Raw genomic sequence first — 144,179 nt, 5'->3', positions numbered from 1 at the left:
GCGTTATTTGTTGACACAATGACAGCTTGGAGTGTGCTGGTTGTATATCGAGGTTCTCTTTTTGCATAGCTTTGCGGGTAGACATAGAGTGCGCTGAAGCTTAAAGAAGTAGGTGTTGGAAATAGTATGCTGCGTCCGTCTTTGGTGTTTCCTGAGGTTCTCAATTATGAGTGAAAGGTCTTTATTCGTTTCCAGTACTTGTTGGAATTTCTTGTTAAAGGAGGTTGTGTTAGCCTTCTTGCTGCATTTACTATGGAAGCATGGTAATTTATACTTAATATAACCTATTTTAGAGACGGTAGATTTATAATATATGAAGATATTTCTACAGACAGATTTTCTGTAGAATTTTGTAAGCAGTGACGTGCAGAGAACTTTTCCTTATATAAAATAAAACGGCAAAAATATAGTAATGAACACTGTCTCGGTGGCGTACAGGCCTACAGGACATTCCTCTGAAAAGGGCAGTTCTAAAACAGGAGTAAAAGAGTGCAGGTGCTTGGGCACTTTTAGCAGCCCATCTTCACATCTCTGTAAGTATGTTTTATTCTTTGGAAAATTTGAGGTTGTAACCCAGAAATGCGGGGGATTCAAAATTGTCGGGGAGTTCAATTGTGAATTCTATGCGCGGGGCAGTGTTGTTGGCTGAAATACAGACTGTGTCGGCCATCTCCGGTAATAGAATGCGAATAGCGTCTATGAATCGTGTGAAGAAAATGGAGAGAGAGAGAGAGAGAGAGCACGCAAAATTCAAAGCTGGCGTAACTAAAACAAAACATAATTGCAACTACTCTTCTGATTTTTCGGATTTTGTTTTATTTTCTTTTAAAGTGGATAAGTTCCTATTCTCCCGATGAGTAAGGGCAAAATAACTTTAAAAATTGGCATGATAATTATATGAATGATTCTGCGCTACGAAACAGGTGCTGTTAAGAGTTTAACATTTTAACATGCTGAAAGAAATGAAAGAAATAAACAGTAAGATGGACATCTTGAAATTTGGAATATAGTCTTTTTGTTATTTATATATGTGCATGCGTTTGTATATATATATATATATATATATATATATGTATATACATATATATATGCATATACATGTATATATATACATGTATATATATACATGTATATATATGCATATATGCATGCATATATATGTCTATGCAGGTATATATATATTATATATATGCATATATATGTATGTATATATATGCATGCAGGTATATGTATATGCATGTGTATATATATGTATGCATATATATATATATATGTATGCATATATACATGTATATATGCATACATATATATACATATGCGTATATATATGCATACATATATACACATGTATATACATATATCTGCATACATATATATGCATATATATACATATATATATGCATACATATATATGCATATATATACATATATATATGTGCATACATATATATGCATATATATACATGTGTATAATATATATACATGCATAGACATATATGCATGCATATATACATATATATATTGTCATATATATATATACATATATATGTTGTCATAATTGAAGCGAACTGAATCTGTTGCTTTTCAATAAAGCCATTTTCATACTTAGTTATGATATTACGAGATGTTTTAATAGTTCAGTTTTTACCGTTCAAAAATAACGTCTGAAATCCACTGAATTCACCATAATTCATAATTACTTCCTCAAACAACCGTTTTCTTTTCCTAGCCCCCTTCCCCTATCGCTCTCTCTCTCTCTCTCTCTCTCTCTCTCTCTCTCTCTCTCTCTCTCTCTCTCTCTCTCTCTCTCAGTAAGCCTAGTGTGCTGATTTGATTGTGAATTATATTTTCTACAAACCGCCAATACGAGAGAGAGAGAGAGAGAGAGAGAGAGAGAGAGAGAGCTATAAAAAAGAAAAACAACATTCTTTGGACGATGATAATATGATAACAGTGCAGGCTTAATGTTGCAAAATGAATGCGTTGCATTGTGGTTATCATTTTTTTAATCAAACCGATTTTTATATTGGATTTCTGTAATGAGCTTTTCCTGAGTTATTTTGTTTTATTTTTCAAAACAAAATTTTTGTGCTGATTTGTTTTAAAGAAATACTTAAGAGGATTATTTTACCATGAGGGATTTTTTTTTTCGAAAGAAAACTACGTTTCATTTTTGACAAACTTTTTTCTAAAGGGAAGGTCAATCCGGACGCGAATTAGAAAATATAAATACTCCATCTGTTTCTGAATTTTTGAGATGACGATTAATAATTGCTGTGGATTTGATTATTCAGACTACTGTTCTCTTCTTGAGTGTCATTATTCACGCAATATTTTGTAAGATGTTTTCTGACTGTAAAAGATTGATATTTCATATCTTTTACACACACAAGCGAGGCTCGCTGTTTGTTTGTTTGTAACAATGGTTTTATTGATCAAATGTAAAATGCCTCTCAATTTTTTAAAAATATAAATTTCTGAATTAAATGTTTGGAATGTAGCTTTTTTTTCCATAACATAAAGTGGGAGGAGTTTAAAAATTCTATGGAGGCTAGGCGTGAACGCAGACCCCACAATTTTATTATCCATCCTTATTTAAGTTAAAACATACTTATCAAAGTATTATTATGTGTATATATATCAAAAACACTTGTAAACGTTTTTTTTTTTTTTAATTTTAAAATTTTTTATTTCCGTACTTTGTGGACCAGGCGCGTACGCAGACCCCACAATTTTAATGAATTATCATTATGCTAGATCAAACATACCCATTCCTGTGTCTCAATACATCTTCTATGTGTGATCAGTTTTCTATAATAGTCAACCATATAGGAGCCTATTCGTGACCAGACACACACACAGACGTTCAGCCTTATATATATATACTAGCAGGGAGACCCGACATTGCCCGGGATTGAATGATTATCAACAAATATTTCACACTCCTATATTTTTATTTTCATCAAAATCCGTGAAAGCGCCCAGGAGGAAGCTTCACATGCCTCCATGCAGTGACTTAGTCCAAAATATGTTATTCTACATTGCACTCTAGAGAATCTACTCTTCCTTCCAGTTAACGAAAAACAAAACATTAAGAAATTTACATGCGGAGTTTGAACCTACAAACCAAGTCATGCAAAAAGAACACATAAATTTTCAAGTCTTATAAAAAAATTTTGTACTTAATGAAAAAAAATTAAGAAATTTACATGCCGAGTTTGAACCTACAAACCACGTCATGCAAAAAAAAACAAAAAAAAACACATACACACACACACTATCAACTTACCAACAGTAGAATTTTAACGGCCCGTTGCCCTATCATTGTTGCTAAGCAACGCCATGGAAAAATGGCTTTACCGATGATAGATGAGTTAAAATAACGGTTTCGATTATCGATTATTATTGGGGATATTCTGAGAGAAAATTTAACTCTTTCAAACTGCTTGGCCTAACGTTCACAGGAAACATTAGCTGGAACAATTATATTGAAAACATTGCCAGGGCCGCTGCAAAAAAGGTAGGCTCTCTCTACCGTGCTAGAAAACTACTGACACCTGAAAGTATCCTGTATCTCTATAAGGCCACCATTCGCCCATGTATGGAGTATTGTTGTCACATCTGGGCTGGTGCGTCTACTACTAGTCTCTCGCTCCTAGACAAGGTTAAAAAAAGAGTCGCCAATCCGATAGGCCCTGAACTGGCATCTAAGCTTCAGCCTCTGTCCCATCGACGAAACGTTGCATCCCTCTGCTTGTTCTACAAGTATTTTAATGGTGAGTGCTCTGACGAACTGCAGACACTTGTGCCCCCACGTCGCAGACACCCTCGACAAACCCGACAGGCAGCTAAATCCCACCCCCACACAGTAGAGATCCCTAGATGCAAAAGATCCTTCTACTCCAGTAGTTTCTTCCCCAGAACCGCTAGACTCTGGAATTCCATTCCAGGATCATGCTTCCCTAACTGTACTGACATGCAGAAGTTCAAGTGCAACGTAAACCGACATCTCGCTGCCCAAATCCCTACATAGTGCCCCCGTAGTTGCTGACCCTGATAGTAGCCCCCTACACCTGAGTGGCAATGTGCCTTGTTTGGGGTGAAAATGTAATTAAAAAAAAATTTTTTTAAAAGACCTATACACTAAAGTTCTGTAAATTTTAAAGAAAATCTGTTCAGCCGTTTTGGAGGCTATAAGGAACGAACTCACACACACATAAAGTTGCATTTAAATAATTATAGAGATATGTATTTATGTGTGTGTGTGTGTGTGTGTGTGTGTGTGTGTGTGTGTGTGTGTGTGTGTGCACATATATATATTTATGTAAGTATATCAGTATCGGTGTGCACACAAATGTATGTGTAGATTTACTATGAGACTGTGATTAAAATACTTATCAATATTATTATTAATAGTAATATTGTTATTATTATTATTATTATTATCATTAATAATAGTAATAATTTTATTAGCAATACTATTATTACTTTACTATATTTACTATTATTTTTGTTTCAACTATTATTAATATTATTATGATAACTATAAAATATAATATCAATTTTCACATTTTTTTTCAGTTTCTAAACATTTGTTTAAATCAACTGCGTCTTGTCTTTTTCGAGTTGAAATGAACGGTAATGCGTTGCAAATTCTTCTACTACAAACGGTAAAAATAATTCACGTGAACTCATTCAAACATTGTTGCAAGCAATGAACGCAACCCAAAATACAAATTTCCGGGGGTTTTTTGGGGGGGTGTCAATATCTTTCATTTTTATTTCGCTGCTTTTTTGTGACTGCTTGAAATCTAAAAAATAAAATATTAAATATAAAAACAACATCGTTTTAAAACCCTATATTGAAATATATATATATATATATATATATATATATATATATATATATATATATAATAATTATTAATTATTATTATTATTATTATTATTATTATTAGAATTTTCAGGATGTGATAGATTATATAATTATTTCCACAGTCAAATAATGTCGCAGCTCACACAAGCCAAAAAACGGAAGCCAAAAAACCGAAAGTCCAAAATATGTGTGTGTGAAAGGGAGGTGATATATACAGTTATTTTAACAATCAAACAATGTCGTAGCTAAAACAAACCCTGAGACCAACAAACCAAAGTCCTAAACTCCAGTTTAGCCCTCCATTGGGATTATCAGTAGAACATATCTGAACTCAGGACTGAAAATCTGAATCACTTGCCAGCGAGGCGAACCATTATGCCATATGCAAGAAAGTCTATTGACTAACAGTGATCAAGCAAACCGCAACGAAGTTCAACTGTTGAATATATCTACTTCTTCTGTTGAGCACTTGCATAGATCCTCTGGAATAAATAAATAAAAAAAATACGCTACCAAATAATGTCAAATAAACTTTTGTTTAATTCCATTAAAAAAAATACTTTTTAGTGTGCGCTAAGATGGCAGCCTGTATGAAAGAAGGAAGCGAGGAAGAAGGTGAAGACCTGAGAGCGTGAGAGAAAAAGTACGACTATGTGTTGTGACGAAGTGAGAGAAAGAGAGAGACAAGCAATATTTTTTGACGTGCAAGAAAAGCTGTCATTCCAGCTACTGAATTTCACTCGGCGAGCGTTGCTGTTGGCGTCGGTTATCCCTTTCTCTCTCAAGAGAAGTTCTCCGTGCCTTTTATATTTCTTTAGTGGTTCCCAGAGGCTTATAAAAATAAGTTTTTTTAAATCGAGCCCTGATTGGTCAAAAATTCATATTTTTGACCAAAAAAAAAGTGCTTTCAGCTACGTCGGCTATTTTCAAGCATCCTGCTTTTTGGCCCAAGAGGTTTGGTGTGGGTGAATGCTGTAATTCCAGTGCAAATGAATTTAGAAATTTTAATAAATAAAATAAGAAACAGCACACTTCTCAACAAGTGATGTAGTCTAACAACTACTAAGAACCCAGGTTGTAATAGGATTTTATGCTTGCTAGACTGATGTCACGTAACTAGCTAACTCAGCAAACAAATTGATATTTGATTTTTGAATATTAAATTATATACAATGGTCAGGAAAGCTCTTAAAAGGTCAATGCAATCAAAAATCAAAAGTTTACAATTTTATTATCGTTAACAAAATGAAATATATTCTTTGGGAATTCCTTTCATCAAAGATTCGTTTTAATTGTATCGTAATAGTTTTCATTTAAAAGAAAAATATACTTTATCAAATTAATAAATGAAAAAAATTAAAGATTAATTGAAAACGGTTGTGCTCTAGCTGAGAACAAACATCATTTAAGAATATGTAGTTTTATGAGATATAGAAGAAGTTGAGCCGGGGGATTTTTATCCTCGGTCCCAAAATCAACAGAGATTTGACTATTCCTGTAAAGACCTGGTCTCTGGTGATTGCGGTGTAATGATGTTTCTGTGCAGTTCTAGGTGATTCACCTTCCCAGGCTTTGCATTCTCTTTTTGAGATGGGATCAATTTCTTACTAATCGGCTGAGGCGCCTCTATCGGGGAATGCCGACGGCAAGCACGAGCATTTTTTTACAGGGTCAAAATGTTCCTTCTCTGGAGCACTGATTTTTGAATCCCACTTTCCGACCCTAATGTCACATTTCTCACGGTGGGAGAGAAATAAATACAAGAAGTAACGTAGCTTTCGATCCTGATTTTTAACAAAGAAAATAATATTATGCAAAAATTTAAAAAAAAACGTTCCCTCGAGTCTCCCTATGCAATCTTACCCAGTGTTGCCCGGTATTAAATGTAATGTTAAATTCCTTGATAAAAATGTAGGAAAAAGAACGAAAAGAAACTGCATTATCTTATGTTTTTCTAAACAGCTTGAAAGTAAAAAAGAAAAAGAAAAAATACTCAAGCTGAGATCAAAAAAAAAACCTAAGTATGATAACCATTAGGCCAGTTTCACACGATCTTTAAAAAGTGTTTTAAACCTTCTTATTCTTAACATAATATGAACGATTCACACATGCACAGTCGTGAAACAGTTGACAAACAGATCAAAATCTGATGACCTCCAAGTACCAATTTTTCAATTGCAGCTTCGCAGCCCATTTTTGGCAGATAAAATCCGATTAAAAAGTTTTCCATATGTCTGAATACTCTATATACCAAATTTCAAGTCTGTAGATAAAAAATTCGTTGAGTATATAGGTTGAGAAATGTCCTAACACACACAAGCATATTTTCACTTTTATAGATAAATAGATAGATAGATAGATAGATAGATAGATAGATAGATAGATAGGATATTGGCAGGTGTGAGAAGTGTTCTAGTCCGGTAGAGAAAGTCATTCTAGGTTGTGCATCCAGTGAGGAGCTGTATATGAGTTGGTGTCCCCTGCATAAGCATGGCACACACGGTCCTGGGTTCTACAGAATCCAAACCTCAAATTTAACCGATTCTTGGATAATATGAGTCTTGATCCTATTTTATTCTTTAGTATTAGAGATCCTCAAAACATGTCAACTCCCCACATTTATTCAGCTGCCCAATCACTCATAAACTGTTGTATTATATCTTGTAGGACACCATCCATTCCCATATTCCACCCTTATCTGTTTTATTTTTGACATATCATTTAGCCTTTACTCCCATGTAGAGACCCATCTGCTTGTTTTCGAAGTACCCGGAAAATAATAACTGGACTAACATTTAGCAGAGGTTTAGGAGGGCCCTACTAACCTACATTTTGTTTTACTAACTGTAAATGCTGTCCAACTATTCACAATTAATGTTTTTATAAATAAGGTCCTTTTAAAACAAATTAGGATCATATAAGTTTGATCAAACCATAGCGTGTATGTGGTATTTTGGTGAGAGTGTCTAGCATAAGATGAGTAAGACCAAAAGTTTTGGACAAAATTGGATGACCATCGACCCTCTCTCAAATCGATTTGGGCTTCATAACTTGGGCAAAGGATGAATTTTTGATTATTGTTTCTTTTTTTGTTTTGTAACTTGTGAAGATTTATTTTTGCTTGAATAAAAAAAAAATCAATCCATATATTATTCTGCTTGTTCTTCCTTAGTTCGCTTTGAAAAAGAGCCAAATAAAATTCTTGAAGACTAAACAGCTTCAACAAGAGACAAATTCGCAAAAAAGTGTTAAAAAAAGATAATCTGGCAACTCTGAACAAGAATGTGAAAGTGCTCTCTTTATGATGCAGCCTCATTTTCGAATATCATTATAATAATTTACTAGGTATGATCATTGTTATAATAGTGTGTGAAAAGAACTCAGTAATTTTGACATGTAGTAGTTCTTCAGCAAAGAAATGTTACAAAAAAGGGGAACATTCGAAAGAAATAGGGAAAATAAAAGAATATTGTCTGTCAACAGGTGCTGGACTGAAGGAGTAAATTAAAGATTGTATCTTATAATGTGCTTTTATTTGTATTGAACTATGTAGCACAATATTGCTTTCTGAGTATTTACTAGTACTTACTGATTTATCTCATTTGGGTCAGGGTTAGGATAGGGTTAGAATAGAATGGACACTATTTTCATAGAAATGTTAAAAAGTCATATTTACTCTATATTAGTTTTTCTCTTCAAAAACTAATTTTTTGCACTATCTAGAAATAACCAACTTTATCAAGACATATTTGTTGATTAAACATATTTCTCATTCCATGAGACTTTCACCTGTCATTCTACTCTGTATTACAATACGCTAAGCGAATTTGATGTTGGTACTTATGATATCAATCTCTACTCCTCTTGCAAAAGATGGGATTGCATGATTGCCAACGGTGGAATACAACAAAAGTAATTTTGCTCAATGTAAATTCAAACTAAAACAAAATGTCTTACGTATCAGGCTAAGATCACAAAGTGTCATAGCATTGATGGTGGTGTGGATGTTGCACCTGAGAGTGGACCAAGGGATTCATCACGTTCTTCAAGCACCAGCTGAAGGTTAAGATCATATGTGATAGGAAAAGATTACATTCCTTGGAGTTCGAAAAATGGTGGATAAGAGTGTCAAGCTAGTATGTGAGAAGAGGAGTCAAGTACGTGTTCCCTGCCTAAGCATGGCACACCTTTGGGTAAGTTTTTAAGTTTCTAGCCTCTTCGCTAGTCGAGTGAATAAGTTTTCCGCTCCTTGGCAATAGAAAACCTAAGATGTCAACTCCTCATTTTTATTTCTTTTCGCCACTGGTCTTTCTTCACCATTTGCACTCATCTTGAACAGATTGCACAACTCTTCCCTTCTTTTTTCTCCCACACTTACATCCCACTCCCATTGACATGCTTGTTTTCTATAAACTAGAAAAAGTGGCCGATCTATTATTTAGAAAAGCTTGGGAGGGCCTTACTAACCATTTTTGTTTTTAAATAATTTAACCATTGAAATGAAATCTGTATATATATACTTATAATTCAATAACACTATTTCAAATTTGGATTTAACATAAGTAGGACAACCCCTGGAGTGAATGTGGTATTGTGGTGAGTGAGATAGTACTAATTAAGTGTAGAATAGACAATTTTAAGTATTTGTAATCAAGGATGACCAACAACACCCGTCATCCTCACACTTTTAATTGACATTGTGTCTAATTTGTTCATCTCTATATATAATAAACTGGCTGCAGATATTCCTCTCTGGACCAAAGTATCGTAGGTTTGCAACAATAGATGCAACATACAAATTCAATACATTTAGGCTAATAGCCACTATCTTATGTAGCTTTCAAACACTATTTTAGACATTCAGTCGTGATAATAAAATGCCACATTGCATCCTAGGAGCAACACCATCACAATATCTTTAGAGGAAGGAGTCCCTACTTTACTCTCTAAATATTTAGTCCTACCACTGCTACCAGTAGTCACCAGGACGTATTCTACATGTTCTACAGATTCTGTGATTACACCGAATATAACTGGCAGAGACATACATAGACCTAATATAATCTTTCCAATTTCCGATTCATAAATGATAAAGGCTCCCTCACCAAAGACCATCCATTCTGATTGGCTGATCTCTGAAAATGCTCATATTCTGGAATTCAGTTCTTTGCTTTATAAACGAATGCTTATGCTTACTAACATTAAAATATGGTGTCACTAAGAAATATTATTTTGCCCGATGTCAAGTTCATTTAATGATTAGGTCATTTGTCATGTAAAAATCAAAAAATAAAAGAGAGAAAATCATGTGAAATAACCCATTTACTTGCTTTCTTTTACAAAGTTTAAAACACGCTATCCAATATAAGAATCTCCTTCCTCGTCAGAACAACAAAAAATTACACAGCCCTTGCGAAAGAGTTCTTTTAACCATCAAACACACTATGTGTAGATAAGTGATATTTCAACCCCATACATTTCTTATATATTTATATATTGAAGAGTTTAGCTTCCAAATTTTTTAATAAGATTTCTCCTTAAAAAAAAAATTTTTTTTTAATATGCAAGTTTATTATTTTATCTTTTCCATGCGATTTGACAACATTTATAGGTTTTCCAGTATTATGATAATGAATATCGCATGTAAAATCGTCACCAACAAATAGTTTTATGTAATAATATTATGCTTTCCGACAGCCAGAATAAAATATGGAAGTTTATTGAACAAAATAAAACTTCTTTTTTGTTAACGTTATTTCTGCAACATATTTCTTTTAATAAAATTCTGTAATGTTTTTTTCAAAACAAACTGTAATAACAGAGGCGATTACTTGGAAGCTAAACTTTTCAATATATAAATATATGAAATGTGTCAGTTTAAAACAGGACCAATCTACACAAACACACAAAAAATTACAACAATGACGTGTGTAATACATGAATGTTTATATAATTATGCACACACTGTTTTTTTCAATTTGGCTTTTTGTTTGCTGTAGTTATCAATTTGGCCTTTTTTTACCTTTTTTTCTGAGACATTTGGCTTCAAATATATAGTGATGTCTAGCAACCCAAGTAGGGTCAGCTATTCGACATGTTTTCCGTTTTTGGAAGCTTTAAAACATACATAACTTTCAAATTGCAAAATAAAAAAATTAAAAAATTGGTGGACTTGAACAATGCTATCCTTATCATTTACTTCTTTTTTTTTTTTTCACTTATTCATAAAATTCATAAAATTCATAAACAAGCTATTATCAGGGCTTACATGCTTAAATTTGAAATTATAAACTTCTACTACAGTGGACACCCACTTTTTGGCCACTCCCGTTGGTAATGCTATCACTAGCATTTAGATTTTTACTTTTCAATTTTTTACAAATTTCTATGGCGCTTATAGATTACATGCTTAGCTTTCACATTACCCAAATACCCTGGAAAAAATTGCATACACTTTACTAACAGGAAAAGGGAAACATCTAAAAGCTAGGGGTGGCATTAACAACTGACGTGGTAAAACAAGTGTGTGTTCCATTTGTTAGAACCTTATCATTACAAATTGATCCCCGACTATTTACAGCCATTAAAAATACTGCCTTAAATTTCTTTTTTAATCTGAAAACTAAGCCTGTATTCGATGATAATCACTGAAAAAAATTATAACAAAGTTAAAAAGAAAAATTTAAAGGCTACGGAAATCATTGTTCAGGTCTGCAACAGTGGTTTTTGGTTGTTACTTTTCCTCGTGACACAATGTTCCAGAATAAATGCATTGGGTTATAATCAATTTTTAGTTCATTCTTTTATATTTATTGTACATTACGGGTGGACGGTAACAAGTGTTATCTAATAGGCCACACTACCCTACTGTTATTTGGCACGTTAAGTGAATGCACAGAATATTCACAGCACATAATCAAATCCATATGTTAAGAATGGGTTTATAGATACGTTGTTACTTCAGCATAGTACATTCATTTTGGCCACGGACACTATTACTCCCCCAAAAAAACGTAGTTTGTTTGTTTTTCTTTACAGGTGGGGTAGAGGGCATACTTCCACCGGGCAACGTTGGTATATGGGTTCTGCTAGTTATGTAATATTTTTATATTTTGTGCAAATAAATATTTCAAAGTGTAGTATCTGTTCTATCAAAAGATGTTATGATAATATTGTGGGGTTGGCGTTTATACCAAACGTCCACAAAATAGAAATATGTCAGATTCTTATAAAGGTTTTGAAGATAAATCTCCATAACCAAACATATTTTGAAACTGCAGTAACCAGAGTAAACTAATCATAGCCAAAAGTAGTTTAATTTTATCATTTTCTTATCTCCATATTGGGTTAGTTCAAATGATAGAGAATGCAGCTGGAGCATTAAATGAAGGCTCATGGCTAGAGAGCTAATTGTTTATGTTTCAATTCTAGCTGATGGCACCAAAGTTTTTTTTCTTGTTTTTTTTCTTTTACTTTTGAAATCAGTACTATGGATTAGGTAGTATATAATATTTAATAGAGAATTGGCTCTGTAATAACAAATATGAAAATTGCATGAATTTAAATAGATTAAGCATATTTTATAACTGACAATGTCGGCCACCCTCCCTGCTAATAATAAACAAAAAAAATTGACGCCAATTTAATTTCTAACGTTACATTCAAAGGAAAAACGTTAAAATTAAGAATATCCAGAGTGAACAACTCAAACAATCTCCTGAATCGAGAAATTTCAGTTATGGAAAATATGACCATAAACTCTTTCTGTCAAAATATTAAAACATTAAATGCCGAAGCAGAGAATAAAGAAAGAATTAAAACCAAATATTAAAACAGTTTTTAAAAAGAAAAAAGATGGTCTATTTGTGTCAAGGAATTGAATACACTAAAACAAATGTGAGTTTTAACGAAAGTAAGGTACAGCAAGTAAAGAGATCTGTATTTGTGCAGATTTCTCCACATGATTGAACCATACACTGAAAGATTATCACTGCTTTCTGCTTTGTCAAGAAACAAATCTTTGTTAAACTCAATGGATTTAAAACATTTAAAATCTACAAATACTTTTGGAGAATGACAACTATTTTGTTATAAATATCACTAAGAGTTTGTTACCATTTGGGTTTAAGGTTGCACCAGACAGTCTTCAATAAGTAATAGTCAACAGGTTACTTAGTGGACTGGAATTTGCGGCAGTTTACCTAAATGTAATTCGTGTAATCAGTAAAAGCAGTGAGCAACACACATCACATGTTCGTGGAGGATTTGAGAGATTACAGAATTATAGATTTTAAATGAAGGAGTGAAAATACGTTTTTTTAATAGAAAACAAAAATCAAATATCTTAGTTAAATTATAGACAAAGTCATTAAAACGTGCACCTGAAAATCTAAGTAAAGTTAAATAAATTCAAATGTGTTTCCGTTAGCATCTCGTGGTGGCACAATGGTTAACGTCGCACTCTTTTTTTTTTCACACTTTAGTTTCCAACTTTGCCTCAAAGGTTCGGGTTCAATCCTCATACTTACCTACCAAAACATTTTTTTTATTTTACCCCACACCTCCAAACACCCGGTACTCCTCGCTAGTCTATTATATAAAAGCGATACTGTGTGTGTGTGTTTGTGTGTGAGCAATTTTTTTGTATGTCCGGTAAAGGCTTTTTTGGGGGGAAGGAGGGCGGGGGGGCCACATCTTACAACTTTTTATATACTCCTTAGATTATAATATCTCCGATTTACAAAAGGAAGTCGTCTATCTTTTATTTGAGCAACTTTTATACGCTATTTTCACGCCATTTCTTACTCTCGTCTGTTTGTTTGGCTTTTCCATATAAAAGCAAAAGTAAAAATCGAAAGTGAAGCATGTTCTCAGCACACTCATAAGCAATGAGCCTTGGTCAATGCGGGAAAATCCCGTCATATCAGACAATTGCTATTCATTTGGACACACCCATTTTGTGGGAGCTGGTTTTCCCAAACATGGTGGAGAAACAAACAAATACAGAGAAAGTGTAAAGTGTAACTGGCTCTGCATGATTTCATTTCTCTATGGCGTGATATTTGACCTAGAAAACCAGACGTTCGTTGTTAAGTGTTTTATTTCAACCATTCTCAATTCTCTGCCTTCTTAGCGTCAGGCTTTCTTTTCCACCTTTGCCTCAAGGCTTTGGGCTCGAGCCTACCTGCCTACCAAAACTTTTTTTTCTTATACACCTCCAAACACCCAGGCAACTCCGGGCACCCCCGTTAGTATAAATCGCAAATGTGTGTGTTTATATGTCTGCTAAAAACTTTGGACAGACGCGTCGAAACGTGACAAAATTGGCATCATTTTAAACCTCAAACTTTCGGACGACAAATATCGAAAAATTGTCCAAAAAATATTAATTCCTTCACCCGCATTTGGGCAGTTTTCTACAAGGAGCAGTCACTTTTTTCGCAGATATTTTCGCAAGTCATCCACTCTTATCGATTAACTAGCCTTAATTTTGACATTACCATTTCCGGTTTTGTGATGGACACAATGGCAAAGACGTCACATTTTTTTTCATGTTCCTTTCCTCCTTCATGGTCTGCGTTCAAGCCTCCCTGCCTACTTATTTTTTTTTTAGGGGGGGGGGGGGCTCAACACACATCTCCAAACACTCTAGGATCCTCATAGATTTTGCTAGTCCACTGTAGAGTTTCTCAAAAATAGCCGGAAATATTAAAATGTAAGAAATCAAACACAAAACCAATTATTACTTTTTTGAATTGATCTTTTGGTTTTTGGGTCTTTGGCTTTATTCTTCAGACAATAAAGCACAATCCATGTGAATTTAAACTATTCTGTCAAACTTTTGTAGTGGAGTATATCACCATTGCACCATACCATGCAAGAATCAATGGATAGGCAGAATGTTTTGTTGACACATTCAAAACAGTGCTTAAAAAAGTGAAGAGTACACCCACTGAAAAGGCCATGTTCGCAGGTATATAGGATGACCCAAATAATGTTCCATCTTCCATGACGCTAACAGAAACAATGTTTCTAAGGAAGATTACAACAGTTTTTGATAGATTATTACCAATCCATACAAAACCGTGACATGAAAAATGTCACAAAAAGATTTGAAGAGTTTTCTTTCTGATGTTCAAAAAACAATAAATTCTACTGAGAAACAGGGGCATGCATAAACAGATTGCAAACATGATTTACATTGTAAAGGGGTCCACGTTTATCCACAGAAGACACTTGAATAAGATGAGGAAACGATATTCTGATGCTGTCAAGAATAATACTCCAGAGGATTAATGAAGGGATTCCATCTACTTTTATATAAAATTAAATTAAATATACCCTACATTACGTCTAACAGCTGTGGTCCAAAATTCATGAGCATTGGTTAAGTATTTTGGGAGTGAATCTTGTGCATAGAAATATATAAACATAAAGACGGAATGAATTAACATCCACACATAATTAATGACATATGGCATAATCACGTTGATACACCAGGTTCCCATCAGATCACCAGTTAAGCAACGCTGAGCCTGATCAGTACTCAAATGGGTGATAAATTTGGGAATTCCAGGAGCTGTATGTAGGACATCGACACCTTCCTGCAAGAGTTGCAAAAACCTAACGTCGTCATCTCCCCTAACAAGGATATACATGTGACTGGACCGCTTGTGCATTTCATACTCCCATGAAGCTTCCTCCTTTGGAGGAAGCCAATTAAACGCAAATAGGGTTAGTGCTGACACACGCATAATGAATGACTTGAAAACAAAAGGAAGGAAACATTGTATTGTAATAAAGAATCTGTTCTGGTTTTGTGTCATACTTCCACAGGCAACGCTGGTATACAAGTCCTGCTAGTTCAGAATAAATTAATGTCGACACATGATTTGCTTAAAAACAAAAGAAACTTTGTTGTGCAATAATAATGACAAAAGTAACCATGAAGTAATTTAACACCGTTTTTTTTTTCTATCAGTTTGCGATAATGACAGCTGTAATGAAAGCTTACTTGACTTTGATTTGAAGACAAACCTACAATTGTTGAAATTAAATTCAAGTCTAGAAAGAACAATCTAAACATACTTAAAAAAAAGTAAATAATAAAGATAAAAGAAAATTAGAATCAAATAAATATGTGTTAATTCGGGATAATGCTTCAAGAAAAGGCGGGAGAAGCTTGACAAGTTTTATATTCAATTAACCGGGGAAAAAAAAGATAAAAAGTTTTTTTTATGTTGATAGATACAATTTTTTTGGACAATGAAATTAGCAACAAAGCTGACGACTGAAACCTTACTGATTCAGAAATTTAACTCAATGAATCATTAAACAAAGCGAAATTATTTAAAACTATAATTGCACCCGATAGAGTGTATACCTGCAACAAAATCACTTCAAATTCATTAAACCCTACTCAAAGTTATGGATTATTCAAACTATTGATAACATTTTAAGTGTTATTTTCACAAACGTTTTGGCCAATTTAATCTCCGATCTTTTCAAGTGTATCTTGTGAACTTGGAAATCTTTCTGTCAAACTTGGGCTTGCGGTGCAACAAGAAAGTATTCGGTAAATGAAGTTGTAATTTACACTCTTCTGGAGGTTGAAGGTTCAAGTCTCAGGGTGGGCGACACTCAAAATACAATTGTGAATTACTTAGGACTTGGATGTAACCTCCAACCTTTTTCAGGTGTATCGTGTCGAATTCTGGCATGTTTTTGTCGAACGCTGGAATTTGGACCAAATTTCGAATGGAATCCTTAGGACTTCTACCCACTAAAAATTCTGATGGAACAAGAGAATGCTACCTATGTGGATTAAATAAAGGACTTCGCCTGAAATTCCATGCAGATTTCTGAGTAATAAGACTCAGCTGAAGAAGTGTTACAGAGGGGGGTGAAGTTGCAGGTGGACAGTCAGCTGTCCTGGCTGACGAAAATGAGTCAATGGAAAGTCGGTCAGATCCTAGCTCAAGGCAGCGATCCTGGATCAAGGTACCTTGAGAATGACGTCAAAAAAAATTCAAAATGAGGAGATGTAAAATCTGAGAATATGTTAGTGAGATTGACCGACACATTAGACAATGCATGGTGGAATGTTCTGACATCATCCGTGCCAATAAAATAGAGGCAGCAAACAACAGTGAGAGAGGAGATGCAGCGACCACAAGGAAAAAAATTGGACACATCTGTTATTCTGCACACACACCTCACCCCTCCATGCTGTCAGCATTGTCACTAGAAAATAAATTTTTTCAAATCATTCATTCCTGTTACATATTATTTTTAAAGTGCAAAGTGACCTTGCTTTGTGTTTACATCTACTTTAGAGGTACGCCTAACTTGTACAGATTTTAAACAAACCAGATTAGTGATCCAGCTAGTTTTTTCAATAACACAACATTAGGTTACATCAGTTATATATCGATACTCTATGGCTGACTGGGATAGCTTCTGTACATTCATATCTGATCTACCTCTGCATTTCATATTTAAAAAAAGTATGTGTCCTCTATAGTATCAGACATGGCTGAACGGTTAATTGTAGGCATAGACCGAATCATACCATTCAAAAAATTTCAACAAAAACCTAACAGCTAGTCATGGTTCTCCCCAGAATGTGCTGCTGCTATCGCGCACAGATATTACTTTTTCCATTGCTATCAACGTAATAGATGTACTGAGACTAAAGCTGCTTTCAGGACTGCCAGCAACCACTATAAAAGAGTAATAAAAAATGCAAGAGAGCTATATGCTCAGTCAGTTAAATCCAAAGTAGCTGAGCAACAGCTTGGTTCCCACAAGTTTTGGCAAATTGCAAACAGGATCCTGAACAGAAGCGTGTGTTCTATCCCAACCATTATCAATGGACCTGAGGTCATCTCCTCAGTATCAGACAAGGCCAAACAATTTGCCAAGAACTTTGCAGCTTATTCTACCCTATGCGATGAAGGTCATATACTCCCCGTATTTCCTCCTATAACAGACAACACACTATGCAACATACAAATATCTGTGCATGAGGTCGCCAAGCTAATCAAGAACCTTGATTTCAGTAAAGCAACTGGCCTTGACGGCAATCCAATTATAGTGTTGAAAAAGCTTCAACCAGAACTTGCCCCCATACTTACAAAACTGTTTAAGCATTGCCTTAAGGAGAAGTGCTTTCCAACACGCTGGAAAATCTCATCAGTATGCCCTGTATTTAAGAATTCAGATGATAAGTAATCTCCCTCTCAGTACAGAACAATAAGTCTCCTGTGTGTCATGAGTAAGCTGCTGGAATCCATATTAAATATAGAAGTAGTCAACCACCTCAACAAAAATAACCTTCTTAGTGACATGCAATATGGTTTCCATTCTGCTAGATCTACAACAGATGTGCTAACGGTTATATCTCATAGTATTAGTGAATCTCTTGACAAAGGCTTCTTTTCTAGGGCAATTGCTCTTGACATATCAAAGGCCTTCAATAAGGTATGGCATAAAGGCCTACTTCACAAGATTTCCAGCTACGGTATAGCTAGAAATGTTTTCTCAATTATTAAATCATTTCTCTTTGATAGGCTCATAAGAGTAGTGGTTGATGGGGAGAAATCAGAAGCCCACAGTATAAATGCTGGAGTCCCTTGGGGGTCTATCCTGGGCCTAACTGTCTTCCTGATGTACATCAATGATCTCCCAAACTTAAATCATTTGTTGACATCTATGCTGATGACATGACCATCTATGGCAACACATCAAAGGCCGTAAATGACAAAGTTCTCTCTGATTCTCTCCTCTGATCTTGAGCGCATGGTACAGTGGGGGAAGAGGTGGCTAGTAACTTTTAATGCATCTAAAACTAAGCTCCTACCTTTACATCATCAACGCTCTGATCCTCATCTGGCATCAATTGAAATGGATGGTTCTCGTCTTGGGGAGGTTCCATGTTTTGACAAGCTTCTGGGTTTGTCCTTTACTTCTGATCTGAAATAGAACACGTACACCAAGTCTATTGTCAAGGACGCTGGGAAAATGGTGGGATCTTTCTAACGCTCCAGAAGATATCTCATTATTGATGCAATTCTCTATCTGTATAAAAGCCAAGTACATCCAAGGATGGAGTACTGCTGCCACATCTTGGCAGGAGCTGCTAAAAACAGCTTATCCTACCTTGAGAGAGTACAAAATAGACTTCGTGGCTTAGTGGGGGATACCCTTTTCTCTTCCCTGCAACCTCTCTCCCACAGAGACGCTGTAAGCCTGTCTTTGTTTTATTGTTATTTCCATGGCAAGTGCTTATCCGAGCTCCAATCTTTGGTCCCCCCCCCTCGCCAATCTTTCACGAAAAACACCTGTCTAGCTGAAACCACTGTAATTAATTTTCCCCACTCTTTATCTGTGCCTAAATCAAAATGTAGATCCCAGGAACAAAGCTTCTTTCTTAGAAGTGCACGCCTGTGGAAATCTCTGCTGTTTGCCTGTTTCCCACCTGACTACAACTTGGATGTCTTCAAGTCCAACATAAACAAATTCCTAATGAATTGCCCCCTTAAGTAAAACATTTTATCAAATCTCCAATACTAACGATTACTCCGATAGTATCCCATTGATTACTGTACACGCAATAATCCTTATCCCGAGTGGCTTCCGGGCCTTCCTTGGTAAGTGGTGACCTCCATGTAAAAAAAAAAAAAAAAAAAAAAAAAATATCAGTTGAAACATGAAAACAACAGCCAAGATGAGAACAGTAGTCTGAAGGATCCAAATAATACAAATTTTCAATCCTCATCTGAAAAATTCAGAAACATATTACAATGAATTGTCAAATATACTTAGTTATGGATGACATAATATTTTAGCTTACGAAATTGGTACTGAATTAATCCTTACAAATTTAGAAAATAAAATCAAAGATACTTAATGGCACTCGGTAGAGTGCACACCTCTACGAAAGTCAATCAGTTCAACATTAGCTAACCAAAACATACCCAAGATGAACTATGATTCATGGTTGGTTCCAAATGAGAGTACATTCTAGAATCCTCATAGCTCTCTATGTAATCAGTTAAAATATTTTACTAGAAATAGCATCCAAATATACTTAAGAATATAAATAATTGAATTAGCAGTGTGTGGGTAGAGAAATTAAATGAATTCTCTAACCATTTTAAGCACAGCTAAGAATTCTGTACATTATTTAGAAAGTAACGCACGTAATAAAAGATGATAAAATATAACATTTATTAATAGTTTGTCTACACAAATTATAAAACCCGTAAAGTGGGCACATTATCTGTCATTCTGCATACTTTGTGGCCAGAAGTGTTTGAAACAACATTTTTGCTCACTTTCAGCCTCATCTTGCATGCATTTTGATGGCTCACCTATCATTTGCACAGTCACTATTTAATGTAACTCACATAAATTCAGTTTTATAAATTAACTCAAAATGAATTTATTTTCATAATATTCCTCTTTTTAGGTGAGTTAGAAGTTTTTGTAATCTACAAAAACTTGTTAATTGTGGTTAAAAAACATTTTGACAGCCAGTGAAAAAAGTAAAATTATGAAATTACTCGCATTAAAAGAACTCTACATGAGAAATTGCAAAAAAAAATCTGAAGCAGGACAATCAAACTGAACAGTTTTGTCGATGAAGGCAAAGAAAGAAGAAAAAAAAAAAAAAGCAGCAGACTAAGGGTCATCACGAAAATTAACCCATTAACGCCCAATTTGTTTTAGTCAATTTGTTTGGTAATTATGTTTATTTTTGCTTCAAAATATTAGATGAAATTGTTATGAAATGAATTCTACCAATATTTAATATACACGTAGATGTTAATTAAAAATATTTCTGAAAAAAAAAAAAAAAAAACTAACTGTTCAGTAAATATTAAATATTTTATGTGTAGTCCTTAAAAAAAAAATTTAAAAAAAAAAGACCATGTGCGTTAATGGGTTAAGAAAAATCACAAAAAGTTTGTCTGGAAACCCACGCAGAAAAGCAAAGCTATTTTTAATCATGCAGGAGTTACGAAAATTTTGAAAAGGACCTGAAATCGAATTTTGAAACAAATGATAGACACAAGAACAATTACCATTTATCTCCCTTTCAGTGATATAAACTGGCAGAAGCAATTAGTATCGGCCGCTAAATATCTGAAAACATATTTCTATAATAAAATATGCATCAAGTGCGTTTGGAAGCCAAATCACAATGCAATATAAGGAAAATTTGTTTATTTTCCTTATATTACGTGATTTGGCTTCCAAGCGCACTTGATGCATATTTTATTCAAATTAAAACAACGTTTCTATATGAACTCTCATTCTTAACGTTATTCTCGCGTTGCCTATGCACAGTTCAAAATACAACGCACAGCTCTTTACAGACTTCTTTCTCCAACTTTACTACATAGCAAGGAAGAAGAAAAGGAAAAAAAAGAAACAAAAAACACTGATGGAGTATACCTCTGAAATATATTTGTGATAAATTTCAAACAAATAAAATATTTGTTTATTTTCCTTATATTACGTTGTGATTTGGCTTTCAAGCGCACTTGATGCATATGTTATTTTATTCAAATTAAAACAAAGTTTCTATATGAACTCTCATTCTTGATGTGATTTCCATAATGTTCTATGGATTGACGAAACTCTAATGACATTGGACAATCTTGACAATGATGGTTTCTAAAAGGCAAGAGTGCTTGTCTACAGTATAAACATTAACAGGGAGGTGGAGGAGTAATTACTTGGGCCAGAATCTTTGACACTGAAATTGTTGGATCATTTCTGATGTTAAAATGAATTCAGTGAACTATTGCTTTTGGAAAAGAATCTGTTGCCTTGGTTAGGTTGGTTGTTTTACGGCATATCAACTCTTTTCAGGTTATTTAATGCTGAATCCAAAGATTTTGAAGAAAAATTTTAACAGAATATATTTGTTGTTTTCACGTCAGTTTCTATTTAACCCATAGTTGGGACCCTAACAGGTAACCACTCCGGGTCAGAGTGGACCTGGGAGCAATGGTAATTAAAGGGTGGCTCCACACTTCCCAAAGCCCACAAGCTGGGGCCTCACCACTGGATATAGGGTATGGTCATATCCAGGACCCCCATTGAGGGACTTTTACCCTCTGCAGGGGGGCAGTCAGCATATTCTAATGCCCCACCGACAAGGTCGGCCTTGGTTAGGTTCAAAGAATGATGATATCAAATACAATCTCATTGTCAATGAAGATAACATGCCAAACCACGCTTCTCGGTCCAAAAAGGCTTGGTTTTCAGATCAAGCAATGTTTGGTGAAAGTTTAAATAGAAAACCTCTGGTCAATTATTAAGATGAAAGCATACGAGAATGGACACTAATTCAGTAGTAAGAAAGATCTCTGGGAGAGGATAAAAAAGGTATCTTCTCAAATGTCACCTGATGAATTGCAAAATCTAACATCCTCTGTTGATAAACTTGATAAAAATAAAGGATAGCTGATTACTAAAAACCAGGTTTTTTTTGTTGTTGTTTTTTTGGGGGGGGCAAAACTGGGTTTTGGATCAAATCTAATAACATTTTTTTTTATTATCTTTTTTAGAATTTAATGAAATATGGCATAATTACCATAATAGCAGAATGTGTAAACCTTAATGTAATTACATTTAATTTTCTCATTAATAAACAGGTTTTGCAACCTCTCTTGGTCCACTTCATTTTTCATAAGTATTACAAAAACTTGTATTCTCTCAAAAAATTTGAATTGATATCTTGATTTAGTATTTGCTAAGTAAATTTTTATGCAGATCAATAAGTAATGAAATTTTATTTTTGGAAACAATAATTGCAATGATTTATTACAATTATAATTTTGCAAACACTTTTGGCCCACACAGTGCACATTTAATTAAACACGTCAATCTCTTACAATAAAAATGCACGTCAATCTCTTACAATAAAAATGCACGTCAATCTCTTACAATAAAAATGCACGTCAATCTCTTACAATAAAAATGCACGTCAATCTCTTACAATAAAAATGCACGTCAATCTCTTACAATAAAAATGCACGTCAATCTCTTACAAGATGACCTCCCACAATACTAAAGCCAGGCTGATCGCTGCCATCTGCCAAGTATTCGCCGAGTTCTTGCCAGCACTTGTGGAAAAGGCATACTCCCAGTTCCAGACCCATATTGAAGTGATGATTGAGGCTAAAGACTGCTACATTGAATAGATGCTAGCTCTACTACATAATCAAGTTACCTGAATTGATTTTTTCAATAAAAGTTCTTAAAATAATGTTTTCTTTAAGTCAACACTTTTATCATCTCACCGTATAGCAATCTACTTTAGGAATATAAATAATTCTCCTACCTACGGAATTATATTCGACAACTTCATTCCAAACCACACAAAACTAATAAAATTCTATGGTTTCGGGATCATCTTTTTCCAGCTTGGGTATGGATATTAACAAAATGTATGTAGGAAGATGTTAACCTGCATCCCACTTGGCCTTTAGCTATCTTGAACGCCCTGCCGCTGGATCAGGCTGGTTGAGATGAGAGAGCAAGGCTTGCTCTTCACAAACCAGCTTTATTTTAAACAAACTACCAGCAGGAATCATACATTATCCTCAGGATGATCAAAGGGTCTTTGTCATTCCAGTAAAACTGTTACTTTTTGACATTGGTAACCTCCTTGCCTCCCCACACCGCCTTCTAATATCTATTTAGGAGAGAGAGGGGGAGAATAATGAGAAATAATGGTTTGATTTTTTGAAGAATCAAACCATTATTTCTCATTATTCTCTTATTATAGAACAAGCATAACAAGCCGCGCATGCATGGTCCCTCTGGTTCTGCATGCAAAATGACACGGCAAAAAATAGTAAAGAAGTCATGAATGTGAGAAGTGTGAAAGGCCAACGTTGCCTTCACATTTTCACCAAGTTTCAGAAAAATATAATGGATGGGGCAAAAGTTATGGGGTGAAAAGTGCCATTTTTTGCAATTTGGGGGCATTTGTGATCCCTTTTGAGCTCCTGCAAGACTGAATCCCAGTGAAAATGGACAAACGGTGCAGTTTCATGCCTTGACACGTATATTTTAATTAAGCACCATGGGAAACCACTATATATCAAGTTTTTGAGCAATATGAAAAAAGAGCTCCAAAAAGGTATGTTTTTTTAGCCCTAAAAGTCTGAGGGATGCGAACCAGAATTTTGCCAGGGTCACCCATACTGAATTTATATTAAGAACAATGGCCTCCACATTTTGGCCAGGTTTCATGAAAATCTAATGGATGGATCAAATGCTATGGGTTCAAAGTGTCGTTTTTTGGCCATTTTTGGGCATTTTTACCTCTTTGAGCCCCTGGGACGCAACGGGAAATTTCGCAAAAAAGTTTTTATTTACTGTGCACATCTATTTAATGAAATACAATTTGTGGCAAAATTTCAGGAAAAACTAGTGGATGCTTATCTGGCAATCGTCCAGACTACGGATGCACGAACGGATGCCACTGAAAACATAGGTCAATCTCTGATAAATCAAGGGACTAATGATATGGTTGGCGATGAACTTATATACTAAGGCATGATGTGAGCAGATGAATGTGTTCAGGAAAGTAGTATGAAGAAAAACAGTGTCGACAAACAGATTCCTGAACATATTTATCTCTCTCCCATTGCAAGAATATTAGACAAGGGTCAGGAAAGTGAGATTAAAAAGCCAGCACCCCCCAGGAGAAGCACTTTTACCTGCAAAAAATACCTGGGCAGTCCTTGTGTTTCTTTCCTTGTCTTCAAAAATAGATTACCTCCTGTATTAATAAGTATCCTTCTTTGTCTTTTAAAATAGCTCATTTGATTGGCTAAGATAATTCTCTTTGTCCTATCGCAAGGCATTTGGTAGTGATGAAGACAAAAAGTTCTTTCTGGCCTTCCTTTGTGAAAAGTTTCTGTACGAATACGAAGCTGTCGTATACAGACGTGAAAGGAACCCATATAAGTATTAAATAAGTTGATCTTTTAATTAAGCCAAAACACATATTTAGTTTGAAATAGATTTGTATTATAACTTCAATACATACATCATTCAACAATGTCTTGCAAAAGTTTCAATTCCAGCTTGTTTTCAATATTCTTCAAATAAGACTGAGCAAATCACTTCATTTTGCAATTAAATCACTCCAATGGCTTCAAGTTCCTCTTGATAAATAAATATAAAAACAAAGATGTCTAGTGCATTTTAGAAAAGAAAGGTGCTTGTGCATTATAATTAGATACCTAAAAAAAAAATAATAATAATAATATAAAAATGCATTTTAAGTAAAATAAAAAAAAAATTTTTTTAAATATGGTACTCCTACACCATTGGAACAAAATTTCGAAAATCGTAAAACTGAATTTCACATAAAAACAATGGTATCTACATATTGCTCATATTTTTAAGATGATTATATCCAAATATTATGAAAGTCGATAAGGTAGAAAATTATATTTTAAAGAAAATGAAAAATAGAACTTGATGAAAATGATCAAAAAAAAAAAAAAAAAAAAAAAACAGGAGAATTCAAAAGGGAGGTAATTTTCCGTTTTGGTTTAAAACAAGATGCCAGAAAATTTTCACCTGTTAACACGGTTAAAGTTGTTTTGTTTAATAATTCAGTAATATTTGGGTAATGCTGACTGCATAATTTGGAAGCTACCATTGTAACTTATTAGAGTTGACAAAAAAATCAGTTGAAACCATTGTTTTTTATCTGAAAACCTCATTTATTAGCTACAAAATCCTGTCCCAATTCTGTAGAAGCACAAAAAAAAAACATTAAGTGTCGTGTCAAAATTAGTAAAAATTCCAAAAACTACAAAAAAAAAAAATTAAGTAGATCTGCTAGAAAACATAGTTATTACTGATCTGCCATTTTCGAATATGAAATACTGAAAGTTATATAAAAACAAGGGAGCTAAGTCTGTTTGTCATATGGAATTCACCATAGTAGATTAAACCGACAAAACTTATTCAATCAATTTTATTTTTTATTTATTTATTTTTCTACTCAATCATTCTTTGGAATTTTTACTAATTTCAACACATGTAATTGTGTTTTTACTCAAAATTCATTTTTTTTTTGGTATGCAATTAGAATACACAAGCTCGAAAAGAAATCACAGATTCATTATTATCTACAGAGAGTTAATACTATAAGAACAATAGATAATGTTTCAGCTGAGCTGGAATTGGAAGAGAAGCAACTCTCTTTTGCAAGTAACTCCCTTGCATACTATTTCGAATGACTGTCCGACAGTAGCACTGTAAAGAACGAGGCGTTCTCAGCCATCGCACAATGTAGTCCATCTGAGAAACAATATCAGTCACATTTCCTTTGGATTTCTCGGAAGCTGGTTTGGAAGAGGGAAACATTTCCAGATGTTTATAAAGGTAATCCTCATTCTTGAGGTCGTAGCCGCTCTCCAACAAGAGGTGACAGTTTACATAGTCTTTATTGTGCATGAGATTCGCCATAGGTGTGCCCTGTCCAAATATAACTCTGTTGCTAGGGATGCACCCAACTTCTATTAACCTAGACACAACTGCTGAATAACTGTGGAATGTGGCATAATGAAGAGCTGACGACCGGAGCCGATCCACCATGTGTGGATTGGCACCGTTCTCAATCAATCTAGTCACAATCTCGTCACAGCCTCCCATTGCAGCAAAGATTATTGGAGTCACATTGTCACGGTCCACACAATTAACATTTGCTCCCTTTTCAATGAGATAGACTGCTATCTCTGTTTTCCGACCCATACATGCCCAATGAAGAGGGGTGCGCCCAAAGCAAGGATCCTTGTGGTTAATAAGAGCTCCAGCCTTCACGAGGTACTTGACAATGTCCAAGCTGCCCGCATAAGCTGCCTCGGCTAGGATGGTGGTGCTGTCTCTACGATCAGGGTTGTGAAGGACCGAGTTCACACTAATACCACTGCTGATCAGGCGACGAACTGTACAGAGGTTATTGCTGGAAATAGCCTGAAGTATTTGGCCATCACGATCAAAGTTCACGATACGTGCCATCAAGCCAACAGAAATCCTGCAAAAACAAAATAAAATTTTAATGAAATTTTCAGTTGGCATTTATTTTCCTCAATGTATTAAATTTTAATATTCTATAAAAACACAAAGCATATATAAGCACACTTGATACATAAAGATGAACATATCTATAGAAAAAAAATTACTGGACATATTTTTATAAAATTTAGAATAATAAAAAAAAAATTTCCATCCTTCTCTTTAATCAGGGTTCATATCTTTTTTTTTTTTTTTACTACTGATCTTATCTTGAATGTTATTTTAACATTCCGGCTAATTTAACCTCCGATCTTCTTCAGATGTACCTTGTCAAACTCTGTAATCTTTCTGTTGAATTCAGGTTTCTGTTGGTTGGTTGTTTTTGTTTTACGGCATATCAACCCTTTTTTGGTTATTTAATGCCGAATCCAAAGATTTTGAAGAAAAATTTTTTAATAGAATATATTTGTTGTTTTCACATCGGTTGCAATAACCCTTATCCCTGAGTGGTTTCCGGGCCTTGATAAGTGGTGACCACTGTGTAAAAAAAAAAAAAAAATTAAAAAAATAAACCCCATAGTTGGGACCCTAACAGGTACTACCACTTCGGGTCAGAGTGGACCGAGGAGCAATGGTAATTAAAGGGTGGCTCCACACTCCCCAAAGCCACAAGCTGGGGCCTCACCACTGGATATAGTTTAAGGTCATATCCAGGACCCCCATCGAGGGACTTTTACCCTCTGCAGGCGTATTCTAATGCCCCACCAACAGGGCCTCAGGTTTCTGTATTTCAAATTTTGAATGGAACTTTTTATTTAATCTAATGAGGTTGGCATGTTCTTGTTCTGTCAGTCATGAGCAGATAAAAGTCCTAAGTCATTTACAATTGCATTCTGAGTATCATCCACACTGAGGATTCAACCTTCAACTTCCAGAAGAGAGTTAATTACAATTGTATTTAACCAAGTACTTTATTCATTATACCACAGGTTCTTGCAGGTGAAATTCCATTCAGATTCCCAAGTTTGGCAGAAAAATTCCAGAGCTTGGCAGAAGAATTCCAGAATTTGACAAGATACACTTGAAGATCAGCAGTTCCATAGCTGAAACATTGTGAAAATAACACCAGATGAGAACAGTAGTCTGAATAAGTCGAATAATATGAATAATCAATCTTTATCTCAAAAATTCAGAAACATAATCAAATGTTTTTCTTTTGTATGATTCCTGGAGGAGGAACTTTCTGGTTTCTTTCCAATTTGTTTTATCCCTAGTTAAGTGTGACCAAAATAGGACCTAGTTGGGTATTGAGATCGTCTATACATCGGATTTTTTACCTTCATTTATATATTTTCTATTGCCTCAGAGATCATTCTATCACTCTATATGTCCACCTGTTACCCCTATATCTGATCTGCCCATCAGTATACTGGTTATTTCATTTACTCCAGTTTGCTTCTGATCCAGGGGTTTCTTTTTCTATCATGTAAACCAGGACTGCACACACTTTTTCAGCATGAGAGTTACTTATGACATGACTACGTCTAAAAATGATTTAAAAATGCAAAACACATTTATACCGCTCCAGAAGATATCTCACTACTGATGCAATTCTCTATCTATATAAAAGCCAAGTACGTCCAAGGATGGAATACTGTTGCCATATCTGGCCAGGAGCTGCTAAAAACAGCCTATCCTGCCTTGACAGAGTACAAAATAGACTTCGTGGCTTAGTGGGGGATGCCCTTTTCTCTACCCTGCAACCTCTCTCCCACAGAAGAGACGTTGCGAGCCTATCCTTGTTTTATCGTTATTTCCATGGCAGGTGCTAGTCTGAACTCCAGTCTCTGGTCCCCCCCCCCCTCGCCAGTCTTTCACGAAAGGCACCCGTCTAGCTGAATCCACTGTGAAAAATTTCCCCCACTCTATATATGTGCCTAAATCAAAACGCGGATTCCATGAACAAAGCTTCTTTCTTAGAACTGCACGCCTGTGGAACTCTCTTCCGTCTGCCTGCTTCCTGCCGGACTACAACTTGGATGTCTTCAAGTCCAATGTTAACAAATTCCTAATGAACCGCCCCCTTAAGTAAACACTTCATCAAATCTCCACACTAACGTAATGTACTTGCAATAACCCTTATCCCTGAGTGGCTTCCGGGCCTTGATAAGTGGTGATCACTGTGTAAAAAAAAAAAAAAAAATATTTAAAAAAATTTTTTTATATGTACAGTATATACAGGTGAACATTGCATTACTGCATCAACCCATATTGCAGAATGCAGCTCTTTACATTTTTTGTCATTACCTTACTCTGATTACTTGCATTCGACGGAATCAGTCAGGGATCTATAGTCCCAACAGTAGCTGCTAATAGCCAGCCCCAAGCAAACTTACAGATGCTCATCAGTCATGGTGGAGTGTTATTTATTCTTAATGATCTTCATGTGGGAAAAGGCTGACTCACATAAACAAGTACACCCAAATAATGCAGTCAAGAAGGTAGCACATTTACTGATGTTGGGGTTCTCCGTGAGCAAATTCCATAATTGTCCATGAGCTCTGTATCAGCCGAATGTTGGCTTATAGTGTTAGAACCTCGTCCCTCACTCCAGAAAAGTTTAGGTTGCAATTTTCAATGCGAGTGAAGCAAAGTCTTTAAAGCATTTGTCAAACTCTGACGGACAATTTCCAATTTGTTTTATCTAGCGTGCACTTTCAAGCTGCGCGCATGACTGCTCTACTGTCTCCAGCTCTGCCGCAAGGTTCTGAAAGTTTGCCAGCCCTAACATTTTTTTTTTTTTAATACCATGCAATCTACCCACGAAGTCTCTGCGGTTGATGTGATGGGTACCCCTAAACAGATACCAAGCATAATGTGTTCCATTTTTGCACTGTGCAAAGCTTAAGCTTTTTACCACAACATTATTAAGAGCCCATGTTTTGCATTTATCACAGTGATGTAATATTTCATTGCTGTAAACTTTAACGATCACATCTAAATACTTGCAGCAACTACAAAACAGTTTTAAATAATTTGCATTAAACATTTTATATAGAGGACTAGTTATGGGAAATGATTTTCAAAACGGTTTAATAATTTCTTACCCAGTTAAGTTTTCAGCATCAGCTTTTTTCTTTTTAGATGGTAGTCACGACTTATCAAGGCCCGGAAGCCATTCGGGGATAAGGGTTATTGCGTGTACAATAATCAATGGGATAATATCGTAGTAATCGTTAGTAATGGAGATTTGATAAAGTACCTTAAGGAGGCCAGTTTATCAGGAATTTGTTTATGTTGGACTTGAAGACATCCAAGTTGTAGTCAGGTGGGAAACAGGCAAACGGAACAGAGTTCCACAGGCGTGCACTTCTAAGAAAGATGCTTTCTTCATGGAATCTACGTTTTGATTTAGGCACAGATAAAGAATGGGGAAAATTTTTGACAGTGGTTTCAGCTAGATGGGTGTTTTTCGTGAAAGATTGGCGGGGGGGGGGCAGAGATTGGAGCTCAGGCGAGCAGTTGCCATGGAAATAACGAGAAAACAAAGACAGGCTCGCAATGTCTCTTCTGTGGGAGAGAGGTTGCAGGGAAGGGAAAAGGGTATCCCCCACTAAGCCACAAAGTCTATTTTGTACTCTGTCAAGGCGGGATAGGCTGTTTTTAGCAGCTCCTGCCCAGATGTGGCAGCAGTACACCATCCTTGGACGTACTTGGCTTTTATGTAGATAGAGAATTGCATCAGTAGTAAGATATCTTCTGGAGCGATAGAAGGATCCTACCATTTTTCCAGTGACCTTGGCAACAGACCTGTATGTACGTGCTCCATTTCAGGTCATGACTAAAGGTCAATCCCAGAAGCTTATCAAAACATGGAGCCTCCCCTAGATGAGAGCCATCCATTTCAATTGATGCCAGATGGGGATCAGAGCGTTGATGATGTATATTAGTGATGAACCAAACGATATTTCTCTTTCTATTTTTGGTATCTTGTTTCTTATATTACACTTCAACTAGCATGAGCTGTGGAAATTCCACAGCAAACTCTTTCCTATGAAATATATTGATGTTGGCATTCTGTGGATGTTCAGTGTAAATGGAAATGCCCTTATATTATTGTAGCTCTTTTGTTAAAACTGCAAAAGTGTTCATCAAAGCCAGTAGGGATGCTCAGCGTAGCCCAGTCATAAAACATGCTTAAATATGATATTTTAATTTATGCAGATTTCGTATATATTATATTCAATTTTTTATCGATTCTTATATATTATAAAATTGTGATTTCAAAAATAAAAAAAAACTATAGCCATATGATTTGGGTGCATCAGCTTAAATCAAAACCAAAATTTATAAATAATATATATATATATATATATTACTTGAGTTCCTTCAGCTATAATCGAAAATAAAACCAAAACTTATGAAGAATTTTTGGTATACTTATTTATTACAAATGGAAGGTCATGACAATTAAAGAAGGAAAAAGATGTAAGCGTGTCACACAAAATAACACACACACTATCATATTAATTTAACATCAATATCAGTAAATCCACACTTTTTTCTTTAGAACTGTTATAACTCTTCTAATGAAAATCTATTTAAAAATTTCAGTAATGTCTATAAAACAATGCATAAGTTGAGCATTGTTTTTTTTATATCATTTTAGCATAATGCAAAGCTTTTTTTAAATAAACACTGTCATGTAGTGATCAATGTCTATCATAGACATTATTACTAACGCTGCATGTCCTGTGCCTAATGATTAGAGTCACTGTCAACTAGATGATTATATGTTCAATCCCTGACTTGGGATAGATGCTGGTTTAGCCACACTGAAGAGCTGTGATATAGCAAAACAGTTGTGCACCACACACACATGCTTGTATGCGTGTGTGCACTAGAAAAAGTGACCACTTGTTTGAATATGAAAAAAGCCAGTTAAATATTTGCAAAATTTAAATATCCCAGACTAGCCACTCTCACTCTCTCTCTCTCTCTCTCTCTCTCTCTCTCTCTCTCTCTCTCTCTCTCTCGACTATCGGTTAAATATTAATATTACTTGTTGGGTTATTCCATTTTGTATACAATGGACTGTTCCCATCTTGTATTGTTTCCTTTCTTATATTTCACTGTTAATGAACAGAGTGTGTAACAGACACACAAGTAATAGAAACGATATAAAATAAGAGAGGAAAGTGTCACACGACATTAAGTGATAGAGGAGGAAGGTGATCAACAGAAACTTAGAGGTAGGTCACTTCGAAAGTTAATTGTAAATTAAGGCTTATTCAAGCAATTAAAATGGATTTTTTTCAAACAAAACTCAATCCCAAAACTAAAGAATATTTTAGCATAATATTTTTTAAATGATTCGATGCCTCCATTCAGTCTTGAAAGACAAAGGATACCCCCTGTAGGGACAGCTGCACATGTAATTGTGTGGCAAGGGTTGTGCAATCTCCAACAACACCTCTCCTGAATCGGCACTGTCTGAGTCCAGTCGCAAAAAAAAAAGACCAGGACGACTGGAAACAATGCCGAGAAAAGCAGAGAGTACATACAGCACCTGGAAATCTTTGTCACCCATCTAGTACTGGTCAGGCTCATCATTGCTTAACTTTGGTGATCTGATGGGAACCGGCGTGTCAAACGTGATTATTCTGATCAAATGATTAAAATATATGAAAAAGAAAACCCTTAGGGATGATCAAGTTTGTTTAATATAATAAGCATTATGTTGATAATCAATATGTTTACAATAAACTACAGACAAAATATCGATTTTTCCTTCAAGCTTGTTGGTAGGGGTTTTCTTTTTTTGTGGTATATTTGGTTTTTGTTCATTTTTTGTCCCATTTTATTTTCCCTAATATTGCATGACAAAGGCTTTCATTATTTAGTAGAGAAAATTATTTCATGCATTCATATAAAATGCATAAATTTTCAGTGTTCTTTACTTCAGTGCTCAATACATGGGTAGAGCTAGATAAGTTATGAAGATATGTGGCAATTAAGCTACACAGAATCTTTCACATTTCATCCCCTTAGTGAATCATCGGGCTGAAATGCATTATAGCTCAATTACCATATATTTTCATAGCATGTATATGAGGTACCTTCAATAAGTTTCCAGACTTTTTTGTACAAACTAATTAAAATTGTCATAGACTATTGAAAGTTCAGTGTGTTATTGCTATACATTTTATGAGATGACTGACAAATTTTTATGATTTCAGGTTCGAATGAACAGCTACAGCAGGAATTGGAATACACCCTACTAAAGCCTGATTGTCACAGCTTGTGAATTTCAAAATGCAATCTGGATGTTAGGACACTTTAAAAGAATAATATGCAATAAAATTCTGTTTGAAACTTGAAAAAATGCCACAGAAACGTATGGAATGCTTCAGACTGGTTTTGGAGCATCAGATTTTGAGTGGCATAAGAGATTCAAGGAAGGTAAGGAGTCTGTGAGGGATGATAAAAGATCTGAGAGCAGTAAGAAGTCAGAACATCAGAGCTGATTGGCCAAATAAAGAATTTCATGGATAAGGCCCATCGTATGTCTATAGAGACAATAAGTGCACAGTTTGATGTCAGTGTGGGAACTGTACACACAATTATTTATAAGGAACTAAAGATGTGGAAGATTTGCGTGAATGCATCAGTTCACAACTCCAACCTTGTCACAGACTACTTGACCAAGACGGGCATCAAGACAGTTCCTCACTCTCCCTATAGTCCAGACCTTGCTCCCTGTGACTTTTGGTTATTCCCTAAACTCAAGGAAACCCCTAGAGGCCGTCGTTATGAGATAATCGAGAAGATGAAAGAGGCTATGACAAAGGACTTCCACGGGGCCTTTCAGAAATTGTTGGAACGATACAGCAAGGAAGTGGGGGGAGATAGAAAGAGAAAGAGGAAATGGGAAGAAGGAAAAAAAGAGAAAAGGAGGATTGTTTTGTTTTTGGTTTTGCAAAAGGAAGTAGAAAAACAAAAAGCACCAATGTGAGGCGATTTCGTCTCAGGAAGCCAATATCTTCACACAACCTGATCAGGTAGCACCAGTTTTTTTTTTTTTTTTTTTTTCTTGAAAGTTTTCATTGTCATTAGCATTTCCATGGACACAGCTTCTCTGAGCTTTCCATCTGTGAAACACATTCACGGATCACAACACACTTTTCTTCAAGTACTTGTCATGAACTATCCACATAAGTACTTTACTTGACATAACAATATTTCAGATTGCTTCACCACATGCTTGAAAACAAAATTCCACCACCTAATACAGTCCTGTGCTAGTTTTCTAGCTGTCAGATGCACTATACTAGTCTCAACCTTTACCAGCGCAGTCTATTTTTTTTTTTATCATACTCTTGATCTTTCTTGAAATAAACCTTGATATGATCTTCTTTGCATAGCTAGAGACGAGTAATACTCCCATAATATACTTCTTCTTTTAACTGACAATCATGCTATCTCATAAACCCTAGAACTCGAGTGTTTTTGAGGTTTGAGTGGTAACCTATGTTAAAAAAAAAAAATAATAATAATAATACATCACAACAAAAAAATTAAAGGAAGAAAAACAAATTACATCATCACTATGGAAGCAAGAGTTGCCAGAAAATCTTATGAAAAAAAAAAATGTTGCTGTGAGAAAAGCAGACAATCTATTAAATTTTAAACAAATTACTGTTATTTACATTTTTATGGAATCGACCAAAAGTAAAAAAAAAAAAAAATAATAATAAATAAACTAAATAAAAAAACTATGATTGGTTTGATAAAAATCATGGTAACTTGCCAGTACATTTCCGCAATCAAACTATCGATTTTTCTTTCAATACATAAAGATGGAACAAAATTTAGGAAATTGAATTTAAAAAAAAAAAAAACACACAATATCGGAAAATACTTTCAAATAACAGACATTCAGTTATGAAAATCAAACCTTTTTCCCGTTTCTACACTTCTCTAGCTCTCCTGAACACTGGCTTAATCTATATATTAATATGATAGCGTGTGTTATTTTCTGTGTCATGTTTACATCCGAGTCATTTAATTGTTATGTACTTCCAGTTCTTGTAATAAATAATTTTACCAAGGATTCTTCATAAGTTTTGGTTTCAGTTTCGATTATAGCTGAAGGAACTAAAGTTTATATATATATATATATATATATATATATATATATATTATATATATATATATATATATATATATTATATATATATATATATATATATATATATTCAAAATGGTGTAATGGAAACATATAAGGTATTTACAGCTTCTCTTTCAATTTTCGGATTTTAATTATGTCAAATCGCACTTTATTTCCTTTTGATGGATTGATTGTTGCTATTTTTTTCCGATGAGTTAAAGGCATAATAGATTCACTGATTGATATAATAATTAAGTGATTGATTCTGTGCTATGAAACAGATACTGTCAAGAATTGTAAATTTCAACTGAATTAAAGGAATAAATTATAAGATGGTCAACATCATGAATTTTGGAATATAGTCTTCTTTCATTTATTCACTATATATATGTCTGGAATTCGGTTTTGATTCAAGCTGATGAACCCAAATCATATAGATATATTTTTTTTATTTTTTAAATCACAACTTTATAATATATAAAAATCGATAGAACATTAACTCTATAATAATAAATACAAAATCTTCAAGAATTAAAATATCATATTTAAACATATTTTACGGCATCCCTGCTAGCTTGAATACTTTTGCAGTTTTAACAAAATAGCTACAATATCAGAACGTCTTCATTTACGCTAAATATCTACAAAATGCCAACATCAATATATTACATGTTAATCAGTCCCCTGTGGAATTTCCACAGGTTCTGCTAGTTCAATATTAAATCAGCAGCAATAAATGCAGCAAAATTGAGCACAAGTAGATCAAATAAAAATAAAATGTCTCCTTAAAAATTATTAAGAAATTAAGTTAATGTGTCAAGGAAAAAACATGAAGAATATAGTAGATAGTAGTTAGAGACGACCTCTTAGAGTTTAAAGAAGTGAAGGGAGCAGATGTTTTGGCGTTCTTCCTTCTCAGCTGACTGAGTGTAGCAGATAATATAAAAATATGTATACCATAAAAAAAACTAGAAAAGAGATTCTGAGAGTCCAGAAAAATAAAATGTCCTATTTTTTTCCTTACTGCAACTACTTCTATAAAGATAAAAGCATATAAATCTACATACACAACTATTATAATGAAGAGAAAGACTGGCATAGTATGTAGTTTGTTGCTCCACCTATGCTTCTACTAAAGAGAGAAACAGACAGATAACTCTACAGTCACTACCACAGATTACTTGTTATGATTCAAAAACCTGACCACTCATTTAAACTTGATCATTTTCAGTTTTTCTCTTGATGTTTATTGGCTTCTTCTCCGTGCTTAAATACGTTGGTATTTTGAAAGTCCAACACACACTCGACAGAACTCGCATGTCAAAACACAATCCCGAGCAACACCATCGAATTGATACAATGCGATCTCAAGCATGAACGCAGCAACGAACGTAGCAACACGCGACCAAAACAATCCTCCTCAACTGATACTGAATGACCTACTGGCTTGTTTTCTATAGGCATCAAGCAAAACCCAACCGTTGCTGTAAGCAAGATGGATCTAGTCCATTGGCAGACTCCTGATCTGCAACCGAAAAATCTCAGGTTCACTCCTTGCCACTGGTTTGTATTATTATTTTTTTAATTACGTCTTAGACTACACGCCCCCATGATCATTAAAAAAATCACTTCACATTACATACTCCCATACTCAGATAGACACATTGCATTCTCTCTGTGGTCTTTGCATCGGCATCGGTTCACCTACTCTCTGACTCAGCAACAATATCATCATCTACATGGACCAAGTGGCTTAAGTCTAAAATATGGTGTGGTATTCCATCGACACTAAAGTTGTTAGGAGATTGCACTCCCCCATAAACACCCCAATTCCCCAGTGCATCAGGTTTCACCCAAACCTCTTCTATTTGAATTCTGATTGGTCCTTGCTCATCAATTTCTGGGGACATATGTCTTGGGTGCCTCTATTCATAATTAAAAATTTATCTGACACTGTGTCCTCTTTCTGTCCGACCTTAGGGGCCATGTTGTACCAGAATGTGGCTTCTTCAGATGATATCCTTCCTCTCTCGGCTATTGCTTTCACTGTCTGATGATGCCACTATTATTCCATTACCTCCAGGTCTATAGACTGCCTTGTAATAACTTATCTTTCATTGTTTTTAGCATAGTCTGGAAGATTTCTAAGCAAAAAGCAGTGCCATTATTCATTATCTCCTTTACTGGACCGCATTAAAGCATCACCTTTTCTAATTCGGCTGCAATTATGCAGACACAGATTCCGCATGTAATTCACTCCATATCATCAGTCTACTTGGTCCACATTCAATCACTGACAAGTACGCTCCTCCACGATAGTGTGTTATGTCAATAGCTAATCTTGTCCAATTCTTCAAAACTCCAATTTTCCTAGGATTATGTATATTTGGGGTGGGATCGATCGATTGATACCGAACACAGTTCTTAACTACATTCTAAATTTCTTCCCGTTTTATATGGGGATCAACTTTCTGCACCAAATATGTTCTTTCCAACCCCATGTGGTGCATGCAACTCTTCCAGTTCACCAATTCCTAGACAGCATATTGGGTGCCTCTTCTTTCTCAACTAACTACTGTTTTTTTTCATCTGTGTTAGCAAATCTGCCTTGTTTCTCTCTGAAGGCTCAAACACTTCTTTTATTGACAGTTCAAATTCAGATTAACTCTCGAAGCATTCCTAATCACTACTTTACAATCATTTCTCCAGCACCTTTTGATCGTATTCTTCCACTTTCCTCCACTGTAGAGTTCATCCAACTGAGAACAATCACTGAATCGGTTCTTATTTTGATATCTCTCAGTCCCCATTTTATAGCTAAATTGATGCCCTTTAGAACAGCATATAATTCAGCCATGTTAATATGATTATAATCATTATTTTTCCTCAATCATGTTGCATCTTCTGCCACCATACAGTCAATCTCCACAACCACACCTGTTGCAATAGTGCTTGCATCGCACCACACCACTCCTATGCACATTTCAGGTATGTGCCAAGCTCCAATAACAGGGTCCTCTTTTTTTTTTTTACCTCAGCTAGAATTTCCTGCATCACTGACGGTTTTGCAATCACCCTTGCCCTCCCAGTCTACTCCACTTGTTCTTCTTTTCACATAACTGCATGCCAATCGCAGCCATCCAGCAATTGGATAGTGCCCCAACAATATCCCACAGATAGAAAATAACTCCTGCCTATTAATTTCTCCTCCCATCTTTGGGATCCCATTGCCTCTGCTGAATATCAGCGCTCCCATCCTATTTTTTATAAGCTTAAGGTCCAATGCCACCCCTCCATCCATGGATTCTGGCGATTTAGCTGCTATCCCAAATCCTTTCAAATGTTGCACTTCTTTTGTCGATACTCTGTTACATTCACCATTATATCATTGATGTATAAATCGGTGGCCTCTTTCATTTTACTTCCTTTCTTTAATACCGTATTTAAAATGGCTGCCATAATCTTCAGTGCAACATTAAGTTTGAATCCTAACCATGTTAGGCAATATGTTTTTCCTTTATAACAGACCAGTTAGTACTGCCATACTTCCTTCGCCACATGTAGCTGCAGGTAAGCAGACTTAAGGTCCACAATGGCGGTTCCTCACACCAACCGTCTCCATTTTCTCATCACACACATCTATTATGTCGCTATGACACACTACAAAATGGTTCAACTTAGGAAAGTCTAAAACTGGTCTAACTTTCCCTTTTGTAGCCTGAAACACTGCCATCAATGGTAACACACCTTTTCTTTCTTCTTTCCATGATAAAAGAATACCGTCCGATATCCATCTTATCACCTCTTTCTCAAATTCTAAATTTTTCTCACTTTCCAGGAAATTCTTATAATACTGCACTATAACACTGAGGCTTTCCCTTCCATCTTCCTGTCCATTTCTTTTCATCAAAATTTGCTTCAAAGTCTTTATTCTCAATTTTGCAAACATTCAGCTGATGAGCAGCTGCGGCACATTTTGTACATTTCCAAACTTTACCTCAGCTTTCTTTATAGTCACATTTCCCATCTCATTGATTACGTCCATTGCAATTATGATTTCAATCCTGTCAATGATGTGATTCATCAAGATCACCGCCACTTTTTCTCGTACCCCACATACTTTTATCTCCACTTGCCTTGTCCTTTACATTCTATGTCCCTTCCATCAACTGCTTCACTGTGCCACTCCTACCATATCCACTCATGAGTTTTGAGTTAATTAAAGGTGGTGGTGCACCCAGTATTGACAAGTGTGGTCATTACAGAATCATCCACCACCACTTCTCTTATAGGAAGAGGCCCGTATTGTGCCCTCATTCTGTTATCGGAGTAGCTTGTGGTGCAGAAGCTCCCTCTTGCCCGTTTTCCATGAATCTGAGGACAATACCTAGCAATATGGCCAAACTTTTCACAATTGTAGCACGTTACTCTAGCTCTAGGTGTTTCTGTGCAATCTTTTTTCAGGTTTGGTCCTTGACATCTAAAGCACTGAGGCTTGATTCTTTTTTTAGCCTTATTCCTTAGCGTATTACTTTGTGCACTCGCTGACAATATCCCAGTCTCTCAAACTCTTTTGCTGACTAAAAGCTTTGCAGATGGTATCAGTTTGCCGACGTCCATTCTCTCTACGTCAGCAAACTGATACCAACTGCAAAGCTTTTAGTCAGGTAGTTAGTAAGGTAGCTTTTGTACTGTAATAGATACATCGTCTGGGAACGCCGTTATAAAAGCAAGTTTGACTGTATGATCCAATCCTCTCCCTAGGTATCCAGCTAGTCCATCCAATCTTTTGATTGTATTGTCATAAACATCAACTGATTCACATGTCCACTTGAATACTTATAGCTTTTTTGTCGGCTTCAAAAAGGCCCTTCAGTGAATGCAGTCACTAATCTGATTTCTATCTGTTCTGCATTTTCTTGTTCTCCATCACTCATTTCAAGATAGAGGGCGAGTGCATCTCCATGTAGAAGAAGCGGAATAAAACTGGCAAGGTTTGGCACATGTAGCTTAGCTACCAATTTTACCTTTTTCAAACAAATGTACAAGGAATCATACACCTTCTCTAAGTGGTGATACTTCATGTAACAGCATTTAACTGGATACTCCACCAGACCAAAAGAATTTTCGTACTTGAATAGAGCATAAACAATAAAAGAACATAAGAAAAACAGACTATTATATCGTTAAATGGTTCATGGGAGGAAAAAAAAAATTAAATTATTGTTCTTCACGGATTTACTTACTGAAGATTTGAAAAGTAACGAGAGACTTTAAACACTTGGATGTGTCTGTATCTTGTAAAAAAAAAAAAAAAAAGAAAAAAAAAAGAAAAAAAAAAGAAAAAAAAAAAATCAAGTATTAACCACAGGAAGTGATCACTTGATCTTGGTGGACTAACTGAAATAATCTTAAAATTTTTTTTTTTTTTTTTTATTACCGTGTACAGCAGTAAAGATAATTCAACTGTGTCATATGTCTAGATAGAACTGGTGTCTGTTAGAAAACAAAAAATATGAAAAGCAATTGAGAGAGCTTTGGCAATCATGTTTCCTGACAACAGAGAATATCCTCTACAAGGCCACCATTCGCGCACGAAGTATTGATGCCACACCTAGGCTGGTGCATCTACCACAAGTCTCTTCCTCTTGGATAGGGTCCAAAAAAAGAATCTTCAATCTAATAGGTCCCACTTTGTCAACTAGGCTTCAACCTCTGTCCCATCGCCGTAATGTTGCATCCCTGCGGCTATTTAATAATTATTTTAATGGAATGTGCTCTGATGAACTTGTTACACTTGTGCCCCTTGACATACATATCCCCTATAAACCTGCTTAGTAAGTAACTCACACCCCTTCACTGTTGAGGTCTCCAAATGCCACAAAGCTTTCTACTCAAGTTTCTTCCCTCAAACAGCTAGACTTTGGAATTCTCTTCCTGTTACCTGCTTCCCTGACTGTATTGATATGCAAAAGTTTAAATGTAATGTAAATCAATATCTTGTTAAGATTTCCTAGGCATGGTCTCCAATAGTAGCCACTTATGTCGAAGTGGCGATATGCCTTGTTAGGGGTGAACATGAGTAAAAAAAAAAAAAAAAAAAAAAAAAAAAGAAAGAAAGAAAGAAAAAGAAAAAAAAAGAAAAAAAAAAAAGAAAAAGAAAAAAAAAGAAAAAAAAGAAAAAGAAAAAAAGAAAAAGAAAAAAGAAAAAGAAAAAAAAGAAAAAAGAAAAAAAAAGAAAAAAAAAAGAAAGAAAAAAAAGAAAAAAAAAGAAAGAAAAGAAAGAAAAAAAAGAAAAAAAAAGAAAGAAAAAAAAGAAAAAGAAAAAAAAGAAAAAAGAAAAAAAAGAAAAAAGAAAAAGAAAAAAAGAAAAAAAGAAAAAAAGAAAAAAAAGAAAAAAAGAAAAAAAAGAAAAAAAAAAGGTACTGTGTTACTAAATTTTGAATGCACTGCTTCACAATAAGCAGCCTGAATGTGATTTGCAGGCATTTATTACTGAAAACCGAACATCCAGAGGGTTAAAATAATTATGTGTTTAGGAATTACAAAGAAACTGAGCTCCTCATCTATATATTAATAGGATAGCAAGTGTGTTATTTTGTTTGTCATGCTTACATCTGAGTGACCGTCGTTTAATTGTTATGGGCTTCCATTTCTTGTAATAAATAATTTTACCACAAATTCTTCATAAGTTTTGGTTTCGATTATAGCTAATAGCACTCCAGTAATCTATTTTTTTATAAATAATTTTATCAAGAATTCTTCATAAGTTTTGGTTTCGGTTATAAATAAAATATATATACATTTTCTTTTTTCATAAGTTTTGATCTCGGTTTCGATTCAAGCTGATGCACCCAAATCATATGGATATATTTTTTTTATTTTTGAAATCACAACTTTATAATATATAAAAAAATCGATAGAACATTAACTCTGTAATAATACAGGATGACCCAAAAAAAACAGAGGACATTCAATTGTTTTTCTGAGCATTTTACAGTCAACGGAGAAAAAAAAATCAAAGACCCTAGTGTTTTGATGTGATGCTTTGAATATAATAAACTAGTTATGACCAAAGTTTCATTTCATTCGGACAAAACACTAAAAATAACGATAGAGCAGAGACAGGCTTGCAAGATCCCTTCTGTGACAAAGAGGTTGCAGCAAAGAGAAAAGTAGGTTTCTGTAGCTGGTTTTGAGCTCTGTCAAAAAAGGTAGGGTGTTCCGAGCAGTTCCTACCCAAATGTGGCAACAGTACTCTGTCTTAGAATGTACTTGTCTTTTACACAAGTAAAGGATTGCATCGGTAGTGAGGCATCTACTGGTCATTTGTTTCCCCTGGTACCTTTATATTTAGAATTCTTTCTAGAAAGACATTGGGTATTTACAGGAGGGGCCATGTGTAGATTGCCAACATCATTAAGTGGAAGTTTTTCTGTGGAACAGACTGGATTCGAACTTGGCACACCCAGGTTGCCAATCTGTGTTCTTAACCACTATCACGTCTCTCTCACTGCTGATTTAGCATTATTAGACTGAGTAAATATTCAGGAGAGATGGAGAAAAAAGAATAGTTTATTTCAGTTATTTGTAATTCTAAATGTCATCAAGAAATTATGGGAGAAGTATGTTTGCCTCAAAGCATTGCAATTTCTCATCGCATTCTTGCTAGGCATCAAAGTCCAGATACGTTACAGGAAGATCTAAAATGTATAAACCAAAAGCAAAATATGCCTTCAATTAATGACTACACAACTCATTGCACATCTCTCTCTTAATCTCCACGACGTAATGTGTCCAAAGCAATAAAAAGAAACAATACGAAAATAACAAAAGTAGAGAGCATTACAATCACAACCAAGCATTCAATTTAAAATAATGACTATCACATGGTTACTTGCCCCTTGTGTTTTCTGAAATGCACTTGTCAAAATCAGTGTTCCTTTCGTTTTCAGTTTAACTTAATGTCGAAGAGACTTAGCCGAAATAAGATTATAGCCGAAGCATGTATGCACATATGTAGCCAAAAATATTTGTATAAATAAAAATGTTTATCAATACATAAATATTATTACTGAGCAGTATTTTATAAACAATAAGGAATCCAAGGATTTCTCACCTAACTTCTATGAACAAAAAACAAAAAAAAACTACACTGGAAATATATATCTAAATATAAAGTAAGGTATGTGTATATGTTTTTATATCTGTCTGTACAGGATTCAGTCTTAAACTAATTAATTGATCATTATTAATTTTAAAATACGGCTGCTAGATGTAAGGGGCTATATTTAGTTCAATACAAAGAGAGTGGAAGCCTTTTGTAAAAATTCAGATACCTTCAATCTTATGAAGGTGTAAACAATACGTGTAAAAGATCAATTACTAAATATTCAAAACTTATTTCCTTTCGAATACTTTAAATGATTTTTAGGAATATATGTAATATGGGTACATGCGTCCATGTGAAAAATTCAAATATTTCAGATCTGCATTGAATTTGATCGATAATCATTAGACACTAATTAAACAAGATTTCAAAATTCCAATTTCTTCATAAAACCACAATAAGCTTAAGTCTTAAATTTTTGACATTTTTGAAAATCAAAATCGTTTAATAAATTTTGATCAAAATTGAAATAAGGATGATAGTCATAAAGTTTAGTATCAATATATTTTCATTTTAATCCTTGTAAGATGTCATGTGATACAAAACTGTTTTGTTTTGAGACAAGTATGTATATATATATATATATATACATACTAGATTACCCGTGACCCGTTGGGTCAGTATAAATTATGGCTAGCTATGGAATAGTGAGTATATTAATTATGGCAAAAATATGCGCACTTGCACGAACAACAATAGCCATCACTTTTAACACAGAGAATTACATTGCTTAATATCTGGAAAACTACTTATTTGCGGAAAACTTAAATGCGATATTCGTTTTCACCATACCCGAAAACCTATTTAGTCGTCATTTTAAAAGGAAAATGTTTAGGTGGAAACCAAGTAATAATTTACCAAAACTTCTATTTTTACATTTGCTTAAAATTAATTACATTGGTCATCCGAACCTTAAAATTTATTTGACGTCACTTCTGCCGAATGGCTTTGTAAACAAAAAAGTGCAACTCTTAATGCAAACACTTATCACAAGTCAATGGCGATAACTTTTGCCGGTGCTGTTAGATATGTCGTCACTGATCTGAGGGAGATAATTGTTTTACTAAGACATTATCTTATAGTGAGCACCCACTTTAACTCTCTATTTTATATGTTTGTTTTTTTTTGTTTTGTTTTTTTTATTAGTTCCTGTGGAAAAACATTTTAATTCTTATTTAAAAGAAAAAAAAACAAAAGCTGATATTTGGGCTTGGGCTTGACAATAAATTCTCTGGAAAAGTATGCGACATAAATTGCAGAGTGAAATGTAATATTCATTAAACAAGTTCGAAAGTTTTTAGTAGGATTCTTTAATAAAAAAAACAACTTTTACTTATCTTTTTCCATTTAATTTAGTTTTTCTTTCATTTTCATTTTTTTAGAAGAGTTTAAATCTTTTTTCATTCAGTTATTTTTAAAAATCATTCTAATTTTTTATTTAAAACAAACAAACAAAAAAAAGCTGATATTTGAACGATTTTCCATGCAAACACTTTAAATTATCTGTTTTTATTTTCACTTTATTTTAAATTATTTAAATTTTAGATTATGTAGGCATATATTTTAGTTTAAAACATTTTTAATTCATTTTTGCATATGCGAATTTGGGACGCTAAAACCAACGCAAAACATTTAATATTACAAAAACATTTATTAAACAAGTTCGACAACTTTTTAATGAAACAAAGTTTATCATATTAGGTAAAAGTGGAAAACCTGTAAAAATGAACTTTTAAAAGGCAAATCTTTAGTTGGTCGACTAGAGTACTTTTAATAGATACTAACAGTTCAGCCTGCCTTTGCTGAGGCTCTATGTACTGTTCATAACTTTATGTGCATATGCATATATATATATATATATATATATTAAAAAGTTTGACTCATATCCAGGTAACCTACACTTAAAATTTCAAGTGTTTAGACCCAAAATTAGCAGTGGAGTTTGGTAGAGTCTGCAAAGGTCAACTCTTTCAACTTTGACCTCTTGGCAGAGAAATTTTCGCCCAACACTGATTAAAATGCTTGTTGCATGCCTGAATATCCTTTACGTAAAATTTCAGATGTTCAGACCCAGAATTGGCTGAATAGTTTGTTAGGCCGCAAAGGTCAAATCTTTTGATCCCCTGACAACCAAATTTTCGGCCAAAATCCAATTAAAAAGCTTACCCTATGCTTGAATACACTTTACGTACAATTTCAAATGTTTAGACCAAAAATTGCCCGAGTAATTTGGTAGAGACTGTCAAGGTCAATTGTTTTTTTTTTTAACTTTGACCCCTTAACATTTGTTTTGGGCTCAAATCAAATTAAAAAACAAGTAACCTACATCTAAAATTTCAAGTGTTTAGACCCAAAATTGGCTCAATAGTTTAGTAGATTTTTCAAAGGTCAAATTGTTGATCTTTGACAGCCAAATTTTTGGCCGAAAACTGATTAAAAAGATTTTCCCAAATCTCAATACCCCTTATGTCAAATTTCGAGTCTGTAAACCGAAAATTGGCAGAGCAATTTGGTAGGGAAATGTACACACACACACACACACACACACAGACAATTTCACTTTTATAGATATAACTTTTCCATCTGTCACTTGATTTGAGCCTCATATCCTAGTAAGCATAGATTTTAAAAATCTAAACAGTCCAATCGATGCGGCCATCATGACAGCCATATTAAATCAGAGTAATAAATTGTATATATCATTTAGAATAGCAAGTTTCTGAAGAGTATCCTATTTCTAGGGAGATAATTTTGTATTGTAGTTTAGATAAGAACTTTTTCATATTTCCCTACAGAGTTCTCAGCCCTGAAAGGAGCTTCATGTACATACATACAAAGATAGACAGAAACAAAAATAAAAGTCTACATAAACCTATAAGTAAAGTGTTCTTATGTAATTTTCATAAAAAGTTCACTATGGGCAAATGATGCTAAATTATACAGATTCCTAAAATAAATTCAGAAAACGCACAGGTGGTCTAGAGGAACTAGGCTTTATAAAAAAGACAAAAACAAATTATTTAGCTAGCCTGTTTCACAAGCATCAACCTATCTTGGAGGAAATTCAATGCCAAAAACTTATTTAAAAAACGATTAAGATGAATTGCTTTTTAAAAGGATTCGTTTTTATGTTTTTGACAAGAAATATATACTTACTCGTCTCTTTACCCGTTAATTGAAACAAAGAACCCCCCCCCCCCCCAAAAAAAAACAGACATCAACCTGTCAGAGCTGAGGTACAACTACTCTTTTAGTCTGAAAACGAATTAGCAAACTGTCTCGAATGAAAGCATGGCATTCATGGCTGCCGGAATCTTAATATTCAAAATCTAATAAAAACTTTTGTACATAAATCAAATACAAAACTATGAAATCTCTAAAATCACCTTAAACAATAACTGACAGAAAAAATATTATTTACCAGCAGGGTGACCCAATGTTGCCCGAGATTGAATGATGAGCAACGAATATTTCACACTCCCATATTTTTATTATCATTGAAATCAATCAAATGGCAGTGCACCAGGAGGAAGCTCGTCTGCCTCTCGCAATGACTTAATCCACAATACATTGTAGTCTACATTGCACTGGAGAGAATCTGTTTTTATAAAATTTTTTATATATACATAATGCCTCCAATCAAAGTTTAAAATAAGAAAGTTAAGTATCTTGTTAAAATTGTACTTTAAACAGAAGCATTTTGAATGTGCTCCTGTCATATCAAAGAACCTACTGTTGATTTTGTATGTAGGACCTTTTTACTTGTGTGGTAATAAAACTTCTTGAATGTACTTGTGGTATTAGGCTGTATAAAATGTCAACTTTGGTCAAAATCGCCTGTTCCTGCTTTCATCAGATTTTGATTATTGATACTTATCGAAAACATTGCAGTACAAAACCTATCTAAGAACACTGGCAGACACATAAAATACCTTTGTGTGAAATTTCATAAAAATCAACCCAGTCGTTTTAGAGTCCCTAGGGAATGAACTTACTTTTATATAATAGTAGAGAAAAGATAACTAGTAACAACAAAAATCTGGCACTGTTAAAAAACTCCAAATTTGAAAATCTGTGGAAATGTGTAACGTATTTGATATTATCATTAGTTTTCTGCCATTATCAAATTATGAGACAACTTCCAATGGAAAATTTGTTATTTCTGTTATTACGAAGACAATTAAAACACAAATAATTATTAGACAATTTTGATGAAATTAAAATATTCAAATTCAAATAAAGATAAATTGGTTCTCATGTACTTGTTGTCTCCCTGTTTCTTCTTTCATTTTTTTTTTCTTTTTGTCACTCACATGCCCCTATTTCAAATTCATAGCAGTGGGTCGATATAAATGGACGTTTTTCTTTTTCACCAAAGACGACTTTATTTAATAAACAAAAATATTGTAAAAATGAATTTAATTTGAAAATACTATGAAAAAATAGCACAGTAACATAGCAATGGTTCTATTTTGCTTGTTTTGAATTTCCAGACTTTTTTTTTTTTGTACAAACATTTAAAATTGTCGTAGACTCTTAAAATTTCAGTATCTTATTGTTATACATCTTATGAGATGACTGACCAATTTTTATGATTTCAGATTCAAATGAACAGCTATAGCAAGAATTGGAATACACCCTACTAAAGCCTGATTGTCATAGCTTGTGAATTTCAAAAATGCAATCTGAACATGAGGACACTTTATAAGAACAATATGCAATAAAATTCAAACTTAGAAAAAAAATGCCACAGAAACGTATGGAATGCTTCAAACTGCTTTTGGACCATTTTGTATGAATTGAGCATCAGATTTTGAGTGGCATAAGAAATTCAAGGAAGGCAGGGAGTCTGTGAGAGATGAGGTGTGGGAGGAGTAAGGAAGTCAGAACACCAGATTTGATTGGCCAAATAAAGAATTTCATGGATAAGGACCATTGTGTGTCTATAGAGACAATATGTACACTTTCATGTCAGTGTGGGAACTGTACATACAAGTATTCACAACGGACTGAAGATGTGGAAGATTTGCACAAAGTTTGCCCCAAGGGTACTTAGAGAAGATCAGAAAAAAGATATTGCCATGACAGCAGGGATGTGGTCGAGCTGATCAATTCAAATCTCACTGTTCGTGTTCCTGAAATGAAAGCTGGATATACTGCTGAGACCAAGAGACAGAGTTCCTAATGAATGCATGCTGGCTCTCCCAAACCCAAGAAGACCAGACAGAGCAAATCAATTCGGAAACTTACCATGATCCCTTTTTTTTGACAGCACGGGCATGATCTACATAGACAGGGTTCCCACTGAACAGACAGTCAACAAAGAATACTATGTTGAGGTTTCAAAGAAGTTCAGGAAGAGATTCCATTGGAAGAAGTCAGCATTCTTCAAATTGGATCACTGACCTTTCCACCAGGACAATGCCATCCTATTTATAACTCTATCCTTGTCACAGACTATTTGACCAAATGGGCATCAAGACAGTTCCTCCCTATTGTCCAGACCTTGCTCTGTGACTTTTTCTTATTCCCTAAACTCAAGGAAAATCTTAGAGGCTGTTGTTATGAGAAAACTGAGGAGATGAAAGAGGCTGTGATGAGGGTCGTTGACACGCTCACACAAGAGGATTTCCATGGGACCTTCCAGAAGTTGTTGGAATGGGACACGTGCATTGCAACTGGAGGCGATTACTTCAAATCGGGTTAGAGTTTCATGTGTTTACTATCAAAGTGCCCATACAAGTTTGAAAACTTATTGAAGGCACTTCGTGTATGTGTGTATATATATATATATATATATATATATATACTAGCAAAAGTACCCGTCGTTGACTGGGTTCAAAAACAGCCTACAGAAAATGGACTCTGATTTATGAAAGTAAGATAGGTTATGAAAAGGAAGGTTTGTAAAGAGACAGCTTCGAATTTGGGGGTATCAAAACCAAAGTAAAATATGATGAAAGTAAAAATAAAATAGATAAACCCCATAATTTATTATACCATACCTGTTCACACTGAAACACTTATCACAGTATTCTGTGGATCTATATTAAAAAACTTTGTTAAACTTTGTGAGATATTTACATTCTATGGAGGTCAGGCGCGAACGAACACCTCATAATTTTATTATACCATATTTCTTCAAACTGAAACATAATTATCAAAGTATACTTACGCAGATAGATATGAAAAGTCTTTATTAAAGTTTGTGCCTATTTTCATTCTATGGAGGCCAGGTGTGAACGCAGACCCCACAATTTTATTATACCATCCCTATTTAAGTTAAAACATACTTATCAAAGTATTACTATGTACATCTATATCAAAAACACTTGCAAACGTTTTTTTTTTTTTTAATTTTTACATTTTTTATTTCCATACTTTGTGGACCAGGCGCGTACGCAGACAGCACAATTTTAATGAATCATCATTATGCCAGATCAAACACTCATTCCTGTGTTTCGATACATCTTCTATCATTATGTGATCAGTTTTCTATAATAGTCAACCATATAAGAGCCTATTAGTGACCAGACACACACACAGACGTTCATCTTTATATTATATATATATATATATATATATATATATATATATATATATATATATATATACACACACAGAGCATAATCATGTTGATACACTGGTTCCTGTCAGATTACTGAAGTTAAGCAACGTTGAGCCTGGTTAGTACTAAAATGAGTGACCATTTGGGACTTCCAGGTATTGTATGTGCTTATCTTTGAATTGTTTCCGATTAGTCTTGGGCCTCTCTTTGCCACTGGACCCAAGCAGTGCCAATTCAGGAGAGGTGTAGTTGGAGATTGTACAATCTTTGACTCACAATTACACGTGCAGCTACTTTTACAGAGGTGTCCATTTTCTCTTGAGACTGAACATAGGCATTGAATATATACGTATGAGAGAGAGAGAGATTATTGTAATTTGGAGTGAGCTATACAGCAAAACCACTTGATAATTATTGGCCGTTAAATTTATGGAGATAAAAACCCATTGACCAGAGTGTCTTATCTAGAGTGAACATTAATTCAGTAGAATTTCAAGTTGTCTGTTTTCTCAGCCTGAACCTAGTTTGTCAAGAAGCCACTATTATTTTTCAAAGAGGTTAGTAAATTTTTTGGTGGTTGTAGTTAAATAATAAATTCTCAACTATTCTGTACTTTCATCTAATATTTTTTTAGGATAAAGTCGTCACACTGGTATCCAAACTCGCATTTCCAAATTCACTTAGACTCTGAAAAACAGGATTTTTTATTTAAGCTGGCAGCATCTAATTTGCATATGAGATAACGAAAAATCTTGTTAGTTTCACCAATTTCATAGTGAAACTAACATTTCTTAACATAACATTAATAAGATACATTTCATATATAATTAGACACCACAACCATTTTCATTTTTTTTTTTTTTTGCCCATAACCCGATCCGACAAGCTGCACAAAATCAGAGATTTGCACCAATTTTTAACTGATATTATTTGCTCATGAGCAGCGGCAAGACATTTTAACCCAGTCATTTTTTCTTTTTACTAAACATTTCCCCATTGCAGGTCTTCTGCATGCAGCATGCATCTATGCACCCTGTTAAACATGCAGCAGTGTGCATGTTTACATTTGGACAAAATAAGATGACTGAAAAAAAAAAAAAAAAAAAAACAATTGGTATGAAATGACACATTTTCAAATATCTAAAAGAACAGATTTTTTTCCTTAAAAGTTAACAAAGTGTTATTAATTACTAGCAGTTCAACCCAGTTTTGCTCAGGCTCTATGTACTGTTCATAACTTTATGTGCATATGTATATATATATATATATATTAAAACGTTTGACTCGTGTCCGGGTAACCTACACTTAAAATTTCAAGTGTTTAGACCCAAACTTGTTGGAGGAGTTTGGTAGAGTCTGCAAAGGTCAACTCTTTCAACTTTGACCTCTTGACAGACAAATTTTCGCCCAAAAAACTGATTAAAAAGGTTGCTGCATGTCTGAATACTATTTACGTAAAATTTCAAATGTTTAGACCCAAAATTGGCTCAATAGTTTGCTAGAGACCGCAAAGGTCAAATCTTTTGAACTTTGACCCTTTGGCAGCCAAATTTTCGGCCAAAACCCGATTAAAAAGCTTTCTCTATGTCTGAATACACTTTATGTAAAATTTCAAATGTTTAGACCAAAAATTGCCTGAGTAATTTGGTAGAGACTGTAGAGGTCAAATTTTTTTTTGGGCTCAAATCAAATTAAAAAGTTTGATCCATGTCCACGTAACCTACATCTAAAATTTCAAGTTTTTAGACCCAAAATTGGCGGAGGAGTTTGGTAAAGTTTTCCAAGGTAAAATCGTTGAACTTTAACCTCTTGACAGTCAAATTTCTGGCCGAAAACTGATTAAAAAGATTTTCCCAAATCTCAATACCCCTTATGTCAAATCTCGAGTCTGTAAACTGAAAATTGACAGAGTAATTTGGTACACACAGACACACAAAATTTCACTTTTATAGATATATAGATTGTTTACATGATTGATATATTCATCACAGAACAATGTCTTTCCTTCAACCCACTTTAGATAAATTTTTAATTATATGAATTTCAGTAAACCTTTTACCCATTTTTATGGGCAAAAAGTTATAGCCCGTTGACTTATGAGTGCTTTATGCCAAATTGATGATTGAATATGGTTAAATTTATGCTCAATTTTGCATTAAATATTAATCCTTAATTGTGTATCAAATGGAAACCATAATATTTAATTCACTGCCCCAAAGGTTCATCACAAAATTTAATTTCGGCCGGATTTACACAGTAGTTTCCAACAACACTTTTTAAATGTGGTAATGTAGTGACTAACCCCTATTAATATCTAACTGTGCATCGAACGCATACCATAATACTTAGTTCACTGCACCTTATAACAAAGGTCCATACAAAATTGTAGCCAGATCGCCCCAGTAATTTCTGAGAAAAAGTGGAGCAGACAGAAAGACAGACAAAGAGGAATGCAGACTGAAGTAATACAGATTACTTTAGTCAAAAAAATCTACAAAAGTTTATTATCAGTGATTGTTTATCCTTATTTATTTTTAAGCCGAATGAAAACATGGCTAAGTTCTTATTGGTCTAGAAAACTCGCTCGAACCGACATAAATTGCAAACTTTTACAGCTAAATATAATATACATGAATTAGTTCATCTTCGTTTACGTTATTAAGCATTAGTGACTACAAGGAGAGATAACTCATGTTTTACTTGTTTTCTTCTCTAATCAAACTTTCGACTCTAAAAGTTTTCTTAGTCATTCAATATATAATTGTATCGAGAGTGATACCTCATTCGCAGAGCTCTCCACTAAAGCATATATAATGGTCGTGGGCTTTTGAAGTGGAGTCAAAATTTTTGAATTATTAAGTTGTTTTATTTTTGTAAAACGTTTTATTATATTCTTTTTAAACAAATAAGGAAAAACTGAGCACCAAATAGTTCATATGGGAGAAAAATAATATAATAGCTATATTTTGTATATCAGATTTATTTAAGCAATCTGTAGTGTCCAAAAAAAAAAAAAAAAAAAAAGAAATATATATATATATATATATTTCTTTTTTTTTTTTTTTTTACAATAAAGCTAAAAATGAAAAATTACACCAATGAAAACAAATAGGTTTCCAAACAAGATATATCTGTTTTGAAACTTAGATTTATGCAAGATTGAGGATGAGAGGAAGCAATAGCGGAGACGGATGGGGGGTGAAGGCCAGCGATTTAAAGAATATGAAGGAGAAGATGCAAAGAATGAGAGAACACAAAAACAAAGAAAAACAAAAGAGTAAATAAAAAAAAGCATAATGGCGTTTTTCTTTTTAAATCTCACCTTAAAAAAAGAAATCTGAAAAAAAAAAAAAAAATAATAATAGTATTAAAAGATATATGTATATATCAAAACAAAAATAAAATAAAAAAAACATATTTAAACTACATTATTTTTTTCCAAGAGAGATGAAAGAAATCTTGGCACCATAATCCAAGAGACTGATTTTTCACATAGATTTCCAAAGGAAAATCAGCACCTTCACCATTCTTATAGCAAACTGGCATTCTTAAATGAAAAAAAAAAGTAAATAAATAAACTACATGATATCTAGCGCCAAAAGAAGTTACATATGCACGCACACACACACCAAAGGAATCGAGTGGGAATCAGATGAATGGGAAGAAAGATGAAACTGAATAGATGCTGGTATCTACGATTCCTATTTACAGAAGGTGAAATATCCGAATTGATGAAAGGAAACAAATCAATCTACAGAGTAGATAATTCAATATCTACAATGGATTTTTTTTTTCTTCTTCTTACAAAGGAGTCACCACTTATCAAGGTGGAACATTTCTTTACAAAAGACCCAGTTTCGTTCTCGCAAAGAAAATTAAATTAATACACGGAAAATATAAGGAGATTTAATGGGAACAATTATTCTAAAAAAATTAGAAAGCTTTTCTGAGAAACCTAGTACGCGCTTGGTCATTAAGCTCATTTATTACATAGTGAAAAGAGTAAAAAGTATAACAAACAATATAGGGCGATTCAAAAAATGAAAACGCCACCCATGGATCTGTTAATAAAATCCACAATCCTTTTATTTATTTTCAGCTTGCTTATTTTTGATTTAGGTGAGAATAGCACATCCTACCGGATGCCAGATATTTACCCACTATTTCAGAGAGATCTCTAAGATTCTAACAGTCTTTCACAAGTGTTTGCATCTCTCTTGCACTCTGTTCACCGTATTATATTCACAAGTGCATTTAAGAAGGTTCATTACCACACAAGCCGAAAGGCTCAGCATAAAATCAACAGTAGGTTGCTCAATATGACAAGGGCACATTTGAAATGAATGTTTCTGTTTAAAGCACAACTGAACCACAATGTTTGACTTTTGCATTTTAAACTTTAAGTCAAGCCATTATATAAAAACAACTTTATAAAATCAACAGTAAATTCTCTACAGTGCAATGCAAACTACAATGGTTTGTGGACTAAGTCACTGCGGGGAAGCAAGTAAAACTTCCATTTGGTGCACTGCAGTGGATCCCCAACTAGAGCCAGCCATTAATCGATTTCATTGAAAAATGGGTGATTTCACTAGTTTAGATGACAATAAAATATGGGAGTGGAACATTTGTTGATCCTTATTCAATCCTGGGCAATTGCCTAAATCCAAGCGTAGATTCCATGAGCAGAGCTTCTTTCTTAGAAGTGCACAACTGTGCAACTCTCTTCTGTTTGCCTGTTTCCCCACCTGACTACAACTTAGATGTCTTCAAGTCCAACATAAACAAATTCATGATGAACCGCCCCCTTAAGTAAGACACTTTATCAAATCTCCAATACTAACGATTACTATGATACTATCCCATTGATTACTGTACACGCAATAACCCTTATCCCGAGTGGCTTCCAGACCTTGATAAGACCTTGCTTTGGTGGTTCAAGAGTCCGGTTTAGGATCTCCGGTTTTGCACAAATACTTGATACATACAGATAATATCGGCGAGATTTATTAATTAACAACAAATAACGATAAGACAACTGTTTAAAAGAAATAAATTAAAAAACATAATTTACGTGATTTTAAAATAAAATATTTTCTTTGCCCAATATATATTTGTGCATGATTAAAACATTTCTTCCAATTTATTGAAAGTCGTCTGCATACATTTTCATTGACGATTTTTACTGCTAGCACTACTACCGCTACCAACTCCACCACTGCCACCATCAAAGAGACAGTATTCCGTTTGCCAGAGATCAGTTTCCTATACAACTAGCATTTCTCAAGGAGAGACTTCATAGAAAATTTTAGTTTATCTAGATAAACCTGTCTTTCAACATGGACAAGTACATTTTGCACTTAGTAGAATTAAACGAAAGGATAACATAGAAGTGTTTTTAAATCACTCAAATTGTACAGTTGGTTGGTTGTTTTTGTTTTACGGCATATCAAGCCTTTTCAGGTTATTTAATGCCGAATCCGGTGATTTTGAAGAAAGAATTTTTAATAGAATATATTTCTTTTTTGCAAGTCAATTTCTATTTAACCCATAGTTGGGACCCTAACAGGTACTACCACTCCAGGTCAGAGTGGACCTGGGAGCAATGGCAATTAGAGGGTGGCTCCACACTCCCCAGAGCCCGCAAACTGGGGCCTCACCATCGGATATAGTTTAAGGTCATATCCAGGACCTCAAATTGTACAGAAAATGTAAATAGAAGAGTAGTGTCCTAAGTTTTATTGACCCTATTATTAAGATATACATTAAATATTTATTTGGACCCAATGGGCCATGGGCGTTCTTTTTATTTTTAATAATATAAATGGAAGTTTTTATAATTTATACAGTTTCACAATTAAATATTAATTATTTCCCAATATTTTTAAGACTTAATATACACACAAAAAAAAAAAAAAAAAAATTGAGTGAACTGTACAATACACTCTCTCTCCTTGTATTTTTTTTTTTTGTTCAATTTTTTTCAAGAGATTACACCCCTCTTATATAAAGGATTTTTCATTTAATCTAAGGGCAATGATGTTAAGACTTTTATTATCCAATGTATTCCGTATTGTTTTCACTGGTTGACATGTTTGTTTTCATGCGCGGATGCATTCGATTTTTTGCGCGCATGCAAAATTACATATTGTTTTCACTGGTCACCACGCTTGTTTTCATGCGTACATGCATTCAATTTTTGTGCTTTATACATTAATTCTGTATACTCATTATTCCATAGCTAGCTATAACATATACTGGCCCAACAGATCACGGGTAGTCTAGTATATCTCTCTCATAATCTCCTTCACTCTCTGTTGTTTTTGTCATGGGGGAGAAGATTTTAGTGGTTAGAATCTCGACTTTGCTCGAATCAATCATACAGACGAGTCCAGCCAACTGGCAGGTTTTATATGTTTCTCTGAAATGTAAAAACAAATTATATATTTGGTTTTTTATAATAGGCCTGTTCGCTCCTCATTACAAACATTTAATTTCAGCTGATGGTCCAAGCCCAGATAATTAATTCTCTCCAGAAAATTAATTATACCGCCTGCCAAGCCTATACATGGGATAAATTCTTAATTTAAGGAGATGTGCCTATCGTTTACATCTGAGGAATTGATCATGCTGTGACAGCATGTAACAGCTTTTCCAGAAACGTCCTGGTGTGAATAAACCAAGTTATATTCCATGGCCATGGTTGTCTAGCGGTTGACTTATTTCGGTCGTGAATTTCTAGCCGTCTTTGTTTTATCACATTCAATAAGTGGGAACACTTGTGATATTGTGTAGGATGTGTGATCTTCAATGTATTTAATACCTACCGGACATTAACTGCCCAGGTTTTTATTTCTGAGCTTATCTTAATGACAATGTCTATCAAAACCCGAGACTCTTCCTCAACTGAAGATGGTCATCATGGCCCAAATCAGTTGTGTGCGTGTAACAAAGATATGTCAATAAAAAAATAAAAAAAAGCTGTTAAATGTTCATGACTGACAATCTTTTCTGCAACTTGTATGCAAAGTTTCTGTTATTAATCATTCCACAAGCGGGACCTGTGGAAATTCCATGGTGGACTCTTTCATATGTAATATATTGATGTTGGCATTCTGTGGATGTTCATCGTAAATGGAGATGCCTTGATATTATTGTGTTTCCTCTCCAGGGCAATTGCTCTTGACATAATAAAGGCCTTTGATAAGGTATGGCACAAAGGTTTACTTCACAAGATCTTCAGCTATAGTATAGCTGGAAATGTCTTCTCCATTATTAAATCATTTCTCTGATAGGTTCATAAGAGTAGTTGAAGGGCAAAAATCAGAAGCTCACCGTATTAATGTTGGCGTCCCTCAGGGGTCCATCCTGGGCCCAACTCTCTTCCTGATCTACATCAACGATCTTCCAAATCACATCCTCACATCTTTCGTAGACATTTATGCTGACGACATCACTATCTATGGTAGCACATCAAAGACCATAAACAACCAAGTTCTCTCTGATTCTCTCTCCTCTGATCTTGAGCCAGTGGTACAATGGGGAAAGAGATGGTTTGTTACTTTTAACGCATCTAAAACCAAGCTTCTATCCTTACATCATCAACGCTCTGATGCCCATCTGGCATCAATTGAAATGAATGGCTCTTGTCTTGGGGAGGCTGCATGTTTTGATAAGCTTTTGGGCTTGACTGCTACTCACGATCTGAAATGGAATACGCATATAAAATCCGTTGCCAAGGTCGCTGGGAAAATGGTAGGAACCTTCTACCACTCCAGTAGATATTTCACTCCTGATGCAATTCTCTACCTATATAAAAGCCAGGTACGGCTAATGATGAAGTACTGTTGCCACATCTGGGATGGAGCTGCTAGAAGCAGCTTATCCTGCCTTGACAGAGTTCAAAATAGACTTCGTAGCTTAGTGGGGGATGCCCTTTTCTCTTCCCTGCAACCTCTTTCCCACAGAAGAGACATTGCGAGCCTGTTTCTACTTTATCATTATTTTCATGGCAGGTGCTCGTCTGAGCTTCAATCTATGGTCCCTCCTCACCAAACTTTCACAAAAAACACTCACCTAGCCAGAACCACTACCAATAGTTTCCCACACTCTTTATCTGTGCCTAAATCTAAATGTAGATTCCATGAGCAGAGTTTCTTTCTTAGAACTGCACAGCTATGGAACTCTCTTCCGTTGGCCTGCTTTCCAGCTGACAACAATCTGGTTGTTTTCAAGTCCAATGTAAATGTTAAAAACGCTATAGTCACATTGACTAATGTATACCAATTAATCCTTATCTTAGAGTGGTCTCCGGGCCTTGATAGGTGGTGATTCCTGCGTACAAAAAAGCTCTTTTGTTAAAACTGCAAAAGTGTTAATCTAAGCTAGCAAGGACGCCTTCAGCTATAATAAAACCCGAAACCAAAACTTATGAAGAATTCTTGACAAAATTATTTATTACAAGAAGTGGAAGGTCATAACAATTAAACGACAGTCACTCAGAAGAAAAAAAGATAGAAGCATGACACAAAATAACACACACGCTATTGTATTAATATATAGATGTGTGATGGGCATTTTTGGGGTGTCATTCTGTAATTAAAACACCTTATATTTCACCATTCAATGGTTAAATACTAACAAATATACTAATCCAATTGATGCAAATTATTAATTAAATTCTCCATAAATGAAGAAAATTCATGTCATTACAAATTCAATATGACATACAAATAAATTTTATAACAGTGTGATGGTTTGACTTATTTTTTTTTTTTAATGTCATATCAACCATTTATGGTTTTAAATAATGCCAAATAAAGTTGCCAAATGTAATTCTTTCGGTAGAATACTTGTGTTATATCCCTAAAATGCACTGACCTCAGAAAACACTATTCTTAGAAGAAAATCTCACTTCCTACACAGTCCACTGCTTATATGATTCGCGATTTCATAGGAAGGGAGGATCTCCTTGTAGGAAACATAATTAATATCACATATTGCATTTGGCTTTTTGGTTAGGAGCAGAGTTATAATATCTGTTCAGATACATTTTGTTCTCTTTTTTGACGGAAAAATTCTTCTAAACTAAAGTCATTTTTATTTTTGTTCACGATCCACAGTGCTTCTTTAGGGGAGACCGGATATTCCTTATATTTAAAACCAACCTTGTGTTTAATTCTGTCCTTGTGGGGGAGGTAAGTAAATCAGCACTCCACACAAACATACGATTTAGAAAAAATAAAATAAAAAATAAAAAAAATAATAGAAAATAATTACAAACAACTGTAAAATACAGAAAAATCTTTCATTTATTTTCTTTGCCTTTCCACATGGGTACAGTAAGATGACAAAAAGCCGTGGTGAATATCCAGTTTGTCAAAAAGAGGCACTTTGTGTGGGACAAAATTAATGATTACCCTAGCCAAGAAAGATTTCTTTTCCTCTGACCGAGCTTCTACTACACTTTGATCCTAGCCTGAAGTTCCACCATTACTGATTGTTAGTGCTGACTCATTGGCCACCTGACATTCAACACTTCTCCTCGAGTATCCTTTGGGCCTTGATAAGCAGTAACACTCCTAGTAAAAAAAAATAAATAATTTTCTTTTAAATATAAAAAGGTTAAGGATGATACTAGGGCTAACTAAAAAAAAGAGGTTAAGGATGATACTAGGGCTAACTAAAAAAAAGAGGTTAAGGATGATACTAGGGCTAACTTAAAAAAAAAAAAAAAAAAAAAAAAAACGAAACTAGTCACCATTAGATCTGTTGCAATATTTTTGATTCATAATGAGGTATGATCCCACACAGTCGGGAGATTTTATTTATAAACGATGCTGCTAGGAACTGACGCAGCAAATTAATTCACGTTCTGCTACCAACCAATCAGAAACCAGAATTGCTCCATAAATATTAAACCTTTTCTGGAGCAATTTCACATGTTTTTTCCGTCTCGACACGGTAAGAATCTTTTGCTCTGTGGAACTGTCTACTGCAAACCAGTCACCACTCAGGACTTGTGTGGAACAATGCACCATCGGAAACTGTTCTGAAACTAAATATGGCTTACACTTCTAGAGGTTATGCGCCCAGCATGCGTCTTTATTTCGATGGATCCAAATCAAAATTCGAATGATGGCAAGTTAAATTTCTAGGATATCTACGAATCCAAAAGCTACACAAAGTACTTCAAACACAACCTGAAAACAGAAAGGACCCCAACTTCATTGAAAAGAACGCAACTGTCTTTGCAGAATTAATACAATGTTTAGATGACCGAAGTCTATCATTAGTAATGAGGGAAGCCCTGGACGATGGCTGCAAAGCATTAAACATATTGAGAGAGCATTATTTATCGAAAGGAAAACCCAAAATTATTTCTTTATATACTGAACTGGCCTCTCTAAAACGAATGGAAGCCGAAACTATTACTGATTATATTATGAGAGCCGAAACGACTGCAAATTCTTTAAAAATGTCTGGTGAAGTTATAAGTGACAGTCTGTTAATTTCCATGGTCCTTAAGGGATTACCGAGTGATTTCAAGCCATTTACCACGGTGATAACTCAGAAAGAAAAACACATGACTTTTAGCCAATTCAAGGTAGCACTTAGAAGTTACGAGGAAACTGAAAAAAATGATCACAGAAAAAAAATACCAGGAAATTTAAAAAAACACACATAAAAACACCAAAATTAAATTATACCCATACCAGGAATAAAAACCGCAAATTTGCCAAAAACAATTTTTCTCCTACGAAAAGTACAAAAATTATTTGCTATAATTGTGGACGACCTAATCACAAGAGTTTCCAATGTAGATACAGGACTCAAAATGGCGACTCCATTAAAAATGTAGAGAGCTCTGTTAGTGAACATACATTTTTATTTCCGTGTACGTTTAATGCTTCAACAAACAATAATAATTTTCTTGTCGATTGTGGGGCCACGGCACATGTGATTACAAAGGAATCTGATTTTATCAATTTTGATCCCAACTTAAAGCCACAAATTATTTTGTAAAACTAGCTGACGGGAGTCGAGTAAATGATATCGTTTTGAAAAGAGGCGATGCTAAAATCTCGCTAAGGAACAATAAAGGTGAACTACTATGTTTCTGTATTATAGAAAACGCTCTTCTAATCCCAAAATTCAAACAAAATATATTTTCTGTACAAGCTGCCACTAAATAAGGTGCAAATATAAACTTTAGCCCCAATAAATCACAACTGATGTACCCAAATAGAACTGTATCCGACATTAAAGAAAATAGAAGACTATATTATTTAAATAGCATAGTCCCATTGAAAACCGCCTGCCATGATCTACAGATACGGTATAAAATTCTTGGACATTGCAATATTCCTGATATCAAAAAGTTGCCGACTGTAGTTGATGGAATGAAAATACAAACATAAAAAAACTTCAACTGCGACGTCTGTACGCAAGGGAAAATGACAAACTATCAAAGCAAAGTACCAGACAAGAAGGCCAAAAAAATCCTATCAATGGTGCATTGTGACTTGAACGGTCCCATGGAACCGATGGCCAGAGAACATTATAGATATGTGTTGAATTTCGTAGATGACCATTCAGGTTTAATAATGGTTTACTTTTTAAAGAACAAATCCGATACCCTGCTAACAACTAAAAAATATTTAGCCGACATGGCTCCCTACGGTGAAGTAAAGTGTATTCGCTCTGACAACGGTACGAAATTCACCAATAAAGATTTTGAACTTTTACTAATTAACCATCATATCAAGCATGAAAAATCAGCTCCTAGATTGCCACACCAAAACAGGACTGCTGAAAGAGCGTGGCAGACACTTTTTGAAATGGCAAGATGCCTACTCATTGAATCAAAACTCCACAAAAACCTCTGGACATACGCACTTATGGCGGCAGCCTATATACGCAACAGGTGTTTTAATAAAACACTATCTAAAACTCCATATGAATCTTTCTGTGGTAAAAAAACAAATTTAAGCAGAATGCATATATTTGATTCAACTTGCTTCGCATATATACACAAAAAGAGTAAATTAAATATTAAAGCCGACAGAGGTATATTTCTTGAATACGATAAAAACAGTCCAGCCAATTTAGTATTTTTTCCCAGAGCAAAATAAAATAAAAATCCAATGTGTAAAATTCACAGACACATTTAATTTTAAAGACGAAAACCCGTCATGAAGAGGATGAAATTATATTTCCTCAAATTATTAAAACAAACAAAGACAATAAAAATGACGGAGACAAGAGTATCCATGATGATGATGATGATGATGATAAAGGCGAAAGATATCCCAAAAGAAATAGAAGGCGACCAGATTTTTTTGTGGTCGACAATATAAAAGATTATCAAATCGACTATTGCTATTCAATGGAAAATGCGCCAAAAAGCTTTAACGAATTAATTTAAAACATTGTGATGAATGGAAAATTGCCGTGAAAAAAGAAATAGATGCTTTAACCAAAAATGATACCTATACGGTAGTGCTTCTCCCAAAAGATAAACATGTTATTTCTACAAGATGGGTCTTTACAAAAAAAGACTACAGCATCAGGCGTAGAACAGTACAAAGCTAGATTTGTTGCTAAAGGGTACTCTCAGATTTACGGTATAGAATATTTTTCTACCTTTTCCCAAACCACAAACCTAACGACAATCAGAATTTTAGTGCAAATCGCATCGCAATATGACCTAAACATCCATCAAATGGACGTAAAAAAATGCTTATTTGAATGCCCCAATAGATTGTGAAATTTATATTACCCCTCCAGAGGAATTTATAACGAAAAATAAAAATAACGTGTGGCGACTTAACAAGTCATTATATGGTCTAAAGCGGAGTGCTCAGTGTTGGAATACAGTATTTCATGATTATATTATTAAACAATTTAGACAATGCGCTGTAGACCCCTGTTTATATACCCAACACAAAGACGATAAACTACTGATTTTGGTTTTGTGGGTCGATGATATTTTAATCGCATCAAATTGTGACATAATGCTGACCGATGTTAAGAACAAATTAAGTAAAAGATTCAAAATGACTGATCTTGGCAAAATATCCTGGTTTCTGGGGATAGAATTTACTCAAAGCAAAGGACTTGTTACGATGAATCAATCGAGATACATCAACAAAATACTATTAAAATTTGGAATGGGAGAGTGCAAGAAATGCTCTACACCGGTCGAAAATGATATTAATAAATATACACACAGAATCTGAAATAATGATAAATTATAGGTAGTCTTGTATATTTAATGACTGCGACTAGACCCAACATATGCTATACAGTAACAAAACTGTCACAAAAATTATCACAACCGACAATGAAGGATTTAAACAGAGCTAAACAAGTCCTTCGTTATTTAAAAGGAACTAAAGAAGAGAAGTTAGTATTTAGAAAATCAAAAAAATCCCCTAAAATTAGAAGGATTTTCGGATTCAGATTGGGGAAACGATAGAGATTGAAAAAGTATATCTGGACATTGTTTCATACTCTCAGAAAATGGGCCTATTATTTTATGGAAATCTAAAAAGCAACAGATTGTATCTCTCCATGTCTGAAGCAGAATTTATCGCGATCACACACACAACCCAGGAAGCACTTTACCTTAAAAACATCCTAAAGACTATTTTAGAGCAAGAATTAACTAAAAGTCCCATAGTAATTAATTGTGATAATCAAGCCAGTATAGTCTTAGCACAGAACACGATAATCAACCAAAGATCTAAGCATATAGATATAAAATACCATTTCATAAAAAAACGAGGTGAAAAAGGAATCCATTATTTTAAATTACATATCAGAACAAAATGTCGCTGATGTATTCACGAAACCCGCAACGAGAATAAAGTTAAAGCGTTTCTCTTCAAAACTTGGGGGATTCGACTGAATAATTTTTTCACGGACCTGTATGTATGCATGTAAATTTCTATATATCAAAATAAATAAATAAAAAATAGTCCTGGACAAGACATTAAACTGTATCCATTTTGTTTGTATTAACACTTTAACCTATTAATGCATAACTAATACTTTTGCTGAAATAAAAAAAAATAAAAAATGTCACTTTTTTAAAACCTTTTCTTTGTAAATTTCCTTTTGAAAAATAGTTTTTTGCATCTTTTGTTTTTTTTTGCAAACATTTTCTGTGCGATTTTTCTTTTCGACAAATATTTTTTGAATGCTCTATTTTAAGGCATGCATAAATTACAATTGACTTTTTTTCTTTTTTTTTTGCACATTAGTTTTGTTTCTTATTTTTCAAAAAATGTCCTATTTTTGCATTGTTTTAATTAACAAAATAAAAAAAAAAAACTCTCATTAAACGGATACATATTGCATGTATGTTTATTTTTATGTATATTTATTTATATGTATGCGTTTTTGAACAAAACTGCATAATCAAATTTAAAAATGTTTTCTTTTTCACATACCCACCCCATTTTAAGGTAAAAATATGTTCCATTTCTTTTATTTCTCTCCTCTGTACACACATGTTTGACATTTAAACAATTAAAAATGACGTCTTTTTACATGCTAAAATTTTAAGAGCCAAATACTTTCTCATTTTTGTTATGTATAATTGAATATAAAAACATATTTATTTTTAAGCAGAATGAACATAAAGGACTTCCCCATTATAAAAAAAAAAAAATAAAATAGGGGGAATGTTGCAATATTTTTGATTCATAATGGGGTATGATCCCACACAGTCGGGTGATTCTATTTACAAACGATGCTGCTAGGAACTGACGAAGCAAATTAATTTACGTTCTGCTACCAACCAATCAGAAACCAGAATTGCTCCATAAATATTAAACCTTTTCTGTAGCAATTTTGCATATTTTTTTCCGTCTCGACACAGTAAGAATCTTTTTCTCTGTGGAACTGTCTACTGCAAACCAGTCATCACTCAGGACCTGTGTAGAACAACGAACCATCGGAAACTGTTCTGAAACTAAACATGGCTTACACTTCTAGAAAATCTGACAACGGGTTTTTGACCAAGTGATGGAAATGGCTAAGATGCACTATCAAACAGAATTCTTCATAAGTCTTTGCCAATTTATCTAAAGTTTTTCAATGGTCGCCATTATGGAGGATCAAATTCTACAGCAAATTTGGGCCAATTGTGAAAGAACAGAATCAATTGATGCTAATTTCATTCTTTTCAGACAATTCTGTTCAAGAAAGATGATTTGAATACCTATTTGACACCAGATACTCGGCTGGACATATCTATACGATGCTAAGCTCTTTCACTGTTGACAGATCAAATCAATAAATCTTTACCTTGAACAATGCTAAAAGAAATCTAATATGAATTATTTACATATGCAAATCTAAATGAATAAATGCAAAAGTTGAACTAATTTCTAATACTAATGGTGATTCCAAAGCACCTTCTTTCAAATTTACACAATAGAAGCATTTTATCTGTTTATATATACTGCTTATGTATATGTGATCTTGATAGTACAGGGTGGAACAATTAAATTGTCGCCTTAGAAAAGATTACATGATTCCATTTCAGTTAGATGAAAACCGGTTGTAGACAATCAACTAGTTGGCAAGTTGTGTACAAATCCCAAAAGCGATAGGAGCCTTCTATCATGTCTGAAAGTGACACAATGTTCAACAAGCGAGATTGGAAATGCACCGCTGTACAACCCATGCTCTCTACAGATCCAAGTTATGACAACAGGACCATTGCCAACACCCTCAAAATGCAAATCCAAATAGTTTAACGCTTGAGGGCACAGCTCAACAAAGTTTTTGGCTACGTTATGATTATGGTCTTTGGTGTAGATTAAAGTGAGGGCCACGTCATGCCACCTCACATCTTCAAAGTCAGCTTGAAAATTAAAGTGCATCTGGATGTGCTGGAGAGTGTACTTTTTTCTTTTTTTTTACATAGGCATCACCGCTTACCAAGGCCAAGAGGCCACTCGAGGATAAGGGTTAAAGAGTGTACAGTAGAAATTGAACAATATAGTAATCGTTATTAATGGAAATTCGGTAAATTTGTTAACTTATATGGAACGGATCATCAAAAACTTGTTTACGTTAGACTTGAAGACAACCATAAATGTTTGAATGATGTAAGGATGTAACATGGAAGATCATTAATGTAGATCAGGAAGAGAGTTGGGCCCAGGATGGACCCTTGAGGGACTCCAGCATTAATACTTTGAGCTTCTGATTTCTGCCCATCAACCACTACTCTTATGAACCTATCAGAGAAATGATTTAATAATTGAGAAGACATTTCCAGCTATACCATAGCTGGATATCTTGTGAAGTAAACCTTTATGCCATACTCTATCAAAGGCCTTTGATATGTCAAGAGGAATTGCCCTAGAAAGGTAGCCTCCATTGAGAGATTCGCTAATCCTATGAGATATAACTGTAAGCACATCTGCTGTAGATCTAGCAGAACAGAAACCATATCGCGTGTCCCTAAGACGGTAATTTTTACTGAGATGGTTGATTACTTCTCTATTTAACACAGATCCCAACAACTTACTCATGACACACAGAAGATTTATTGGCCTGTACTGAGAGGGAGATGACTTATCATCTGAATTCTTAAATACAGGGCATACTGATGAGATTTTCCAGGGTGACGGGAAGCAATTCTCCTCAAGACAACGTTTAAACAGTTTTGTAAGGATGGTCGCTAGTTCTAGTTGAAGTCTTTTAAGTACTATAATTGGAATACCATCAGGGTCGGTTGCTTTACTTGAATCAATGTTTTTGATTAGCTTGGCAACATCATGTACAGATATTTGTATATCACAGCATGTTTTTTGATACAGGAGGAAATATTGGAGGTTGGCGGCCTTGGTCGCAAAGTATAGAATTAGCTGCAAAGTTCTTGGCAAAGAGTCTGGCTTTGTCTGATGCTGACGAGATTACCTCAGGTCCATTTATAATAGTTGGGATAGAACACACACTTCTGTTTGCTATTTGCCAAAACTGATGGGAACCAAGCCGCTGCTCAACTACTTTGGACTTGACGGACTGAGCATACAACTCTTTTGCGTTCTTTATTACTTTATTACAATGGTTGCTGGCAGTCCTGAAAGTGGCTTTAGTCTCAGTACATCTATTACTTTAGAAGCAATGGAAAAAGTGATTTCTGTGCACAATGGCAGCAGCACATTCTGGAGAAAACCATGGCTGGCTGTTAGGTTTTTGCTGGAATTTTTTCGAGGGTATGAAACGGTCTATACCTACAATTAACCATTCCGTCAGGTCTGATACTATAGAGGACACATCCTTTTTAAACATGGAACACAAAGGTAAATCTGATATAAATGTACGGAAGCTATCCCAGTCAGCCATAGTGTATCGATATACAGTACGATGAAGAGGTACGTCTGAGGACTTATTAAATTTCATTTTTATCTTAATTGATACAACAGAGTGGTTGGAAGATCCAAGTGGAGACAGAACGGAAGCTGAACACAGTTCAGGGTAAGTTGTGAGAAAAAGGTCTAGGAGATTTGCATACTGGCCGTCAGTATCGGGCACACGGGTGGGTTCGTGAACGATCTGAGTGAGGCCATAAGCAATGGAGAAATCATGACAGAACCTCCCCTCCTCATAGGTCTTGTTTGAGTTAGTAAACCATTCCACATTGTGAACATTGAAGTCTCCACAGACATGAATATTTGCTGAAGGATAAGCAGATAAGACGTGGTCAATTTTCTCAGATATGCTTTTAAAGATAGTAACTCCACTGTTGTGGGGGTGATAGAGAGCAAATATAAATGCAGTAGTTTGAGCTAGTGCAACCCGGAAGCACATATAGGGTTAGTTAGGATCTTCTCTGGAGATGTCCCTACCACATGGAAAGCCATCTTTTATATAGGCACATATTCCATGCCCATGGCGATCTTGGGGGTCAGATTTGGAAGTTAAATTAGAGTATCCTTTAATTACGAACTCATCTAGGGAAATGGCCTGTCCAATGCCAGTTTCACTTAGAAATAATATGTCTGGTTTAGTCTCCTGTAATTGGGTTCAACCTCTGGAAGGTTAGAACGTAGACCCCTGATTTTGGAGGAGACATGGTAGTGGGGGTCTACGTTAGAAGTTGGAGATCCGGGTTTAATCAGGTATTTTTTATTGAAACTTTTCATGGTGGAGTTTTGGGATTTGTGGACTAGGTCGACAGACTTGCTTGAAGCAGGGCAGAGAGGGAAAGTAAGAGAGAAATAGAAATGAAGAAATATTTTTTTTTGTAGCACATGAAAAGGTAATGCCATAACAATTACCCACTAATATGGCATCGAGAGGCCCCACTAGAAGCTACTGCATGGTCCAGAATCCATTCACCAAATGGCAATACAGCAGCCCCAATGTAGTGATTCCCTGGTGCAATCAGGTAGCCACTGGCAAACCCTGGGTGTGGCAGCAAGACTCGGCGTCATCCCACAATTCCAAAGAGACCCAGGTTGGCTTCTGAATGAGTGTTATAACTTTGTACCCTTCTCTCACTGGCCCGTCTCCTCCCCTGACCTGAATACGCTGGAGTATTTCGTTTGGTCACCAACATGACCTCCTACAATACTAAAAACAGCCTGATCACTGCTATCCACCAAGTATTCGCTGAGCTCCTGCCGGCGCTTGTCAAAAAGGTATGCTCCCAGTTCCGGACCCATATCGAGGCAGTGATTGAGGCTGAAGGCGACTAGATTAAATAGATTTCAGCTCTACAACATAATCAAGATCAAGTTACCTGAACTGATTTTTTTCAATAAAAGATTTAAAATAAAGCTGTAATGTTTTCTTTGGGGCGACAAATTTATGGTTCTACCCTGTATTAAGTATATTGATTTAGCATGTTTTTTTAACGACTGTTTTGATTTTAATACAAGGAATATTGTTTTATTTCATAGACAAACGTTTAGCAAGTCAATAGAATTCAGTTGCAAAATATGACGGAAAACAAGCCTGTAGTTTTTTTAGTTTATTTAAGCCGAACAAACCAGACATTTCATTTATATATATATATATATATATATATATATATATATATATATATATTGTCCTGGCGGGCCAGCTTCAGTTTTACTGCTTTGGAATGAATTTTACATAGGGTTTGTTTTTGCTTGGTAGTCTCCCCTGTGGCCTTGCCAGGTCACTAATATGTGTGTATGCGTGTGTGTACTACTAGGTTGCCTGGCATTGCTTTGTTGTAAAATACACTAAAATATATCTTAATTCATGCAGATTTCATATTTATTATTATAGTGCCAATACTCAATTGATTATTATATTGTACTAAATATATAATAGTGATTTAAAAAGTTAAAGATAACTTGTGTGCCATCAAATCGAAACAAAAACCTATCTCTCCAGCCTTATTCATTATCGTAGGATTTAAATCCATAGATATTAAAAACACACACACACACACACAAAGTAGTAATGTTGTTTAAGCTATAATTTTAATTAGCACATGCAAAGAAAAAAAAACTGGTATAGTTGACTTACGCCAAGCTAAAGTCAATGTTTTTTTTGTTTTTCAATTTTGACCCCTCAGTAGCTATTTTAGCAAATAAAAAAGGTGCTAAAGATCCAAATACCATATTTATATATCAAATTTCAACTTTATAGACCAAATATTCAGAGAAGAGTTTGATAGAGACTTTTCACACACACACGAGGTTACTTTATATATATGAGATAGATAGGAAAATATTTCTATGTGCTAGAACGTTTTCATCTTAATTTCTACGGAATTATTCACAATGTTAAAACTATACTATATGGCTGAGCAGCAGCTTGGTTCCCACCAGTTTTGGCAAGTAGCAAACAGGATCCTGAACAGAAGCGTGTGCTCTATCCCAAATATCATCAATGGGTCTGAGATAATCTCATTAGCATCACACAAAGCAAAACGCTTTGCCAAGAACTTTGCAGCTAATTCTACTCTATACAACCAAGGCTACCAACCCTCCGTATTTCCTCCTGTATCAGAAAACACACTATGCAACATACAAGTATCTGTGCATGATGTTGCCAAGCTAATCAAAAACCTTGATTCCAGTAAAGCAAATGGCTCCAACGGCATTGCTATTATAGTGCTCAAAAAGCTTCAACCAGAACTGGCTTTCATACTTACAAAGCTGTTTAAGCGTTGTCTTAAGGGAAATTGCTTTCCAACACCCTGGGAAATCTCATCGGTGTGCCCTGTATTTAAGAATTCAGGTGATTGGTCATTTCCCTCTCAGTACAGACTTATAAGTCTCCTTTGTGACATGAGTAAGTTACTTGAATCCGTGTTAAATAGAGAAGTAGTCAACCATCTTAGCAAAAATAACCTTCTTAGTAACATGCAATATGGTTTCCGTTCTGCTAGATCTACAGCGGATCTGCTTATGGTTATTTCTAACAGGATTAGAAAAACTCTTGACAGAGGCTTCCTTTCTACGGCAATTGCTCTTGACATATCAAAGGCCTTTGATAGTGTATGGCATAAAAGTCTACTTCACAAGATCTCTAGCTATGGTATAGCTGGAAATGTCTTTTCAATTATTAAATCATTTCTCTCTGATAAGCTCATAAGAGTAGTGGTTGATGGGCAAAAATCAGAAGGTCATAGTATTAATGCTGGGATCCATCGTGGGTTCAACTCTCTTCCTGATCTATATTAATGATCTTCCAAATCACATCCTTAGATCATTCGTAGACATTTTTGCTTGTGTTATCCTGCAACCTGGGCAATACAGGGAATCTCTGCAAGTAGATATTTAATTGCTGCCCACCTCAGCGAAATACGACACAAAGTAAGAAAGAGGGAATGTCCAGCCAACGTTCCTAAAGGAGAGGCACTCTGGCCTAGCAAAAATTGCCTGGGTATCTCCATCGGCATTTTCCAGTAGGGTCACCGCAGGCAACAAGTGATAAAATTGCCCTACCAGAAAGCTGGGTAAAAAAAAAAACCTAGGAGAGTGGACCTGCTAGGTAATACCTAGGCAGCATACCTCAGTCTGACAGATACTAGGCCAGTTCCTGGTCCTGCATTTGTTGGGCTGAAGTGAAAAACGGATTCTTGAGTGGTACTTTCTACCCAAGTCTCCAAGCAGTCGAAACAGCAAGGAAACTCATCCTCTAACATGAAAAATAATGTGAGGGCATAAAATCTCTGCTAGTATATAAATAACAAAAATACTTTCTACTTTCTGACAATAATCTCAACATTATATCGGCTTTTTATTACCCAACTGTAGTAGACAATTACATGGAATGTGGAGCTCTTCTATCTGCTTCATACATGAAATGACAGTAAAGAAAAAAAAATATACATCCATTAATAATACTTTCAACCGTTTCTTCTTTTTTTATTCTTTATCAATTCTGTTGACTGTTGCTATTAGAAGAGAAACAGTCAGAAGGGCCGATTGATTTTCATTGTAGACGTGTACATTAACACAGTGTTTGTAGCATTAACAGCTGCGGGACATGTCAAGTCGTATATTTGTGTTATGGCCTCTCAGAAAACCATCCAGTTTATTGCTCTCCTTCTCTCTTCTCCTTCACCGATTCTAACATCTTGCCAGTGGCCTTCTCTCGCTCTCCGATGAGCATCAAATGTGTCGAGTTGCATCCGAGTCTAGTATGTATATCATCATGTCACTTCTTCTTGACTACTTTTAAGTATGTTTTCATTCCTCATTCATGTTCTACAGATTTCGTGACTGTCTGCTTATGAGCCTGGCTCATTATATATATATATATCTATATATCTATAAAAGTGAACGTGTCTGTCTGTGTGTCTGTGTGTCTGTCTGTCTGTGTACATTTCCCTATGCAATAACTCTGTCAATTTTTAGTCTATAGACTCGAAATTTGAAATACCGGGTACTGAGATTTGGGAAAATCGATGTGACGGGTGTCAGCCAGAAATTTGGCTGTTAAGGGGTCAAATTTCAACGATTTGACCTTTAAGAACTCTACCAAACTCCGACAATTTTGGGTCTAGACACTTGAAATTTTAGATTTAGGTTCCTTGAACCTGGATCTAACTTAATAAAGTGATTTGAGCCCGAAACAATAAATTTTAAGGGGTCATAATAGGGGTCAAAGTTTTAAAAAATTAACCATTTTTTTTGTTTTTTTTGCTTTTTTTGCACAGCATACACCTCCAAACATCCGAGCAATGCCGGGCACCCCTGCTAGTATATATATATATATATATATATATATATATATATATATACATACACACACACACACACACACACACACACACACACACACAGGGTGACCAAAAGAAAGCTAAATAAAGGCCATCTAGAACATATGCTGTAGAACGGAGAAAAAAGGCGAAAGATCCTAGTGTTTTAATGTGATGTGTGAATATAATAAAGTAGTTATTTTTTTATTTTATTTTTTTTTTTAATTACATTTTCACCCCAAACAAGGCACATTGCCACTTTGGTGTAGGGGGCTACTATCAGGGGCAGCAACTGCTGGGGCACTATGTTGGGATTTGGGCAGCAAGATGTCAATTCACGTTACACTTGAACTTCTGCATGTCAGTACAGTTAGGGAAGCAGGGACCTGGAATGGAATTCCAGAGTCTAGCGGTTCTGTGGAAGAAACTACTGGAGTAGAAAGATCTTTTACATCTAGGGATCTCTGTGTGGGGGTGGGATTTAGCTGCCTGTCGGGTTTGTCGAGGGTGTCTATGTGGTGGGGGCACAAGTGTCTGCAGTTCGTCAGAGCATTCCCCATTAAAATACTTGTAGAACAGGCAGAGGGATGCAACGTTTCATCAATGGGACAGAGGCTGAAGCTTAGATGACAGTTCAGAGCCTATCAGACTGGCGACTCTCTTTTGAACCTTGTCTAGGAGCAAGAAACTATGAGCTTCTGATTTCTGCCCATTAACCACTACCCTTATGAGCCTATCAGAGAGAAATGATTTAATAATTAAGAAAACATTTCCAGTTATACCATAACTGGAAATCTTGTGAAATAGGCCTTTATGCCAAGAGCAATTGCCCTAGAAACGAAGCCTTTGTCGAGAGATTCTCTAATCCTATGAGATATAACCGTTAGCACATCTGCTATAGATCTAGCAGAACGGAAACCATATTGCATGTCACTTCTTTATTTAATATAGATTCCAGCAACTTACGCATGACGCAAAGGAGACTTATTGGTCCGTACTGAGAGGTAGATGACCTATCACCTGAATTCTTAAATATAGGGCATACTGATGAGGTTTTCCAGGGTGTTGGGAAGCAATTCTCCTGAAGACAACACTTAAACAGTTTTGTAAGTACGGGGGCAAGTTCCGGTTGAAGATTATTTTAATTATTGATACTTATCAAAGACATTCTGATACAAAACCTATCTAAGAACACTGCCAGGCACATAAAGTACATTGATATGAAATTGAATAAAAAAACGGCCCATCCATTTTCCAGTCCATAGGGAACAAACGCATACATACAAAGTTCTTTTTATATAATGATAGAAAGCTGAACACAGGATTTAATATTCACTAAGGACACGTTAATGTGCGATGTACATATAAAACCATTAAGTCCCCAAAATATCTCAATTCCATTTTGGTCCCCCGATTTATCGGAGAGGGACCTATGTTTTCAATGGCGTCTGTGCGTCCGTCTATGTGTCTGATATTCCGGACAATTGCCAGATAACCATCCATTAGTTTTTCCTGAAATTTTGCCACAAATTGTATTTCATTAAATAGATGTGTACAGCAAAAAAAAAAAAAAATTTTTTAAGAAAACCGAAAAATCTAATAGGGAATTAATTAAAATGAATGTTTAAAAGAATATTTCCCCCACTCTATATCTGTGCCTAAATCAAAACGCGGATTCCATGAACAAAACTTCTTTCTTAGAACTGCACGCCTGTGGAACTGTTCCGTCTGCCTGCTTCCCACCGGACTACAACTTGGATGTCTTCAAGTCCAATGTTAACAAATTCCTAATGAACCGCCCCCTTAAGTAAACACTTCATCAAATCTCCACACTAACGTAATGTACTTGCAATAACCCTTATCCCTGAGTGGCTTCCGGGCCTTGATAAGTGGTGATCACTGTGTAAAAAAAAAAAAATATATATATATATATATGCAAATTAACTAAATCTTTTGCAGATGAATGCAATTCCATGATCCATATATGTAACAAAGTTGTATTTTCTTTTTAAATAAATAGAAAAAAAAGGGTTTTTAATATGAATATCAATACAAAAAAAATTTATAGGAGTATAGACTTCATGGGTGGGTTGAATTTTTTCTTTAAGTTGCCGTGACGAGTATGATTGTTCTTCCATTGGGGAGATAGGGTCTGGTCATTTGTGGGTCCTCAGATGGATGTGGAGGCTGATCCTTGACTTGCAGACTTTATTTCAGTGGGGGCATGTGTGGGTGGTCGACTGGGTAGTGGAAGAGGCGGAAGGAACTGTGTTGTTAATAGAGCTGTCCTTTCTCTGCGGCTCTGTGGAGGTCCTTTTCTGAATGGACCATTCTACTCCACATGTCCCTCTGAAGAGCAGCAGAGGGGCAGCATCACACACACACACACACACACACACACACACAGAGGTATTAACATATACATTTTTGATTGGATCTATTCTTCCAATTAGCAGCCACAGATCCATTTGATCATGGTACGACCAATAAAAATTAGAAATGGGGCATGCAAGACAGAACCCTTTATTTAAGAGGACAATTGTGACATGTAAAACCTTCTTTGCTATCTTTAGTTGATCTTAACTTGATGAAATCTGGTGGCAAACTCAGTAATGATATAAGATGCTGGTGAATAAAATAAGAAATGATTTCTGCTGCTGCTGCTGCTTATGCGATGAGTGAACATCGTCATCATTAATTAAAGAGAACTAAATAATCCGGCTCGAGTGCAGGTTTTTTTTTTAACTCGGAATAATTTACGTGACTGAAACGGGAATTAATTACCTAACTACAGTAATACTTTGAGATAAAAATTTATTTCGTTCTATGCACACCAACTTATCTAAAACAAAAAGAAAAAAAAAAGGAATTTCAAAATAATTATTTCCATTTAAATTAAGAGAAACAAAATTAATCTGTTCCAAAGGCAAGAAATTTATCCAAAGCAATTATGCTTAAATTACACTAAAACAATCACTAAAGAAAGATAATTTTTTTTTTAACTAGGAGTAACCACTTGTCAAGGCCCAGAGGCCACTTGAGGATAAGAGTTAAATAGAGTACAGTAGAATAACAGTAATGTCACAGAAATTGATACATAAATGTTACTAAAAACAATAAGAAAATAGTTATACTCACTACTTAGGTAAATGATAGCGTAGGGGTGCATGTAAAGAAGAGAGAGGGGGAGAAGTAAGGTTACCACGCACACACGATACAGTAACTAAAAAGGGTAAGATTATCCACAATTAATAACGTTGAATGAACTTACTAAATCATTAACATTTAAGTCTTAATGTAACAGAAAAGGTGAATAGAAAAAAACAAAGAATAAAATTGTAATCAACTAGGTGCTTCATCTCATCACACAAATCAGAACGCAACTTTTACATACTAGGAATGCCTTTAAAAGGCTGCGTCCTTTTGTTTGAGAATAGTGAATCTAATAGATGTATTGCAGTTATATTCAGTGACCAAATCACCGATTCTCACACTTCGTTCATGCTTAACTCGTGCTTTATGTGCATTAATATCATTTTCTTGTTTCTTTTCTTATCCTCATGACCCATGGTTTACCAATAAATATTAATAAAATAAAGGTAAACACACAAGAATCATAAACACACAATAAGAACATTTTCTATACAACAACAAAGACATTGGAAGAGAGATGTTTGAGTAATTTTGGGTGCTGAATGAGCATGGGGATCGATTCAAGTAGCTGAACGAACACTCTGCCAGTTATGGATGGAGCGGTGTGATTTTAAAATCGTATCTCAAAAAAATTTTTAATCATAGAGCGTAAATATAGATACAATGTATTATCGTATTTAAAAAAAAAAAATCATATCTCAGTACATTCGTATCTCAAGATATTACTATACATCATTCAGTCGCATAAATTGTAAATATATATTTCAGCATTTTTTTTTTTTTTTTTCTTATTGTGCTTATTGTATTCCAGAACAAAAATTTAGTCAGGTTGAGTATCCAGCTTAGTGCTGTTACTACAGGCAACATCACTTGGAGAAGGAAGGTGCGCCATTCCTTGTATAAGCCACTGTAGGTTTGCCATACCAGAGAGATCTTATTTGGGCAGCAAATACAATGTGATCTTGAATATTTAGTCAGGGTTTACTTCTAGGGAAAAGTATTCTCATGCCATGTTGTCATGACAAACCCCTGTACAGAGAAACCTTAGACACCTGAGGACAGTGTCTAGTAGGTATTCAAGTTCTCTGTAATAGATGATCAACTATGTGTGACCGTCATTTTTTTATGGGTACTATGCTAGGAACACTATCAACTAGTATTGTGTTTTCAAATTGATGTCTAGGTTTTCAATTCCTGTGTGTGTTTGTTTTGTTTTGTTTTCAACATTTTAAAAATGTTGTCACCAGATGTTATTGTTTCACTTTTTCTTTTTTTTTTTTTTTTTTTTTAATTACTTAAATCTATATATATAAAAGCGAAAATGTATGTATGTATGTATGTATGTATGTGTGTGTGTTCGCTTTTTCTGTATGTCAAAAGGCTTTTTTCAGAGAAGCGGTCGGTCGGTTCACAACTTTTTAAAACTTTTCATATCACATAGAAATCGTAATATCTCACAGTTAACAACGAAGCTTGTCTGTCTATTTAATTTGCTCGATTTCGGGAAGATAAATATTCAATATTTGTCGCTCGCCGCATGTGGGTTAGTCCTTTTCCTATAATATCTTGGGGGAGGGGAAAAAAAAGCGTTCAGCAGTAAATGAAATACTATCCCGCAGTCAGACTTGACCTCATTAACTCATTAAAACGGGCACCTGCTAAATCCAAGTAATTAAATAAATTCAAACGTGTTTCCGTTAGCATGTCGCGGTGGGGCAATTGTTAACGTCGCACGTTTTTTTTTTTTTCACACTTTAATTTACAACTTTGCCTCAACGGTTCGGGTTCGATCCTCATACTTACTTTTTTAACCCCCCCCCCACCTCCAAACACCCGGGCAACGCCGGGTACCCCTCGCTAGTCTATGATAAATGTCTCAAACCGGAAATTTGCCAATCAGAAAGAAAACCATTAAGAATCGAAACAATTTTTCTATATTTTCCGGAAAATTAAAAAAAAACAACAATTTTTTCCTTAACTTCCAAGCCAGAAAACTTTGCTAAATTGGTCCAAAAGTTAGAAATAATTTTATTTCAAGAGATATATATTAGAGAAAACTTTTCTTATTAAAGATTTGTTACTTTTCTACCGATATTTGACTGGGGTGTATAAAAATCTATTATTATACTAAAACTCTGAATTTGCTAGTCACAATGTCAGCATCTCAAATTTTAACGTCATGACCTCATTGCTAGCAAACGTTTCAAGTTGAAAGGAAGTCGAAAACTATTTTCTGTGAATTTACTTTTATGTTTTTAACTTTTTTTTTTTTTTTTTTTTACATAGGCATCACCACATTATCAAGGCCAAGAGGCCACTCAAGGATAAGGGTTAAGAAAGGAGGGGGAGACACTTGGTTTAGTAGTACTCTGGAGATCTCCTTAATTATACATAGAGCTTTTAGTAGCGCTCTGCAGGCCTTTTTTTTTTTTTTTTTTTTTTTTTTTGTCACTAATCACTTTAAATAATTTCTTCTCTAAAGGAGAGCGATTAGAAAATTGGTTTTAGTAGTGCTCTGGAAGTTTCCTTACTTACAGAAGTGCTTAATATTCTAGGGAGAGCCATAATCCAAACTGTAGCAGCAAGTCCTGGAAACATGTTTACCAGAAAGAACAGTGGGAATAAGTCATACACCATCCATTATGACTATGCAATTCCCATAGCTACGTACCTAGAAAACGGAGCTATTAAATCTAGCACACTAATATGGGACAAGAAGAAGCAACCATAGTAGAAGTTAGTGTTCCCAATAACAGAGCTGCGAGGGGGAAACCTAACAAAATACTAAGGTCTTATAAGACATGAAAAAAACCTCCATCATTCCAATGATTATAGAAGCAACTGGACTCATGAAAAAGAATTTCAAAAAACTACCTTACAAATATACCCAGTGAACCAAGTGCAAGAGAGATTCAAACAATTGCACTAAAAGGGATAGATAGAATCCTAAAAAGATCTCTTGGTTGGAATGTATAAGATAGTGAGTGAATGTATGACATCAGGTAGGATCCCCATCTCCAGCTTGAACAAAAGAAAATGGAAAAGATAACGAAAGAACTGGCCTTTATATATTAGATTATTTCCACTCGTGGGCCAGACAAAAATATCTGGTATGATAGATTTGGCTCACATGTCATAGTTTGGTGATCTGTTGTCAAGAATCTTGTTTTAACCTTTATCCTCTTGAGATTATTCAGAAGTTTTTTTAATATCATTGGAGCACAAGGAGAAGTTGATGCTAATATGATTGCAAGAATTAGTAGATTAAGTTTAAAGAACTTTTGCCAGTACTAACCAGCAAAAGATTACTACTGTCGTCCAAGAGAAGAATCTATCAAACATCCATATATGTGATGATGTATGAAAATGAAACTTAACCAGCGAGGGTTTAGGATATGCATGGCATGGTGAGAAATCATATGGGAATGATGTGTGAGATGTGTCTTAAAGCCAGGCTTAGATGTGATAACCTCAGAGGAAAAATATATCTGGACAGTGAAAGGAGATATGTGACAGAGCAGGAGTCTTTGAGTATGGCCATGTTCAAAGAATGGATGAGGGTTCTTGGGTTAGTAAATGTAGAACAGTTGAGGTAGCATGGTCAGTTCACAGGAAAATATCAAGGAAAACATGGGTGGTACTGATAAAAATCGATTTGAGAAAAAGAGGGATAAATGAAGACTTGGCCAGAGATAAGTTACTTTGGAAGTTAATTTCTATGAATTAACTATGCGTTTCAGCATGTAGACATTAAAGCAAATATGATAATTTACCTATATAAATAAAACCATGCGAGTAAGTAATTTACATTTTTACTCTTGAAAAAGCCCACACTAAACGGGTGAAACGTTGCCGAGTTTTTAGGTCTTTCCACCTGTTTTATCATATCGTTGGATTTTTTATCATGTTTTTTAATCTATAATATAAATCTCACCTATCTGTTTGAATGTATGTATGTATGTATGTGTCTGCCTAAAATTTCGACAGAGGCGACGGATTTTTACAAGAATGGTATCGTTTTGAAGCTCAACTCTTTGGACGAAAAATTGACTAAAAGCATTAATTCCTTCACTCTCAACTAGGCATTTTCTTTTCACAAGGAGGGGTCACATTTTTCGCCGATATTTCCGAAAATCATCACCTCTTTTCAATTGACTAGCCTTAATTTAAACCTATGTCACTTCCGGTTTGGCGATGGATGCAGTGGCAAAGACGTCACCTTTTTTCACATTCTTTTCCACCTTTGCAGTACGGCTTCGAGCCTGCCTTCCTACTACCACATATTTTTTTCTTTTTTTTTATTATTCAACACACCTCCAAACACCCGGGAAACTTCAGGCATCCACAAATAAAACAGTAGATGCAGGTGTGTGTGAAAATATTTAATCCATAAACTCCTTAACTACTGGTCGCATGACAGTGAAATTAACGGAAAATATTAATCATACACCAAGGATGGTTTAAAACGAGTAAAATCTTTGTTTGGATGGATCAATAAAAAACACAGACATATATCGGCAAGTTGAAATGCAAAATGTTCATTTCAATTTGCCGACATGTTTTTACTTTTTTCTGCGCATGCCTAAATTCAAGTCGTTTAATATCGAATCTTTCTTACCTATCTCTTGATAGCTACATCAGTAGGAGACATGGCTGGAGCGCTTAATGTTTTGGTTTCAATTCTAGCTGATGGAACCCAAGTAATTTTTTAAAATTTGGAAATCACTACTATGTATTGGGTACAATATTCAATAGAGAATTGGCTCTGTAATAATAATACGAAATCTGCACGAATTAAAGTATATTTAAACGTACTTTACAACGCACCCCAGCAAAGCCTGGTGCCCCTTGCTAGCAGTCAATAAAAAACTTATATCTACTGTTTCGTTATTGTCCATTTAACATTTATTTATCTCTCTCACATGATGGGGTGATGTGACACAAAGGTCAAAAAGTGAGACTGAAGAACCAGCACCCTAAAGGAAGAGCACTTTGGCATGCAAGAAATGCCTGGGCAGCCCCATCAGTAGTCCCAGGTGCCTTAAGCAATTAGTTATAAACTAAATCCTGCTCAAACGGGGAGAGGTATGATCCTCTAGAACTGCACATAACCAAAGCCATACCTTGTTCAACAGGGAAAAGGTCATCTTCACAATGGTATAAACTGTTTGCTTTGGTGCTGAGCAACCCTCTTCCCTGGCTATTGTCCAGTCAGCTGTACAGTCTTCATTTATTGATTGCATAAATTGTATCTATGCATAGTAGTTGTTTTTCTTGTGTGATTAAAAAAATATAGTTTCGTTAAATATAGCTCTATGATATCTAATGGCTCTTGTAATATCCCCCCACACTTATTGATTGTATTTTTTTCTTTTTAATTTAAATATTTATTTTTAGTTTTGATGATATAATTGATTTAATTCTACATATACAGGTTGCCATAGTAACTTTCACCGCATCAGTCTGAATTCTATTTGCATATAATCAAGAGGCAATCAAATCTGCACATGGTGAAATCGATTCCTCTAACCAACGTCTCAAAAAAAAAAAAAAAAAAAAAAAAAAAAAACGCCCCCCCCCTCCACGAACGATTATGAATGTATTAGAGTAGCCATCAGTTGGCATTTTAGAAAAAAAACCATGAATTGTTTAATTTTTTTAGTTTTTAACGTTATTGTTATTTTGTTTTTATTAAGTTTTTTTATCAGTTTATTCACGCTGGGGATGGGGTACTCTACCGGATACCAAACATCCACCTATTATCTCGTATATTACAATTGAGAGATCTTTTTAAGATTCTAACCGTCTCTAAGTGCAATTGTTTGAATCTCTCTTGCACTTGGTTCACCAGGTTGAGTAGTTTTGGAAATTTTTTTTCATGAGTTGAGTTGCTATTATAATTACTGATTTAAAGATTCCAGGTCTAATATAACAGCCTGAAATGGCCCAGTTTCTATTGAATCATCAAAAACGTATTTAGCAGTTCAGCGTATCAAATCAAGTAGAGCTACGAAGAAACCGCTTATATGCTAACAGCAGTCTGAATAATCCAAACAATGAAAAAATGTTTAAACTAAAAAATTAGTTCATATCTATATATTTCTTTTAGTCTGTCTGTTTATCTGTCTTTTTCTGAAACTACTGGGCCGATCTGGCAAAAAAAATTTTATGTTACATTTGTGATGATATGGTGCAGCAAACTAAGTATTATATTATCCATTCAATACACAATAAGGAATTGACAGGGATTAGTATTTGACTCAAATATAAGCACAAATTTAACCATATTCAACCATAAACTTGGCATAAAGCACTCATTCTAAAATCAACGGCCTATAACTTTTACCAGTTTTTAATGAGCTAGAATGTCTAGCATATAAATCATGTACGCTCACACACAGTAGTGTCTGAAATGATTGATATCTCTCTAAGATTCCAGTCCATATCAGTTATTATAGGTGCCACAGGGCTCATGATTTGGTTGGTTATTTTTTTTTTTGTTTTACGGCATATCAACCCTTTTCACGTTATTTAACACGGAATCCAGTGATTTTCAAGAAAAATTTTTTTAATACAATTTTTTTTTTTTTGTTCAAGTCAGTTTCTATTTAACCCATAGTTGGGACCCTGACAGGTACTACCACTACATGTTAGAGTGGACTTGGGAGCAATAGCAATTAAGGGGTGGCTCCACACTCCCCAAAGCCTACAAGCTGGGGGCTCACCATCGGATATAGTTTAAGGTCATATCCAGGACCCAGGGCTTATGAAGAAGAACATGAAGTCCTACCTAACTAATATTCCTGGTGAACCAAATGCAAAAGAGATCCAGACAATTGCACTTAAGGGAACAATGAGGATACTAAAAAGAACTCTCGGCTAGTTTCAATACAAAGCAGGGCAATGTTGGCAGCTGGTTTGGCTGCCCCATACCCAGCATTACAATCAGATCTGACCGAATGGTTAATTCTAGGCATAGACCAATTCATACCATCTAAAAAATTCCAACAAAAACCTAACAGCCAGCCATGGTTCTCCCCAGAATGTGCTGCTGCTATCGCGCACAGAAATCACTTTTTCCATAACTACCAACGTAATAGATGCACTGAGACTAAAGCTGCTTTCAGGACTGCCAGCAACCACTGTAAAAGAGTAATAAAAAATGCAAGAGAGCTATATGCCCAGTCTGTTAAATCCAAGGTAGCTGATCAGCGGCTTGGTTCCCACCAGTTTTGGCAAATAACAAATAGGATCTTGAACAGACGTGTGCGTTCTATCCCAACCATTATCAATGGACCAGAGGTTATCTCGTCAGCATCAGACAAGGCCAAACTATTTGCAAAGAACTTTGCAGCTAATTCTACCCTATGCGACGAAGGCCATCAACTCCCCATATTTCCTCCTATAACACAGAACAAGCTAGGTAACATACAAATATCCGTGCATGAGGTCGCCAAGCTAATAAAAAACCTAGATTCCAGTAAAGCAACTGGCCCTGATGGCATCCCAATTATAGTGTTAAAAAAGCTTCAACCAGAACTTGCTCCCATACTTACGAAACTATTTAAGCGCTGCCTTAAGGAGAAGTGCTTTCCGACCCCCTGGAAGACCTCCTCAGTTTGCCCTGTATTTAAGAATTCAGGTGATAAGTCATCTCCCTCTCAATACAGACCAATAAGTCTTCTCTGTGTTATGAGTAAGTTACTTGAATCAATATTAAATAGAGAAATAGTAAACCACCTCAGCAGGAATAACCTTCTTAGTGACACACAATATGGTTTCCGCTCTGCAAGATCTACCGCAGATGTGCTGACAGTTATATCCCACAGGATTAGTGAATCTCTTGACGGAGGCTTCCTTTCTAGGGCAATTGCTCTCGACATATCAAAGGCCTTTGACAAAGTATGGCATAAGGGTCTACTTCACAAGATTTCCAGCTACGGTATAACTGGAAATGTTTTCTCAATCATTAAATCATTTATCTCTGATAGGCTCATAAGAGTAGTGGTAGATGGACAAAAATCGGAGGCCTGCAATATAAATGCTGGAGTCCCTCAGGGGTCAATCCTGGGCCCAACTCTCTTCCTGATCTACATCAATGACCTCCCTAAACACATACTTAAATCATTCGTTGACATCTATGCTGATGACACGACCATCTACGGCAACACATCAAAGGCTGTAAATGACGAAGTTCTCTCGGATTCTCTCTCCTCTGATCTCGAGCGCGTGGTTCAGTGGGGGAAGATGTGGTTAGTTACCTTTAATGCATCCAAAACCAAACTCCTATCCTTACATCATCAACGCTCTGATCCCCAGCTGGCATCAATTGTGATGGATGGCTCTCGTCTGGGTGAGGCCCCGTGTTTTGACAAGCTTCTGGGTTTGACCTTTACTCCTGATCTGAAATGGAACACGTACATCAAGTCTGTGGCCAAGGTCGCAGGAAAGATGGTGGGATCCTTCTACCGCTCCAGAAGATATCTCACTACTGATGCAATTCTCTATCTATATAAAAGCCAAGTACGGCCAAGGATGGAATACTGTTGCCATATCTGGGCAGGAGCTGCAAAAAACAGCCTATCATGCCTTGACAGAGTACAAAATAGACTTCGTGGTTTAGTGGGGGATGCCCTTTTCTCTACCCTGCAACCCCTCTCCCACAGAAGAGACGTTGCGAGCCTATCCTTGATTTATCGTTATTTTCATGGCAGGTGCTCGTCTGAACTCCAATCCCTGGTCCCCCCTCGCCAATCTTTCACGAAAAACACCCGTCTAGCTGAATCCACTGTGAAAAATTTCCCCCACTCTGTATCTGTGCCTAAATCAAAACGCGGATTTCATGAGCAAAGCTTCTTTCTTAGAACTGCACGCCTGTGGAACTCTGTTCCGTCTGCCTGCTTCCCTCCGGACTACAACTTGGATGTCTTCAAGTCTAATGTTAACAAATTCCTAATGAACCGCCCCCCTAATTAAACACTTCATAAAATCTCCTCACTAACGTGATGTACTTACAATAACCCTTATCCCTGAGTGGCTTCCGGGCCTTGATAAGTGGTGATCACTGTGTAAAAAAAAAAAAAAAAAAAAAAAAAAAAAATCATCAAAGAAAAAAAAAAAAAAAAAATCAAAAAGTAGTGTCCGAAATCTTCAAAACAATTTTATGGTTATTTTCAAGTCCAACATAAATAAATTCTGCCCAATCACTACTATCATAACCAATGATCACGGTGTTATTTCACTGTCCACTCAACACTAATTTGAACATTTTCCTTGAGTGGCGTTTGGGTCTTGATAAGTGATGACTCATAAAAAAAATAAATATAATTTTATATTGAAATGCACAATTACTTTTCTTTCTAAATATTTAATATTACTCCAATTTCGCACATCGTTAATACACGTTTAGGACGTGTAGGTAGACAATAGGAGTATTCAAGAAGAGATGACCATGTCATGTGCACACTTGCCAAAACAATTTTTTTTATTAATGAGTCAAGACTTTCTAAGATTTAAAAGCAGTGGAGGAGAAATCCTTCACGACTGAGACAATTTTTATTTTTGTTCCTTTTCTTCACATTAAAAAACGACCCTGGTGTCTAACTCTGTCCTGTGAGGGGGGGGGGCATTGTAAATAGGAACTTTTAGGATAAGATGGATAGATTGGCATTTGAATGTTAATGAATCAAACATTTTTATCAAGAATTCTTCATAAGTTTTGGTTTCGATTATGGCTGAAGGAACTGAAGTTGTATGTATATATATATATATATATTTAAAGTGATGGTTGTGTAGTTCCAACGAGAGAAAAAATGTATATTTAAAAGAGTGTAGCCAACAACAATTGTGGGTTTTTTTTAAAGGTTTTCATCATATTTTTATTTTAAAATATTTTTATAACGCGTTTCGAGCTTAGGGTGTGCTCTCTTCAGATATTTTCGTAAAAAGTTTTTCTTTAAAATGGGAGTTTGTGGATATGCCTCCGCTGATATTAAATATGTTTTTCATAGTGGCGCGATGCGTGTGTTCAGTGTTTAGACGTTCTGTCTCCAAGTGTAAGTGTTTTCACTGTGACCGGTCAAAGTTAGTTTCAAAGAGTGTTTTTTAGTCCATATGGTGAAGGTTTTTATGGCTTCTTTAGGGTTCTTTTTTATTTATTAAAGACTTTCTTTCCCCATGTATAGCATACACTCACACACAATTCCATACACATACATATATATTCATGTACATGTACACATGCACACGCACACAGGCACACACACATACACACACGCACATACATAGAAATATATGTAGGAGCATACATATATACACATATACATAACCACCTACACACCCACACACGTACTCGCATACATCCACCGCTAACAATTATTTTTATTTTTTTATTTTTTATTTTATATATATATATATATATATATATACATACACACACTTTTTTTCTTTTTTTTTTTTTTTTTTTTTTTCCCCACCAAAACACGCATGTATATATGCGCTTAATCATTCAGACATATGTACACGCACCCACACACACACACAAGTAAGATGGAGAATAATAGGTAGAAGATATATATACACACATACACGCACATACACACATATATGTACACACATATATGTATGTGCACATACACTCACAAACATCCACATACTATGTAGGCACATGCACATACACACACACATGCACACACACATGCACACACACAGACATATGCAGGGGCTCACACATACGCGTATATCCATATTCACACGAACACATTTACTCACTCATACATGTGCATACATATGTATATATACATACATACACACATACATACGGATGTGTATATACTCATCCACCCATATATATATATATATATATATATATATATATATATGGGCACATGCACTCACAATCCCACACACACATACATATTCATACATCCCACCTTATGTATATATTGGTTGAAGTTTCCTTCCCAATCCATGCACATATGCATACATGGATTCGGTCACCCAAACATAAGTGCACGTATACATACAAACAAGATGTAGCATAGATAACAGATGATATATAATTATACACACACGCATACACAATCATATGCGTACACCCACGCACATACACATATACATACGCACACATGCGCGCACACACACATACATACGTTTAATTTCTAGTTGTTTGTTTAGTTAAGAGAAATGGTACTGTACTGGGTATGGGCGCGCGCACCCGCGAAAGTGTGCGTGTGCCCTATTGTGCTTTTTTGTTGTTTTGTGTGTGAGGGTTCACACTTACCCAAGCATGCATGCGTGTAAGTGTATTTTGTGTTTTGCCTATTTATGTGTATAATTATGGAGAGACGTTTAAGGCGGGGTTAAACTTTGTTATGAAATTTTTTTCTTGAGTTAGCAAGTAGAAGTAGTTGTCAGTTTGGAAGATGGGCATTATCTCGAATCTGCCTCCACTGCATGTGTGTATATGTTGTGATACATGTAGGTGTCTATTTTCCGCGATTTTGATGTTGGATCGGTGTAGGGCTACTCTATTACTAAGGTTTTTTGTAGCGCCTATGTAGGATTTATCGCATGCTGGACATTTTATTACATAGATTACGTTTTTTGAGGTGCAATCTAGGTTTTTTTTAATTTTGAATGTTTGTATGGGGTTCGCAAATGTGTATGTGTTTCCCTCTAATATTATGTTGCAGACTCCACATCGTTGTTTGTTGCATTTTGTGACTCCTTTTGTTGCGTCTTGATTGAGTTTGGATGAGGTAAGAATGCGTTTTAGGTTTTTGGGTTGGCGTTTGCTTTTTATTATTTTTGTTGTTTTAAGGAAATTGTTTAGTTTGCTGTTTTGGTTAAGTAGGACGAGGTTTTTCGTTATCTCTGTGAAAAGTTCAGGGTTGTTTGTTTGTGTGTGGAGACGTATGTTAGGATTTGTTCTTTGTTTCGTTCTTTAGGGGTTCTCAAATCTTCTACTGGTATATTTGTCGCAAGTTGGATCCCTTTGTCTATAAGTTGTGATGGGTATTTTCTTTTTCTTAAATTTATTCGTAGTTCCTTGAGTCGGATTTTTCGAAGGTTATTGTCCGTGATTATGGTGCAGATTCTACGTGCTAGGGTGTAGGGAATTGATTTTATGCAGCTTTTAGGGTGGTGACTTTTAAAGTGTAGGTATTGTTGGGTGTCTGTAGGTTTGCGGTAAATGTCTGTGATAATGTTATTGTCTTTAATCTTTATCAGTATGTCTAGGAAAGGTAATTCTGTAGAGCTTTGTTCTATGGTGAATTTAATTTTTGGGTGTAGGTTCTGGAGTATGGTGTGTAAGTCTGTGATGTCCCCCCATGTGGGTTTCCATAGGATGAAGCAGTCATCTAAGTACCTTTTCCATGATTCTACAAACAGTATTTTAGTGCTGTGGCCAAATTTTTGTTCTATTTTTTTATATAGGGTTTCTTCTAGGTAGGCTAATGTAAGGGTTGCGTAAGTCGGTGCCATTTTCGTTCCCATTGCTGTACCTAGTGTTTGGATGTAGTTGGTATTGTTGAATTCGAAGGAATTATTATTTAGAATTATGTCTATACTATCGATAATGAATTGCTTTGTGAATCTGGGATGTAGTGTTTGTGCGTGTCTGTTGATCCAAAATAGTATTGCTTCTTTTCCTAATTCATGGGGTATATTACTATATAAACTACTAACGTCAAATGTAACTAAGTGTCCCGTTTTCTACTGTATGTGGTAAGGTAGTGAGAAAATGGATGTCGTCCCTTATGTAGCTCTTAACTTGATCTGTGAAAGGTTGTAATAAGATGTCTATTAAGTTGCTAAGTCTGCTTGTCGGACAGGCTGGTCCTGCTACAATGGGTCTAAATGTAAGGTCGCTAGGGTTTGGAGCGCTAATATATTCTGAGTTTTGTGTATCAATGGCAAGTTTTATTGTGCCAGATTTGTGTATTTTAGGAAGTCCGTAGAAGTTGTTAGTCTTTGTAATGAAATTTGTGAGGAAGTCCTTTTCTTTCTTTTTTAATATTTTGTTGTGTGTTGTACAAAGTTTTGTGATTTTTGAGATGGCGGAGTTTCAAAGAAATACTTTCCTTCTCATCAGAGGGTAGGATTTAGCAAAATGCGGGATCGGATTTTGCTTGCAAAAGTATTTAACGAAACTACAAGTAAGTCATAGATTTTATTTGATAACAAAAAGTGAAGCAGAGGGAATAGGGTGAATAAAAAAAGTGATTTCACGTGAATGGATAGTCTGATGAAGGGTAAAATATCCAATGACGGTAAAATACAAATATATATATATATATATATATATATATATATTTTTAAATCGCAACTTTATAATATAAAAATCAATAGAACATTAACTCTATAATAATATACACGAAATCTGCAAAAATGAAAACATATTTAAGCGTACTTTACAACTGGGCTTTGCCAAGCGTTCGTACTAGCTTAGATAAATACTTTTGCAGTTTTAACAAAAGAGCTACAATAATATCAGAGCGTCTCCATTTACACTGAATATCTACAGAATGCCAACTTCAATATATTACATATGAATGAGTCTCCTGTGGAATTTCCACAGGTCTCGCTAGTATTTTATGATTATCATAAATAATCTCATTGTAACATTGAAAAGGTACCAACAAGTTGTAGCCTCAGTCACAAATGAGACAAAGAATAGAAAAGAACTTCAACTCGCTTTTTCTTTTTAACAACATTTATTTCCTTATTATTACAGCTGTAATGTCTCCTACATAATCGCAAACGTCACCAGCGCCTCTAACCTGATCGCAGACGTCACCAGCGCCTCTACCGTGATCGCAGACGTCACCAGCGCCTCTACCGTGATCGCAGACGTCACCAGCGCCTCTACCGTGATCGCAGACGTCACCAGCGCCTCTACCGTGATCGCAGACGTCACCAGCGCCTCTACCGTGATCGCAGACGTCACCAGCGCCTCTACCGTGATCGCAGACGTCACCAGCGCCTCTACCGTGATCGCAGACGTCACCAGCGCCTCTACCGTGATCGCAGACGTCACCAGCGCCTCTACCGTGATCGCAGACGTCACCAGCGCCTCTACCGTGATCGCAGACGTCACCAGCGCCTCTACCGTGATCGCAGACGTCACCAGCGCCTCTACCGTGATCGCAGACGTCACCAGCGCCTCTACCGTGATCGCAGACGTCACCAGCGCCTCTACCGTGATCGCAGACGTCACCAGCGCCTCTACCGTGATCGCAGACGTCACCAGCGCCTCTACCGTGATCGCAGACGTCACCAGCGCCTCTACCGTGATCGCAGACGTCACCAGCGCCTCTACCGTGATCGCAGACGTCACCAGCGCCTCTACCGTGATCGCAGACGTCACCAGCGCCTCTACCGTGATCGCAGACGTCACCAGCGCCTCTACCGTGATCGCAGACGTCACCAGCGCCTCTACCGTGATCGCAGACGTCACCAGCGCCTCTACCGTGATCGCAGACGTCACCAGCGCCTCTACCGTGATCGCAGACGTCACCAGCGCCTCTACCGTGATCGCAGACGTCACCAGCGCCTCTACCGTGATCGCAGACGTCACCAGCGCCTCTACCGTGATCGCAGACGTCACCAGCGCCTCTACCGTGATCGCAGACGTCACCAGCGCCTCTACCGTGATCGCAGACGTCACCAGCGCCTCTACCGTGATCGCAGACGTCACCAGCGCCTCTACCGTGATCGCAGACGTCACCAGCGCCTCTACCGTGATCGCAGACGTCACCAGCGCCTCTACCGTGATCGCAGACGTCACCAGCGCCTCTACCGTGATCGCAGACGTCACCAGCGCCTCTACCGTGATCGCAGACGTCACCAGCGCCTCTACCGTGATCGCAGACGTCACCAGCGCCTCTACCGTGATCTCCTTTTTAAAGTCTTTATTTTTCCCTACCGGTGTCATCATTTTACCTGCATCTGCATACAGCCGCCCATGCTATGTTAGATCATAACACTAACAACAAAAAAATTTGAGCTAGAAAAGGGCAATTATTTATCCTTTGTCAGAAATATCACTCATGGAATAAAAAAAATGGGAGGGGGGGGAGGAGCCAAGCTACCGAAAGAAAATACAAACTTCACTTTTTTACTGCCAGAATTGGTGAATTTAACGTAAAACACTTATTCTAAGTTAACGGGCTATAACTTTTGCTGTTTTTAACAGGCTAAAAAGTCTAGTTTAGTATAATAGAACTGAGAAGTGTATTGAAAACGTAATTCATAAAATCATATCTTGTCGCATTGCATAGAAAGATGGTGTAGGAAGATGATAATAGGAAGTGATTTTGTCATTTCTAATGTAAAAATAAAAAAATTTAAATAAAAGAAAAGAACAGACACAAATGGACAGCATTCTCTGTTTTCATTTTATGAAAGTTCAAAATCAAAATTTTCAAGAACTCGACAAATAAATCAAGCAAACTTGAAACTTAATTATTTTTTTCTATGGAAACGACAAAGAGTAGGACAGAATCAAATGAAGCTGCAGTTTTGTCGCTGTTTTTTCTTTAGTTTTTGGTGATTTATTTCATTTTTTTTATAAAAATCATTTTTTTATAAATGATCACAACAAAAAGCAACGAAAACAACAAAAAACAATAACAAAAACAATCGAGTTGCCAAGAATCCTGACTAGAATTATCACAGGGGAATTAATGGGGAAAAATAGCATTGCACCTCCATACATAACTTTACCACACCTCACATACACATATTCCTTTTATTGAAAAATTCTTAACTTTTTTTTTTGTTTGCTTACTTAGCAATTTACTATTAATAATCATATATATATATATATATATATATATATATATATATATACACACACACACACACAAATAAATGCATATCTGTTGAACATATAAAAAATGCATGTGTGTACATGAGTGTACATCCATGTCTATAAATGTGGATATAAATGTTTGTAATGTGTGAACATACTGTTTCTCAGTTTTTTAGATAAGGATTCATAATTCACATTATTTAGATTATTCAGATACTACTGCTCTCATCTTACATGCTATTTTAACAACGTTTTAACTCATGTAACCTCTGACCTTCAGTTGTATCTTGTCAAACTCTGGAATCTTTCCATAGAACTTGGTAATCTGCACAGAATTTCTAATGGAACCTTTTATTTAATGCACAGGGTAGCATGCTCTTGTCCCATCAGCCATGACCGGGTAGAAATCATAAGTAATTCACAATCTTATTTGAACTGTCCTATTTAGAGAATTAATTTCAGTTTTTCTTCTAGCAATATTCAACGATCACTTTGGTATAAAGCACTTATTCATAGTGAGCAGTCTATAACTTTTGCCTGTTTTTAACCGGTTAAAATCCCTAGTGATATATATGACTATGATAACAACAAATATTTTAGCTAGCACATGATATGTTTAGTAACCTTCCAAGCTAATGTTAGTTTCGTATCTAGCCATTCAATAATATCTAACAGTTTATAAACATTATTCGTTAATATTTTATAAACATGCCTTTTCAAATTTTATTGGATTTTTGTCCAGTTAACAGTTTAGTATAGATAATTGATGATTTTAGCTTTGTCGGTCAAACCTAGGATGGTGGCTTGAGAACCTTCCAATGTGGTGTCAGATGTTTTAATTAAAGTGAGTTTTAATTTTTTTGATTTGCCATTCTCATTTCTCTTAAGCACCTTTCTACCATTTATTTTGGTTTGGAACATTGTGTTAGCTTTTATTGATAGTCTTTTACAAGCAGCCAAATAAACTGAAGACAATGCTTTTCATTATAGGTTGCGAAACGTGTGTAAGATGGTCAGAAAGAAATACAGATGATTGTGGACTGATTCTTTCCTTTAATCATTGGAATGCAACCACATATATAAATATATATATATTTATATATATATATATATATATATATATATATATATATATATTTACCAGTGGTGAAAAAAACGGACTAGAGTGCTCAATGTGTAGCCAGAGCAGTATATAGGAAATTTATTACTGTGAGTCCAGAATGAGTTTACATATTGTTTCAGCTAGAGGAAGATCCTCAAAGAGAGGAAATATCCAACTAGCATCGTCAGAATTCATAGATGGACTATCTATATCCACATAAAATATTATAAGGAGATATATTTTGTGTAGACTTTCAGTATTTACTTTATTGCTCAATATGTGAACAGAGCTAAGAAGTTATAAAAATAACTGGCAATTAAACTATACAAAATTTTCTGCATTTCATCCTCGTTAAGCTAAAATGCCTTTTAGCCTGAAAAAACATTATGAAGATGAAATACAAAAAAAAAATTCAGTGTAGTTTAATTGCCATATATATTTTCATATCTTGGTATATATATATATATATATATATTTCTATAATTAATAAAACTGTGACGATTTTTCCATATCTAGAAATAACATATAATTATAGTAATACAAATACAGACACCACATAAATTCAAGATGGCCACACTACCTTCCAATATCTGATGCATGTTTTGTGGATAGTTTCAGTTAATTTTATTCAATATAATTTCCTATATTTCCGAGGACAGTTACTTTCCCAAGCAAATCTTTTTTACAGGTGGTAGCAGGAATCATCAGTCATTATTGTATTTATTTGCTCCCCCACCAAAGCAAATTAGACACAAGGTCGTTTTTAATGTGGGGTAAAAACCAGCTCCCCTAAAAGTAGGCAAAAAGGGGGCACTCTGGTTACCAAAAATAATAATTGTCCCAGTATAGAGGGTTTTCCCTCCATTGACTGGTACAAATTATCTTAAGTGCAGCATCTGAAGAACAGATACTACACTTTGATCCCGGCCTGGAGGCACTCTCGGATGAAACCGGGAAATTTGATACATTTGACATTTTTCACAACCACTCCATTCACGTTTAATTTCTTATTCTGTACATTTAACATTTGCTCATATGTCTACTCTACATAAATATGAATCATATGTCTACTCTACACACACACACATATATATATATATATATATATATATATATATATATATATATATATATATACACATATACATACATAAATATGAATCATTTCAGAATCCATTAAGTCCCAGTCAGTTTGAATGGCTGTTCACATACATTTGTTAGATTAAGGGAATTTAAAATGGTTACAAACAACTATTGAGAACTAAAAAAACATGGTGTCATCCAACAAAACAACAAACAATCAGTCGAACGAACACCGAAAATAACATCTAGCTTCGTACACTTACTTTTGCCTCAATGACTGACATTTCCAAAAGAAAAAAAATAATCTTATTTTTCTTCTTGCTGTCATTGCCATCGTTTGTCCAGAATTTTATGCAAACTTCAAAAACATCCTATTTCAGCCACCAAAATTATTTCCTATATGGTACACATCTAGCAATTAATGATATAGATATAAAATTTTCAATTATTTTTTTTTTAAAAGTGCAACAGAATGTACATTACATAAAATAAATCCAAGGTAATTTTTTGATTCAATTTAAATTAAATTTTTATACCGTAAAAATTTATAGAAGTGCACTTTGAAGATAAATAAATTTCAAATTGAATCTTGTACCTTTATTTTTAAAGCCTATAGTAAAAACATTTTGTTTAACAATTTTCACGCCTTGGATGAAATGCTTTTCTAACATCTGGTCCCCTCTCGCGAATCTTTCATGAAAAACACTCGTCTAGCTGAATCCACTGTGAAAAATTTCCACCACTGTTTATCTGTGTCTAGATGAAAACGTGGATTCCATGAACAAAGCTTCTTTCTTAGAACTGCACGCCTGTGGAACTCTGTTCCGTCTACCTGCTTCCCATCTGACTACAACTTGGATGTCTTCAAGTCCAACGTTAACAAATTCCTAATGAACCGCCCCCTTAAGTAAACACTTCATCAAATCTCCACACTAACGTACTGTACTTGCAATAACCCTTATCCCTGAGTGGCTTCCGGGCCTTGATAAGTGGTGACCACCATGTAAAAAAAAAATATATATATATATATATATATATATACATATTCTAGCATGGGTATCCGGCATTGCCCGGGTGTTTGGAGGTGTGTATTGAGCAAAAAGAAAGTGGTAGTAGGAAGGCAGGTTCGAACCCATACCGCCAAGGAGGAAAAGACCATGAAAAAAAAGTGACGTCTTTGCTGTTACGACCACCGCCAAACCGGAAGTGACATAGGTTTAAATTAAGGCTAGACAATCGAAAAGAAGGGATGACTTTCGAAAATAACGGTGAAAAAAGCGATCCCTCCCTGTAGAAAAGGGCCCAATTGAGGGTGAAGAAATTAATGTTTTTAGCCAATTTTTCGGTATTTGTCGTCTGAAGGATCGAGCTTCAAAATGATACTGATCTGAAAATCTGCCGCCCTTATCAAAAGTTTTAGGCAGACATGCAAACATACATACATACAGAATTTATATATTGGTAGCTCAAATTTTCGACCCACACAAATTAAAAACCTTGCCCTATCTTTGAATACCCTTTATGTAAAATTTCAAACGTTTAGACCAGAAATTGTCTGAGCAATTTGGTAGAACCCACAAAGGTCAAATTTTTTAAACTTTGACCCCTATTATGACCCCATAACATTTGTTTTGGGCTCAAATCAAGTTATTCAGTTAGATCCATGTCCAAGGAACCTATATCTAAAATTTCAAGTATTTAGACCGAAAATTGTCGGAGGAGTTTGGTAGAGTTCTCAAAGGTGAAATCGTTGAATGTTGACCCCTTAATCGCCAAATTTCTGGCCGAAAACAGATTACAAAGATTTTCCCAAATCTCAATACCCTGTATATCAAATTTCGAGTCTGTAGACTGAAAATTGACAGAGTTATTGCGTAGGGAAATGTACACACACAGACACTTTCACTTTTATAGATATACTAGCAGTTCTGCCCGGCTTTGCTCAGGCCATATGTACTTTTCATAAGGTTATGTGCATATGTATATATTAAAAAGTGTGAATATGTAAAATAATGCATTTCTGTATAATAATCTTCCTTAACTACCATAGAGAAAAGACAGACATTTTCACTTATATATATACAAGCATGGGTGCCCGGCGTTGCCCAGGTATTTGGAGATGTATGTTGAGCAAAAAAAAAGGTCAATTTTTTTAACTTTAACCCCTATTATGACCCCTTAAAATTTATTGTTTTGGGCTCAAATTAAGTTATTAAGTTAGATCCATGTCCAATGAACCTATATCTAAAATTTCAAGTGTTTAGACCGAAAATTGTCGGAGGAGTTTTGTAGAATTGTCAAAAGGTCAAATCGTTGAACTTTGACCCCTTAATCGCCAAATTTCTGGCCGAAAATCGATCACATCTATTTTCCCTAATCTCAGTACCCTGTGTATCAAATTTCGAGTCTGTAGACTTAAAATTGACAGAGTTATTGCATAGGGAAATGTACACACACAGGCAGACAGACACTTTCACAGATATATAGATACACTAATATATATATATATATATATATATATACACACACACACTAATTATTGAATACCTGCAGACGCTAGTGTTTCATCCTTTCGGGAATCATCAATGCAGGGTGTCACGATTAAGAACGGTCGATAGATTCGAACCAAGCAACACAAGCCATCTCTGGCTTCATTAGCAAGGACTTAATCCATTCGGCCACCGTTAACTGTGAGAAATACTGTTGTAATTTAAGCATTTATTTTTCAATGTTTTTTTAATGTCTGTCAGAGTAATCTAATCATTATATGATGATCTGTGCATAACTAAATTGACCGACTTTTTATTTCAACTGAAAGTACTGAATGATAAGAAACGAGTTTCTTAAAAAGGGGCTGACAAAATATTAAGTATTCTTTCATTATATATATATATATATATATATATATATATATATATATTATAAAAGAATACTTAATATTTTTTTTAGTTAGCATTCTTTTTAAAATTCTCTCGGGTAATGCCGGGAAATGGGTTCCGTTAGTTTATTATAATTCTTTGTTTGAATTTTTGATGGATTAACGAATATCATAATTTATTTAATTTTAGTTTTCATTATTAATTCCCCCCCCCCCACACACACACACAAACACACATATTACAAGTTTGCCCTGTTAAACTTTTGTCTGTTCATTTATTCATTTTACAGAGAAAATAAAAAGGCTGAATGAGCATTTGATGACATTTTGCAATGGTCATTTCTTTTATAGGTTTATGCTATTGATTCACAGACAGAAATGAAGGAGACCAGCAATGAGGCAGGAGGGATTTTCCTTTGGGTATAATTATTAGAGATGTCTTTGAGTCACTGACTAAACAGCATTTGGTCTATGCACATTATCCTACGGAGACCAATTCTCTCCGACAAAGAGAAAGCATTACACAATTAAATATTTAAGATCACAAAATAAAAAAAAAATAAATAAATAAAAAAACATGATCTGTTTATGTAGACAACTTTCTAATTCAATCAGCGGATGCCAAGTTAACAACTAGAAAGATATTTGGTCACCAAGGTTCATTACATATTCATGTGCATATCGATCTTCTCAGGTTGCAAAATTTATTGATTTCACATCTATACTAATAGCAGAGATTCTCATAGCTCTGTTGTAACAGTCAGTAACATTGACATTTGTTTCCTCTGATAGAGAGCAGTCCAAGTGAGGCCGTTTGGTCGCACAATGACCAATCAGCCTACGGGGCATAGTAATTTCAACCAAACCTTTCAAGTACTCCATCCAGGGTAAATTGTATCGCAGCTATGTCAGAAGAATTATGCTATACGACATTGAATACTGGGCCCTCAAGCAAGTCACTCTCATCTGACATCAGTGTAATGACAGAAGCATTAGATAGAAAACAAGCAGGTAGATCTCTACATGGGAGTGGAGTTTTAAGTGGGAAGAGAAGAAAACACAGGTTAGAGTTGAAAAGTGGATGGCTTTCTTTTCAAGATAAAATCAAATGTCAGGAACAAAATAAATTAGCAAAGTGGGCATCTTAGAGAATCTCTAATATGAGAAAAAAATAAAGTTGGGACAAAACTTATTTACTAGCTAAGAGTCTATTTCAAGTGGGGTAAGGTTTTAGCAGTCATAAACCAAACCTTTTAAAGGAACTATCCAGAAATTTTTAGGGTTCACAAAGCAGTCAGGAAAACAGATGTAGACAATCTCCTAAAACCCTTTTGATCATGGCTATCTTTATTTGAAGATCGCCTGCTCCAAGGAGAGAAATTTGGGGAGCCAAGAGTCAATTCACTTTAATTCCTTTCAATTTAAAAAACAAATTCATAACTTCTGAAAATCTACACGCAACTGTGCACGACATAAATAAATTTAAATTGCGTCATATAGAAATGGCCCCCATTTCCCTTTCTTTAGTTTGATTTGATTCTCTTACTACATATCAACACTTTCCGGGTTATTTAATGCCAAATCCAGTCATTAAGGTAAAAGTTTTTATGCTTCACGTTCTTTACATATTTAAATATTTATTTATGGTGTCTGGTTTGTTTGTTCAAGTTTTGGAAAGGGAAAGGACAAGAAAGACAACATCAATGTTTCGTGCATTTTAGGTTAGGAATTAAATAACTTCAAGCGAGACTTATCGGGTGGCACCAATGAGTTACTAACGTTTTATGCTTCAAATATTTATTCATAATGTTTGGTTCCGTTGTTTTATGAAGGAAAATTGTTGCTATGTTTTTCACTTTGCAGAACATAATCACAGGATGGAACAATAAATTTGTTGCCCTAAATAAAACACTACAGCTTTATTTTAAAACTATGATTGAAAAATCAATCCAAATAACTTGATTATGTAGTAGAGCTGACATCTATTCAATGTAGCCACCCTCAGCTGCAATCACTACCTTGATACAGGTCTAGAACTTGAAGCATGCCTTTTCCAGGAGCTCGGCAAATACTCGGCAGGTGGCTGTGATCAGACTGGCTTTGATGTTTTGGGAGATCATGTTGGTGATGTTCTCGACGTATGACCAAACGAAGTAGTCCAGCGACTTCAGGTCGGGGGAGGAGTGGACCAATGACAGAAGAGTATAAAGTCGTAGCACTCCTCTTGAAGCCAACCCTGGGCCTTTTTGGACTTGTGGGCCAGCGCCATATCCTGCTGCCACACCCAGAGTCTGCCAGCAGCCAGCTGATTGCACCAAGGGATCACCACGCACTTCAGCACATCCAAGTGCACTTTGACTTTCAAACTGACTTCGGAGATGTGAGGTTGCATGATGTGGCCCTCACTTGAAACCACATCAAGGACCATAACTTGGCCGGAAATTGTATTTTTATCACCCTGGGTAAAACCCTGTTATTCGAGGCATTTCGAAGGTGCTGGCAATCGTCTTGTTGTCATAACTTGGATCTGTAAAAAGTAGGAATAGTACAATGACACACCTCCAACTTCGCTCGTTGAACATGGTGTCACTTTCAGACATAATAGAACGTTCCTACCGCTCTTGGGATTTGTACACAACTGGCTAACTAATAGATGGTCTACAATCGGTTTTCATCAAACAAAAATGGAATCATGTCTTTTCTAGGACAATATTTTTATCGTTCCACCTTGTAAGTTTTGCAAAAGGAAAGATAAAGAAAAAATAAAAATAAAAAAAAAAAACATCAATGTTTGATGCAGTTTAGGTCAGGAAGCTGGTATCTGCTGACTGTCTAATCTGGTAGCATCAGACCTTTTTTTGGTGATCCTTTTTACAGATTATTAAAAGAGATAGCTTTATAATTTATGCAAAGATAAGCTCAGAGACACATAAATATATCTAAAAGGATGTAGCAACATTTTGTCCATGCATCCTAAGGATGCAAGTCAATTTTTTCATTAAAAAAATAAATTAAATAAATAAAAAAGATACATTCCAATGAACTTAAAAAACATGTCAGGATATCATGAATTCTTTTACTTCACCCCTTTATTACTGTTTTTTCTTTTTTTTCTGTTTTTCTTTTTCAAACTATAAGAACAGTCAACCGACTTTTAAAAAATATTTTTTGCATTTTCACATCAAAGTAGAGTGCCACTTTGATGTAAGGGGTTACTATCTGGAGCATAAATTGCAAGGATATTATGTAGGGAGTTGAGCAGCAACATGTCTGTTTACTTGAACTACTGCATGTCAGTAGTCAGAGAAGCAGAAACCCAGAAGGGAATTCCAAAGTCTAGCAGTTCTGGGGGAAGAAACTATTAGAGTAGAAGGCTTTCTCGCATCTGGAGATCTCTGCTGTGTAGGGGTGGGATTTTGCTGTTTGTCAGGCTTGTCGGGGGTATTTAGGTCGAGGGGGTACTAAGGTTTGTAGTTTGTCTGAGCGTCTAACATTAAAATACTTGTAAAACAGGCAGAGGGATGCAACATTTCGTCGATGTGAAAGAGGCTGAATCCTAGCTAACAGTTCGGGACCTATAAGGTTGGCAACTCTCTTGATAAATATGCAAATGACTGAGCCACTGCATAAAGTGACGTCACAGTGGAGGAAGAGAAGGAAAAGAAAAAGAAAAAATGCATCACGTCGCAAGGAATAGAGAAGAAATTGCATGCCAAGGAAGATGAACATTTGGCCCATGGTAGTGAGAGTGGACCTGGGAGCAATGGCAATTAAGGGGTGGCTCCACACTCCCCAAAGCTCATAAGCTAGGGCCTCACCATCGGATATAGTTTAAGGTCATATCCAGGACTTTAACTACATGGCAGACGATATAAACTAAGACTTTTAAAACAAGAAGCAATGCATTATTTTGGAAGAACCATGAATAAATGAATTTCATTTCAACTGAAAAAGCGTTGTAAAATTTCTTTCCTTTTTGTTTTTCTTTGCGGCTGTTTTAGACACAACGTGCTGGGTCCGAGTGTAAAAATGTAACGACACCGTTAAAGAAGAATAATGACTTTGTTACTCAACCCCATCACCGTAATGCTGCATCACCGTGCTTGTTTGCCGAGTACTTCAATAGAATGTGCTCTGATGAAGTTATTGCACTTAAATTCCCTCAAAATAAATACCTCTGACTGCAACGGTCGACAGACGCCAGAAAACTTTCTACTCTGATAGTTTTTTTTTCTCTCAAATTGTCTTCCTTTGAAATTCCCTCCTTGCTCCCTATTATTTCAACTGCATCAACATGTAGAAATTTAAATGTAATGTGAAAAAACATCTTGCCGCACAATTCCACACATAGGAATTGTAGTCTCTTACATATAAATGGCAATATGCCTTGTTTATAGTGAATAAAATTTAAAATAAAAATTTTATCACACATCACAACTAAATTCTTGTCATAAATACACATTAAAGGATGTGTAAAGATCCTCATACAAACATTTGGTTCATGTCTCCATATTCTCTTTACACAATTTTATATAATCACGTTTTCACACCGTTACTTGTTAGATCACCAAAGTTAAGCAACGTTGAGTCTGGTCAGTACCAGATGGGTGACCATGTTGGAATACCAGGCGCTGTATGTAGGAGGATGTCAATAACACCTTGCAAGAAGCACAAAAACCTAACATTGTAACCTCCCTTAACGAGGATATACATGTGACTGGGGGGATCATTTATGAACTTAATATTCCCATGAAACTTCCTCCTACGGAGGAAGACAGTTCATCCCTCCCAGGGTGAATGCAACTGTCACTTTACAGAATTTCATTTCCTCCTACACAATTCTTCCGGACATTCACGTCCACAATTATTATAATTTCTAGAATAAATTTTCCAAAGAACTTTTTGGATAATTTGAAAACATGTCACAATTTAAAATGTTTTTGTTTTTTTTTTTTAAATAAGATCAGGAACATAAAGCCTGTTCTTTTTAGAGAGAGAACTTCACTGGAGCCTCTTTCTCACAGAACAGACATTGCGATTCACACCAAACAAGGCATTTTACCACTTGAATGGGACCATGTCTATAGGATCACTATGTAGGGAAGTGAGCAGTGAGATATTTGTTCACATAACATTTAAATTGCTGCATGTTAGTACAGTCAGAGAAGCAAGAAGAGAATTCCAAAGCCTGGCAATTCGATGGAAGAAACTATTAAAGTAGGTTTTTTACATGTAGGGAACTCTACAGTGAAAAGGTGAGATTTTGCTGCTTGTTGGGTAAACTTGTAAAAGATGTAACTTTACTTGTTTTTTCTTCATCATTTCACACACACAGGCATATAATATATATATATATATATATATATATATATATATGCCTAAGAAGTGAGGCTACCAACATTTAGTATTTTTTTTTTAATTTGTTTATTATTCAATATTTTAAAATTCTTTTCAAAAGATGAAACTATTCTAGCACACAGATATATAAAAGTAACCTTGTGTGTGTGTGTGTGTGTGTGTGTGTGTGTGTGTGTGTGTGTGTGTGTGTGTGTGTGTGCAAACTCTCTAAATCTTTGGTGTAAAGAGTTGAAATTTGATATATAGGGTATTTGGACCTATAGAACACTTTCAATTTGGTTTATAGCTGGTAAAAATTACTGCTAAGGAGTCAAAACTGAAAACAAAACTGTTGACCTTGGCAGTGCAAGTCAAATAAAATATTTCTGTGCAAAATTAAACATTCATAGTGCAAAGTCACTTAATTTTTCACTTTCCATATCTCTCTGTCAGAACATACAGCATCAATACTGGAGGGAAAAATAATAATCAAAGCTAGAGTGCTAAGCGTTCTGGTTTTAATTCTAGTGGACGGTACATAAGTCAGAGTTTTAATAACTTTTGAAATCATTACTGTATATTGGATTTTGGAAGTCAATACTATATATTATATTAATTAATAGAGAATTGGCTCTCTAATAATAAATCTGCATGAATTAAAATATAATATTTATATTTTATGACCAGACAATGTCGGGCACTTGCTAATATATATATATATTTTATCTTGTCTATAACTTTCTTATATATACGTAAAAAGATAAAATATAGATATATATAAATTTGTCAGTTCAATAAGGAAAACGAAATATCAACTGGAAGAGGGGCTATAAATGGTCTTTATAGCTTTATATGTTGAGCCTCTTATATCTTGATAAATCTCTATAAAAAAATATTCAATATCCTTTAATTGCCTTACAGTAGAACCCCAGGATACGGCATTAAAAATTAGTAAAAAATAAATAAAATAAAATACAGTACAGTATATAATCCACATGTATATAATCAATTAACATGATAAATAATACCGTAAGATGTGGCAAATACCATAACCAGGGGCCCAGAAAAACACGTATCCTAGGGCCACCGTATACTGGAGTCCTACTGTATGTGTGTGTGTGTGTATATATATATATATATATATATATATATTTATTATACATACACATGCATAAATACATAGTTATTGCAGATGACCAATGACAATGTACTGTTTTAATATTTTTCTATTATTTCAGCATTTATGACATCATAAAGAATTTTTTCCCAAATCTTCCAACTATTTTAATGAGTTAAGATTTAATGGTTAGAAAGACAAGACGAATGTGAAATTGTATTCAATATATATTACTATTTATTAAAAACTAGCAAGATCTTTTAACTAGCATTGCCCGGTTGACACAGCCCACACCTCATAAAAAATTATAATACAGTTGTTGTTGGTGCCCATACCCAACCTCCTCATTTTAAGAACGGCTTTCAGAATAGACACCTCCAACCTCCACATGTTTAAAATGGTTTTCAGAATAGATACCCCAACCCCTCCCCATGTTAAGAATGACTTTCGCAATAGACAACCCCGACCATCAAAAATTACTCGTTTCTCCCAAATTTAAACGAGATTTTCGTAATCAACATAATCAAAAACCTATAAAAGTCATGTTAAAGAAAATTGTGAAGGAGGAGGTAATGTAAAAATTTATCTACAAAAAAAAAAACAAAAAAAAAGTTATTGTCTTCTGTATAGAGCGACACTAATTAATTAAGATGTTTAATTTTGTTTGTTTTTTTAGCACAATTTTCTTCTGTATAATTTCTGGAGCATTCATTAATTTTTATTCATTGTAGAAGTAAATTCCAGAATGTGCGAATAGTCAGAGATCAGCCAATCAAAATGGACGGAATTCGAGAAGGGAGAATTTATAATTTTTGGATCTGAAAATGAAAAGATTATGTTCTGTGTATGTAGGTAATAACCAGTTATAATTGCTGACAATTAAGTAACGTAGGAAAATGTAGAATTGGTCCCGGTGTCAACTGATAACAGTGAGAGGACTAAATATTTAGAGAAAAATAGGGACTCCTTCCTCTATAGATGTTTCGATTGTGATGGTGTTGCTCCTAGAATGCAATGTAGCATTTTATTATAACGACTTAATGTATCTAAAATTGTGGTCGAAAATTACACAAGATAGTGGATAATAGGCTGGACCTAATTAATTAGTATGTGGCATCTATTATTGCAAACCTACCATAGTTTGGTCCAGAGGGGAATTTCTGCAGTTAAAATATTATATGGGAGATAAAAATTGAAATTTTTTTTTCAAATTTTCGAATAATAAAATATTCATCTTTAGGAAATTGGACAGTTGATTTTTTTCTTCTTTTTCTTCCTCTTATATGCCATCGTAGTGATAAGTCCTGGGATGATTTGAGGTGCTTGTAGTTAAGTCAAAATGATGTTTATATGACGTTTGTATTTTAATGGTCAACATCTGCTGTAAGGGGCATATACCAAGTGATACGTTTTTTTTCTTTCTCTTCTGCACACCTCAACGTGCCAATGTGTTTCAAAATGTCTGCTGCAAAGCAACACACCGCGAAAACGCAAAACAACGGGTCAAACAAAAATTTATTCCAACTCCTCTTCACAACCTGCTTTATGGAGTCCAGCACACCTCATTTGAATACGTGTATAGCGCGACTTTGCGAGATCGTCTAAGACCGTTCAAGACCGTGTGTGTTAAAACCTCATTGACGCCATCTTGGATCTCTTTTCATCCCAACCCGCAGGAAAAACAGACACAAGGGTGTTTGATAGGTAGACCATTCCTATTTTCCCCACACTACCCCCTGATCTCATGATCATAGAGATGGCAGGGAGGTGGCGATTACCTCTGCTGGATGCTTCTTAGAAGGGGGACGGTGCAAGCGTAATCTTTGCATGCATTCTCATCCACAGTCTGATGACTGAGGAACACCGCATCTTTTGAGAAGATGCTGACATCCGAATCATTACTTGATGGGGCTAGTGCGGACCAGAGCGATGGTTCACTGGCCTCAGATCCAGAGCTGCTCCCGTTGTCCAGTCGCGATTGCAACTGTGTCGCTGGCTGCAGATTTCTAACAGGATGGGGCACACCATCAACCAGGATAGACTGCTGACTCACCATGTCCGTCATTCGGCCCCACTTATGCCTATTGGTGCACCAGCTTCCCAGTGGCTTCACCCAGACAGGATCCCCTTTGGCGTATGACCTCCGCTCTTTCGGGGTCGATTCTCTTTTCCCCAAACCCAGTATTGGTAGATCACGTTTGCAAGCGCTGTTCCTAGAGAGACGCTATTCTTCAGCATGATGTTGTACCAGCACACAGCTTCAGAGATGGTGCACTGCTTCTTGGCTGCAATTCTTTTGAGATTGCGATGGCTTCTCTCAGCAATACCATTGCCAGATGATACATAAGCACATCACAGCTACATCTCTAGAAACTGCTTGGCCTGACAGCTGCAGAAAGCTGGGTCATTGTCCGTCAGCACCTCTTCGGGCATGTCTCTTTCAAAGAACACAGATGACAGCTGGCGAATAATGTAGGAATCTTGGCGTTCGAGTGGTCTCCAGACTGCAAAATGCATAGGTTCACAATGAGGGTGAGGAAATGATTGCCACCGTAATGTGTGATATCCATGCCCACCCTCTGCCACTCCTAGCTGTCCCCTCTTCTACTGTATCAGAGCTGGGTCAATTGATTGGCATGCCTCACAACTTTTCACTGCTCTTCTAACATCTGTTTTTCCTACTTCTGGATCAATCATCTTGGCAAAATATAGGGTTCCTGCACTGCCGATGAATCTCCATGATATGATCTGCATCCACATTACACATGATGGCTGCACACAGTCATTGCAGTCTCAGAACCTCTCTGGGTATCAGTCAGCAGCCACCATTGAGGTACTCGTGTCAGTGCATCTGCTCTGTTGATCACAGACCTGATCATCTGCTCTGTTGATCACAGACCTGATCATCTGCTCTGTTGATCACAGACCTGATCAACGCAACGTCTACAGTCAGGTCGTACTCTTTGAGGGTCTCTACCAGGGTGGCGAGTCGCCTTCATACTAACATCTCACTTGCTGCCCATATGATCAGTCGTGCTCTTCCAGTCAATGCATAGGATATCTACCAATGAGTGAACACAGAGTCCGCAATAATATGTAGTACCTTGGCTTGCCGCTGAAGCACCAAGTTAACTTCTTTCAATGTGGCATCAAGTTTGGCCAGGTTTATGTGACTAGAATCATTCTCTGGCCAAAGCCAATCATTAACGGCAAGGACAACTCCAAGGGCTAGTGAAGTGGTGTCCACCCAGACCATGAACTCATTTCCGTTGATGCACCATTTCCTTCGCACTGGGTCGTCATGAGTAACCCTGGACACAGTCTTCGTCAGCATGCTCTGTAGAGTGACATCATGCACTTCATCATCCCATCCAGACAATACGGATGTCGCACGTCGTTTTATGGCCGCCACTGCCACCCTGAGCCAACCACACACAGGGAAGCAGCCCACCAGCTTTCCACAAACAGAAAAAATGCTCTGACGAATGATATTGGATGGGACCTCCGGAACCACCTCTCCTCCAGTAAAGTTCCTCCTTGTTATCACTCACAGGCAGGCCAAGCACTTTTGCCTCATCTCACAGATGCTCTGGTATCTGGCATGTCAGTCTGAAGTTCTTGAAGTGCTCTTTGACACACTGGGCGAACATGAGGCTCTCATTTACAAAGTTATCATCGATGTATGACGATGTTGCCTGTAACACAGCCTCATCCTGTTGTTGGATCACATGCATAATCACTGTCATAATATCTGGTGCCATGTTGAGACAGAACTCTAGCCTGGTCAGATAATGGTAGGTTTTCTTAATTTCCACAAGGTCCAAAATTGCTACGTCTGACCTTTGCTGCCACCACTCCAACTTGAGCGCACAAACATCAGTGCCTACCGCGTATGGGTTGACGTGTTCGTTAAGCTCATGGTAGTCTATGATGGGTTAGACTTTCTGTTTGCTCTCTTGTAAGACAGTCATCAGAAGAATCAGACCAGGAGGTGAGGGGGGGGAGGGCCTGAGCTCATCCTCCGGGTATGGAAGCACATGCCTACACTTCCTCATATTGCCCCTGACCAACAAGGATATCAGTGGCTGATCGTCTGACCACTTCCAATATGCCATCCACGCATTGGTGTCCCTGTCATACTCCACATGAAAGTTAGGCTCATGGAGGGTAATCGTGATGCAAATGAGTTTCTCATATCAGGAGAACTATCTTGCTGTGATTCAACCCAGCTGTGTAATTAAGTCCATCCCCAGAAGTAGGTTGTACCTGAGCAGCTCCTCATCCACAACCAGGGCTCGCACAGCTACTGCAGGCCCATCGTCGATGCTTGTGCAAATGACGCTCACTCTGCAAGAGGCCAGTGAGCCTCTGCCTATGGTTAGCACCGGAATTCTCTCCTTGTACAAGTGTTGCAACATGTCTTGCACACGAGGGTCTGAGTGCACCCAGTGTCTACAAGAGGGAGGCACTCACGTCCGTTAACACGCATGCTCACTGCCGGCAGCACCTTGTTCAGCGACAATCTGGGGAGAAGACTGGTATTATAGCTTCCTCTCCTTGCCCATTTCCCAGACAGACGCGGGCCAGGTGTCCCCAGTTTTTACACTTGTAGGACTGAGGCCCGTTAAGCTTCCAAGTCAGTAAACGCAACGAGAGACAATCACGGACCAAATGGTTGGGCCGTCCACACTTGTGGCAGGTTGTAACCGTGCCCAGGTCCTGCCATCCACCCTGTGATGGCTGCAGCTTGGTCTACAGTGCCTGGGCTCTTTTTTAGTATTTTCCACGCCTGCACCTCAAAGATGTCCATTTCGTCTACCTGGAAGAATGACATAAGCGTCAAAAGTTAAAATTTTGAAATTTTTGTGGCAAAATGCAAAGGAGAATCTAATCACAAAAAAATCATAGCTGAATTCAAAGTTTTGATGTGAAAATAAGTGTTTGAATATTTGATATACGTCTTTTGAAATGTGGATACTTAAGACCATAGATTTTCTTTAAATTCTCTACCTAATTCTGTTCTATTTGTTTGGATTTTTCCAGACTTGCAAATCAACGAGCACTAACATCATTGTTGTTCATTAAGTCAAGCATCTAAAAAAATTAATTTTGTATATTTGTGCAATCTAATTTAGCATAGATATATCAATATAAAGTGTTTTTCCATTATTATTCACTGCACTGACCTCTATACGGTTTATAACCATACCCGGTTAAATTTGTACTTTATGTTAAAACTAGCGAGGGTGCCCGGCGATGCCCAGATGTTGATAGGCCGACAGGCTCGATCCCGTGACGTGAAGGTGGAAAAGAAAATGAAAAAAAAGCTAATATCTTATCACTACGCTACGAGGTGAGAGGAAGTGAAATGCATTCAAATTTGATGATTAAAAAGCTGATTTGCAGAAATGAGTTTGCACAGGCACAGAAAGGAACATTGGCTGAAGGCTAGCTTCTGCCATATCTTGCTTCCCCACGAGGTTGGGGAAACCCAGCTCCCCCGAAAAAGGATTGGTTGGTTGGTTGGCTTTGTTTTATGGCATATCAACCTTTTCCAGGTTATTTAATGCCGAATCCGGTTATTTTGAAGAAATTTTTTTAATAGAATATATTTGTTTTTTACAAGTCGGTTTCTATTTAACCGATAGTTGGGACCCTAACAGGTACTACCACTCCAGGTCAGAGTGGACCTGGGAGTAATGGCAATTAAAGGGTGGCTCCACACTCTCCAAAGCCCGCAAGCTGGGGCCTCACCATCGGATATAGTTTTAGGTCATAGCCAGAACCCCCGAAAAAGGAAGAGCTCTCCAAATGAATAGCAATTGTTTGATATGAAGGGTTTTCCCAACATTGATCAAAGCTAATTGCTTTCAAGATGTTTCTGGCAGGAAAGCCAGGCACCCTACTTCGCTCCGATTAGTTTTGCTTTTATACGAAGAAGACGAACAAACACGCAAAAGGAGGGAATTGAGGAAATTTTATAAAAGTCAATCATAATAAATGTAGAGATGACGTCCGTTCGCAAATCGAAGATATCATGACCTAGAGAGTATATAAAAAGTTCTCCAAAATAAAACCCTCCCGAGAACCCCCCTCCCCGAAAAAAGCCGCGTGCCGTTTTACCTTTTATTTATATATATATATATATATATATATATATATATATATATATATATATATATATATAGATGATATTGTAAGATCGTCTTTGTATTTAAATAGGTAATAAATTTCTTCCATTACACAATTATTAAACCCCATTTACAGGTTCAAAATAGTATCATTATGCTCCAAACATTTAACCATTTCTTCTGTTTAAAGTATCAAATGGCACTTACATTGTTCTTCCACGGAACGCATCATATGTTCGTTTGTCTTACCATTCTCAAAGGCTAGCAAAAGTATGCAATCAGGAGTATATAGCTGCTTTTTTTTTCCTTTTAAAAATCATGCTTCACTTTAATCACGTTATTAGGTTGGTGCAAAAATGTTTTTTTATTATACATATGTCAAAAAGCGACATTATTTTTGCACCAACCTAATACAATGCCAGTGATCAAATACAAAGGTTTCTTTTTTAAATAAAAATCATGAAAGGAGTAAGTCGCATAGAAAAAGAAGCATTTGGTGTTCCAACTTCTTTAAATAAGTTTATGAAAAATGTTTTTGAAGATGTGACCAACCCTTTTCATTAAAAAACACATCAATCACGTGGAATACATTGCCAGGAACTCTACTTTTTAACATCCTTTGTTGGTACAGAGTGGAACGATAAATTTGTCATCCTAAGAAAACAACACTACAGCTTTATTTTAAAAATTTATTGAAAAAAATCAATTCAGGTAACTTGATTATGTAGTAGAATTGACATCTATTCAATGTAGCCGTCTTCAGCTACAATCATCGCCTTGATACGGGTCAGAAACTGGGAGCATGCCTTTTCCACAAGTGCCAGTAGGAGATCGGCGAATACTTGGTGGATGGCAGTGATCAGGTTGGCTTTGGTGTCGTAGAAGGTCATGTTGGAGATGTTCTCGATGTATGACCAAACAAAGTAGTCCAGCGGGGGAGCCAGTGAAAGAAGGGTACAAAGTCTTAGAACTGCTCCTGGAGCCAAGCCTGGGTCTCTTTGGACTTGTGGGCCAGCGCCAAGTCCTGCTGCCACATCCAGAGTCTGCCAGCAGGATATCACCACACTCTTCAGCACATCCAGGTACATTTTACTGTTGACTTTCAAGCTGACTTCGAAGATGTGAGATAACATGATGTGGCCCTCAATTGAAACTACAACGTGGCCAGAAACTTAGTTGAGCTGTCCCTTCACACATTGAACTGTCCAGATTTGCTTTTTGAGGGTGCTGGCAATGGTCCTGTTGTCATGACTTGGATCGGTAGAGAGCATGAGTTGTACAGCAGTGCATCTGCAATATCGCCCGTCGGACATTGTGTCACTTCCAGACATGATAGAAGGCTCCTATTGCTCTTTGGATTTGTACACAACTGGATGGCTTACAACAAAAAAGAAAACCAGTTTTCATCAAACAGAAATGGAATCCTGTCATCTTTTCTAGTGCGACAATTTTATCATTCCACCCTGTACAGTCATGTTTCTATTAACTTGCACTCCCTACGAAAGCGGAGTTAGACAAAAGGTCGAATTTTAATGTGGAGAAAATCCAGTTTCCCCACAAAGGGGCACTCAGGATAGGAACAAAAATTAAAATTGTCTTAGTCATAAAGGATTTCTCTACTGACCGAGGACAGAGAAGGTGAAATGTAGCATCAGAACAGATACTACACTTCTCTTGTTTATATAGTTTATTGCATGAAATTTACAAATTGAGTTATAACACAAAAGATGAAATATAACATACACAAAACTTAGGCATGAAACCCATGAGAACTTATTTGGGGTGGTGCAGGGTCTTTCTAAAAGGTCTATAGAGCTTTGAAGAATACTCTTGGCTGGCACCATTCACCATAATATCGCATTCACACCGTGAACTGAAACCTACTTAATAAATTCCCCAAATGTTTTTATAAAAAATTATGTACACGCATGCTTGGGTGGGTAGATGTAGAACAGCTGGGGTAGCAGGGTCAGGATGGCAGGACGAAGGTTAGTGAAAACAAAGGAAGTGATAGACTTTAGAGAAAGAGGGATAAATAAAGACGGAGCAAGAGTTTGAAACTCAACTGTTAAAAGCCATCCAACATATGCTAGAAGACTAAAATAAATAGATTAGAGCCGAACGCAAGTATAAAAGCGGCTTTTCATAAAGTGCTTTTAGGGATGACTAATCGATACTCAAAAACGCACATAATTCAACGCCTCTCTTTGCCAGTCAGTTTTCTTTGTTCGACTCAAACACATGCACGACTTTATCGTGCAGAGTTTCTTCAAATTTAAACCACAATTTTCTTCATCCATGACAATTTCTTTCTTCCAGCCAGCTGTTGCATGCTGACCTCACACAAAGGTGGCACGAAAATAGATAATATTAATATAAATCTGCATATCAATACAATTTACAATGTGTTATACAGACGCAACTTATTACTGAAAAAACAGAACACAGCTTTATAAAAAGCTAACGGGATCTGTGTTCTAGTGTTGTCTGGGAAAATTGAGAAAATCAAAAATTCAAACCCCCAAAAGTAAGTTGACTAGAAATATTATTTTCTAGTGTTGGGACGAGTAATCGAAATTGAAAATTGACAAAATCAGAACTTTTGGGGTATTTGAATTTTATTGGAAAAATTTGTGTCTATTTTTAAACGTCAAAGACTGGCGATAAGTTAAACATCTTCAGTGAAAATTACAACAGAGTGAAGAAAGAATAGCAATGTCTCTTCTGTCAGAAAAGGGTTTAAAATATCTATTTAAAAAAAATCTAGAATGTATATTTATTAAACAATGAAAGTTTGATTTTTTTTTTTTTTTTTTTTTTCTAAAAAAAATGTTGGAGTATTACATAAAAACAGTTTTCATTATAAAACTACAGAAAAATATACATGAACGTTTTATTTGGTTATTTAAAATGGAAATTAAAAACAGAACTTACAATTTCATCATACAGTTATAACTACCTATAACTCTATTAAAGTTAAAGATTGCAAGAATTTTATTTTTTTAAATTAGTCTAAATTTAATTTAAAAGATATTTAGAATTCCAATTTTTAGGGTCTTAGTGATTAATAGGGCTAAGACAACAGCATATTCTTTTCATTGTTTTGACTCGCGAGTGTGTATCCCTTGATATCTTATATGCTTTTATATAGAGTGATGTGGTTTTCAGTTGATTAATTTAGAGTTTCTAATTTCAAAAATTTGTTTGCTTACCTATATCTTATATTAAAATGAAGAGGAAATTATAAACAACAAAACTAGCCCACAGTGAGCATTGTTCACGAATCATGATGAATCTTTTGTATCTATTGATATTCATATTAAAAATACTTTTTCTATTTAAAAAAAAAAAAAAAAATACAACTTTTATATATGGGTCATGAAATTGCATTCACTAGTAAAAGATCTAGCTAATTTGCATATTCTTTTAAACATTCATTTTAATTAATTCCATATTCGTTAGTTTTATTTTTTTTTTGGGGGGGGGAATCTTATGTGATGATTGTCTTTAGTTAACCATTACGTGTAATTATATTTATGCAGATATTCTACATGATTTATATTTGTGTAAAAAGGTTATAGTAAACACAAACCTATTATATATATATATATATATATATATATATATTATATATATATATATATATTATATATATATATATTATATAATTATTCAGAATAGTGAAATATAATAAATCTACTGGTGTGCAAATCCAGTGATTATCGGTCTTACAAAATATTATTGGAGGTAATATTTTATATAAGACTATCCCAGCTAAATAAAATTGCTCAATATACAGCTATCCGATGACTATATGACTAATATATATGTTTAAAAACATATTGCCATCTAAACTCCTGTCAGTTTTTGGTCTACAGACATGAAACTTAATATATAGGGTATTTGAGCACATGCAACTTTATATTTGGGTTTTAGCTGGGGAAAATCAGTACAAAAGTGAAAATTTTAAAAATAAAATCTGTCAGGTGAAGGTCGAATGATGGCATTATGAATATGCATGCGTAACGTAGTAACTATTGGTTCATGTTTTAATTTTTTGCCTTGCAGAAAATGTTTTCATAGGACAGGAATTAACACAAATTCAATATTTTTATATAAATGCATTTTATTTCATGGGAGAGATTTAGTGCTCCATATGCATGCAATGACATGATGCAACCAGAGAGCAATGATGTCTCAACACTGCTTGAAGAATTCACAGATAGGCCATCTTCTCCAGGTGCTTTGCCATTCTTCAATTTGACAATCATGCAACTTATTTCACCAATGATGGGAGTATCTGCATGACAGACGATGAAACATTGGTGTTTGATATTATCAACCTCTTAGCAGAGTTAACGTTGACGAGGCTATCTTTATTAATGCAGCGTTGTGAATGGACCAGCTATGGTGTTAGTGGAAGCATCAGCATGAGCATACCAGTCACCAGCAATGAGAAGGATATCAGAAGATAAAAGTACGATCTACTGCCGACTGGAGGGCAATGTAAAAAGAATCCCTTGAATAATCATCAGAGTCAAGAATCGGGGCATACACTGTGATGAGAAATGTTGTGTGAACCATGTCTCTTAGACAAGTTCAAGCCAATCAAGGAGAGTAAAACAGCATTAGCTTGGTCACTCAGTGCAAGGGTTACACCATGTTGAGCCAAGTTGTCAGGTCAATGTAATAGAAATTATACGAGATGCTCAAATGTGGAAATTTGAGCACGTGCTGACGGGAATCAGAGAGGCAGGCGATGTCAACCTTATACTTATAGAGCAAGAGCATAGCGAGTACTTGGGCCTTAACTGACAATAAAGTTCTTACGTTCCAGCAAGCGATGTGATGGGAATCCCTACGACAAAAAAAAATCTTAGCTGGTACACTTGACATGCATGACACTGAGTGCATTAGCCCCTGCAGACACCATAGCAGTAGTTGTACTCAGCTAAAGCTGCGTATCCATAGGTATTACGTGGGTATATTTGATTTGTAAGTGGTTCCCTACTGCTAGTATACACACTAAGGATAGTGCAATTGAAGCAGGGCTTGTGGATAGCACTAGAGCCAACATTGAGGATGCATGGGGGGGGGATGAGGAGCTTGGCCAGCAGAGGTGATAAGTTTGTACAGCCTATATGAGCCACTTTATAGGGTAAGTGGGAGCACAACCGCACTATCCAACTCAAGTTATACATGACTATTAGTCATGGTGATCGTTGATAAACAGATGACACATGACGAACATTGACACAAAAAAAAATTAAATCAATAAATAAAAAATAAATACCATATATTTTATCATATAAGACGACCCTTAAAGTTAAAAAAATCATCTTTAAAAACAAATATTTCATAAGATACCGGATGTTGCAATCTCCAGCCTAGGCTAAACAAATATGGTTTTGTGAGTTAGCAGTCGTCTTATACAACCGATATATGATAAATTTATTAAAATTTGCTCCAATTTTGTAGCTCATCTAATCTGACGGTTGCCTTATACGCCAAAATATACAGTATATATAATAGGTAAATAGTTCCCCTCCTCTTCTCTCTATCCTTTTTTTTTTTTTTTTAAATCAACTGACGATGGGGCATGCTAAATCACAAGAACCGATCAAATATGTCTAAAAACAAACTTTGTTTTGCATTTACCTTGCGTTTTTTTTTAAGCAACACATTTAAATCGCAATTGGCGATCTGCAATTTTAAAATGATTTGCTGATCGAGTATATTTAAAACAAACTTCTCTATTTTTTTCTTTGTACTTTCCAGTTACTTTGTTTTTTTGTTTTTTTTAAAGCAGCACATTTCGTAGAAATATTAACTCACGATGTGGCGTGACATTGATACACATGGATCGTTAAGATTCCTATGTGGCAGAGCCAATCACTCTATTCATCTTAAGCCAATCAGTTTGGAATACTTAAATAATTATATGTTTTTAAAACTAAGTCAAAAAGGTTACATCGGCTGAAATGTTGCTGCGAGAACAAAACTCAAGATGAGAACAGCGGTCTGAACAATCCAAATAATTCATATTACTAATCCTCATCTCAAAAATTCAGAAACAGAAATCAACAAGCCACGCATGTGTAGTCCCCCCCTCTGGTGCTGCATTTGAGATGACACCACAAAAAATAGTGAAGAAATGATGAATGTGAGAAATGTGAAGGGCTTACGTTGCCTCCATATTTTCGCCGGTGGGCTTTCCTGAGGCCACAATCCTGTGGGTGAGGACAGCTGATGGTCTACTTGTATTGCATGTCTGGTATTCTGCACAACTACTTGTCCAGCACCCCCTCACTCATCCACCCTAACTGAAACTTTTAAATAAAATAAAATGAAATGACAGCTCAAGCAAAAGTTACGTTTAAACCAGGACCAAACTCAAAGAAAACCAACCTGCCTCCTCCCTTGAGGCTTGCATTTACTAATATCCGCGGGCTTAGAACTAACTTAGATGATGTTGAGTCATTTCTCCTTGTAAACACCCCGGATATCTTAGCATTAAGTGAAACTAACCTTCACTCCTCCATACCCTCTAACCACTTTAACATGCCTGGTTATCTCCCACTCTACCGTAAGGACTCGGACAGACATATGCATGGACTTGGAGTCTATATTCGAAACACCCTCCCCCTAACTAGAGAAATAAAACTAGAATCAGAGGGCCAGGCCTTTATGTGCTTCAGACTAAATATGCAACACAATATTAGCTACTTATATTTTCTCTACTGCTCTCCCTCAAACCAAGACTGAACCCTAATAAACAAAGTCTCAGACAGCATAGATATAGCACTCTCCCTCGATACTAGCGCACAAATACATGTATTTGGTGACTTCAATGTCCACCACAGTAACTGGCTAGGATTCTCAAATCACACAGACGTAGCTGGTAGCGCCACATATAGCTTCTCTATATCTCATTCCCTATCTCAGATGGTTACATTTCCGACACGTTTCCCAGACCAGCACGATCAACATGCCTCACTTCTAGATCTCTTTCTGACAACAGTTCCCAATGACTGTACAACAAATGCCCATAGTCCACTCGGGAATGCTGATCACGCTGTGATAATGGTAGAAATCAGCCTAAATTCTCGCCCTAAAACTGAAGACCCACTACTCAAAACAACGAGGTATTACAAAAAGGCTGATTGGGAAGCCATCAGGGAGCTCATCAGAGATGCCCCATGGCAAAATATCTTTACTCTTCCAGCGGAACAGTGTGCAAATGAGACAACTGAATGGTTCAAAACTGCTATTGAAGCACATGTTCCCGCACGGAAATACTATAGCAAGCCCCACTCCCCCCAATGGTTTACTTCTGCTTGTGCAGCTGCCATTTGTCAAAGGCAGCATGCGTTCCGCAGATTCAACCGACATAAGTCCAGCTCAAATAAACAGAAGTTTATAGAAGCTAGAAATAATTGTAAGAGAGTGATAGACACAGCTAAGTCAGATTACTCTGAAACCACCAGAAAGCGCATCGAAGCACAGAAATTAGGAACCCGGGATTTTTGGAAAATCTACAACAGCGTAGTTAATAATGGACAGTCAATTATTCCCCCACTAACAAACAATCATGAGGTTGCTTGCACGGCAACTGACAAGGCTAATCTGCTTGCCAGTCGGTTTGCCTCAAACTCCACACTGAACTCGGTACACACCTCACTCCCTGATTTTCCTCTGCGAACAGACGCCACACTTGACGACTTGAAAATCACCCCTTCTCAGGTACATGCTATTATAAAAAACCTAGACACCTCTAAAGCATGTGGACCAGATCTCATCCCGGCTGTGCTATTAAAAAAATGCTCTGCCGAGGTTGCTCCAGTTCTGTCCAAACTTTACAATAAATGCCTTAACGAATCTTGTTTTCCCGACTGCTGGAAAACCGCCTCTATGGTACCAGTCTTCAAGAATTCTGGTGAAAGAACTGACCCACTAAATTATCGCCCCATTAGCCTCCTCCCGCTTTTCGCCAAAATATTTGAGTCCTTAGTTAATAAAGCCCTAGTCCAGCACCTAACAGCTGCTAAACTCTTGACTGACAAACAATATGGATTCAGGCAAGCCCGTTCAACAGCAGATATCTTAACTGTAGTTTCTGAACGTATATACCGTTCATTGGATAAAACAGGGGAGGGTAGAGCGGTGGCCCTTGATATATCTAAGGCTTTTGACAGGGTATGGCACGATGGTCTTCTAAGGAAAATTAGATCATATGGAATCACTGGAAGAATTCATAACGTAATTAAATCCTTCTTAAGTAATAGAAAAATCAAAGTTGTCCTCGACGGACGTACATCCAAACAATATGACATAAATGCGGGAGTGCCTCAGGGGTCTATCCTTGGACCTCTATTGTTCCTGATATTCATAAACGACCTCCCTGATAATATTGTTTTGGAGATGGGTATATTTGCCGATGACACCACTCTCTATAACAGATATGAGGGGAAAACAAATGAACACATATCCAAGAAAATGGCAGAAACACTAGAGGATGACCTCCAATCCGTAGTGGAATGGGGACAAAAATGGTTGGTCTCATTCAATGCTGCTAAGACTAAGCTTGTTTCCTTCAATAACTACAAGAAACCTTCTCTACCACCAATAGCAATGGCCAAGAACACATTGCCTGAAAGTACTTCTTTTAAACTCCTCGGCCTAACGTTTACAGGGAATATGAACTGGAATAGATACATTGAGAGCATTGCCAAGGCTGCTGCAAGGAAGGTTGGCTCCCTCTACCGTGCTAGAAAACTACTTACGCCTGCCAGTATCCTATGCCTCTATAAGGCAACCATTCGCCCATGTATGGAGTACTGTTGTCACATCTGGGCTGGTGCATCTGCTGCTTGTCTCTCGCTCCTGGACAGGGTTCAAAAAAGAGTCGCAAACCTGATAGGTCCTGAACTGTCATCTGGGCTTCAACCTCTGTCCCATCGACGAGATGTTGCATCCCTCTGCCTGTTCTACAAATACTTTAATGGTGAATGCTCTGACGAACTGCAAACACTTGTACCTCCCCGACGTAACTACCCCCGACAAGCCCGACAAGCTACTAAGTCTCATCCCTTTACAGTGGAGATCCCTAGGTGCAAGAAAGCCTTTTACTCCAATAGTTTCTTCCCCAGAACTGCGGGTCTTTGGAACTCCCTTCCGGGATTCTGCTTTCCCAACTGCAATGATATGCAGAAGTTCAAGTGTAATGTTAACAAACATCTTTCTACTCTTCTCCCTTCATAATGACCCCGCTAATTAATTCCCTAATAGTAGCCCCCTGCTTCAAAGTGGCACTGTGCCTTGTTTGGGGTGAAAATTGAATAAAAAAAAAAATAAAAAAAATACATGTCAAGTTTTGGAGTAATATGGAAAAAGAGCTCAATAAAAGCATGCTTTTTGAGCCCTAAAAGTCCCAGAGGGATGTAAACCAGAATTTTGCCAGGGTCACCCATACCGAATTTATATTAAGAACAATGGCCTCCACATTTTGCCAAGTTTCAGGAAAATCTAATGGATGGATCAAATGCTATTGGGCAAAAAGTATAATTTTTTTGGCTATTTTGGGGCATTTTTTACCTCTTGAGTCCCTGGGAACGCAACGGGAATTTTTGCAAATAAAATTTTTTTTTTTATTGTGCTCATCTATTTAATGAAATAAAATTTATGGCAAAATTTCAGGACCAACAATTCAAGAAATTAAATTATTTCAAAGAATTTTTTCAATTATTTTTATTTCTTTTACAAAAGTTGAAATTTTGTAAAAAAAGTCACATACTTTTCAATGATGACTGTTCAAAACTATAAATTTTAATGATTATTTTTATCAATTACCATAGTTTAATTTTGGAAAAAGAAAAAAGGTTTGTTTTTTTTTAAAAAAGACAAAACAAAAGAAACTTATACATTTTTATATGAAAACTTTCATGTCAGAAAAATATAGAAAAAATACCTGTTGTAATTTATTATGAAAATAATCAGAGAAATTCTTTAAAAAAATGCAAGATCTTCTTGAATTGTCTCCCTCTGTAACAAGTGGGTTCTTTAAAAATAAAAATTGTCTACAATAACTAAAATTCATAAGTGCTGAAACAACATTTTTTTCTCTGATTGAGGTTTAGGTCAACTCTCCAGGTTAAGAATAGAGTTAATATTTTTCTCCATATCAGTAAAGTGAATCAAGCTTTTTTTCTTTAATTCAGAATTTGCTACTTTAGGAGGAGGGAGCGAAAAGTTTTGGTAATTTTGTAGTTTCACATCCAAAATGGTGGACGAATCTGACATCAATTAATCATCTGCTATTTTAAAGAATTATACTTCGGATCCATTTATAAAAACAATGTATTATTACAAAATGTTTCAGAGCTTGTTTATGGTTAGACTACAGTGATAATTTTTTTTTAATATGTTCTTTTAAGCAAAAACAATTCTTTTTTTGTTATTATTATTATTATTATTGCTTCCCCCCCCCCAAACAAGTCACTGTGCCACTTTGACATAAGCTACTATTGGAAACAAAATTTGCAGGAATAATATGTAGAGAGTTTAGCAACAAGATGTCTGATTATATTATCTTGAACTCTACCAGACCTGAACTATTGAACCTAATTTGCCTCTGTGTCTGACCTCTTGGGCAAAATTGTGAGAAAAATTTGAATGCGTTAGTAAATTTTTTGCCTTTCATCTACCAGTCCGCCCAACAGGTGGCACCCTCCTTGATACACAGGCCTACTTGCGTCATCAGAATTATCATCACTTTCTTCTTCATCGATTATTTATCATCACTAGCATTACTTGATTCAGAAACATACTCTTGACCATATTTGCTTTTGTTTGAATCAAAATTAGAATTTGTCACTTTATCCAACACTTGTTGCACTGTAAAACTCCTTAGTCTAACTCTTTTACATGTCGAAGTGCTTGATTCGTCACTAGCTCGCTTCATGGCTACTTTAGTCTACAAAACAACTCACAACTCTGCCAAAATAAAGGAAGCCATTTGCAGAATGTTAGGCTTGTGCTAAAATCGAGGTTAAGCAGCAACTGGGTAGCTACTTTTAGTTCCCTGAAAACACAAAGACTTGTGATCGGAAAAATATCGGTTTAGTGGTAACTCGGTATATAGCATTTTTGGAAATTACCAGTATATCGGTAATTCGGTCTAATAGGGTTAAATTGCTGCATGTTAGTACAGAGACACTCTGGAGAGAATTCCAAACTCTAGCAGTTCAGGAGATAAGAAACTATTTGAATAGAAGGTTTTCCGGCATCTACGGATCTCTATAGTATAGGGGCGGGATTTTACTGCTTATCAGATCAGTCAGGGGGTATTTATGTCGCGAGGGCACAAGTACTTGAAATTTGTTGGAGCACTGTCCATTAAAATATTTGTAAAACATGTGGATGCAACATTTCGTCAATAGGACAGAGATTGGAGTTTGGTTGACAGTGAAGGACCTATTAGCTTCATTTTTTTTTTTTTTAACTGTCTAGGAGTAAGAGACTACTGGCAGACACACCAGCTCAGATGTGGCAACAATACTCGATGCATGGGCAAATGGCGGCTTTGTAGAAGTACAGGAAACTCTCAGGCATGAGTAACTTTCTAGCACAGTAGATAGTCCAACTTCTTAACAGCAGTGTTGGCAAGCATACTCTTGACCATATTCGTTTTCATTTGAATCAGAATTTGTCACTTTATCCAACATTTGTGGCACCATGAAACTCCTTCGTCTCACGCAGAGTGCTTTGTTTTACTTCTCATCTCAAAAATATTACTTATCTCAAAAAAAGCTTATGGAATTTTAGCTGTTTTTGATAATTTTTTATACAGAAAAGTTATTTTTACGAAAAATCGTATATTTCGTACTTGTTATCATAATCATAGAAGATTATCAAACAGGGCTGCGTTGTTGCCCTGACACTCTTCATGTTTGTGACAGCTATCATACGCATGGTCAAGAACAACCTTTCTCCAGGACTCAACATTATCTATAGAACAAACGGACAAGCTTTCAATCTCTCTCGCCTGAGATCAAAAACACAAAACCTCAGTTACATTCTTGATGAAGTTCCAACATGCCAATGACAACTGCATGGAATCTATAACCCAACAAAGACATATGTACCAACCAAAACATGGGAACAGGGCCGACGCTGCAGCTCCTTCCCTCACCATTGGCGACAAATCCCTGGAGAATGTGGACCATGCTGAAATAAAGTTATTTTGAAAGTCATTCTTAACATGGGGAGGGAAGGATGTTTTGTACCCATTCTGTACTTTAACCTTATAATTTAAAAAAAAAACAAAAAAAAAACAGATATCATAAAACTTTAATTAAACTTGAAAATACTATTTAAAAAAATTTAGATTAATAAGTGCACTTCTAGCACCAAAAAAGATATTTTGAAGCTTGAATTTAAGCTGGAAAAAAAACTACTTAAAAATAGCGCGGTGGCAAAAGTGCACAAGACCAAAAAGGACAGAGAAACTGTGAAATAATTTAAAAAAAAATTTTTTTTTAAGTTTATCTAAGTATTTTTCTGTCCATGTTTCAAAATCTCGTCAAATTTTGACAAATATTAAGCTGTGATTGAAGTTATCTCCCCCTCGTCTGCGAAATAGGCGAGATGGTCGCGACACGATCGCTCTCATTAAAATTTGATTTTCCTGTATAAAAAAAAAATACTTTATCAAATTAAGTGAAATTTTTTACGAGAACTTAATTCTATAATGGGTACGTACAATATATATATTTCAATAGTTTTATCTTTTTTAATGTCTTGTGGTGATGCCTAGAAATAAAAACTTCTTTTGTCTGCAGTAATGTCATTAAGTGTAAAGAAATGAATGCTTATTTTCATGAGGAACTTTCGTCAATCGTCACCGCATTTTATTTATATGAAACGTAAAAACAAAACGAATATAAACAGATTAGTTGAATAAACCCTGTAAACCAGTCTTTACTAAAGTAAATTATACTTTTCGCTTCCGTTTCAAACGACTGCATTTTTTTGTTTTGTAGTTTCAATTGTATGTTTGTATCTTTTTTTTTTTTTTTTTTTGAAGGACGGTAAAAAGCGTCCCATGTGTTGTGGCTGTTGTGCATAAATGGACAATAACAACACACCCATTTCTGTTTGTTTATTGTTGTTTTTTTTTTTGTCCCCCCCCTCCCGATGATGATTTTTTTTATTGTTTTGTTTTTATCCCGTATGATTTTTTTTTTTTTTTTTTAATTTATTGTTTATTTAAATTAGTTCCATTTTCGATTCGCGTAACCGCTATAGTATATTTTCTGATTTAGTTTTTAAATTAAAAGGGGGGGGCGATAAATATCCGTTTTAGTGTCGCACTCGCAGTGATATTTTTTAGGCTTCTTTCAATATTTTTGGAGTGATAAAAAAAAAAAAAAAAAAGAATTTTCTAGAATAGGTTCCCCCAGTTTTTTTTTTGTTTTGTTTTTCTTCATAAGGAAAAAAAAAATTGTAAACTTTCAAATTTATTTTTAGAAAATAAATTTGAAAGGTTACACATCTATATCATTATACATAATTTGGAACTTTAATGCAAAAAATGTTAAAACTTTCCTTCTTCGACGACAAAATCAAGTCTATTTGGGTTTCAAACGAAAGATTTAAAATACAAAAAAAAAATTCACATAATAGTTAATAAGAATAAATAAAAATCTGACTAAAAAATTAATCTGCTTCCCGACCCATCAAAAATAAAAATGATACCGTGCTGAAAAAATAATGTTATTTAGAAAGCCATTCTTAACATGGGAGAGGAGTGTGTTTTGTAACTATTCTGTACTTTCACCTACAATTTAATAAAAATATCACGAAACTTCAATTTAACTTGAAAATATAATTTAAAAACTAGCACGGTAACAGAAGTGCATAAGCACGAAAAACGGTTAATACGGCCGTATATTAATAGAAAAGTTTGACAAAACCCCATGTCTATGTATTTCTCGCCTCTAAGTAACTTTGATAAATACATTTAACTAATCGAATAAGAATCAAAAATCAAGAGAAACAATTTTGATGCTTATAAGCAGACGGACCGTGTTATTTTGTAGAGGGGATTTTTTTTTTTAGTTAAATTAAATTTTTACAATATCTTTTTGTTTATAAAACTAGTTTCCTCTATCCACTCAATGTTAAGAATGGGTTTCTAAATAACGTTATTATTTCGGGCCAGTCCGTATTCTGCGCAAATACCTTTTCCTTTTCAACCTACTAAAAAAAAAATTAAAAAATGTAAACATGACTATTTCTTTCATTTTTTTTTTTTTTTCTTTACGTCCACTTCGCAAACCGAGCAACGCCGGGTAAATACGGTTAATTTTATATAATTTAACGCTGAGTTTATGATCGTGATGACCGACTTTAATTTTACGAAATGTTTTGTTTGCATATTTTTAGTATTTGAAAACAAAAAGGACTTTTGCAGAGAATCGTCCCTCTAAAATAAAAAGAATGAGTATATGAGCTGAAAAAGAAAGAAAGACATTTTTATGAATTAAAAAGAATATAATTTTAAAAATCTATGAATTATTACACTACTGTAGGTTGAACAATTTCTAATGTACAAAAAAAAAGGAGTGATTTGGGGTTACTTTACCGTTGTAGTAGCAAAACGAAAAGGGAAAACAAGTTAAACGAAAACGCCTGTTGTTGTTGTTCCTCTTTTTGTCGTTTTCTTTTTTTTTTATTTGTTTTTATCGCGGCAATAACATCGACTGACGTCATCTGGCGCCAACTTAGATTATTAACCAATTAGAATTGGTTATTTTAGTTTAATAGTGTCTAGTTTAAAAAGAAAACGGTAAATTTTTACGACGTGCCCCAGAAATACTCCAACCTTCCATGTTAAGAACGGCTTTCGGAATAAACACCCCCCAACCTCCCATGTTAAGAACGGCTTTCGGAACAAACACCCCCCAACCTCGAAAACCGTTCTTAACATGAGGAGATCGGGGTGGGGAGGGTTTATTCCCAAAGCCGTTCTTAATATTGGGTGGTTGAGGGTGTTTATACTACGCTGGGGCACTGACTGGGGCAGGTCGTAAAAAATACCAAAGAAAACTTAGAAGCTTTTCATTCTTGTAATGTTTTAATAATTAAGAATATTACACGAATGAAACATTTTTTCTTTAAAACAACAATTAAGAAACAAAATGACTTCTATCCGTTTGGGATAAGAGTCTAGTATCTGTTCCGTTCAATGATCAGGAGGCGATCTTCTGTATTACCTTCTCCTTTGATAGCTTCAGCCTTTGTTAACGGGTCAGATCAGGCAACTTTTATACGTCACTTAATCCCTTGAATCTAGACTGCTTGTCTAGTATATATATATATATATATATATATATATATATATATATATATATATATATATATATGAGCAAACAGTTAATGAAATATGTTAAAAAACACTTTGAAATGAGTTAAAAACATATTTAATCTGAATCTTTTGCCTCCTGTTCCCCTTACCTCACCCTTTTTTTAACCAAGTAAGATCTTTGACTGACGTAGTTTCATTAAATACTTTTATATGCAAAATCCGATCCTGCATTTTGCTAATTCCTGCCCTCTGATGAGAAGGAGAGTATTTTTTCGAAACTCCACGGATTAAGGACTATCCACTTATCTTGTGCTTCCTTTTTTAAAATTAAATATGTTTTTAACTCTTTTTCAAGATGTCTTTTAACATATTTTATTAATCATTTGTTCATATATATATATATATATATGTGTGTGTGTGTGTGTGTGTGTGTGAGAGAGAGAGAGAGAGAGAGGAATAGGTAGTTTGCTTGAAGCATTGCTGATAAAGATAAAATATGAGAGATTGGAAAAGCCGAGAACAATGCAGAAGTCCGGAACAGATCTGTTTGTTTTTGTTTTTCTTTCTGGATTTCTGCATTGTTCTCGGCTTTTTCAATCTCCCTTCTATGATATAAATCTCACCTGTTTGTTTAAATTTATGTACGAATGTATGTTTGTATATCTGCCTAAAACTTTTGAGAGAGGCGATGGATTTTCACAAGATCAGTATCATTGTGAAGCACGACCCTTCGGATGACAAATATCGAAAAATTGGCCAAAAACATTAATTCCTTCACCCTCAACTGGGCACTTTTTTACAGGGAGGAGTTGCTTTTTATCGCTGATATTTTTGAAATCCATCACTTTTTTTCGATTTAGCCTTAATTTAAACCTATGTCACTTCCGGTTTGGCAATGGGCACAACAGTAAACACATCGCGGTTTTTTTTTTTTTGCATTTTTTTTTCTCCTTCACAGTACATGGTTTGAACCTGCCTGCCTACTACTACATTTTTTTTCTGCTCAACATACACCTCCAAACACCCACACAAAGTCAGCCTCCCAGGTTAGTCTATAATGTAAATCTCACCTGTCTGTTTGAATGTATGTATTTATGTATGTATGTATGTATGTATGTCTCACAAAAACTTTCGACATAGGCGACAGATTTTCACAAGATTGGTAACATTTTGAAGCACGACCCTTCGGATGGCAAATATCGAAAATTGGCTAAAAACATTAATTCCTCCACCCTCAACTGGGCACTTTTCTACAGAGAGGGGTCGCTTTTTTGCTGATATTTTCGAAAATCATCCCCTCTTTTCGATTGACTAGCCTTCATCACTTCCGGTTTGGCGATGTACGCAACGGCAAAGACGTCAGGTTTTTTTGTTTTTTTTCGCTTTCTTTTCCTCCTTTGCAGTATGGGTTCGAGCCTGCCTGCCTGCTATCACTTCTTTTTTTTTGCGCTGGCAATTTTCTTTTCTTTTTTTTTGCACTGGCAATTTTCTTTTCTTTTTTTTTTGCACTGGCAATTTTCTTTTCTTTTTTTTTTGCACTGGCAATTTTCTTTTCTTTTTTTTTTGCACTGGCAATTTTCTTTTCTTTTTTTTTTTGCACTGGCAATTTTCTTTTCTTTTTTTTTTCGCACTGGAAATTTTCTTTTCTTTTTTTTTTTGCACTGGCAATTTTCTTTTCTTTTTTTTTTTTCACTGGCAATTTTCTTTTCTTTTTTTTTGCACTGGCAATTTTCTTTTCTTTTTTTTTGCACTGGAAATTTTCTTTTTTTTTTTTGCACTGGCAATTTTCTTTTCTTTTTATTTTGCACTGGCAATTTTCTTTTCTTTTTTTTGCACTGGCAATTTTCTTTTCTTTTTTTTTGCACTGGCAATTTTCTTTTCTTTTTTTTTTGCACTGGCAATTTTCTTTTCTTTTTTTTGCACTGGCAATTTTCTTTTCTTTTTTTTTTTGCACTGGCAATTTTCTTCTTTTTTTTTTTTGCACTGGCAATTTTCTTTCTTTTTTTTTTTGCACTGGCAATTTTCTTTTTTTTTTTTTCACTGGCAATTTTCTTTTCTTTTTTTTTTTTTTGCTCAACTAACACTCTAACACACACCTTCACTTTCTTTTCCGCCTTCACGTCATGGGTTTGGGCCTGCCTACTACAACTTTTTTTTTTTGCTCAACACATACCTACAGACACCTGAGCAATGCTGGACACCAAGGCTAGTATATATATATATATATATAAAATGGCAAGGGGGTGAGCGTAATGGCTGGTAACGAGGAATGGCTAATCCTTATCAATGACGAGACATCTTTAGGGTACAAGAAGCCATTTTTATTATATTCCAAGGGGCGTAACTCGTACAGTTAAAAATACAAAATGAGATAATCCATATTTTGATATTTCTTTCTCATAAAGGAAATGTTTGATCAAGCAGGGTTTGCTGGAAGAGTTTGGGGATATGAACCTCTTCTACAGGTCATATCTTTTAGGAGGTTTGACAACATGACCCGATCTTATGATTGTTCCAGATGGTTTATTACCACCGGCCTGTGTTATCTGTGCAGGGCTGTATGTTTCTGCAGACGGGGTGCAGATGCTTGTATGCTTAATGGGAGTTTCTGCAGGATGTCTGTCTGAAATATTGGGTGATGTAAGCTGAGCCTGATGCGATGGTGTATTATGTATAATTGTGTCGTATTAGAGGTGTGAGCAACTTTCTTGAGATGTCAGCGGTTTCTGCAAAGAATCTGTCCTGATGATGTCTTCAGAATGTTGGAATGTGGTTCATCTACTCGTGTCTTGGTCTTGTATCTGCACTCATTGTCCTGCGCTAAGATTAGGGAGGTACTGAATATGTTTGTTATGTCGTCTATTTTGCAACAATTGTTTCTGTAATAGATGACTGGATTTCCTCCTTATAGACATTTTGGTTCACACACTTTGTCGGGAGATTACTGACTTGTTTGTGATTAAAAAGTAATTCTCCCAGGGATGGGATAACATGATCTATCGGAGTTGATCGGAGACACAATAAGCTCATGCTTATGTTTTGATTGCTCGACTTGGTTTCCTTCATGGCTATTTTGACGGTCTGTACACTGCATTCTGCCATACCGTTCGATTAGTGATATCTCGGGGAAGAGGTGATGTGTTCAAAATCCCATGCTTTAGCAAATTCTTTGAAATGCTGGGAGCTAAAATGTGAGCCATTATTACTAACGAGCCTTTCTGGGATTCTTTGCTCAGCAAATATTTGCTTGAGAAAGTTAATAACTTCCATGCTAATGAGTCTGCAAATGAAGGGGTACTTTGAGTAATAATCTATGATGAGGAGATAATTAGCTCCATTAAAGTTGAAAAGGTCAGTAGCTAGGATTTGTCACGGTCGCACAGGAATATCATATGGCATGAGGGTCTTAGCAGTTTGGGATTTCTGCAACTCTTAACATATGGCACATTGCTGTATAATTAAGTCAATGTCATTATTGATGCCACTCCAGAAAACATGGATCTTTGCTCTTAATTTGCACTTGTCACTTCCTTGGTATTCATAATGCACATTTTCCAATACCTCTGGTTGCATTGATTTAGGGATCAGAATTCTGTCACCTTTGAGTAGGATGCCATTCTCAATAGAGAGTTCATCTCGATAGGATCAGTACAGTTGAAGGTCCTTGTGTAATTTTCTGCAGGATTCTGGCCAACCATTAAGAATCTGCATCTTTAACTCACACAGTATTGAATTGTCATTCGTTGCTTGACGAATCTGTGTTAGCTTCTCAGTTGAGAATTGAACAAAGTCTGCCTTGATGTCCAAGCCTTACTCCTTTGATTGAGTAGCCTGGATAGTCCATCAGCCAATAGCATTTCATTGTCTGGTTGATATTTTATGGTCATATTCTTGGAGCCTCAAAAGCATCCATTGAAGTCAAGGAGGTGCTGTTAAAAACTAAACAACTTTGAATGAAGAGCCGTAAATATAAGTTCAAAAACGTTCACAACCAAATACGACAACCAGGAGTTTATACCTGATATTGGTATAGTGTTGCTTCGTCTCAGTCAATGATTTGAAATCTTCTTGCATATTAAGTCGTTTATTTGTTGCAGCGACTTTTGTTGGCTATTACCCCATTGATAGTCAGCATCTTTTTTAGGAAAATTCCCTAAAGTTTGCTGTGAGGTCTGAAAGTCTTAGAATGAATGATGCCAGGTAATGATTCTCAGTACTTTTTGCAATTCAGTAGTATTGGTTGGGCTAGGGGACGATTTTATTTCCCCCACTTTTGGAGGATCTGGGTGCATCCCATTCTTGTCGAAGATCGTACCGAAGAATCTTACTTGCTTTTGGTTGATTGCACATTTGTTGCTGTTGAATGTGAAGCCAGCATTTCGTGCAGTTTCCATCAAATTTCTTAGGTTGTGGTCGTGCTCCTCTTTGGTTTTACCATGGATGATCACATCATCAGTTAATGTAAATACGCATATAAGACATGTTTCAATGATCATGCCCATTTTTTGTTGGAAAATATCCTGAGATATAATCAATCTAAATGGCATTCTCTTAAAACAATATTTCTCAAACGGTTGAATGTCAGCCATTTTGAGTTTCAGAACAGTTTTAGATGGTTCACTGTTACACACAAGTCCTGGGAGGTGACTTGTTTGTAGTAGACAGTTCCACAGAACAAAATATTCTTACCGTGTCGAAACCCGGGAAAAGAACATGTGAAATTGCTCCAGAAAAGGTTTAATATTTATGAAGCAATTCTGGTTTCTGATTGGTTGGTAGCAGAACGTGAATTTATTTGATTCGTCAGTTCTTAGCAGCATCGTTCATAAATAGAATCATCCGGCTGTGTGGGATCATACCCCATTAGAATCCAAAATATTGCAACAGCTGTGATTCTCTGTTGAGCATGATTGACCTGTAGCCAATTTTTGTGTTGAGCTTGGAGAATAACTTTGCACCAGTTTGGTGAATGCTTCTGTGCGCAATGTTTTTTCTCCGTGATGATGCACTGAATAGAAAGACATTCTCATTAGCCATTTCGCCTTGCATGTATATTTTTTACTGTGTCTTTTGCTGGTCCAAATTTTTATGCTTGGTCAGCCTGTTTGTTTGCATCTGCCTGTTAATGTTCGTCTTGGATTTTTGGGTCTTGCACATTTTAGCCCAGTGGTTCTTCTAACCACATGCTGAGCAAAGTCTGCCTTGAGCAGGAGAATTTCCTTGCTTATGTTGGATTCCATACTTATCACAGTAGTCTGCATTCTCGGTTTTGTGCCTAATTGTATTTATTTGGCTTTCATATTTGCCCTGAATCTCGCCCATCTTTTTCATGCATTCAACTGAAGCCTCATAGCTTCTACACATATCCAACACTTCTGGTATTGATACGGTCTTGTTTTTTCTCAGTAGTTGCTTTTGTAATTCTGGGAATTTAGTCCCCGCCAAATTATTTGGTCGATAATGCACTCTTTAAGTTCAAGTTAATCCCTGAATTTGCATTTCTGCACCTGCAGCCTGCACCTCACGAGAAAATCATTGATATTTTCTGCATCAGTCTGTAAGTACTTCTGCAAGCAGAAACGTGTAATTCTAAAATTGATTTGAGGCTCTATTTGCTCCAGGAATTTTTCCCAAATCACTGCCTGGTTGCACTTGGTGGCCTCGTTTGTGAAAGACCATGAGTTAAATCTTCTTAACTCTTCCTTCCCTGATAACAATAATATGTGGTCAACTTGTTTGCTTTCGTCAATGCCTCTGACTGCAAAATATAACTCATATTGTTGCTTGAAGAATTTGAAGGATTCCTCCAAAATGTTAGTATCCCAGCACATGTGTGGTTCCGTTGTCCGATTAGACATTTTTTTTTTCAACAATGTATTGGAATGAAAAGAAGATATTAAACAAAAACAACTCACAGTTTAACGAGTAAGAATTCTAGATGACGTTTTTGAAGACGCAATGCATGTGCTTTCTCGTTGTCCTGTAAGAAGGCTGAATTTTTGTTGGGCTGTCCTCAATATTCACCTTTTTTTTTGTTCAAGTAATGATTCATGCTTGGGTTTTATTGTTGCCACCATGTATTATTCCGTTTTAAGTAAACATAAAGGAGAGATAACGATGAGATGAGATGAGATGTCTTTAGGGTACAAGAAGCCATTTTTATTATATTCCAAGGTACGTAACTCGTACAGTTAAAAATACCAAACAAGATTAGATAATCCATATATTGACACGTGCAAGGCAAAGATTAAGTCATTAAATGATTTACGAGATGTTCATAGTTCTTGGACACAGTTTCTTGGAAATAAATGTTAGGTTTTCCATATATAGATGATACTATATGATACTATATCATTCTCTTCAGCGTTGTAGTGAACACAGTTGCAGCTTCTTCAGCAATATTTTGCTGGTGAATCTTCTCTGGGGTGCAGATTTTGCAGATTTCTGTTACTTTTTGTAGAGACCATAGCTGGATAATAGAAAAATTATAAAAATGCTACAGGTGACAAACTTGGCATAAATATATCCACAAACAGATCAAGTTTGACTGCAAACAGACAGATGCAGATTTCGGAGATCAAACATCACATCACTTAAGATACAGTCACAAAATAAAAATACAGCGGCGACATATTTCCTTTTAGCCAAAAAGCTGACATATGTCTACAACTATGTCCACACAATTTGCATATAAAGATAACACCCACAGCAATCCAGACAGTTGGTCACGGAACAGTGGCCACCTCCAGGGTGTGAGAAATTCTACAATTATAAGCAAGCCCCTAATTAGCTAATTTGGCCACCCACTGTCTTTGTTTAGACCAATCAAATTGGTTGGCGGGAAGTTGAATGCTTCTTTTTCAGTTCCAGACATGCAGCCAAGCAAGAATGAAGGACAGAACTCAACTCTATGTATATGAGGCATTTGAGCGTCTCCATTCTTCATCTTCTTGAGACTTTATTTTAAGCCTAAAGGAATAATTATGAACTTCTATAATGTCGACTCAAGTCTAGAATTGAATCTTTTCACCAAAAGGCATCATACCAACCTCCTTCAAGCAGCTGCAATCGATCAATCTTCGAACAGTGCTGTACCTGTATACCAGTTTCTGCTGAAGATTTTTTTTTTACATAGGCATCACCACTTATCAAAGCCCAGAGGCCACTCAAGGATAAGTGTTAAAGAGTGTACAGTAGACAATTGGACAATATAGTACTCGTTAGTAATGGAAATTCGGTAAATTTGTTAACTTATATGGAACGGCTCATCAAAAACTTGTTTACATTAGACTTGAAGACAACCATATTGTAGTCAGCTGGAAAGCAGAAAAACAGAAGACAATTCCATAGGAGTGCAGTTCTAAGAAAGAAGCTTTGCTCATGGAATCTATATTTAGGTTTAGGCACAGATAAAGAGTGGGCGAAATTATTAATAGTGTTTTCTGCTAGACGGGTGTTTCTTGTGAAAGTTTGGTGAGGGGGGACAATAGATTGGAGCTCAGTTGAAAACTTGCCATGAAAATAACGATAAAGCAGAGACAAACTCGCAACATCTCTTCTGTGAGAAAGAGGATACAAAGTCTATTTTGAACTCTATTAAGGCAGGATAAGTCCTTTCTAGCAGCTCCTGCCCAGATGTGGCAACAGTACTCCATCCTTGGACGTACCTGGCTCTTATATAGGTAGAGAATTGCATCAGCAGTGAGATATCTGCTGGATCGATAGAAGGATCCCACCATTTTTCCAGCAACCTTGGCAACGGATTTAATGTTATGTGTTCCATCTTAGATCAGGAGTAAAGGTCAGGCCCAGAAGCTTGTCAAAACATGGAGCCTCCCCAAGAGGAGAGACATCCATTTCAATTGATGCCAGATTGGGGATCAGAGCGTTGATGATGTAAAGATAAAAGCTTGGTTTTAGATCTATTAAAAGTAACTAGCCACCTCTTTCCCCATTGTACCACTTGTTCAAGATCAGAGGAGAGAGAATCGGAGAGAACTTGGCTTATTTACTGCCTTAGATGTGCCACTATAGATAGTACTGTCATCAGCATAAATGTCTACGAATGATGCAAGGATGTGATTTGGAAGATCATTAATGTAGATCATGAAGAGAGTTGGGCCCAGGATGGACCACTGAGAGACTCTAACATTAATAAACGGTCGTTTTATTTTTTCTTTCCTTCTTAGTTGGAAAGGGTTAGAGTTTCTAATTAGTTGGAAGGGTTTTTAGAAAGTTTTTTTCCACCCATTATTGTTCTTTCTCCTTCAAGCTGCTAACTATGTTTAATATTAACCTGGTCTCCTGGATCAAAGCAAAGAAATTTCATATTACCAGCACGTTTTGAATCGAGCTTTTTAGATGTTAATAAATGGTTAACTAAAACAATCTGTTTGATCATTTGATTCTAAAATCCCCCACTGAAGAAAGATTAAATTTATGCCAAAAATTGGTGCAGTTTTCCTCTGATGTGAGAATAAAATTACTCAGGTTGAACCCCAGAAGAATCTGGTTTAAAACAACCTACTGCTATTCAGCCGATGAGAATGGAATTGGACTGTCCTAAATTTAGTGGGTCCCCCCCTCATCAGATAAATTCAAATTTCGTAGCTTCCTCAGTAGGTTTGAGTTCTGTTCGATCAATATGAGGAAAGCTGACAAACTGCTTTTATTAAAATCAAAATTAATGGCGTTCGACCTTGTTTCCAACTTAGACATAATTTCTGATAATTACAATCAAGCATTGGTCTGTTTAAAGGAGAGATTCCTTAATCCTTCTTTAATTAAAAATTAAATTTTCAGGGAATTATTCTTCAACTAGAACGTATTACACTATTAAAGGACCTCCGGGTCTTTCTCAAATGTGTCAAACTTGACTTATACAAAATGGATAAGTCATTTGGCATGGACTACTCTTTCAATGATTCAACATTAGGGGCTATGATAGTCCATATCTTTTTTGCGAAATTCCCTTACAGTGTACGTAGAGGAATGAAGAATAGGAGAAATAAACGTTTCCTTTCTCTTTCTTCTATATCACATAGTTTTGACATTTTGGAATTTTTATGGCGGCGCCATCGGACGTGCAAAGGCAAGAAAATAGCCCACCTAAAATATCGGCTTCTTGTTCAGAATCAAGGGCCAATATTCCTACTCTAAACCCATTAACATAAAGAAGGGCATGAATACTTCAGAACACTTGTTAATAATGGAAAAGCTAATAAAATTTGTAAATTATGTAAGGTTACAGACCACTCTGTTAAGGACTGACCCAAATATAAAAACTTTAAAGCGAAATTTCAAAGGGTGAGGAACTTAAGTTGTGTACTAGGTGTTTTGGTGGGGCCTCTGAAATTAATTGCTAGGGCATAAAGGGATTTCCATACACTTGTGCTGCTTATGGATTAAAGAGCCACTATTTTATTATGTGCCCTAAAAGTCCCAAATACTTTGTGGACGTACCTCTTTAACAGGACAGGAAAACTGTATTTTTCCGGTAATTAAAATCTCAATGAGTGTGAAGGACCACTCTGCTTACTTTTAATTGAAAGAATCTATCATCCTCAAGGACAGAAAATATTATATTGATCTGCCGTGGGACTGAGAAACTTTCTAAAGTAGAGTCTAATTATGTGCCCCCTCTGTGAATAATGCAGAGGGTGGCAGAGTCCTTAAATAATGAGGGTCTGTATGATGACTAGGGCTGTGACAACAGAATATTCTTATCATTGTTTTGATTCTCGAGTTTATATTCGACACAGACACAGTTAATCAACTGAGAACCACATCACTCTATATAAAAACATTTAAGATATCAGACTCGAGAGTCAAAACAATGGAAAGAATATGCTGTTGTCCCAAGCATAACGATGACTATCTGCAAGTTTTCAGAGAATATGAAAACTGCAGAGTAATTGAATTATTCTCGGTTCCACCCGGAACATATGAGAATTATATCTGGATTCCCCCCCCCACAGACCTGTTATTAAGGAGGGTCTAGGGGTAACAAAAAAGATCCGCCCTGTCTTCAAACGTTGGAAGGATACTTCAATCAATTATGCCGATTGCCCTGGTCTCAATTTAACAACTCAACTATTGGACCTTTTAATAACCTTAAGAAAAAAACGGTTATGTTCTTTTATGAGATTTGTGTAAGGTCTTTCTACAGATTCACCTAAAATCTATTCAAGATAAGAATAGATTTTGTTTTTTCCTTATGGTGGACGATAAATTGTACACTTTTAGATACAATACTATTATATTTGGCTTTAATGCCAGTCCTTTTATTTTGAGTTTTATTCTTAAATTCCATGCTGAAAAATATAAGGCTGATTTGGCCTCTTATACAATTTCCAACAAGTTTTATGTTGACAATTTGATCACCACTCGTTGTAACCGTGATTCCTTACTTTCAGTTTGTAGCAATGCCCATGACAGGTTAAGTGAAGCAGGGTTCGAGCTTCGGTCCTGCAATTCCAATTGTGTGAGCTTGCAAGTTAAAATGTTGGAAGATGATTCTATTCCCTCTCCACTTCCAACCCATGAAAAGATGTTGGGTTATCGATATTCCCCTCAACAAGATTCTTTTAAACTTACTCCGACAGATATAGACGATAATGTCAAAACTAAACATGGAGTTCTATCTCAGATTTCGAGTATATACGACCCATATTCATTGCTTCTCCCTATTACTATTCAGGGGAAGATTCTAGTCAATCAATTGTGGAAGCCAATTCATGATAGGATCAACAGATCCCTGAAAGTTTTCTTACTTTGTGGAAAATGCCAAAGAATTCAATAATTTATGGGACTTTGAGTTATGTGTATTCCTGGAGGAATATCCACACCTCTTTTCTTGTGTCAGACGCACAAGTAGCCCTGTCGTGGGTTTTAAACAGGAATGATTCCAAAATAAATATTTTTGTGGAAAATCGTATATTGGATATAAATAAATCCTTGGAGGAGATTAACCTCAAATTTGGGGTACTCCTTAAACTCAAGTATATGCGTTCGCCGGATAATCCAGCGGATCTATTAACTAGAGGCATTACTACCTCTGAGTTCCCACAAGTATTCAATTTGTGGCTATATGGACCAGATTGACTAAACCAAGATAGCATCTCATTAAATCTTAAAATCAGTATTTGCGGTCAATTGATTTAAGATAAATCACTTTCTTTCTTATTGTTAAGAATTGATCTAGACAAACTAGATTTATTGCGTATAAATTCATTTAATAGCAGACAGACACACATATTGAAATTCAATAATGATAATCAACTGTATTAAAGTCAAGTCCCTCAGGGCAACCTTTGATACTTGTCACATATTGACAGTTTTAAATTACCTCATATTCTGATTAGAAAAAAGTAATGCATAATCATTACTTTTTCTTCCTTTCCTTGGCAGTGTGTGAGAAATTCTACAAATATAAGAAAACCATTCATTGGCTGATTTGGCTACCCACTGTCTTTGTTTAGACCAATCAAATTGGTTGTTATTGTAACCGCCAAGCGATGCGCTTGGTGGGAAGTTGAATGCTTCTTTTTCAGTTCATGACATGCAGCCGAGGAAGAATGAAGGATGGAATTCAACACTATGTATATGAGGCATTTGGGCGCCTCTACCCTTCGTCTCCTTGAGACTTTAATTTTAAGCCGAATAAAGAAAAGTTATAAGCTTTTATACTTTTGTCTTAATGTTCTCTGTTTTAACACACACACACATAACCACTCTTATAGCTAAAGGCAGTTGTTATGTTCTGTCTGTCTTCGCCGATGGACAAAAGTTAATGGTAAATACACTTTTATGTTGACAAATTCGTCAGTGTTGATTTTGATAACAACGTTAAAAGAATTGTTGGGTGTATATATAATTTAGCCAGCATTTGAAAAGTGCAAAGTAAAACATTATATATCTAATAATGCAACATTATACGGGCACTTGGGCTGCTTCAAAAACATTTAGCGCTCTTGTAAATCTATATGTTCCACTTCCCACGATTAGATGCTAGGGACCCCCAATTCTCTGCTAAATTAACAAAGGATACCAAAGGATAACACTATTTTGATATCGTTTGTTGGTCTTGTGCTGGGATCTTTAGCCCGAAAGAAGCTCTGACACTATGATGTTGCTGCTGCCTTATCCTGGTAAAGAAGAGATGAAGAGATGAAGAGGAGCACAGATCTCACTTGATCTGTTGTGCAATAGATTGTGAAAACTTGCAAATGTTATATAGACCGACGTCGTCATAGAGGGGACACTATGCAAACATGTAGTTTTAAAAAGTTTGTAGAGTTGTTGAGTCTCATTTGAAAATACCAACATTCTCTCTACGTTTAAGTCAACTTTACTTAAAAGTTTTGTTAAAGATAACAGGAACATAAGCATACAAGAATCTAAGGCAAGTTGGTTCAGCAGGCATGTATTACATAAATGCAACTGAGTATATTTCCACATCTTGTCATCGTTGATGAAAGGCAAGAAAAAATGTATCTTTGTTGACAATGGTGTTTCAATTGGAACTGAACCATATTTGTTCACAAATAGCTGGACAGAAATCAGCAAAAGCTGAGTACATGCAAAAGTTTTTGAATTGTGTGATGTATTTTTGCATGAGTTTGGACATGCCTGTATTAGCCAACCGAACTACATACTAATCACTATGCAAGAGATCACATGTAAATAAAATACATAGTAGATCTCAGTCATATTGTTACATAGAGAGATGTGATATTGTTCTTATAACACCTGCTATAAACATATAAATTGTATGTATTATTGTTTAGCCAGAGGATATGATATAAACGTATAAACTGAGTCATGTTGTATCGGAGAGTTATCACACGGCTATATATTACAGTTCATATTTATGTAAAGGTATCATTTTTTATAAGAAGAATAATATATGCCTCATACATTTTCTTTCTCCAAGAGTTCTTCTATCTTCATTGTTGATGTCCGTGATGAAACATGAAATGACCAACCATAACCAATTGAGACCTCTGTTCTTTTTTCTTTTGTGAAACCACAGAACAACACTTTATATTTTTAAAATATAAATTTATTTCAGCTGTCTCAAATGGTCTTCACAAAGAGTCTGCATTTCGTGTCTACATGCTTATTCTTTACAGCCTCGCTTCCTGGCTTGAAGTACGTCTGTTCACTTCCGTGACTGAACTTAAATTCTTCGACTGACTAAACATCCTGACCTCCTGCCATCAGTTACGTTACGTCATCATTCAAAACGCAAACGTATCTCAACGAGCGACATTTCCATATATGCCTACCCAAGGTCATTTTGTTTATTTAACCTAATTTATATAACTATCCTCAGCTAAACCCGTTTGCTACACTTTATTCTATAAACAATACATAACTCCCAATATAAACTATTTTAAGAATATCATTGAATAGATAGATAAATAGATAGATGGACAGATAGACAGATAGATCGTAAATAATTAATTAAACTTTTAACAATGTCATTATCTAACAATATAACTGCTACAAGTGTATCTATATATTAATACGATAGCAGGTGTATCATTTTCTGTGTCACACTTACATCCGGGTCATTTAATTGTTATGTACTTCCATTTTTTGTCATAAATAATTTAACCAAGAATACTTCATAAGTTTTGAATTCAGTTTCGATTGCAGTTGATGGCACTTAAGTCATCTATTTTTTTAATAAATAATTTTATCAAGAATTCTTCATAAGTTTTGGTTTCGGTTTCGATTATAGCTAAATGAATTCAAGTTATATATATATATATATATATATATATATATATATATATATAAAGTCCTGGTCAAAATCATAAGACCACTTAAGAAAGTAAGCGTTTACGCATATTATCGAATTTTTAATCAAACAAATGGTTGAAACCATTGCCAAAAGGGAAAATATGGAAAAAAATGAAATCTGCTTCATTTGAAACCTTAACCCTGATCTAATAATTATTAGTATATATATATATCTAATAAATATTATATATATATATATATATATATATATATATATATATATATATATATATATATATATATATATATATATATATAATATTTTTTTTTGTTTGGTTTCTATTTAAGCTAATGCACCAAAGTCATATGGATATAAGTTGTTTTTTTTTTTGTTTTTTTTAAATCGCAACTTTATAATATATAAAAGTCGATAGAACATTAACTCTATAATAATATATACAAAATATGCAAGAATTAATATATAATATTTAAGCGTACTTTACAACCGGGCTTTGCCGGGCGTTCGTGCTAGCTTAGGTAAATACTTTTGCAGTTTTAATAAAAAAGCTACAATAATATCAGCGCGTCTCTATTTACACTGAACATCTATAAAATGCCAACATCAATATATTAGATATGAATCAGCCCCCTGTGGAATTTCCACAGGTCCTGCTAGTTTAATCATTAATACTTGAATCAATTCAAAATGATGCTTAGTTTTCTTACTGTCGACGTCATTCGCACAAGTGTGTTGTTATTTCACTAGTCCGTTATTCTTCAAATTATCTCAAAAGATACTCATATGCTTTTCATAATATTTTGCAAACAATTATATGAGGGAGTGAATAAGAAATAGAATTTCGGATGAAACAGAAAATTAGTTTATAGAATAGTAGATAAGCAAGGTAACATATTAGTAGGAATAAGTACAGAAACATATCATTAAAGCTGAAATGTTGGGATTTTTTCTGTTCAAATAATGGACAAAATTTCCCGTCTGCTGTATAGTAAAACTGTTCTACATCCAAGAATTCTCATCCATACAATCGACGTCTACTCCTCTGCACACATCTCCCTGTGATGTCCAGATTTAATCTTCTTCTGAGGTCATCTGATCTAATCCTTTCTTCAAAACTCACATTACACATTGCACATTCTCGTATCATTTCTTCATATTTTTGAACATTCACCGCTGCCAAGACAAAGCTCATTTCCTTTAATAATTACATGAAACCTTACCAACCACCAATAACTATGGCTAGAGATACTTTACCTGAGAGCACTTCGTTCAAGCTCCTTGGCCTAACGTTCACAGGAAACATGAGTTGGAATAGATACATCGAGATCATTGCTAAGGCTGCTGGTTCTCTCTATTGTGCTAGAAAGTTACTTACGCCTGAAAATATCCTGTACCTTTACAAAGCCACCATTCGCCCATGTATGGAGTACTGCTGTCACATTTGCACTGGTGTATCTGCTACTAGTCCCTCGCTCCTGGACAGGGTCCAAAAGAGAGTCACCAACCTAATATGTCCCGAACTGTCAGTTAAATTTCAGCCCCTGTTCCACCGATGAAATGTTGCATTCCTCTGCCTGTTTTACAAGTATTTTAATGGTGGATGCTCTGACGAACTACAAGCCCTTGTAGCCCCTCGACAAAAATACCCCAGACAAATCCGACAAGCAGCGAAGTCCCACCCCTATGCAGCTGAGATCCCTGTAAGAAAGCCTTTTACTCTAATAGCTTCTTCCCCAGAATGGCAAGACTTTGGAATTCTCTTCCGGTTTCCTGCTTCCTCAATTGTACTGATATGCAGAAGTTCAAGTGTAATGCGAACAGACATCTTGCTGCCCAACTCCCCACATAGTACCCCTGCAACTTAGGTCCCTGATAGTAGCCCCTTACATCAAAGTGGCAATGTGCCTTGTTTGGTGTGAAAATGTATAAAAAAAAAAAAAAAGAAGGATTACAAGACAGTTGATTAATCGAAGCATATTCGGTGGAAGAACTTGTAAAACAGGCAAAGTGACGCAATACTAGTGATGTGACATAGATTGGTGCTTGGCAGACAGTGCGGTACCTATAAGGTTAGAAACTATTTTGCAACTTGTCTATGAGGGAAAAGGTAGTGGTTGGTTTTGACCCCTGTCTTATAGGGAGAGACCAGTAGTAGATGCAATGAGCCAAAATGTGGTAGCCGTACTCCATGCACAGGCGAATGGTGGCTTTATAGAGATATTTGCAGATGTACCCGGCGTTGCCCGGTATTAAATGTAACGTTAAATTCCTTTAAAAAAAATGAAGTAAATAAACGGATAGAAACTGAGAGATGTGCATGCAAATATTATGTTTTTTTCTAAACAGTTCACTTCTTGTAATTAAAAAAAAAAATGCTCTAACTGAGATCAAAACCAAAACATAATGACAGTGAGTCAAGTACAATAACCTTTAGGCCAGCTTGCCACGGCTTTAAAAGTGTTTTCAAACCTGCTTATTCTTAACATAAGGAAGCTGTCATGTGAACGATTCATGCATGTGCAATTGTGATACAGTTGACAAAGAGATAAAAATCTGATGAACCCCTAAGTATCAATTTTTCAATTTTGACCCCTTAGCAGCCCTTTTTTTCCCAGAGTAAAACCGTTTGAAAACTTTTCCATGTCTGAATACCCTATATACCAAATTTCAAGTCTGTAGATCAAAAATTCGTTGAGTATATAGGTTGAGAGTTGTTCTCACACACACACACACACATTCTCAATTTTATAGATAGATAGATAGAAAGATAGATAGATAGATAAGATATTGGTAGGTGTTATAAGTATTTTAGTCCGGTAGAGGAAGCCTTTTTTTATCAGCTAACTGGACAGTCTCTTCAATGTACTTACCCCAAATCATGTCTGAGAATGTTAGGCTAAGTAAATTGAATGTTCAACTCTCAGGAGAACTGCTATTGGCCATGAAAATCACTGGTTGGAAAGGTATCGCATGTATCCATTAAGTTGATGAATTAAATATTCATTTGAATATATATATATATATATATATATATATATATATATATATATATATATATATATATATATATATATATATACACACACACACGCACAAGGTACCTTCAATAAGTTTCTAGACTTTTTCGTGTGGCATTTTTATTGATAATACACACATGAAGCTCTAGTCCCGTTCGAAGTAATCTCCTCCTGCTGCAATGCATTTGTTGTACCGTTTCAACAACTTCCTGAAGGCCCCATGGAAGTGAGAGTGACAATGACCCTCGTCAAAACCTCAATTGTCTCATAACGACAGCCTCTTCAGTTTTCCTTAAGCTTAGGTAATAACTGAAATTCACATGGGGCAAAGTCTGGACTATAGGGACGGTGAGGAACTGTCTTGATGCCCATCTTAGTCAAATAATCTTTTACAAGAATGGAGTTGGGCCTGCACTCTTGGGACAAATTTCCTGCAAATCTTCTGCATCTTTAGTGCATTGCAAATAATTGTGTGTACAGTTCCCATACTGGCATCAAACTGTGTACTTATTGTCTCTATAGACATTCTTTATTTGGCCAATCAACTCTGATGTTCTGACTTCCTTACTTCTCCCACACCTCTTATCATCCCTCACAGACTCCCTACCTTCTTTGAATCTTTTATGCTACTCAAAAACTGAGGCTCGATTCAAGCAAGATGGTCCAAAAGCAGTCTGAAGCATTCCATACGTTTCTGTGGCATTTTTCCAAGTTAAAAACAGAATTTTATTGCATATCGTTCATCTAAAATGTCTTTATATCCAGATTGCATTTTTGAAATTCACCAGCTGTGGCAATCAGGCTTTAATAGGATGTATTCCAATTCCTGCTGTAGCTGTTCATTTGAACCTGAAATCATAAAAACTGGTCGGTCATTTCATAAGATGTATATCAATAAGATATTGAATTCTCAAGAGTCTACCACAATTTTAAATGTTTGTACAAAAAAGTCTGGAAACTTATTGAAGGCGCCTCATATGTGCTAATGCTGTAAATCGTATGATCTTTCATCTCTCTCTCTCTCTCTCTCTCTCTCCCTCCCTTTCTCTCTCTCTCTCTCTCTTCCTCTGTCTCTCTCTCTCTCTTTTTCTATCTCTCTCAACCTCTGCCTTCTGTCTGTCTATCTCTCTTTCTCTCTTTCTCTGCTTCTGTCTGCTTCTCTCTCTCTCTCATCATTTTGTTGTTCATCTGTCTCACCACTTTCCACCTATTCCCCCAATGACAAAAGAAAAGCAAAGAAAGAAAATTACTGCATGACCTCATGTCGGTGTCATTTAAGAAAGTAACAAACAAAATAAAAAAACAGGACAATCAAGAAATCAATGGTCGAATGTTAAATGTCTCTCTTAACTAATGTTATTTTTCTTTTCTTCTTTTTAAAATCATGCGAAGCTTTGTGCAAATGCGCGTGTCTGATTTCGTTTCATCTTTTTTTTTTTTTTTCCTTATTTAAACTCATACTAATTAAGTGACTCCTTTTTGTTTTTCTACAAGTTGTTCAAATAACCCCACATCTACTTATATATGTTTGTGTGGGTGATTTCTTTCTTTTTTTCTTTTAAGTCAAAAGAGTGCTACTTAGAATCGAATTTTAATTAGTACTTTATCCATTCTGCCATGGATCCTTGCAGGCGATACTAAGAATAGAATTGCAATTGCAAATTACTTAAGACTACTTATATATATATATATATATATATATATATATATATATATATATATATATATATATATATATATATATATATATATATATATATATATACTAGCTTGTGTGCCCGGCGTTGCCCAGGTGTTTGAAAGTGTGTGCTGAGTAAAAAAAAAAAAAAAATGAAGCAATAATAGGCAGACAGGCTCGAACCCATACGGTGAAGGACGAAAAGAACATGAAAAAATAAAATGTGACCTCTTTGCCGTTGCGTCCATTGCCAAACCGGAAGTGGCGAAGGTTTAAATTAAGACTAGCCAATCGGAAAGAGAGGGTGACTTTCGAAAATATCGACGAAAAAGTGACCCCTCTTTTAAGAAAAGTGCCCAGTTTAGGGTGAAGGAATTAATGTTTTTTGCCAATTTTCCGAAATTTATCGTCCGAAAGGCCGAGCTTCAAAACGATACCAATCTCGTAAAAATCTGTCGCTTCTGTCGAAAGTTTTAGGCAGACATACATACATACATACATACATACATACATACATACATACATACATACATACATACATACATACATACGTATGTGCATTTAAACAGACAGGTGAGATTTATATAATAGATGGGAGCGGTAAAGGAAGAGAATAAGGTCAATTCTTTAAGAGGAGACTTATCGGAATAGTGCAAAGCTCAACAAATTGTTTTGGAGCTTATATAGGAGTCAGTAAAGAGAGAAAATGACGATATAAAAATATATATTAATATATATATATATATATATATATATATATATATATATATATATATATATATATATAAATTTATCTCTGCGATATAGAAGTATAGCTTTCATTATATAGGTGTATAGCATATCTGTCATGGAGGGTTTAATATATGTGAACAATTGAAAGAAGATGCTTAATATGTATTTATGGGTTATAGCTAAAAGTTTAAATGAAATCGGGGTTTATGTTATGTAGGCATATTTTAGAAAGGTTATCTGAAATTATATATTAAAAGAAATATAAATTATTCTGAATAATAGTGAGATAATAAATGTGATAAATTATAAGGGATGCAATATAAAAAGATTTTTTATCACAATTTTTTTTTTATCACAAATTGTTAAATTGTTAAATTTCCAACCCAGGAAGAACAACACACATCACTTTTAAATCTGTTTTTGACCACAGTTCCTGATCATTGTATAACGAATGCTGACAGCCCACTTGGGAACGCCGATCATGCAGTGATAATGGTTGAAATCGCCCTAAACTCAAGAGCCAAAACTGAAGAGCCAGTGCTCAAAACAACGAGATATTATCAAAAGGCTGACTGGGAAGCCATCAGAGATCTTATCAGAGATGCCCCATGGGAAAATATTTGTTCTCTTCCTGCGGAACAGTGCGCAAACGAGACCACTGAATGGTTCAAAACTGCAATCGAAGCGCATGTTCCCATGCGGAAATTTTATAGCAAACCCCACTCTCTCCAATGGTTTACTTCGACTTGCGCAACTGCCATTGCTCAAAGGCAGCATGCATACCGCAGATTTAACCGACATAAGTCCAGTTCAAACTGACAGAAGTACATAGAAACTAGAAGTAACGTTAAGAAAGAAATAGCGGCAGTTAAGAGAGAATTTACGGAAACCACTAAAAAACGCATCGAAGCACAAAAACTAGGAAATCGTGACTTCTGGA

General features: G+C 35.6%; 1 protein-coding gene across 1 annotated transcript; it reads right to left on the bottom strand.

Moving 5' to 3' along the window:
* Positions 1-24,912: 24,912 nt before the first annotated feature.
* On the bottom strand, positions 24,913-123,464 carry LOC145269557 (uncharacterized). The gene is made up of 2 exons (XM_080125308.1): positions 123,322-123,464; positions 24,913-26,957 (listed from the first exon to the last, which is right to left on the bottom strand). The coding sequence occupies exons 1-2, from the start codon at positions 123,447-123,449 to the stop codon at positions 26,066-26,068; spliced, it is 1,020 nt and encodes a 339-aa protein (XP_079981434.1). The 5' UTR covers positions 123,450-123,464; the 3' UTR covers positions 24,913-26,065.
* Between the last annotated feature and the right edge of the window lie 20,715 nt (positions 123,465-144,179).

Source organism: Euprymna scolopes, chromosome 4 (genome assembly GCF_053919585.1).
Source record: "Euprymna scolopes isolate OS-2025 chromosome 4, ASM5391958v1, whole genome shotgun sequence".
Classification (NCBI taxonomy): Eukaryota; Metazoa; Mollusca; class Cephalopoda; order Sepiida; family Sepiolidae; genus Euprymna; species Euprymna scolopes.
This window is presented reverse-complemented; position numbering and strand designations above follow the sequence as displayed.

Excerpts from the sequence above, each read along its gene's own strand:
- LOC145269557 (XM_080125308.1), bottom strand. The coding sequence starts at position 123,449 with ATGACGTCAGTCGATGTTATTGCCGCGATAAAAACAAATAAAAAAAAA. Across the intron at positions 26,958-123,321 it reads TTCGTTTTGCTACTACAACG|GATTTCTGTTGGCTTGATGG; the intron begins GTAAAGTAACCC and ends TTGTTTTTGCAG.